Source organism: Salvelinus alpinus, chromosome 14 (assembly GCF_045679555.1).
Source record: "Salvelinus alpinus chromosome 14, SLU_Salpinus.1, whole genome shotgun sequence".
Taxonomy (NCBI): domain Eukaryota; kingdom Metazoa; phylum Chordata; class Actinopteri; order Salmoniformes; family Salmonidae; genus Salvelinus; species Salvelinus alpinus.
This window is the reverse complement of record NC_092099.1, coordinates 31915345-32059523: the sequence shown is the minus strand read 5'-3', so window position 1 is coordinate 32059523 and position 144179 is coordinate 31915345. Positions and strand designations below refer to the sequence as shown.

The 144179-nt window shown below is 41.9% G+C and overlaps 4 protein-coding genes, 1 long non-coding RNA gene and 1 other non-coding gene across 12 annotated transcripts; 4 read left to right on the top strand and 2 right to left on the bottom strand.

Moving 5' to 3' along the window:
- The first annotated feature begins 8801 nt into the window (after positions 1 to 8801).
- LOC139538796 (acyl-CoA-binding protein-like) lies at positions 8802 to 13204 on the top strand. The gene is made up of 4 exons (XM_071341233.1): positions 8802 to 9200; positions 12162 to 12279; positions 12379 to 12441; positions 12665 to 13204. The coding sequence occupies exons 1-4, from the start codon at positions 9192 to 9194 to the stop codon at positions 12736 to 12738; spliced, it is 264 nt and encodes an 87-aa protein (XP_071197334.1). The 5' UTR covers positions 8802 to 9191; the 3' UTR covers positions 12739 to 13204.
- Positions 13205 to 47855: 34651 nt separating this feature from the next.
- Positions 47856 to 84622, top strand: LOC139538795 (M-phase phosphoprotein 8-like). Of its 5 annotated transcripts, none has more exons than XR_011667811.1 (15): positions 47856 to 48212; positions 59722 to 59883; positions 60811 to 61806; positions 61956 to 62043; positions 62442 to 62678; positions 64937 to 65059; positions 67272 to 67360; positions 78795 to 78935; positions 79073 to 79159; positions 79360 to 79514; positions 82364 to 82521; positions 82639 to 82763; positions 82893 to 82976; positions 83113 to 83235; positions 83462 to 84622. XR_011667811.1 is itself a non-coding variant. In XM_071341231.1 (14 exons), the coding sequence occupies exons 1-14, from the start codon at positions 48123 to 48125 to the stop codon at positions 83152 to 83154; spliced, it is 2577 nt and encodes an 858-aa protein (XP_071197332.1). In that variant the 5' UTR covers positions 47856 to 48122; the 3' UTR covers positions 83155 to 84622. The 5 variants fall into 5 exon arrangements, 3 of the variants coding, with proteins under 3 accessions (XP_071197332.1, XP_071197330.1, XP_071197331.1); XR_011667810.1 differs by having other exon boundaries at positions 83113 to 83243; XM_071341231.1 differs by having other exon boundaries at positions 83113 to 84622.
- Positions 84623 to 93111: 8489 nt separating this feature from the next.
- LOC139538794 (uncharacterized) lies at positions 93112 to 100760 on the bottom strand. Its single transcript, XR_011667809.1, has 2 exons — positions 100629 to 100760; positions 93112 to 93981 (listed from the first exon to the last, which is right to left on the bottom strand). It is a non-coding gene; the product is annotated as an uncharacterized lncRNA (long non-coding RNA).
- A 526-nt stretch (positions 100761 to 101286) lies between these two features.
- LOC139538793 (M-phase phosphoprotein 8-like) lies at positions 101287 to 108943 on the top strand. 2 transcript variants are annotated; one of them, XM_071341228.1, is made up of 5 exons: positions 101287 to 101695; positions 101934 to 107250; positions 107436 to 107576; positions 107793 to 107879; positions 108657 to 108943. In XM_071341228.1, the coding sequence occupies exons 3-5, from the start codon at positions 107448 to 107450 to the stop codon at positions 108678 to 108680; spliced, it is 240 nt and encodes a 79-aa protein (XP_071197329.1). In that variant the 5' UTR covers positions 101287 to 101695; positions 101934 to 107250; positions 107436 to 107447; the 3' UTR covers positions 108681 to 108943. The 2 variants fall into 2 exon arrangements, with proteins under 2 accessions (XP_071197329.1, XP_071197328.1); XM_071341227.1 differs by having other exon boundaries at positions 101934 to 107576.
- Positions 104204 to 104279, bottom strand: trnaa-ugc (transfer RNA alanine (anticodon UGC)). The gene has a single exon. It is a non-coding gene; the product is annotated as a tRNA-Ala (tRNA).
- A 621-nt stretch (positions 108944 to 109564) lies between the features above and the next one.
- Positions 109565 to 142369, top strand: zmym2 (zinc finger, MYM-type 2). 2 transcript variants are annotated; one of them, XM_071341225.1, is made up of 23 exons: positions 109565 to 109916; positions 121836 to 122643; positions 122790 to 123078; positions 123156 to 123318; positions 123650 to 123862; positions 124303 to 124459; positions 124759 to 124868; positions 125086 to 125211; positions 125446 to 125596; positions 125852 to 126024; positions 126196 to 126361; positions 126443 to 126477; positions 126595 to 126727; positions 126846 to 126967; positions 127246 to 127396; positions 127682 to 127807; positions 128408 to 128508; positions 130501 to 130651; positions 130801 to 130955; positions 139615 to 139729; positions 140078 to 140323; positions 140453 to 140591; positions 140762 to 142369. In XM_071341225.1, the coding sequence occupies exons 2-23, from the start codon at positions 121854 to 121856 to the stop codon at positions 140967 to 140969; spliced, it is 4020 nt and encodes a 1339-aa protein (XP_071197326.1). In that variant the 5' UTR covers positions 109565 to 109916; positions 121836 to 121853; the 3' UTR covers positions 140970 to 142369. The 2 variants fall into 2 exon arrangements, with proteins under 2 accessions (XP_071197326.1, XP_071197327.1); XM_071341226.1 differs by lacking the exon at positions 109565 to 109916 and adding an exon at positions 110617 to 110748.
- The last annotated feature ends 1810 nt before the right edge of the window (positions 142370 to 144179 follow it).

Genomic DNA, 144179 nt, shown 5'->3' with positions numbered 1-144179 from the left:
ATGACGAAGCGTCTCAGCGTCCGGTTAAAATCCTTAGATACTGGTGCGGCGCAGTCGTTTATATTGTCTGATGTGTTGCCCTTATCCGACGATACATACTGTGGTTCCAGTGTGTTAGTTCAGGGTATAGAAATGGGTTTTGTTCCAGTGCCATTGCACTTTGTGAAAGTACACTCTGAGTTAATCAGTGGAATATTCAGAGTGGGGGTACGTCCTATGTTGCCAGTAAAAGGTGTGACCTTTATAATGGGTAACGATATTGCCGGAGGAAAGGTAGTACCCGTTTTGGAGGTAATGGATAAGTGACCACTCTCTCTCCAATGAGCTGGCACAGAGTTATCCACATGTGTTCCCCGCTTGTGCTGTCACTCGTGCTCAGGCACGACAAGAGAGTGACGTGATAGATTTGTCAAACTGTTCTGTTCAAAGAGGATGACCAAGAGGATGGGTTGTGTGCTACCTCTGGGAAGCTGATCACCTCTGACAAACAGCCCAGGAAAGAAGCGAAGAATGTTGAACTTATTGCTGATGCAATACAGTTACCAGTCACTCGTGAGCAGCTGGTTGCTAACCAAAAGGTTGACACCAAGCTTGCTAAATGTTTTTCTAGTGTTGTCTCATTGGAAGAGGTAAAGAAGAAAAACGTGGCTTACTTCATTGATGGTAATCTCCTCATGCGTAAATGGACATCCCATGATGACCATACCAATTTCCTATCCAAGCTCTTCAAACAGGTGTTAAAATCCTTATCAATTACGCACCGTGTGTCAAGCGCCTATCACCCAGAGTCTCAGGGTGCGCTTGAAAGATGGCATCAGACACTGAAGTCTATGCTACGTAAATATTGTTTAGAATCTGAGAAATATTGGGATGAGGGAGTTCCTCTAGTTTTGTTTGCTGCTCGTGAAACTGTGCAGGAGTCCATAGGTTTCAGCCCGGCTGAACTAGTGTTTGGTCACACAGTGAGAGGACCAATGAAAGTTCTTAAAGAACAGTTTTTGTCCCAAGAGTTGTGTACAGGAGATGAGAAGGTGTTGGACTACGTTAGTCGCTTTCGGGAGCGCCTACACCAAGCCTGTGCTCTTGCAAAGGAAGCTCTGTCTTCCTCCCAAAGGAGCATGAAAAGACACTATGATAAGGAGGCTGTTTCTCGTCCACTACAGCCAGGTGACCAAGTACTGGTCTTATTGCCTGTTCCAGGATCTTCACTGTCAGCTCGTTTCTCTGGTCCTTACTTCATTGAGAAGAAATTAAGTGAAACTGATTATGTGCTTCAAACGCCTGATAGAAAACGCCAATCTCGTGTGTGCCACATTAACATGTTAAAAGCCTACCACACCCGACCCGTCACCCAAGTGGATAGTTCAAAAATAGAGGAAGGTACTGCTGTCTCCTCTGCTTCTACTGCTATGATAGTGGACTGTCATATTGATGATGGTGAGGGAGATGGATTAGAGTTGCGCAATACTCAGCAGCAGTGCGTTAGATTGCCCAACTCAGAAATGCTGTTGTCTATCCAGTCAGGTCTGGTTCATTTAACGGACGGACAGGCCGACGATGTTGTGAGGCTACTACACAGTTTTCCATGTCTCTTTAATGACGTTCCTACTCGCACAAACGTGTTGGAACATGACATTAATGTTGGAAATGCTACACCTATCAAGCAACACCCCTATCGTATCAACGCTTCCAAAAGGAAGATAATGAGGGATGAAGTGACATATTTGTTGGAGAATGACCTGGCTACGCCAAGTTCAAGCCCTTGGAGTTCTCCTTGCATTCTGGTTCCTAAACCTGATGGTACGTCCAGGTTATGCACTGATTATCGAAAGGTTAATTCTGTCACAATGCCAGATTCGTTCCCGTTACCCAGACTGGACGATTGTATCGACACTATTGGAGCTGCTAAGTATGTTACTAAGTTGGACCTCTTAAAAGGTTACTGGCAGGTTCCGTTAACTTCACGTGCTTCGGAGATTTCTGCCTTTGTAACCCCAGACAACTTCCTACAGTACTCAGTCATGGCTTTTGGGATGCGAAATGCACCAGCCACTTTCCAACGACTAGTTAACTCCGTATTAGCTGGAGTACCCAACTGTAGTGCTTATCTTGATGATCTAGTGATTTATTCGTCTGAGTGGTCAGATCATGTTGACTCTCTCAGGGTAGTATGTGAACGGTTGGCAGCTGCTTCGCTAACCCTGAACTTGGCAAAGTGTGAGTTTGGAAAAGCTACTGTTACTTATCTTGGCAAAGAGGTCGGCCATGGACAGGTGCGCCCTGTTGATGCCAAGGTGTTGGCTATAACTGCATTTCCCGCACCTACCACCAGACGACAGCTACGCCGCTTTTTAGGGATGGTTGGCTACTACCGTAGTTTCTGTCAAAATTTCTCTGCGGTAGTTGCTCCATTGACCGATTTTCTCAGTCCGGCTAAATCATTTGTGTGGTCTCCGGATTGTAAAATAGCTTTTGAATCTGCGAAAGCCCTCTTGTGTAATACCCCTGTACTTGCTGCTCCGGATTTTGAAAAACCGTTTCAACTTGAGGTAGATGCTAGTGCCAGAGGTGCTGGTGCTGTTCTACTGCAGCAGGACAAGAGTGGAGTGGATCATCCAGTGTTATTTTTCTCGGAAGTTTAATAAATGTCAAACAAACTATGCCACAATAGAACAGGAAGCTCTTGCTTTGTTGTTGGCTCTGCAGCACTTTGAGGTGTACATTGGTTCCAGTGCCCTGCCAGTGATTGTATATACGGACCACAACCCCTTAGTGTTTCTCCACCGCATGTACAACCAGAACCAGCGCCTAATGCGTTGGGCCCTTATTGTACAGAATTATAATTTGGAGATAAAGCATAAAAAAGGTTCTGAGAATGTGTTGGCAGATGCTTTGTCTCGTGTGTGAGAATTATGATGTTAGTATGTTTTGTAAATACTGTGTTCGCAATCCCCCTAGGGTTGCTCTTTTAAGGGTGGGAGTGTTACGGATACAAGTGTTCTGTGTGTATCCTGTGTGTATTTATTTTCTCTCCTTCTCCCCTACTCACAGGTGACAATAATCATTCCCCAATCAGTCATCAATCAGTCGCTAATCAGAAGACACCTGCTCCTTTTCCCTTACCCAATCACGGTCCCTTTCCCTTGGTTTAAAACCCCTGTCAGTTGTTTTCTCCCCAGCTCAATCTCTTTTGTAAATGCCTTCTGTCTGTAGATCGCTTGTGTGTTTTGCATCTGCATGCCACTTTGTCCCCACCTGTGAGTATTGTTTTGGTTATGGTGTTTGAGTGTTTGTTTGATGGTGGGAAAAGGGGGTAACCAGACAAGTCGCCCTTGGGCATACATTACCCGTAGGTAAACTTTGTTATATAAACACTAGTTAGAACTGGGCGGACCACCCCCTGTATTTTTGGTTAGTTAGTTAGCTGTTTGTGAAGTAGGCTAGTCTAGCTTAGGGGTGTTTTTGAATGATTATTCTTTCATTCCTTGGGTCCAGCTCAGCCCCTTTTCCTGCTCCCCCCATTACCGTGTGTTTTAAAATAAACCTTGAGTGTTTGACGGTAGTAATTTAGTTGTCTGGTTATTTTTGTTCTCACTGTTACGTTGTCACTATAATAATTTGCATGAGTTGTGTTACGGGTCCCATTACCATCCCCCCCTAGATTGTCGGGCCAGAGGGATTCGTAACACCTTGCAAACTGTTGTTTAGGGTAGTTATCATTGTTTAATTTTACTGCGGAGCCCTTAGCCCCACTCAACATGCCTGAGATACCTCTATTGTCCGACCTCCCACACATGCGGTGACCTCATCTAGCATAACTAGTGCCTTCAGAGATGCAACCTCTTATCATCACTCAATGCCTAAGTTTACCTCCACTGTACCAGAACCCTACCATACCCGTCTGTACATTATGCCCTGAATCTATTCTACCACGCCCAGAAATCTGCTCCTTTTATTCTCTGCCCCCAACGCATTAGACGACCAGTTTTGATAGCCCTTAGCTATACCCTCAACCTACTCCTCCTCTGTTCCTCGGGTGATGTAGAGGTTAACCCAGGCCCTGTGTCCCCCCAGGCGCTCTCATTTGTTGACTTCTGTAACCATAAAAGCCTTGGTTTCATGCATGTTAACATCAGAAGCCTCCTCCCTAAGTTTGTTTTACTCACTGCTTTAGCACACTCCGCCAACCCTGATGTCCTTGCCGTGTCTGAATCCTGGCTTAGGAAGGCTACCAAAAATTCGGAGATCTCCATCCCCAACTACAACATTTTTGTCAAGATAGAGCTGCTAAAGAGGGTGGAGTTAGCCTGCAAAGTTCTGTCATACTTTCCAGGTCTATGCCCAAACAGTTCGAGCGTATAATTTTAAAAATGATTCTCTCCAGAAATAAGTCTCTCACTGTTGCCACCTGTTATAGACCCCCCCTCAGCTCCCAGCTGTGCCCTGGACACCATATGTGAATTGATTGCCCCCCATCGATCTTCAGAGTTTGTTCTGTTAGGTGACCTAAACTGGGATATACTTAATACCTCGGCAGTCCTACAATCTAAGCTAGATGCCCTCAATCTCACACAAATGATCATGGAACCAACCAGGTACAACCCTAAATCCGTAAACATGGGCACCCTCATAGATATTTTTCTGACCAACTTGCCCTCCAAATACACCTCTGCTGTTTTCAAACAGGATCTCAGCGATCACTGCCTCATTGCCTGCATCCGTTATGGTTCCGCGGTCAAACGACCACCCCTCATCACTGTCAAACGCTCCCTAAAACACTTCTGCGAGCAGGCCTTTCTAATCGACCTGGCCCGGGTATCCTGGAAGGACACTGACCTCATCCCGTCAGTAGAGGATGCCTTGTTGTTCATTAAAAGTAATTTCCTCACCCTTTCAAAAAATGTAGAACTAAGAACAGATACAGCCCTTGGTTCACTCCAGACCTGACTGCCCACGACCAGCACAAAAACATCCTGTGGCGTACTGCACTAGCATCGAATAGTCCCTGCGATATGCAACTTTTCAGGGAAGTCCGGGACCAATACACACAGTCAGTTAGGAAAGAAAAGGCTAGCTTTTTAAACAAAAATTTGCATCCTGTAGCTCTAACTCCAAAAAGTTATTGGACACAGTAAAGTCCATGGAGAATAAGAGCACCTCCTCCCAGCTGCCCACTGCACTGAGGCTATGAAACACTGTCACCACCGATAAATCCACGATAATCGAAAATTTCAACAAGCATTTCTCTACGGCTGGCCATGCTTTCCTCCTGGCTACCCCAACCAACAGCTCCGCACCCCCTGCAGCTACTTGCCCAAGCCTCCCCAGCTTCTCCTTCACCCAAATCCAGATAGCAGATGTTCTGAAAGAACTGCAGAACCTGGACCCGTACAAATCAACTGGGCTAGACAATCTGGACCCTCTCTTTCTAAAATGATCCGCCGCCATTGTTGCAACCCCTATTACTAGTCTGTTTAACCTCTCTTTCATATCGTCCGAGATTCCTAAAGGATTGGAAAGCTGCCACGGTCATCCGCCTCTTCAAAGGGGGTGACACTCTAGACCCAAACTGTTACAGACCTATATCCATCCTGCCCTGCCTTTCTAAAGTCTTCGAAAACCAAGTTAATAAACAGATCACTGACCATTTCGAATCCCACAGTACCTTCTCCACTGTGCACTCCGGTTTCCGAGCTGGTCATGGGTGCACCTCAGCCACGCTCAAGGTCCTAAACGATATCATAACTGCCATCGATAAAAGACAGTACTGTGCAGCCGTCTTCAACGACCTGGTCAAGGCTTTCGACTCTGTCAATCACTGCATTCTTATCGGCAGACTCAACAGCCTTGGTTTCTCAAATGACTGCCTCGTCTGGTTCACCAACTACTTCTCAGACAGAGTTCAGTGTGTCAAATCGGAGGGCCTGTTGTCTGGACCTCTGGCAGTCTATGGGGGTACCACAGGGTTCAATTCTCGGGCCGACTTTTCTCTGTATATATATATCAATGATGTCGCTCTTGCTGCGGGTGATTCCTTGATCCACCTCTACGCAGACAACACCATTCTGTATACTTCTGGCCCTTTGGACACGGTGTTAACAAACCTCAACGGGCTTCAATGCCATACAACACTCCTTCCGTGGCCTCCAACTTCTCTTAAACGCTAGTAAAACTAAATGCATGCTTATCAACCGATCGCTGCCCGCACCCGCCCGCCCGACTAGCGTCACTACTCTGGACGATTCTGACTTAGAATATGTGGACAACTACCTAGGTGTCTGGCTAGACTGTAAACTCTCCTTCCAGACTCATTAAGCATCTCCAATCCAAAATTAAATCTAGAATCGGCTTCCTATTTCTCAAAACAAAGCCTCCTTCACTCACGCTGCCAAACATACCCTCGTAAAACTGACTATCCTACCGATCCTCGACTTCGGCGATGTCATTTACAAAATAGCCTCCAACACTCTACTCAGCAAACTGGATGCAGTCTATCACAGTGTCATCCGTTTTGTCACCAAAGCCCCATATACTACCCACCACTGCGACCTGTATGCTCTAATCAGCTGGCCCTCGCTACATATTCGTCGCCAGACCCACTGGCTCCAGGTCATCTATAAGTCTTTGCTAGGTAAAGCTCCGCCTTATCTCAGCTCACTGGTCACCATAACAACACCCACCCGTAGCACGCACTCCAGCAGGTATATCTCACTGGTCATCCCCAAAGCCAACACCTCTTTGGCCGCCTTTCCTTTCAGTTCTCTGCTGCCAATGAAAGGAATGAATTGCAAAAATCAAAAGTTGGAGACTTATATCTCCCTCACTAACTTTAAACATCAGCTATCTGAGCAGCTTACCGATCGCTGCAGCTGTACACAGCCCATCTGTAAATAGCCCATCCAACTACCTACCTCATCCCCATTGTTTTTATTTACTTTTTTTGCTCTTTTGCACACCAGTATTTCTACTTGCACATCATCATCTGCACATCGATCACTCCAGTGTTAATTTGTTAAATTGTAATTACTTCACTACTATTGTCCTATTTATTGCCTTCCCTCCTTACTCCATTTACACACACTATATATATATATACTTTCTATTGTGTTATTGACTGTACTTTTGTTTATCCCATGTGTAACTCTTGTGTTGTTTTTTGTTGCACTGCTTTGCTTTAAGTCACAAATGTAAATGGGAACTTGTTCTCAACTGGCCTACCTGGTTAAATAAAGGTGAGAAAAAAAACACACAAAAAACGAGATTTTATTGCAAAAGAGTTACAGGGGGTGTTGAATGCTAGTGTCCTGTCCTCCCAGGCTGTTGGCCTGGTGTAGGATCAGATAGGGTTAAAATAGGAGAATGGGATAGTGCTTTTTTATGAGTGTAGGGGGTTAGTTGGCAGGGTAAATGTTTTCCTTTTACACGTGTATCACCAAGTATAATGGATGTATTTATACTCCAGTCCTGTTGGTGGCACTAATGCAACACATTGGATGCCAACTTCTGTTAAACCCTACCAGAGAAGAACACAGCACCAAAGCTTTCTCATTTTGACAAAGGATGCTGGTCCAGCAGGATAAATTAATGGGTGAATATCACAGCCAATCAAAACACTGCTGGTTAAGTAATACTGTGAAACAATTATTCCACTACTATTGCAAATATATTATGGGCATTTTCTGAAATTGCAATAATTCTTTAAATCCGATGAGAGATATCATAAGGGTACCCTCACATAGCCGATTTGAAATTACATGATCCATTGCGAACGTGCATAAAGACGTTGGAATTCAGAGATGACATCATTTTATCACTATACACTGGTCGTCACTAGTTACCACAGCCACAAAGTCATAAACCCCGCCCATTTCTACAAGTTATCTTCTTAAAATTGTATTTTAAACCTAACCTTAACCACACTGGTAAACGTATGCCTAACTCAAACCTTTCTATTAAAAGACAAACCTGCTGTTTGTTTTCATATTTTTTTACAATCTAGCCAATTTTACCTTTGTGGCTCTGGTAATTAGGGAAAACCCTATCAGCTGAATGTTTTAACTACAGCGCGGACATGGTTCAATGCCCCCCAATAAATCAGCACAATCTACTTTTTCGTTTTTTCTAATTGCTGGCACCTTGAAGCTAAAATTGGCATAATGTGTATACTGTGCTTTTGAACATACAAAAAAAAAGGTAACAAGAGAGCAATGTACAGGAAGACGAATTTAGCAAAACAAGGAATTTGTTGTAAGTATGTGGGCCGCATCTTCATGCACCTCACCTATTGATGTTCACTGATCATGAAAAGCATGCAGTTTCTTGTATTAACTCTGAGCTAAATGTGCGCAATTGTTTTGCATGGAATATTCGGAAATGTGTGGTTCTGACCATGCTCTTCAAGTGGTGATGATATTACAACCAAAAAGTTAATTTATTTAACAATCACTTAAAACAGAAGGCAGTGGTCAGTGGTTTTAGCGGAGCTGGTGTTCTCCTTGCCCACCAGCAGGCAAATCTAACGTTCTTCACCTAATTGTGACGTTTTAATGATAACGACCTATTGGAGAAGACTGTGTTGTCTTTAGTAGAGATACATATTTAATTGTTGCAGACACACATTCCCATGACCCCGTGCCCTACTGTAGTGGGACCACTACTCGTGCCAATGAATTTAGGGATTTGATTGGTTACCTTTACTCACCCCAACTAACCGAAATGATGCGTGAATGTCATTAGTTAAATCTACCAATGGAATTGAGGGGCGGTATCGCCTTGCACAGTAGCGAAACGCTTAGAGGAACAGATCACTGTGTCGTGAGCAGCATTAGCAACAATAGTCGCCGGTTTGCCTTCAAAATAAAAGTCCCCAATTGAAACTGATGCTAACCGATAACGCTAAACAAGGTTGGAATGTTATATATATATATATTCAAAAAAATACAATAATTAGTTAATTTGACACAATCGCACTGTGAATGTATAGACTTCAGAACGTTGGGCACTTTATCCGTTTGCATGTTTCAATGGGTGACTTATTTTAAAGGCGAACCACCGATTCCACTATTGTTGCTCACGCTGTTGCTCACGACACACACATTAGGAACGGTCTACTCTCCTTTCCGTTAGTTCTGGGCTGTGGACGCCAGCAGTGTTCTGTGACTGTACTAAGGGCCTTCAAAAGGAATTGAATCATGTCTGAGGTTTGGATCGAATTTGTATTTTGTTTTACATTATATTGTAGCTAGTTGCCATAACATGCATAGGTAGTTGTATTATTTTGATTTCCTGGTCCAAGTGAAGTTTCACTAACATGTCGACTAGGCTTTGTCAGCTAACGGTCAGTTAGCTTGCTAGCTAGAACACAAGTAAAGAGCGTATCGTTTTTGCCAAACTGGAGTTGGCACTTGACACCACTACTTATAGTAACTTAGTTACTAGTTATCCCCGTCGGTCTTGTGGCAATTTTGAATTGAACTTGATTAATGTTATTGCCTTTAAAAAGGCGCAATGCCCATGCTTCAACCCGATGAAACCACCATTTCATTTGTTTGACAGCTCAATATCTAGCAAGCTAATGTCACTGGCAAACCAGAGCGCCAGAGGATTGCCTGGCACCTTTGGCACTTCTGTCACCCTGCTTGAAGGGTGTGGTGCGGCTTTGACATAGCCCAAGGCACTGATTGTGTGTGGACTTCACACGCGCCTCTGTTGTATATGATTGCTTGCGTAATATCCTGGTGAGAAGAAGCATGTGAAAGTAATTATATCTAACGTTGACTAAAGTTTAGCTTGTTCTTATAGGATGAAGGAAGAAATGTTGCCGTTTTGCGCAACTCTTAATCACATGGTCACTCGAAGGCAAGAAGGCTCGCGCCCGGAACGCAGGGTCATAAACTCCCATTTAATAAACCCATTATTGAACAACTAGCAGAAAAAAAGGCAAGCATCTGTGTTTCTGGTTAGAGGAATGAATATATATATATTAGTCACGTTATATGTTTACATATACCTAAATTAGGTATATGTATAGGTCCAAGAGGCTTCTAAACAGCTTCTACCCCAAGCCATAAGACTGCAGAACATCTAATCAAATAGCTACCCAGGCTATTTGCATTGCGCCCCCGGTTACTCTGGTTATCTATGCATACTCACTAACTTTACCTACATGTACATATTACCTCGACTAACCGGTGCCCTCGCACATTGTACCGGTACCCCCTGTATATAGCCTTGCTATTGTTATTTTACTGCTGCTCTTTAATTATATTCTTTGTAGGTATTTTTTCTTAAAACTGCATTGTTGGTTAAGGGCTTGTAAGTATTTGATTTGAAAAAAAGTATGCAGTTCCATCAAATTGAAGGTAAAAGCACTGTTGGAGTTGATCACATTTATTTGACCGGTTTGTACTTTGTCCCTTCAGCTTATGCCCTCTGCCACTCACCTGGGGGCATATTCATTACGCCGATTCTGTCGCAAAACATTTCTTAAAACGGAAGCAAACGAAACAGGGCGGGACCTAACTGAATTTGTCAAATAGAAACTCTCGTTTTACGCTGCTTGCTTCCGTTTGGTTCTTAAAACGGTAAATGTTTCCGTAATGAATACCCCTTATAAAAGTTCACAGGTGAGTTGTAGCCAGGGAGATGGATAATATTTTAATCAGTGAGTTTGGCAACCTGATCTCTGTCCTCCTATTGAAGCAGAGGCCAAAGCATATTGGATATCTGTTTAGCTGAGTAGATTAGATTACATTGGTTTTGGCTGTCACATTTTTAGTGTGTTGCCTCACACATATTTTAACATTAAAACTCAAGACCGTGGCTGTTTATTAATTTAAGTTCAGATAATGTGCTTGTTTAGCCATTACCTTCGGGTCAGATTATTTTGTAGGTAGCTGCTACATTCTCATACATAAGCACCTTGCCGGGTTGTCTCCTTCCTTCTCTGCATCGACCTAGACTCAAATGAGCATTATATTTGCATTGATACACAATGCTTTTGTATCTGGCAGGACTAGGACTGTAAATGGTGGGCAATGCAAAGCTTTTTCCCTGGAACTGTTTTGTGGTATAACATTTACAATGTCTGAGTGAGCAGGTGCACAAAGCTAATAGATGCACACTTTTTTGGAAACTTTTTTTATTTAACCTTTATCTAACTAGGCAAGTTAGTTAAGAACAAATTCTTATTTACAATGACGGCCAAACCCTAACGACACTGGGCCAATTGAGCGCCGCCCTATGGGTCTCCCAATCATGGCCGGTTGTGATACAGCCTGGAATCAAACCAGGGTGTGTAGTAACGCCTCTAGCACTGAGAAGCAGTGCCTTAGACCGCTGCGCCACTCAGGAACCCCAAAACACTTAATGTGTTGTCTTTTAAAACCTGCCTTTGAGGCTGTACAGATAAGGGTTAGGTCCTTCCCCCAGGTTATTACCTCTACTTGGACTCTGACCAGGGTGATTTGCAATCCAATCTTTCCTCTGGGTGGGTTGCAAAATCAACATCCAGGCCATCTGACACCAAACATTTCAGTGACACTAATAATGGCCAAACTATAAGTGGAGGCAACAGACTGCCTATGTTCCTAGGCTATACAAAAGGAAAAGCAACCAGTGTTTTGTCTCTCTTCCCCCCTGGCACAGTTGGCAGGGTGACACATCCAGTGTGGCATTTTGTAGTGTTGCTCAGCCCACTCAGAGGACCCATTGTACTGCTGGGGGGCCTGTTTTTTTCTTTCTTGGCAGCATAGACCTCCTTTTCAGCAACAATGATTGGTTTCCATACTCAGTAGCTCTGGTTGAGGCCAGTTTCTATGTTCTGCCATTCTGGTCTCCAGTTGCTCACAATGGAATGTCATCATGACTGATGCAGATTTAATACCTGTAGGCTAAGCCAAATAGACCTATATGAGATCAAGGTTCAATGTACGCCAGTGCTAACTCAATTGCTATCCGGTGATTATCTAGCTTAACCTTTTTCTGACATAGATTTGCTGTAAGGTTGCTGGCATTTTGTAATGAGATTGTACAGGAACCTTTCATGTCTAAAGCCATCATATCTCTCCGATTTCACTAGTAAGCAGCCATTTTCAGGTGTAGGCTTTTCTTTCTCTGTTTAGCTGACTTTAAATCACATATTTTGCTTCTATCCCACCCAGGCAGACTTTGATAAGGCTGCAGAGGAGGTGAAGCAGCTTAAGGCCAAGCCAGCAGATGCAGAGATGCTCAGGGTTTATGCTCTGTTCAAACAGGCCAAAGTGGGCGATGTCAACACCGGTAAGCCAGCATCCAGTGCTTTGTGATACCCCTCAAGTGTAGATGACTCATTGTATTGAGTATAGTCTGTTGATTGTGTTTTTTACTTTGTTTCTGAAGCTCGTCCTGGGATGCTTGATTTCACTGGGAAAGCCAAGTGGGACGCCTGGGAGAAGGAGAAAGGTGTGTTTCCTGTAGTCCTGCCCACATTTAAACTGTAGAGGGCACTGTTCACCTTAAGTGATTTGTACTCCACAGGGAATCGGATTTAGACAGCTGTGGATCCCTTCAGCTCAATGCATTTACAGTCATAAGTGTACTGGTTGAGCCAGACAATCTTTGAACAGTAACCTGTTATCAGCATGTTTTATGAATGTGTTTTTTCTCTTCCTTGTGCCTCTTACAGGAAAGAGCCAAGATAATGCCAGGAAGGAGTACATTGCCTTGGTAGAGGAGCTTAAAGGGAAGTACGGAGTCTAAGAACTGACTGGGCCGATCGCTGGCAGTGTAGAACCATGACCTCTGTGGTCAGCCCACACCTCGTCCCTGTGAGATGCCTTAAATTCCAGTAGTATGCCCTCTGCTACAACATCTGGGGCAAATGCATATGTAAAATACTTTGTAATTCTAGAGGTGTGCTTAGTTTAGTGGAGTAGCTTGCGGGGTGATTTTAGTTGGCACTTTTTGGACTATTCAACTGGTACAAAACAAGAAATCAAGCCCACCGCATGTATTTTACGTATGTGTTGGACCCAGGTATGTTTGACTGTATTGCATGTGAACGCTGAATGCCTATTGTGGACCACCTATGGTCAAGCTGAGAATACAAGACTGACAAGCCGCCGCTACGGACCGAGTCAAGCCGTCCTCCACCAGCAATTTCCTAGTGAATGTTCTCAACTGGTTGTACAGCCCAGGAACTCCATAAAGTCTACATTTGTTTTAACATTTGTCGTCATGCTTGGTTATTTCATGAAATGAGATCTTACTAACTTGTCTGACTCCGCACATTTAAATAAATGTGTATATTCAGTAAATCTAAAACTAAAATCAAGAAGAATACTTTATTGTCCATTTACCACCCTGTTTTGTTGCACCATCTCCTTTGGCCAAATGTCTTGAGAAACACTCGTTTCTTGAATAATGCTTCCAACAGCTCCCCAATATCTTTATACTTCTTGTAGGATTGGTTAGCTCTTATCAGTTAACCAATACAGTACCATTAATACCCATAAAACCTAGTGGTCAAACAAGGAAAATTATTCCAATTGTTTTTCCACCATTAAATTTTGCCCAATCGAAAATAACTGCCGAATCGAGGCAAAGGTAAAAATGTCTGGATTAACTAATGTTAGCTAAATGTAGTAATGAATAAATCGTCTACGTTTCTTTAAAATTGACAATTCTGAATGTCTTGTATGTTTTAAATTGACACAATACCTGTTATCTAAGGTGTCAGCTAGACATGACATGCAGGAATTTGTAATCTTGCATGATGTCTACTTTAATGCTAATGAGCATTTTCAAAATCAGTAAAAAGAGCCAAATATAAGTCACCTTGTCCTAGAGATTTACACGGTTATCAAAACGTCACGCTAGGGTAAGCTTACACAACACAGCCCTTATTTTCAGTGTTTCTAAAATTCGCTAGGTTTTATTGGTATTATGACACCTCCACTGTGGGGCTCTATAACAGTGGTTCACAGGAGGCAAGTTGAACTTTGCACTGCTTTCTCACGGTTTGAGACAACGTTTCCACTCAAGAGTGCGTTCATAAAATAATTGGGTAGAAATGGAGTGGGATTGGGAATCTACAATGGCCATATTCTTGCCGCGAATATCTCTGTGCACTCATGGAAGGAACATTCTTCCTTCCTGTCTCCTCCTGGCGATAGCAGAGTATCCCGTGACCGGACTTCTAATAACTGTAAAAAACTAAATAAGTCAATTCTTGCTGAATAACTAGGGGAGGGGACTTCTGGAGTTTATTCCAGAAGGAGACTTACATTGTTTTATGAATAATGTTTGTTAATCATACATTACCAGTATAAAGTTGACACACCTACTCATTCAAGTTTTTTTTTGTGTACTATTTTCTACATTGTAGAATAATAGTGAAGACAAACAATGAACACATATGGAATCATGTAGTAACCCAACAAAAAGTTTTGAAACAAATAAAAAATATATTTTATATTAACATTTCTCCAAAGTAGCCACCCTTCGCCATGACAGCTTTGCACACTCTTGGTATTCTCTCAACTAGCTTTGAGGTAGTCACCTGGAATGCATTTAATTAACAGTTGTGCCTTGCTAAAAGTTTTTTTGATATGTTTTTCCTTCTTAATGCGTTTGAGCAAATCAGTTGTGTTGTGACAAGGTAGGGGTGGTATACAGAAGATAACCCTATTTGTTAAAAGACCAAGTCCATATTATGGCAAGAACAGCTCAAATAAGCAAAGAGAAGTCCATCATTGACTGACCTTAAAGTAATCTGGAAAAGTTCAAGGACTTTGAAAGTTTTTTCAAGTAGTAGCAAAAACCATCAAGCACTATGATGAAACTGGCTCTCATGAACACCGCCACAGGAAGACCCTGAGTTATTTCTGCTGCAGAAGATAAGTTCATTAGAATCACCAGCCTCAGAAATTGCGACCCAAATAAATGCTTCACAGAGTTCAAGTAACAGACACTTCTCAACATCAACTGTTCAGAGGAGACTGCGGGAATCAGGCCTTTGTGGTTGAATTGCTGCAAAGAAACCACTACTAAAGGACACCAATAAGAAGAGACTTGCTTGGGCCAAGAAACACAAGCAATGGATATTAGACCGGTGGAAATCTGTCCTTTGGTCTGATGAGTCCAAATGGGAGATTTTTGGCTCAAACCGCCGTGTCTTTGTGAGACGCAGAGTAGGTGAACGGATGATCTCTGCATGTGTAGTTCCCACCGTGAAGCTTTGAGAAGGAGGTCTGATGGTGTGGGGGTGCTTTGCTGGTGACACCGTCTGTGATTTATTTAGAATTCAAGGCACACAACCAGCATGGCTACCACAGCATTCTGCAGCAATACGCCATCCCATCTGGTTTACACTTAGTCCCACTATAATCTGTTTTTCAACAGGACAATGACCCAACACACCTCCAGGCTGTCTAAGGGCTATTTGACCAAGAAGGAGAGTGATGGAGTGCTGCATCAGATGACCTGGCTTCCACAATCACCTGACCTCCACCCAATTCAGATGGTTTGGGATGAGTTGGACCGCAGAGTGAAGGAAAAGCAGCCAACAAGTGTTCAGCATATGTAGGAACTCCTTCAAGACTGTTGAAAAAGCATTACAGGTGAAGCTGGTTGACAGAATGCCAAGTGTTCAAAGCTGTCATCAAGGCAAAGGGGGTCTACTTTGAAGAATCTAAAATATATTTTGATTTGTTTAATACATGATTCCACGTGTTATTTCATAGCTATGTTATCACTATTATTCCACAATGTAGAAAATAGTAAAGCTATATAAAAACCCTTGAATGAATAGGTGTGTTTACTGGTACTGTACAGCTAAACTTAACTGCCACTGTACTTTCGATATCCTAAGACTCGTTTCGCCGCCGCTTTTGCCTCTCGGTCAAGTGGAGACTGTTGCAGTGAATACAACACCATGACAACTATTCAGATCAAGTTAAATACTTGGGCAATGCAAATTGTCCGGGTAGCCATTTGATTAGATGTTCAGGAGTCTTATGGCTTGGGGGTAGAGGCTGTTTAAAAGCCTCTTGGATCTAGACTTGGCACTGCGGTATTCTGGTGGCTGGAGTCTGACAATTTTTAGGGCCTTCCTCTGACACCGCCTGGTATAGAGGTCCTGGATGGCACGAAGCTTGGCCCCGGTGATGTACTGGGTCGTACGCACTACCCTCTGTAGTCCCTTGCAGTCGGAGAACGAGCAGTTGCCATACCAGGCAGTGATGCAACCTGTCAGGATGCTCTCGATGGTGCAGCTGTAGAACCTTTTGAGGATCTGAGGACCCATCCCAAATATTTTCAGTCTCCTGAGGGGGAATAGGTTTTGTTGTGCCCTCTACACGACTGTCTTTTTTAAATAAATTTTTTAACCCCCTTTTCTCCCCAATTTCGTGGTATCCAATTGTTAGTAATTACTATCTTGTCTCATCGCTACAACTCCCGTACGGGCTCGGGAGAGACGAAGGTCGAAAGCCATGCGTCCTCCGGAACACAACCCAACCAAGCCGCACTGCTTCTTAACACAGCGCGCCTCCAACCCGGAAGCCAGCCGCACCAATGTGTCGGAGGAAACACCGTGCACCTAGCTACCTTGGTTAGCGCGCACTGCGCCCGGCCCGCCACAGGAGTCGCTGGTGCGCGATGAGACAAGGATATCCCTACCGGCCAAACCCCCCTAACCCGGACGACGCTAGGCCAATTGTGCGTCGCACCACGGACCTCCCGGTCTCGGCCGGCCGCGACAGAGCCTGGGCGCGAACCCAGAGTTTCTGGTGGCACAGCTAGCGCTGCGATGCAGTGCCCTAGACCACTGCGCCACCCGGGAGGCCCTACACGACTGTCTTGGTGTGCTTGGACCATGTTAGTTTGTTGGTGATGTGGACGCCAAGGAACTTGAAGCTCTCAACCTGCTCCACCACAGCCCCATCGATGAGAAATGGGGGCTTGCTTTGTCCTCCTTTTCCTGTAGTCCACAATCATCTCCTTCGTCTTGATCACTTAGAGGGAGAGGTTTTTGTCCTTGCACCACACGGTCCTCCCTATAGGCTGTCTCGTGGTTGTCGGTGATCAGACCTACCACTGTTGTGTCATCGGCAAACTTAATGATGGTGTTGGAGTCGTGCCTGGCCGTGCAGTCATGAGTGAACAGGGAGTACAGGAGGGGATTGAGCATGCACCACTGAGGGGCCCCTGTGTTGAGGATCAGCGTTGGGGATTTGTTACCTACCCTTACCACCTGGGGGCGGCCCGTCAGGAAGTCCAGGATCCAGTTGCAGAGGTAGCTGTTTAGTCCCAGGGTCCTTAGCTTAGTGATGAGCTTTGAAGGCACTATGGTGTTGAACGCTGAGCTTTAGTCATTGAATAGCATTCTCACATAGGTGTTCCTTTTGTCCATGTGTGAAAGGGCAGTGTGGAGTGCAATAGAGATTGCATCATCTGTGGATCTGTTCGGGCGGTATGAAAATTGGAGTGGGTCTAGGGTTTCTGGGATAATGGTGTTGATGTGAGCCATGACCAGCCTTTCAAAGCACTTCATGGCCACAGATGTGAGTGCTACGGGTTGGTAGTCATTTAGGCAGGTTACCTTGGTGTTCTTGGGCACAGGGACTATGGTGGTCTGCTTGAAACATGTTGGTATTACAGACTCGGGACAGGGAGAGGTTGAAAATGTCAGTGAAGACACTTGCCAGTTGGTCAGCGCATGCTCGGAGTAAACGTCCTGGTAATCCGTCTGGCCTTGTGAATGTTGACCTGTTTAAAGGTTTTACTCACATCGGCTGCGGAGAGCGTGATCAAACAGCTGATGCTCTCATGCATGTTTCCGTGTTACTTGCCTCGAAGCGAGCATAGAAGTTATTTAGCTCGTCTGGTAGGCTTGTGTCACTGGGCAGCTCTCGGCTGTGCTTCCCTTTGTAGTCTGTAATAGTTTGCAAGCCCTACCACATCCGACGAGCGTCAGAGCTGGTGTAGTACGATTCGATCTTAGTCCTGTATTGAAGCTTTGCCTTTTTGATGGTTCGTCGGAGGGCATAGTGTGATTTCTCATAAGCTTCCGGGTTAGAGTCCCACTCCTTGAAAGTGCCAGCTCTACCCTTTAGCTCAGTGCGAATGTTGCCTGTAATCCATGGCTTCTAGTTGGGGTATGTACATATAGTCACTGTGGGGATGAAGTCATCGATGCACTTATCGATGAAGCCAGTGACTGATGTGGTGTACTCCTCCTCAATGCCTTCGGAAGAATCCCAGAACGTATATTCTTAAAACAACATAACTTATAAATGCCTCATGAGCTTTGTTCAACTGTCGTTCCTCATCACAACACAAAATATAAGCTTGTTTTACTAATGTTTGTAAACAAAGTAAATGTAAACATGTTAGGAATTTTGTTAATAAATAGTTCAAACAAATTCTAGCTTTAGATAAAACTATAACTAATTGAACTCTGCACGCCTGGTGAAAAGAGATTTGTGTTGTGGGTTATAAAGTAAGCAAAAAGGGTCATTAAACTATGGTTGAACTGACCCAACTTAGCCCTGAGATGTTTAGATAAGGCTGTGGGTAACTTTTTAGGTCTTCCATTATCTTGAGTTGTCTGCTAAAGTGACTTATTCTGTAACCTATGACGTCATATCTTGTATATAAACCTGTGTTTATGATCAAATGGCAGCGTGCTCCGAGAATAAACACTATTATCTAATTTTAATAAGACTGTATCCTGTCTATTTTATGTTAATAAGTATCTTACAAATTCTTATAAATAGACAGATTGAATTTAATTAATGAGTATATTAGAGGAATTATTTAATTCCACTAACAAAACACTATATTGTCTCAAAACATGGTTAAAACCATAATCTTGATATGCATGGTCAGTCCTTGCAACCATAGCCCCATCTATGAATTTGAGTGGTTGGATTGATTGATATGTATCAATAATTAATGAGCTTTGAGAATCTTACGAAAAGTACTATAGAATTTTTTATTAAGTCTGGTAAGACTTTTTCCATTTGTTTGTTTATGAGCTTTGTTATTATTCTCACAATTTATTAAACATATGGGTTTGTAATCAGCAGGGGACTCTCCAGATTTTCCTGGTTTTAATATAACTGAGATAACTGTTTGATAGATGGAACTAGGAAGAACTGAATTGAATGACTCGTTGTCATTTGTGTAAATAGTGGCACTACTTTGTCCCAGAATGTTAAATAGGACTCTTTTGTAAAACAACACATTCATTGTGCTTTTCTCCGCACTAATATTTTAACAGTGTCTAATATTTATTTTTGGGTGATCTCTGTTTTTAGTGATTATTTTTTGTCTGCTGATATTTGCTTCTGGGTTGTTAAGTCTAAGATCTTAGACGGGACACAAGCCGACAACATCCGGTGAAATCGTAATATTAAACATTCATGAACATACAAGTGTCTTATATAATTTATAAGCTTAACTTCTTGTTAATCTAACTGTGTTGTCAGATTTCAAAAAGGCTTTACGGCGAAAGCGTACCATGCGATTGTCAGAGGACGGCGCCCCACATCAACCTATTTTTCAACCAGCACAGGCTTCACAAAATCACAAATAGCGATTAAATAAATCACTTACTTTTGAAGATTTTCCTCTGTCTGCAATCCCAAGAGTCCCAGCTACAACATGAATGGTCGTTTTGTTAGTAAACTGACTTTTGGGATGTAAAGAAGGATTTTAGTTGGCGCCATCGATTTCAGTAATCCACTCGTTCAACATACAGACAAAGGAGTCCAAAAAGCTACCACTAAACTTCGTCCAAACAAGTCAAAAAACGTTTCTGTTTAACCTTCAGGTACTCTAAAATGTAAATAAACTATAATATTTCATACGGAAAGTAGTATGTTCAATAGGAAAGGAAAATTCGTAACCGCGCGCCCTCTCGCGCCGAAAGACTGATTTTGTCCAGGTGGTCTCCTAACAATAACTACAAATACTTGTTCGTTTTTCAAAAAAGAAGCACGAAACCTTGAATAAAGTCTGTTGACATCTAGTGGAAGCCATAGGAATTGCAATTTGGGAGATGGATTTACATAGAAACAATAGGTTTCCATAATAAGAGCCTGGGAGCTAAAAAAACCAAATTCTGGTCAGATTTTCACCTGCCATATCAATTCAGTTATAGTCTCAGACATTATTTTAACAGTTTTAGAAACTTCCAAGTGTTTTCTATCCAATGCTACCAATTATATGCATATCCTGGCTTCCTGGCCTGAGTAACAGGCAGTTTACTTTGGGCACGTCAGTCAGGTGGAAATTCAGGAAACTAGACCCTATCCCAGAGAGGTTTTAAGATCCGTCCAACTGTTGTTTAATTCTGTTTTATATAGATTTTCATAAGCTTTTAAAAATGGTAATTAATTGTGTTGTTGTTTCTAGTTAACGCATTTGTATCCATCTTTTAAAATTATAACTATTTTAGCGTGTTATTGTTTCGTGAGGTCTGCGAGATGTTAACCAGTATGCCATTAAATAGTATGATTTATTTGAGTTTAACCTGTAGTTGTTGGCTCTGTTCAAAAGTAAAATATGATATTCCTGCTTACGTTCAGAAATTACATTTTTCTTGTTTACCTTTGTTATGGTCTTTTTCTAAAATAGTAATTTATTTTTTATTTTCTCTAGTAACACTAGTCCAATTAGTCTTTGATTTGTTCCCTCAAATGCCTACGGTCTTATTTCACATGAAAGAATGCACCCAAGGTATTCTACACAGCTGGATCTGGTATTCAAGTTTCTCCTTCTTAATCACCTGATTCAAACTCTGCTGGAGAGCGACATAACCAAGGTTACTGGGTTCAGGACTAAGGGGGTGGCGGTGGGCCTGTGTCACGTGTTGGTTTCCCTGGCCAGTGTGGGAGCCATCTTTGGCCTGGAGTTGCTGGTAATGTCGCAAGTGAGTGAGGGCCTGGACTCGGGAACGGTGGTGGGGCCTGGGGTCGGCTCTGGTGCTGGTAGCGGCTATGCTGTCGGCGGGGGATGTGGTGTTTGTGGCTCTGCTCTGGCAGCACACCTCTCCCTTGGGCTTCACCCTCTGCTTCTGGTGCCAGTTTACCGTAGTGTTTCTGCTCTTCCTCAACGGCAAGTTGGCGCGTCATAGCCATCACATAGCCCTGCAGATGCCTTCAGGAGGCCGCCTGGGGAAATGCTACAGGTGAAGGAGCACAAGTGGATACAGTACTACAGCAGAAGGCATCTTCCAAACACGCAGACATCCCAGGAACAGTGATTTCCTATTGGAATTAGGTTCAGGGTTACGGACTGTAGAACACAGGCGACATCAGGACATCTCTGCTGTCACAGTAGCTGAGATGTAACAGTGTAATTTGGAATGGATCAGCTGTATGTACAGTTCCTCAAGGCCTTGTGCATGTGCATCTTGTTGATAGCACATACTGGGAACTGTAAACACTAACTGCTGCCTGTTCATTTGCAGTCATATAATTTTTCTGTGGAAATAAAACTCTGGATTGTGCAGAATCTCTCTTTTACAACAGAAGCTTTTCTTAGTTGCCAGTGATTGAACAGCCCAGTAACAGATACAGTGGGGCAAAAAAGTATTTAGTCAGCCACCAATTGTGCAAGTTCTCCCACTTAAAAAGACGAGGCCTGTAATTTATCATAGGTACACTTCAACTATGACAGACAAAATGAGAAAAAAAAATCCAGAAAATCATATTGTAGGATTTTTAATGAATTTATTTGCAAATTATGGTGGACAATAAGTATTTGGTCAATAACAAAAGTTTCTCAATACTTTGTTATATACCCTTTGTTGGCAATGACAGAGGTCAAACGTTTTCTGTAAGTCTTCACAAGGTTTTCACACACTGTTGCTGGTATTTTGGCCCATTCCTCCATGCAGATCTCCTCTAGAGCAGTGATGTTTTGGAGCTGTTGCTGGGCAACACGGACTTTCAACTCCCTCCAAAGATTTTCTATGGGGTTGAGATCTGGAGACTGGCTAGACCACTCCAGGACCTTGAAATGCTTCTTACGAAGCCACTCCTTCGTTGCCTGGGCGGTGTGTTTGGGATCATTGTCATGCTGAAAGACTCAGCCACATTTCATCTTCAATGCCCTTGCTGATGGAAGGAGGTTTTCACTCAAAATCTCACGATACATAGCCCCATTCATTCTTTCCTTTACACGGATCAGTAGTCCTGGTCCCTTTGCAGAAAAACAGCCCCAAAGCATGATGTTTCCACCCCCATGCTTCACAGTAGGTATGGTGTTCTTTGGATGCAACTCAGCATTCTTTGTCCTCCAAACACGACAAGTTGAGTTTTTACCAAAAAGTTATATTTTGGTTTCATCTGACCATATGACATTCTCCCAATCTTCTTCTGGATAATCCAAATGCTCTCTAGCAAACTTCAGACGGGCCTGGACATGTACTGGCTTAAGCAGGGGGACACGTCTGGCACTGCAGGATTTGAGTCCCTGGCGGCGTAGTGTGTTACTGATGGTAGGCTTTGTTACTTTGGTCCCAGCTCTCTGCAGGTCATTCACTAGGTCCCCCCGTGTGGTTCTGGGATTTTTGCTCACCGTTCTTGTGATCATTTTGACCCCACGGGGTGAGCTCTTGCGTGGAGCCCCAGATCGAGGGAGATTATCAGTGGTCTTGTATGTCTTCCATTTCCTAATAATTGCTCCCACAGTTGATTTCTTCAAACCAAGCTGCTTACCTATTGCAGATTCAGTCTTCCCAGCCTGGTGCAGGTCTACAATTTTGTTTCTGATGTCCTTTGACAGCTCTTTGGTCTTGGCCATAGTGGAGTTTGGAGTGTGACTGTTTGAGGTTGTGTACAGGTGTCTTTTATACTGATAACAAGTTCAAACAGGTGCCATTAATACAGGTAACGAGTGGAGGACAGAGGAGCCTCTTAAAGAAGAAGTTACAGGTCTGTGAGAGCCAGAAATCTTGCTTGTTTGTAGGTGACCAAATACTTATTTTCCAAATTACAGGTCTCTCTCATCTTTTTAAGTGGGAGAACTTGCACAATTGGTGGCTGACTAAATACTTTTTTGCCCCACTGTAGATGTTTTATAAACTTTTAAGAGTTTATTTTCTCATTTCTATCAAGTCGTACCATCATTGTGCCTGTGTGAAGCAACACACAACTTATTTTATTTATAAAATAATTTTGACAGGGAGTCATGCTGAGACCAACGCTCTCTTTTATACACATATACAGTATAAACAAATATTCACATCAATACATTCATGCAAAACACGATCATAAAAAATATTTAAAATTCTGAAGTAAAATCTATCGCCACCTGACGCGATCATGCAGGTTAATAAAATACCAAAATCAACTGTGAATCAATTATATTAATTGAGGTCGAAACATTCATGGACATTTCGCTAGCTAGTTTATATTGGGAGGTGAACATTGGGTTGATATTTTACCTTACATGCATATGGTCCTCTTTTTAGCTGGTTCTTTGTAGAATTGTGACCCGGTGTCATACAAAATTGTGTCTCCACGCCCGACTATTAATCCACAGATAAGAAGAGAAACCTAGTTAGTTATCATTCATTCATCTCTCCTCGTTTGTCTTTCAAGCATCCACGTGTGTTTGTCTCTTCCTGATATCCAATAAGGAGGGGACTTTTAGCGCGTAGAGCGTAAAATAGAACCAAGTTATGTTTTAGCGCATGGCTACGCAGACGCTTGTTCACGCGCACGAGTGGTGGGATAAAATGGTTGAATAACGTATTTTGCAATGTTTGCGCACGCAACGTGGCCTGTGTGGCGAAGGGATCGCCAGATTTAGCTATCGCTGAGACCGGTTCTGTTATCTCATACGTCTGTAAATTAACAATGACGCAAGGTACGGCGGTTGTTTTTGCAGGAGGGCTTTACAATAAAAAATAGTGTAACTAACATAAAACATGGTTAAATTGATTCTAGGAACTGCTAATTACACATTCACACAAATTTCTTTAAACTTTACAACAGCTCTTGTTTTCACGGTTAAACATCAACATATCTTTTGTAACACTTGGAAAATACATGAAAGAAAGTCATCATTGAGTAAATAAAATTAAGCATGTGCAATGGTCCTTTAGAATCCCTGGTCATATGTACTATTTTACAGGCACACGTTTCTTTCATTTCTGATAATCGTATGTGTGTGTGCATGCATGCATGCCTGCATGTGAGGATGAGGCCTCATCCTTCAAGAGTCAATTGGGTATGTCAGAATGTCACAGATAGACACAAAGCCTCATACATGAAGTAGTGACTGGATGTGTTACACCAGACCAGAATGGTGTGTGGAGGGTCCCCGGGAAAGGAAGGAGACCTGGATATTGGCCCCTATGCTGACTCATGGAGCCATGTTGGCGCCTGGCCTCCCAAGGTACACTATATGACCAAAATGATGTGGACACTTGCTCGTCGAACATCTCATTCCAAATAATGGGTATTAATATAAACTATATAAATATAAATATATATACAGAAATAAGAGTCATAAATATCAAAAAGAAGTAACAAAGACAAATAGAAACAAATTGTAGTATATAAATACAAATAAAAAAGAGAATCAAATTATTACACTATTATCCTATTGCTAACAAAAAACACACAAATAAAACTAAATTGCACAAATTCTATATCACACAAATACACAAATAGATAACACACTTATAAAGAAGAGAACCTGATTATTACACTATTGCACTTCAAACAAGAAACACACAAACTAAAGTGCACAATTAATTGCATTACTAATTGCATTAGTACTGTACAAAGTTAGAGGTGCGCTATTTGATAGATTCCCCCGCACCCCCTACCTCGGACTTCCAGTGGGGAGACCTGAGGTCAACCTACCCCCGCCCCCTTCCAATCTCGTACTTCTGAGTGGGAGACCTTCCCAGGCAGTAGCCTGCCTAGCTCACAAACTAGAACCAGGGTGCCCACTCCGACAAGATTAATTGACCCACAGTCCCACACGGTGACATGATATCATTGACGTGACGTGCAAATGAGCGATAGAAAACCGATCGCGCAAATGTCACCATTCTGAATATTATTATTTTTTTTGTGCGGGTGCCCCATGCCGCCCCGGCAAGATGCTGCCCTGGGCGGCTGCCAATGTTGCCCATGCCTAAATCTGCCACTGCTCTAGATGTTGGAACATTGCTGCGAGCACTTGTTTCTATTCAGCCACAAGAGCATAAATGAGGTCGGGCACCTATTTTGGGCGATTAGGCCTGGTTCGCAGAAGGCATTCCAATTCATCCCAAAGGTGTTCAATGGGGTTGAGGTCAGGGCTCTTTCTTCCACACTGATCACAACAAAGCCTTTCTGTATGGACCTCGGTATGTGCACAGGGGCATTGTCATGCTGAAACAGGAAAGGGCCTTCCCCAAACTGTTGCCACATAGTTGAAAGCACAGAATCGTTTAGAATGTCATTGTATGCTGTAGCGTTACGATTTCCCTTCACTGGAACTAAGGGGCTTAGCCTGAACCATGAAAAACAGCCCCAGACCATTATTCCTAGTCCACCAAACTTTACAGTTGTCACTATGCATTTCGGGAAGGTAGCGTTCTCCTGGCATCCGCCAAACCCAGATTTCTCCGTCGGACTGCCAGATGGTGAATCGAGATTCAACACTCCAGAGAACGCGTCTCCACTTCTCCAGAGTCCAATGGCGGCGAGCTTTACATCACTCTAACTGACACTTGGCAATGCGCATGGTGATCTTAGGCTTGTGTGCGGCTGCTTGTTCATGGAAACCCATTTCATGAAGCTCCAGGCGAACAGTTATTGTGCTGACGGTTTGGAACTCGGTAGTGAGTGTTACACTCGGCGGTCCCGTTCTGTGAGCTTGTGTGGCCTACCACTTCACGGCTGAGTCGTTGTTGCTCCTAGACGTTTACACTTCACAATAGCAGCACTTACAGTTGACCTGTGAAGCTCTAGCAGGGCATACATTTTACGAACTGACTTGTTGGAAAGGTGGCATCCTATGATGGTGCCACGTTAAAAGTTACTGAGCTCGTCAGTAAGGCCATTCTACTGCCAATGTTTGTCTATGGCGATTGCTGGGCTGTGTGCTCGATTTTATACAGCTGTCAGCAACGGGTGTGGTTTAAATAGCTCAATCCACTAATTTGAAGGGGTGTCCACATACATTTGTATATATAGTGTATATACTGCTCCAGTCTCCATCGCTTCCACCTCCTCTGAACCTCATACTGAACCTGGGGAGAGTGTCAAAGTTCAACACCCGGGTTCAGTCAATCCCCTCTCTCTATTCTCTATAACCTAGAACATTAACTGTGTGGGTGTCAACTTACCTCTTCATTCAGAAAACAGTATAGAACTGCTACTACAAACCCTTAGAATAGAACAAAGCACAGCCAAATGTTGATGTATACTCAATGTATACCCAACAATAGATCCACTGGAAGTTTATACATGACATGTACTGTACGTACAGTACAACCACAGAGGTGGGATAAAGGCACTACAGTACCTGGGTGGAGGTCGAAAGCCAGCTCAATTAAGTTCCATATTTCATTTAATTTATGTGGGAGAAATGCAAAGAGGACGTAGTGCAAACCAAAGAGAGATGGAAGTGAAAACAACACTGCTAATCCAAAAGGGCATGTCACGCCCTGACCGTAGATTGCTTTGTATGTTTCTATTTTTTGTTTGGTCAGGGTGTGATGTGGGTGGGTATTCTATGTCTGGGTATTCTATGTTGTAGGTCTAGGTTTTCTGTTTCTGTGTGTTTGGCCTGGTGTGGTTCCCAATCAGAGGCAGCTGTCTATCGTTGTCTATCTGTTTTCCCACTTTTGTTTGTGGGTGGTTGTTTCCTGTTTAGTTTTTTGTTTCACCTTTCAGGACTGTTCGTTTGTCGTTTTTTATGTTTGTCAAGTGTTTTCTTATTTTATAAAAAAAATATGACCACTTACCATGCTGCACCTTGGTCCTCCTCTCCTTCTCCAGACGACAATCGTTACAGGGCATATTATGAGAACTCTGAATTTTTGAATGTACAGTGCATTCGGAAAGTATTCAGACCCCTTGACTTCTTCCACATTTTGTTACATTACAGCCTTAAACTAAAATTATCAGTCTATACACAATAACCCATAATGTCAAAGTGAAAACAGGTTTTTAGAAAGTTTTGCATATTTATAAAAAATAAAAACCAGAAATACCTTATTTACATAAGTATTCAGAACCTTTGCTATGAGACTCGAAATTGAGCTCGGGTGCATCTTGTTTACGTTGATCATCCTTGTGATGTTTCTACAACTTGATTGGAGTCCACCTGTGGTCAATTCAATTGATTGGACATGATTTGAAAAGGCACACACATGTCTATATATAAGGTCCCACAGTTGACAGTGTATGTCAGAGCAAAAACCAAGCCATGAGGTCGAAGGAATTGTCTGTAGAGCTCCGAGACAGAATTGTGTTGAGGCACAGATCTGGGGAAGGGTACAAAACATTTCTGCAGCATTGAAAATTCCCAAGAACACAGTGGTCTCCATCATTCTTAAATGGAAGAAGTTTGGAACCACCAAGACTCTTCCTAGAGCTGGCCGCCCGGCCAGACTGAGCAATCGGGGGAGAAGGACCTTGGTCAGGGAGGTGACCATAAACCTGATGGTCACACTGACAGAGCTCCAGAGTTCCTCTGTGGAGATGGGATAACCTTCTCCCAGAGGGACAATCATCTCTGCAGCACTCCACCAATCAGGCTTTATGGTAGAGTGGCCAGACGGAAGCCACTCCTCAGTAAAAGGCACATGACAGCCCGCCTGGAGTTTGCCAAAAGGCAACTAAAGACTCTCAGACCATGAGAAACAAGATTCTCTGGTCTGATGAAACGGAGATTAAACTCTTTGGCTTGAATGCCAAGCATCACGTCTGGAGGAAACCTAGCACCATGTTTTTCATGATGAAAACCTGCTCCAGAGTGATCAAAATCTCAGAATGTGGCGAGGCTTCACCTTCCAACAGGACAACACCCCTAAGCACACAGCCAAGCCAACCCAGGAGTGGCTTCGGGACAAGTCTCTAAATGTCCTTGAGTGGCCCAGCCAGAGCCGGGACTTGAACCCAATCGATCATCTCTAGAGAGACCTGAAAATAGCTGTGCAGGGACACTCCCCATCCAACCTGACAGAGCTTGAGAGGATCTGCAGAGAAGAATGGAAGAAACTTCCCAAATACAGGTGTGCCAAGCTTGTAGCTTGTAAAAACCTTGTAAAAAACTATTTTTGCTTGTCATTATGGGGTATTGTGTGTAGGTTGATGAGGGGGGGGAAAACTATTTCATACATTTTAGAATAAGGCTGTAACGTAAGAAAATTTAGAAAGAGTCAAGGGGAATACTTTCTGAATGTACTGTATGAGTTGTAACTCTCGGAGTCTGAGAGAGAGCAATTGAAAGAGAGAGCGAGAGAAAGGGAGGGAAGTAGCGAGAGAGATGTGTAAGCGTGGACTGTGTGTCCTGGCCTTATCTGACAGAGAAAGAGAGAGAGAGAGAAAGAGAGGTTGGACTGTGTTGTTACTATCTGTCTCTTAAATCACTGTAATTAAGCACTGGTGTCCTCCCAGCATGTAGAATACTCGGAACAGACTGGGAAGAGGAGTTCTGAGCAGAACCAGAACATTTCACACTGTGATTTACTATTATATTCCACCTGCCCCAAGTCGTAATACAACACTGGGAAATGATCTGTTCCTAAATGACACCAAATAAAAATAGCAGGTTTTACCTGCTTATTCACTCTCTCACCAAGGCTGATGGTATTGCCTATAGGCATACATCACTGTAGAAGTCACAATCTCAGTTTGTCCCAGCTTACTTCCCAAATGTTTTCAACTATCATGGCGCTGGAGAAGATGGCTGATGTTGATGATTGAGTTGGAGGCGAGCTTGGCCACGCAGTCATGGATGAACAGGGAGTACAGGAGGGGGCTGAGCACGCACCCTTGTGGGGCCCCAGTGTTGAGGATCAGTGGAGTGGAGGTAGAAGCTATTTTAGAAGCCTCTTGGACCTAGACTTGGCGCATTATTTACAAAATAAGTAAAAAAGCCGCCTCCAACTCAATCATCAAGTTTGCAGATGACACAACAGTAATAGGCTTGATTACCAATGATGACGACACAGCCTACAGGGAGGAGGTGAGGGCTCTTGGATTGTGGTGCCTGGAAAACAACCTCTCACTCAACGTCAACAAAACAAAGGAGATGATCGTGGACTTCAGGAAACAGCAGAGGGTGTACCCCCCTATCTACATTGACGGGACAGCAGTGGAGAAGGTGGAAAGCTTCAAGTTCCTTGGCGTACACATCACTGACAAACTGAAATGGATCACCCAAACAGACAGTGTTGTGAAGAAGGCGCAACAGAGCCTCTTCAACCTCAGGAGGCTAAAGAAATTTGGCTTGTCACCTAAAACCCTCACAAACTTTTACAGATGCACAATTGAAAGCATCCTGTCGGGCTGTATCACAGCCTGGTATGGCAACTGCAACTGCGTTGGGCAGACTGCACCACCTTCTGGAGAGCCTTGCGGTTGCGGGCAGTGCAGTCTGCCCAACGCATTACTGGGGGCAAAATACCCACCCTCCAGGACACCTACAGCACCCAATGTCACAGGAAGGCCAAACATATCATCAAGGATATCAACCACCGAGCCACGGCCTGTTCACCGCATTATCATCCAGAAGGCGAGGTCAGTACAGGTGCATCAATGCTGGGACTGAGAGACTGAAAAACAGCTTCTATCTCAAGGCCATCAGACTGTTAAACAGCCATCACTAGCACGTTAGAGGCTGCTGCTTATAGGCATAGACTAGAAATCACTGTCTACTTTAAGGATTGGAACACTAGTACTTTAATAATGTTTACATATCTGGCATTACTCATCTCATATGTATATACTGTTCTATACTTTTCTACAGCATCTTAGTCACTTAATGTTTATATATCTTGCATTACTCATCTCATATGTATGTACTGTTTTCTATACTATTCTACTGTATCTTAGTCCGTTCCACTCTGACATCGCTCGTTGTCACGCCCTGACCATAGAGAGCTTTTATTCTCTATGTTGGTTAAGTCGGGGTGGGTCATCTAGGTGAATTATATTTCTATGTTGGCCTAGTATGGTTCCCAATCAGAGGCAGCTGTTTATCGTTGTCTCTGATTGGGGATCATATTTAGGTAGCCATTTTCCCATTGTGCTTTGTGGGATCTTGTCTATGTATAGTTGCCTTTGAGCATTATTATAGCTTCACGTTTCGTTTGTTCGTTTTGTTGTTTTGTTCTTTAAGTTTTTCTTCCGAATAAAAGGATGGAAACATACCACGCTGCATCTTGGTCTACTCCTTATAACGATCGTGACACTCGTCCATATGTATATAGTGTTAATTCATGCCTACTTAGATTTGTGTGTATTGGGTATATGTTGTGTAATTTGTTAGATATTACTTGTTAGATATTACTGCATTGTTGGAGCTAGAAGCACAAGCATTGCGCTACACCACCATTAACATCTGCTAATCACGTGTATGTGATCAATAACATTGTAACGATAGTCTATATCGTCCTCCTCATCGGACGAGGAGAGGCGAGAAGGATCGGACCAATATGCAGAGTGGTTAGTTTCCATGGTAATTTAATAGACACGAAAACAATATGCGATACAAAATAACAAATGAAACTACCGTGACAGTCCCGTGTGGCGAAACACTAACAAGGAACAAACACCCACAAACCACACGTGAAACCCCGGCTGCCTAAGTATGATTCTCAATCAGGGAGAACGATTGACAGCTGCCTCTGATTGAGAATCATACCAGGCCGAACACAAAAAACCCAACATAGAAAACACACATAGACAACCCACCCCAACTCACGCCCTGACCATACTAAATACATACAAAATAAGGGAAAATAAGGTCAGGAACGTGACAAACATTAGATTTGATTTTAGCAATGTCTTCATACCCCTTGATTTATTCCACATTTTGTTGTGTTACACCCTGAATTCCAAATTAATAAAACATCATATCTCACCCATCTACACACAATACCCCATAATAATAAAGTGAAAATGTAATACAGAAATATCTCATTTACATTAGTATTCATTCCCCTGAGTCAATTCTTTGTGGAAGCACCTTTGGCAGAGATTACAGCTGTGAGTCTTTCAGGGTAAGTCTCGAAGAGCTTTCCACACCCGGATTGTGCAACATTTGTCCATTATTCTTTGAAAAATTCTTCAAGCGCTGTCAAATTGGTTGTTGATCATTATTAGACAGCCATCTTTAGGTCTTGCCAAAGATTTTCATGTAGATTTAAGTCATAACTGTAACTCTGCCTCACAGGAACATTTACTGTCTTCTTGGTAAGCAACTCCAGTGTAGGTTTGGTTTTGTGTTTTTGGTTATTGTCCTGCTGAAGATGAATTCATCGACCAATGTCTGGTGGAATGCAGACTGAATCAGGTTTTCCTCTAGGATTTTACATGTGCTTAGCTCCACTCGTTTTTTTTAATCCTGAAAAACTCCCCAGTCCTTAACGATTACAAGCATCCCCATTACATGATGCAGTTACCACTATGCTTGAAAATATGGAGAGTGGTACTCAGTAATGTGTGTTATATGATTTTACCTGGAGGGGACGGCTGCTGTTTAATGGGCTCCTAACCAATTGTGCTAAAATTTTGTGTTTTTTCGCATTGTTTGTAACTTATTTTGTACATAATGTTTCTGCTACTGTCTTTTATGACCAAAAAGAGCTTCCGGGTATCTGAACAGCGATTACTCACATCAAACTAGACAAAGATTTTTTCTTTAAAACTTCTCTGCGCTACGGATACCGGTACCGGGTTTAAATTCGACAACATACGGTGATCGCCACATAAAGTCATATTAAACATTCCTGAAAATACAAGTGTCTAACATGCTTCAAAAGCCTAGAATCTTGCTAATCAAACTGCGTTGTCAGATTTAAAAAATGATTTACTGCGAAAGAATACGATGCGATTATCTGAGCACAGAGCCCCATACCAAAATACTATTTCAACCAGCACAGGCGTAACAAAATCACAGATTGCAATGAAATAAATTGTTTACCTATGAAGATCTTGCTCTGTTTGCAATCCCAAGGCTCATTGTTACACAATGAATATTCTTTTGTTCGGTTAAATCCATTTTTATAGCCTAACACGAAACATTTTGTGAACGCTTATCTCGTTGAATTTCGTGTCATTCAATTTTCGACGAAACATTTGACGTAAATACACAGACTAAACCTGACTTTATCCAGTCATGTTTGGTTTCATTGCAATCAACTGTTTGTTTGTAACACAACCAAACTTGATGGGTCATTTCGCGGGACATATTGACCCAAAGAAACCGATTGGAAGACAACAAGTAACGACCTCATTGTGCACCAATTATATGACCGCTGTTTCGTTGATTGACTGTATTTTTACCCAATGACCACTGATCGTCTTGAAATCTAGCTGGGTAGATAGCCAACGAGCAGAGGTAAACGGCAATATGCAATGGTTCTGTGTTGGAAGACCAACCCATGTAGTAAACTCTGGCGTAAAGACGGTCTTTCGCCACTGAATATTCATACTGGAAGGAGCTAAGCTTTTTACGCACTGCACTATTTCGGTAACGCGCATCTTCAGCTGTTTATATATCGAACATCATGGCGAATAAGTCAGGGAAAGCTAAATCTAAGACTAGATATACGAATGTAGACAAAATTATAGAGGAAATTGATCGTGAAAGTGAAACATATGCTTTTGGAAGACGACTCAGTTAGCGACCATGACTCAAATGGAAGCATATTTTTGGAACGGAGAGGACATTGTTTTGGACTGGTAAGTTCTTCTCATGCTAATGCCGTTGTTTGAAATTAATAATATAAAATATTATTTGTCATTGTTTTTACATTTTATTTGCAATATATAAAAATGTAATGAAATGTGTAAAGCTCCACCCCACCCCCACATGAAATAGCCTATTTGAGGCAGGCCCACAACAATGGCCAAAGTGAAATGGAACAGCCCTTTATGTTCCCTGTACTCTATATATCTGTTTATTATACCTGTTAATACAGGGCTCATATGTGAAACTATTCTAACTGAACATTTTCTTTCACAGTGACACTGACTCCGAATTGGAGCCCCCAGTGCCAACGTGTCCATCCCCCTCTGAAGCTGGTTCATCCAGCTGGACCCCTGCTGTCTCTGGCTCCACACCTCCCGGGCCATCTAGAGGTAAACTGTTCATATTTACTCTTGAGGTGCTGTCCTGTTGCACCCTCTACAACCACTGTGATTATTAGTGTCTGACCCTGCTGGTCATCTATGAACGTTTGAAAATCTGTTCTGTTATAATCTCCACCCGGCACAGCCAGAAGAGGACTGGCCACCCCTCATAGCCTGGTTCCTCTCTAGGTTTCTTCCTAGGTTTTGGCCTTTCTAGGGAGTTTTTCCTAGCCACCGTGCTTCTACACCTGCATTGCTTGCTGTTTGGGGTTTTAGGCTGGGTTTCTTTCTGTACAGCACTTTGAGATATTAGCTGATGTACGAAGGGCTATATAAATTGATTTGATTTGATAGAGGACTGAGGGTCTTCCAAATATTGAAAGTGTGTAAATAGTTACCCATGTTATTTTGTAAATGTATATATTTTTTTTCCTTCATATTTCTTTCTTTTTTTCCTCAATTTTTGGGGGGGTGTGTTAGAATACCATTTTGGTATTTTGTATATAGTTATTTGTTTCAAAATGTATACCTTCACCAATTTGGCCACTTGGGTACATTTGGGCTACTTGTGTGGGACACCTGGGTGACTTCATGATAAATGCCATGTAGCACACTCATTTTGGAAGTTATCATTCTGAAACTTTGCACAAGTACTGTTGCCCTCTTATGTTTTTCACTGAAATTGTCCCCATATTCATATCTGAATGTTTGTTTTATCTTGTTCATTTTAAAGATAATGATACAACAATTAAAAAGAAAAAACGTATGGTTTTTTCATTGTATTATCTAAACCAGATCTCCTACATTCAATTCACATTTACTTTTGGAAAATCTGACCATAATTCTATCCTCTTGATTCCTGCTTACAAGCAAAAACTAAAGCAGGAAGTACCAGTGATTCACTCAATACGGAAGTGGTCAGATGATAGGATGCTAAGCTACAGGACTGTTTTGCTAGGACAGACTGGAATATGTTCCGGGATTCATCCGATGGCATAGAGGAGTATACCACCTCAGTCACCTGCTTAGTCAATAAGTGCATCAATGACATCATCCCCACAGTGATTGTACGTACATATCCCAACCAGAAGCCATGGATTACAGGTAACATCTGCACCGAGCTAAAGGCTACAGCTGCCGCTTTCAAGGAGCGGAAACACTAATCCGGACGCTTATAAGAAATCCCGCTATGCCCTCAGATGAACCATTAAACAGGCAAAGCGGCAATAAAAGACTAAGATTGAATCCTTCTACACCGGCTCTGATCACGTCGGATGTGGTAGGGCATGCAAACTACTACGGACTACAAAGGGAAACCTAGTCGCGAGCTGCCCAGTGACGCGAGCCTACCAGACGGGCTAAATGACTTTTTATGCTCGCTTCGAGGCAAGCAACACTGAAGCATGGATGAGAGCACCAGCTGCTTCAGACGAAAAGGCCGCAGGGCCAGTCGGATTACCAGGACGTGTACTCAGAGCGTGCACGGACCAACTGGCATGTGTCTTCACCTACATTTTCAACCTCTCCCTGACCAGGTCTGTAATACCTACATATTTCAAGCAGACCACCATAGTCATTGTGCCCAAGAATGGGCCACCCCTAGGTAGTAAGGGTAGGCAACAACAGATCTGCCACGCTGATTCTCAACAGGGGTGCATGTTTAGTCCCCTTCTGTACTCCCTGTTCACCCACTACTGCATGGCCAACCACGACTCCAACACCATCATTAAGTTTGCTGACGACACAACGGTGGTAGGCCTGATCACCAACAGCGATGAGACAGCCTATAGGGAGGAGGTCAGAGACCTGACAGTATGGTGCCAGGACAACAACCTCTCCCTCAGTGTGAACAAGACAAAGGAGCTGATCATGGACCACAGGAAAAGAAAGGTGGAACACACCCGCATTTACATTGACGGGGCTGTAGTGGAGCGGGTCGAGAGCTTCAAGTTCCTTGGTGTCCATACCAAACACACCAAGACATTCGTGAAGAGGGCATGACAACACCTATTCCCCCTCAGGAGACTTATAAGATTTAGCATGGCTCCCCGATCCTCAAAAAGTTATACAGCTGCACCATCGAGAGCATCCTGACTGGTTGCATCACTGCCTGGCATGGCAACTGCTCAGCATCCGACCGTAAGGCACTACAGAGGGTAGTGCGTATGGCCCAGTACATCACTGGGGCCAAGCTTCCTGCCATCCAGGACCTCTATACTAGGCGGTGTCAGAGGAAGGCCCTAAAAATAGTCAGACTCCAGCCACCCAAGTCATAGACTGTTCTCTCTGCTACCACACGGCAAGCGGTACCAGAGCTTCAAGTCTAGGTCCAAAAGGCTCCTTAACAGCTCCTACCCTCAAGCCATAAAACTGCTGAACAGTTAATCCAATGGCCACCCAGACTATTTACATTGACCTATTTGCATTTTTTTTACACTGCTGCTACTCGCTGTTTATTATCTATGCATAGTCGCTTTACCCCTACCTACATGTACATATTACCTTAATTACCTCGACTAACCTGTACCCCCGCACATTGACTCGGTACCAGTACCCGAAAGCCTCCCTGGTCTTTGTGGTTGAATCTGTGTTTGAAATTCACTGCTCGGTCAAGGGACCTTACAGGTAATTGTATGTGTGAGGTACAGATATGAGGTAGTCATTAAAAAATCTTGTTGAAACCTATTTTTGCTCACAGAGTGTGTCCATGCAAATTATTATATGACTTGTTAAGCAAATGTTTACGGCTGAACTTACTTAGGTTTCCCATAACAAAGGAGTTGAATATTTATTGACTCAAGACATTTCAGCGTTACATTTTTCAATTTCTTTGTAAACATTTCGAAAAACATAATTCCACTTTGACATTATATGGTATTGTGTGTAGGCCAGTGACAAAAAAATCTCAATTTAATCCATGTTCAATTTAGGCTGTAACACAACAACATTTGGAAAAAGTCAAGGGGCGTGAATACTTTCTGAAGGCACTGTATGTGTTTTACAGGGCTCAAAGACCAGTTTCCACATATAGCAGAGGAGAGATCCGATTGGCTGATCCTGATGCCAGAGTGATCTCACAGCTGCCTCCAAAACTCTCCATCACCGTTCCCTCTTTATTGGAGGTGGTTTACAGATGTTATCTAAGCTGTTTTTCTGGCCCTTCTTTGAACTTCTCATCCTCTGTGTAGATTAGAACAATGGCAAAACATGTTGCCCCCAGAATGACTGACTTGCCTGGTTGTTGAGAGTCAGCCTGGCTTATGTTGCTCTTGAGCAGGTCCTGTGGGTGGGTTATATCCTGCCTGGTTGGCCCTTTCCAGGGGGCATCGTCGTACAGGGCCACAGTGTCCCCTGATCCCCCTCCCCCTGTATCAGTCTCCAGTTTCTATGCTGCAATAGTGTATGTGCCGGGGGGCTAGGGTCAATCTGTTTTATCTGGTGTAATTATCCTGTCTTATCTGGTGTCCTGTGTGAATTTATGTATGCTCCCTCTAATTCTCTCTCTCCCTGCCGGAGGACCTAGATGATAGGATCATGCCTCAAGACTACCTGGCCTGATGACTCCTGGCTGTCCCCAGTCCACCTGATCATGCTTCTGCTCCAGTTTCAACTGTTCTGCCTGCGGCTATGGAACCCTGACCTGTTCACCAGACATGCCACCTTGTCCCGGACTTGCTGTTTTCGACTCACTCTCTCTCTCTACCGCACCTGCTGTCTCGACCTCTGAATACTCTGCTATGAAAAGCCAACTGACATTTACTCCTGAGGTACTGACCTGTTGCACCTTCTACAACCACTGATTATTATTTGACCCTGCTGGTCATCTATGAACATTTGAACATCCTGAAGAACAATCTGTCCTTAAATTGCCATGTACTCTTTTAATCTCCACCAGGCACAGCCAGAAGAGGACTGGCCACCCCTCAGAGTCTGATTCCTCTCTAGGTTTCTTCCTAGGTTCCTATAATGACTCAAGATATGACCCAGATGCAGACACAGGAGCTGGATGGTTCAGTTCTCAGATAATTTATTATAACACGGGGAGCAGGCAAAGGGCAGGCAGAGGTTCGTAACCAGATCAGAGTCCAATAGGTACTGGACGGCAGACAGGCTCAGGGTCAGGCAGAAGTTCATAAACCAGATCAGAATCAGGCAGGTACAGAATGGCAGGCTCAGGGTCAGGGCAGGCAGAAAGGTCAGAACCGGAAAAGCTATCAACAAAAAAACTAGAGAGCATGGAAAAACAGGAATCACGCTGGTGACGACCTGACAATACAAAATCAACTGGCAACAGACAAACAGAAAACGCAGGTATAAATACACAGGGCATAATGGGGAAAATGGGAGACACCTGGTGGGGGGTGGAGACAAGCACAAGATAGGCGAAACAGATCAGGTGGTGATAGTTCCTGCCTTTCTAGGGAGTTTTTCCTAGCCACTGTGCTTCTACATCTGCATTGCTTGCTGTTTGGGGTTTTAGGCTGGGTTTCTGTATAGCACTTTGTGACATCTGCTGATGTAAAAAGGGCTTTATAAATACATTTGATTGATTGATTGATTGATTGATTGATTGAAGTGGCTCTCCTCATCTTGAAGTAAGAAGTAGTCCGGGTCGAATTCTGGAGGAATGGCCCTCGCCTTCAAACATGATTTTAAATGGGATTACAATCTGTGCTGTATTATTTTTGTTTACATTTACAAAGGGTATAGCATACACTAGCGTTCAAAAGTTTGGCGGCCTCTATTAAAAAGAGGAGGATCCCATCAGCGTTCTTTAAGCTAGGCCTACTATATTTATTTCTCTACTTCCCTAATAATAAGCACTTTACTTTGCTTCACAACAGGAGTATAGCCTACTTGGATGGCTTGAAAATGAACCGTGGGAAAAGCCTCCTCCATTCGCTATTTATGTTCCGACAGGTGCATGATAATTTCACACATATAATACTTAGTATACACTACCGTTCAAAAGTTTGGGGTCACTTAGAAATGTCCTTGTTTTTGAAAGAAAAGTATTAAAAAAATGTCCATTAAAATAACATGGAATTGATCAGAAATACAGTGTAGACATTGCTAATGTTGTAAATGTCTATTGTAGCTGGAAACGGCTGATTTTTTATGGAATATCTACATAGGCGTACAGAGAACCATTATCAGCAAACATAACTCCTGTGTTCCAATGGCACGTTGTGTTAGCTAATCCAAGTTTATCATTTTAAAAGGCTAACAGCTGAAAACTGTTGTGCTGATTTAAAGAAGCAATGTTACTGGCCTTCTTTAGACTAGTTGAGTATCTGAGGCATAAGCATTTGTCGGTTAGATTACAGGCTCAAAATGGCCAGAAACAAAGAACTTTCTTCTGAAACTGTCTATTCTTGTTCTGAGAAATGAAGGCTATTCCATGCGAGAAATTGCCAAAACACTGAAGATCTCGTACAACGCTGTGTACTACTCCCTTCACAGAACAGTGCAAACTGGCTCTAACCAGAATATAAAGAGGAGTGGGAGGCCCAGGTGCACAATTGAGCAAGAGAACAAGTACATTGGAGTGTCTGGTGCCAATAAGATAGGATATACTGTTGTTCACTAAATTAAGTTGAGGATTTTGATAACTAAAAGACATTAGTATTTTCATTTTCTTACCTTTACAGCAATAACCATTTGCTTTCCAAACTATGTTTTCCTGTGATTGTATTTTTAAATATTTCGATGTGTCTGGTTTGGCATCTACTTTTCAGACAGTCACAACTCAAAACTAATCTGCCCAAATTGTGCGCTGCCTTTCTTTCCGACTGAAGGCAATACTATTTAAAATAATCCACAACTTATTTTTTTAGCACGTTGTGTTAACTAATCCAAGTTTATCATTTTAAAAGGCTAATTGATCATTAGAAAACCCTTTTGCAATTATGTTAGCACAGCTGAAAACTGTTAATTAAATGAACTGTGCTAATTAAAGAAGCAATAAAACAAGGACATTTCTAAGTAACCCCAAACCTTTGAACGGTAGTGTATATGCCTTCATCAAAATGTACTGCATGTGACATGTCATTCTCTAGGCCTACACTAAAAATATAATTTAAAATATAATTTTGCAATATCAGAGGAATTTATTTACAACGCCAATTATAGTTTATAATTTTCCATTTCATAATCACGTTATACTCTGACATCCATCCAGAGGTGATTTGATGTTGAAGTTGAAATGGTGCTGGAATAGTGGAGGCAGCTCCTGTTTTCTTTGTGACTTGCAGTAACTCTCTGTTGTTCTAAATCAATAGTTGTTAGTTTAGTGTTCCGAAAATGTCGGAAACATTAACTTGCTTGACCATGCTGTAGGTCATGTAACTCTCTGTTACTGTACATGCAATATGGTTTGTTGACTTCACTGGACAGAGGTTGCTATCCAATTTTGTGATAAAACAAAGGTGCAGTTGAATTTATTCTGCCGCTGTGTCTTCTTATTGTCTCAGCCTTTAGACCTACAGTTGAAGTCGGAAGTTTACATACACTTAGGTTGGAGTCATTAAAACTTGTTATTTAACCACTCCACAAATTTCTTGTTAACAAACTATAGTTTTGGCAAGTCGGCTAGGACATCTACTTTGTGCATGACACAAGTAATTTTTCCAACAATTGTTTACAGACAGATTATTTCACTTTTAATTCACTGTAGCACAATTCCAGTGGGTCAGATTCCAGGTACATTCACTAAGTTGACTGTGCCGTTAAACAGCTTGGAAAATTCCAGAAAATGATGTCATGGTTTGAGAAGCTTTTGATAGGCTAATTGACATAATTTGAGTCAATTGGAGGTGTACCTGTGGATGTAGTTCAAGGCCTACCTTCAAACTCAGTGCCTCTTTGCTTGACATCATGAGAAAATCAAAAGAAAACAGCCAAGACCTCAAAAAGAAATAATTGTAGACCTCCACAAGTCTGGTTCATCCTTGGGAGTAATTTACAAACGCCTGAAAGTACCACGTTCATCTGTACAAACAATAGTACGCAAGTATAAACACCATGGGTCCACGCAGCCGTTATACCCCTCAGGAAGGAGACGCGTTCTGTCTCCTAGAGATGAACGTGCTTTGGTGCGAAAAGTGCAAATCAATCCCAGAACAACAGCAAAGGACCTTGTGAAGATGCTGGAGGAAACAGGCACAAAAGTATCTATATCCACAGTAAAACGAGTCCTATATCGAAATAACCTGAAAGGCCGCTCAGCAAGGAAGAAGCCACTGCTCCAAAACCGCCATAAAAAAGCCAGACTACGGTTTGCAACTGCACACGGGACAAAGATCGTACTTTTTGGAGAAATGTCCTCTGGTGTGATGACACAAAATTAGAACTGTTTGGCCATAATGACCATCGTTATGCTTAGAGGAAAAAGGGGAGGCTTGCAAGCCAAAGAACACCATCCCAACCGTGAAGCACTGGATTGGCAGCATCATGTTGTGGGGGTGCTTTGCTGCAGGAGGGACTGGTGCACTTCACAAAATAGATGGCTTCATGAGGAAGGAAAATGATGTGGATATATTGAAGCAACATTTCAAGACATCAGTCAGGAAATTAAAGCTTGGTCACAAATGGGTCTTCCAAATGGACAATGACCCCAAGCATACTTCTAAAGTTGTGGCAAAATGGCTTAAGGACAACAAAGTCAAGGTATTGGATTGGCTATCATCAAAGCCAATCAATCCTATAGAAAATGTGTGGGCAGAACTGAAAAAGTGTGTGCGTGCAAGGAGGCCTACAAACCTGAAGCTTGTGGAAGGCTACCCGAAATGTTTGACCCAAGTTAAACAATTTAAAGGCAATGCTACCAAATACTAATTGAGTGAATGTAATTTTCTGACCCACTGGGAATGTGATGAAAGAAATAAAAGCTGAAATAAATAATTCTCTCTACTATTATTCTGACATTTCACATTCTTAAAATAAAGTGGTGATCCTAACATGACTTAAGACAGGACATTTTTACTCGGATTAAATGTCAGGAATTGTGAAAAACTGAGTTCAAATGTATTTGGCAAAGGTGTATGCAAACTTCCGACTTCAACTGTGTATATCATGGTCACAAGGCTTATGAATAATTTAGGGATAGGCGTCCCGCTAGCGGGACAACTTCCGGGGATACTGGAGGGAGTGCAATTCAAATAAATAATCATAAAAATTATAGATGTTAAACATTTAGGTACATACAAGTGTCTTATATCGGTTGAAAGCTTAAATTCTTGTTAATCTAACTGCACTGTCTGATTTACATTAGCCATTACAGCGAAAGCATGCCATGCGACGGCGCCCCACATCAAAATATTTTTCCACCAGCACAGGTTTCATAAATTCACAAATAGTGATTAAATATTCACTTAATTTTTGAAAATCTTCCTCTGATTTGTCATCCAGAGGGTTCTAGCTATAACATGTAGTGTCGTTTTGTTAGATAAAATCCTTCTTTATATCCCAAAAAGTCAGTTTAGTTCGCGCCATCGATTTGAGTAATCCACTCGTTCAACATGCAGAGATAGGAATCCTAAAATCTACCCCTAAACTTTCTTCCAACAAGTCAAAACACATTTCTATTGACTCCTCAGATACCCTAAAATGTAATCAAACTATAATATTTCATATGGAAAGAAGTATGTTCAATAGGAAACTGATTTTAGCAGTTGCGTTCTGTCTTCATCGCGCACATACACAAAAAACGGTATCCGCGAGCACGGACAATTCAGGTGAGCACTGGTAACTCGGACAAAAATATATTGATAAAAAACTATTTGACCAAACCCTAGCTAGACTTATGCCTGTAAGTCCTGAAATCAGATGGCAGTCTCTTGTCCTGAAGTTTACAAAACTGTAAACTTATAATTGAAAGGAAAGTGGATCATCCCGTTTCTGTAGAATGCGGTTTTATCTTACCTGGAAATGGCTTAGTTCCAAATAATTGCATTTCTAAATTTGATATTTAGTTTTATCAAACTAGAGCTGCAGTTTAATTTATAAAGCACCATTTCTGACCTTAACCATATTAATTTCATCTCATGGAAAAGTTCAAATAAATCCTGAAAGTGAACTCTGAGTTGACATTCCCTGCCTGTCCACTAACACACATACATGTTTAATAGTACCCATAAAACATCCATGGGTGATGTTTTCAAAACACAACAGTGCAGTGTAGGGGTATTAAAAGTGTTTCTTGGTATCACATCTCTGCAGTATTTAAAACTGACTTTGCTGTTTTACAGGTGTGATAAGCAGCACAAGGCTTGCCTGTGAGATAAACAAGTAGGTCAGTGTTATTGAGACTCACAGGGACAATTAAAATCGAATCAAATTTTTCTGATATGGCACTGGGGGTGGACAGAAGGAACATGGTAAGGGTGTTTGGTAAAGCTGTGGTTTAAATGAGATCCCTTCTGGGTCTGTCTCCACTCTTAAACACAGGATCAAGGTTGTTCTATTTAGAGACAATGAACTGACGGGCTTTGGTTTGATTTAGAGGCTGTTGGGTATGTGTGGGGTGCTGAACCCTGGATCTAAAGAGGATCAGAATACTGAAACCTAAAAAATGCATTCTCGAACGTTTGTATAATTTCAGCCAGTAGTTTTGAAAGTGGTGCTCACGAGCCAAAAGTGGTCCCCATTTTTTTGTGTACTACGTCATCCAATTGTGTACTATGTCATCCATTTCATGTGATATGTTACGTATTTTGCAATTTGTGTGATATGTTACAAATCCAATTTGTGCAATAAGTTACAAAGTTGGATCCCGGAGTGCATCCTTAAGTGGTTTAGATTTAGAGAAGAAGAAACATGGGCATACAGACCTCCTTTTCTTAAAACATATCCCTTTCTTTTACAGCCAACCCACTGCCCATATTGTATAATTTTCCATTGTACGATATGTAGATCATTAGCAGATCAGCTTTCTAATCCATCTAAAGATGGAGAGTACTGCTGGTATGAGGAAGTGGCTGCCTTTGACTTCTCCACCTCCCAGTGGTGTGTAGCCTGAGAGTTGGTGTTTGCTCGAAATCACACTGATATAGGGTCACAGGAAGTGTCTGAGCCTAATGGTCAGTGTAAAGAGAAGACATTTGCACTCTCTCTGTCCACCAAATGATAGATTACCTGTTGCTATTCACACTACTCCGAGCCCAAAGCCCACTGGCCATCCAATCACAATATCACTTCATTGCGATCTGTGTGTTGGTTCAGTGTCTTGGTGTTTTGTTGAATCTGTGAGAAGATGTCACAAATTCCCTGAGTGATTTTCCACAATCACTTTATTAAACAGGTTGTTATTTTGCTCCTGCCATGTCAGTACAGCTGAGACCAGTTATGGGTGACTTACAGGTGACCTGCCCCAGCCTGACTGGTCAGATGAATTATACAGGTTGAGGAAGTTGTGTAAACCTGCTACTGATTGCTGGTACCACTGGTACTGGCATAAAATATTCCATCAAAATGGCCTATGGCTTTTAAGTATGACAGAATATTGGTACCATACACACTGAAGAGTGATAAAGAATAGAAAAGGGCAAGTCTAAGTCTGGTAGGTCTAGTCTGTTAGCCAGTATAGTTAAAAGGCAGGTGTTATTATTAGTGGCCCGTGAAGACAGTGTGGATACATAAACACAAGAACAGGAGTGTAAGACCAGTTCCAGGCTGTGTCACACATCTTGCTTATTATTAGGTGCAGGTGCAGGGTACATGTCATGTCAACAAAATATTGGTTATGCCACCTAGTGTGTTCAATCATGAATAGCATTACTGTATAATATCTGATCATGAGAATACATTAGGTCTTAAAACACTGTGATAGCTGCCAGCAGTTATAGGCCTAGGTTATGCTCATGTTTATTGATGATCGATTGATTTAATGAGAATGCTGTATTCTAAAGTAAAAGTATCTTTTGGAATAAAAAATTCTGGATCTTGAACATCTTTGATATGACCGGCTGATCATCACGTCTCCCAGCCCATGTTCCTTTTCCCATTTTTGGAGTAGGTCTATCTGAGGACAGCACACTGGGCAGTGGCATTTGGGGCGAGGCATGTGCGATCTACTACACACTGTCTGCGCCCACTAAGTAGTGCCATGCGAGAGTTGGGTTCAATAGGGTCTGGCTCCAGCAGATGTGTGTACTATCAAAAATCTAAATCAAATTGAATTTTATTGGTCGAGTACACATATTTTGCAGATGTTTTCGCGGGTGTAGCGAAATGCTTATGTTCCTATCTCCAACAGTGCAGTAATACTTAACAAAACAAAACAATACACGCAAATCCCAAAAATGTAAAGAAAGGAATTAGGAAATATAGAAATAATGTACATGTATATGATGGTGTGTACAGACATTATCGACAGTATATAAATAGAAAAGGTGTGTACAGCAGTAGTTATATAGGATGAGCCTTGACTAGAATATAGTATATACAGTGCCTTCAGAAAGTATTCATACCCCTTGATTTGTTCAACATTTTGTTGTGTTACAGCCTGAATTCAAAATGGATTAAATTGATTTTTTCTCACCCATCTACACACAATACTCCATAATGATGAAGTGCATTTAAACAAAAAAATCTGCTAATTTATTGAAAATGAAATAAGTATTCACACCCCTGAGTCAATACATGTTAGAATCCCCTATGGCAGTGAGTTCAACTGTGAGTCTTTCTGGGTAAGTCTATAAAAGTTTTGCACACCTGGATTGTACAATATTTGCACATTATTCTTAAAAATATTATTCCAGCTCTGTCAAGTTGTTTGTTAATCATTGCTAGACAGCCATTTTCAATTCTTGCCATAGATTTTAAAGCCGATTTAAGTCAAAACTGTAAGTGGGCCACTCAGAAATATTCAATGTCTTCTTGGGAAGCAACTCCAGTGTATATTTGACCCAGTGGAGGATATTTTAATTCTGTACAGGCTTCCTTCTTTTCACTCTGTAATGTAGGTTAGTATTGTGGAGTAACTACAATGTTTTTGATCCATCCTCAATTTTCTCCTATCACAGTCATTCAACTCTAACTGTTTTAAGTCACCAATCTCTGAGCAGTTTCCTTCCTTTCTGTCAAATGAGTTAGGAAGGATGCCTGTATCTTTATAGTGACTGGGTGTATTGATACAACTTCCAGCGTAATTAATAACTTCAACATGCTCCAAGGTATATCCAAAGTCTGCTTTTATATTTTTACCCATCGACCAATAGGCGCGCTTCTTTGTGAGGAATTGGAAAACCTCCCTGATCTTTGTGGTTGAATCTGTGCTTGAAATTCACTGCTCGACTGAGGAACCTTACAGATAATTGTATTTGTTGGGTACATAGTTGAGGTAGTCATTAAAAAATCCCATTAAACACTATTATTGCATACAGAGTGAGTCTATGCAACTTATTATGTGACTTGTTAAGCACATTTTTACTCCTGAACTTATTTAGGCTTGTCATAACAAAGGGGTTGAATACTTATTGACTCAAGACATTTCAGCTTTCCATTTTAATTTTGAAAAACATAATTCCAGTGACACAAAATCACAATTTAATCATTTTAAATTCAGTCTGTAACACAACAAAATGTGGAAAAAGTCAAGGGCTGTGAATACTTTCTGAAGTGGGTAAAACAGTATGTAAACATTAAAGTGACCAGTGTTCAATGACTATGTACATTGGGCAGCAGTCTCTAAGGTGCAGGGTTGAGTACCGGGTGGTAGCCGGCTAGTACTTTTTAAAATGTAACTAGGCAAGTCAGTTAATACAAATTCTTATTTACAATGACGGCCTACCCAGGCCAAACCCGGACAACTCTGGGCCAATTGTGCGCCTCCCTATGGAACTCCCAATCAAGGCCGGATGTGATGCAGCCTGGATTCAAACCAGGTACTGCAGTGATGCGTCTTGCACTGAGATACAGTGTCTTAGACCACTAAGCCACTCGGGGAACCCAGTGGCGTAGTGGTGACTGACTAAAGTTCAGGGCATGGTACTAGGCAGAAGCTGGTTAGTGGTGACTATTTTACAGTCTGATGGCCTGGAGATAGAAGCTGTTTTTCAGTCTCTCTGTACCAGCTTTGATGCACCTGTACTGTCTCTCCCTTCTACATGGTAGCGGGGGGAACTGGCCTTGGTCCTTGACGATCTTCTTGGCCTTCCTGTGACACTGGGTGCTGTAGAGGTCCTGGAGGGCAGGTAGTGTGCCTCCGGTGATGCATTGGGCTGACTGCACCACTCTTTGGAGAGCCATGCAGTTGCTGACGGTGCAGTTGCATTTCCAGGCGGTGATACAGCCCGGCAGGATGCTCTCAATGGTTCATCTGTAGAAGTTTGTGAGGGTCTTAGGGGCCAAGCCACACTTCTTCAGCCTCCGGAGGTTGAACCTTCTTCAACATACTGTGTGGATGGACCACTCCAGCCCCCTCTGTTGTCTCCTGAAGTCCACGATCAGCTCCCTAGTTTTGTTGACGTTGAAGGAGAGGTTATTTTCCTGGCACCACTCATCCTGGCACCACTCGTGTGTAAACTTGATGATTGAGTTGGAGACGTGAGTGGCCACACAGTCATTGGTGAACAGGGAGTACAGGAGGGGGCTTAGCACGCAACTTTGTGCGGCCCCCATGTTAAGGATCAGGTTAACAGAGGTGTTGTTGCCTACCTTCACCACCTTGGGTCAGCCCGTCAGGAAGTCTAGGACCCAGTTGCACAGGGGGCCGAGTTGCAACCAGTCAGGATGCTCTCGATGGTGAAGCTGTAGAACCTTTTGAGGATCTGAGGACCCATGCCAAATCTTTTCAGTCTTCTGAGGGGGAATAGGTTTTGCTGTGCCCTCTTCACGACTGTCTTGGTGTGCTTGGACCATGTTAGTTGGTTGGTGATGTGGACACCAAGGAACTTGAAGCTCTCAACCTGCTCCACTGCAGCCCCATCGATGAGAATGGGGGTGTGCTCGGCCCTCTTTTTCCTGTAGACCACAATCAGCTACTTTGTCTTGCTGACTTGGAGGCAAAGGTTGTTGTCCTGGAACCACACTGCCAGGTCTCTGACCACCTCCCTGTAGGCTGTCTTATTGTTGTCGGTGATCAGGCCTACCACCATTGTTTTGTCTGAGAACGAAATGATGGTGTTTGAGTCGTGCCCGGCCACGCAGTCATGTGCAAACAGGGAGTATGGGAAGGGACTAAGCACGCACCCCTGAGGGGCGTCAGCATGGTGAATGTGTTGTTGCGTTTATAGCAATGGTTATCAACTGTACTGCAGGGATAGAATGTAAGTTACAGAACATTTAGGTTGTGGTGGTAGCTGCAGAGAGGTATTTGGGTGTACGAGACTTGACAGCAGAAGAGGTACAGGCTGTGTTGGTTGGTGGTGTACTGTCCTTTCAGGCTGTTGGCCTGAGGTAAGATAGATTTAAATAATAGAGTAGAGTGGTGGGTTTTTTGTGAGTGTAGGGTTAGATGGTAGGTTTATTGTTTTCTTCTTTAATTTTTTCTTTATTATTATAAATGAAAAAAAAATCAAGCAAAGTAAAAAGGAGGTATACTCCAGTGTAGTAGGTGGCGGTAATACAACATGTATTGGATGCCAACTGCCTCATCGGAGAAGTCAACTACACGAAGAAGACGTATCTCAGCCTAGTCTATCAGCTCCACGCTCTTTAATGTTAGTTAACCAGCTAGCCTAACATACAGTTGTTGTGGCTAACAAAGCTAATAAAAATTGCTAGCGTGTACTGTAGATAGTTAGCTATCTCAGGGCTTGGCTTTAATACCGGCGAAGGCATAATAAGATAATTATTGTTGTTTATTCCTGTTACGATAAAATGGCGGAAAAGCCAGAGGCTGGAGACAGCGAAGACGAGGTTGAAGATGTTTACGAAGTGGAGAGGATTATTGACATGCGAACGGAGGAGGTACAGTAACAAAGCAAGCTTGTTGTTAACTTAGCTAACTGAACGTTGCTGCTAGCTAGCAGTCTACACAATTTGACAATGACAACAATAAACACTAGGGACCGTTTTGTATTGAACTAAATAACGTTATATGGCTAGCTAACGCTCAAATGTCCACGCACAGTTGACTGATGTATAAAATAAACAGTTAGCTAACTAGCCAACCGCAAAGGAAATGTCAATGGCTGCACAACTTTGCCCAACCATCCGATGCCCCCCTCGTTGCACGAACATTAAAGCTTGGCCAGACAGACTGGTGTTATTTTTTCATCCACTGGACTTCAGCCAGACCCACTTGCAGAGACTTGCCAAATAGAACAAACCCTCCGTGTTAACGCGTGTACAACCAACTCGTAACTAGCTCTAACTGTCTGTAGTAGGCAGCTGCAGAATACTCTCTTCTGCTGTCAACTTTGTTTTTGTTATGTTGGCCATATATATTGACACTGTCTCTAGACGTGTTCTATCTTCGAGCTAACTAAATACATTAGCAATGACGCTCCTTTTCCCACGGTACATAATACAATGGTACAGACCGTTCCTTTTCACGTCTATGAAAATAATGAACAGGTGATGGTGTTCTACAATAATGAGTCGGCTTTCTTTTGAGTTGTGGGTACAGCCAGGTGTTCTTGAACATTACACTGGTCTCTTCTTGCCTGGTTGCACTGGTTATTCAGTGTTGCAGAACTGCATATTAGTTTGACATGGACCAGTTATCTTACCTGATTGACAGCCACAATAACACAGTGTAATCCTAATACTATAATATTGTAATGTTTTCTTAGAGGTATGCAGTCATTCAATGATCCAAATGCATTGGTGTAGAGACAGTGTCTATCATATTATTTACACCAATTCAATGCTTTTATATGTATTATCAAATTGTATTTGTCATTTGCGCTGAATATAACCGATGTAGACCTTACAGTGAAATGCTTACTTACAAGCCCTTAACCAACAATGCAGTTTTGAGAAAAATATCAACAACAAAAAAACTCTGAAATAAAGTTACAAATAATTAAGAGCAGCAGTAAAATAACAATAGCGAGGCTATATACAGGGGGTACCGGTACAATGTGTGGGGCACCGGTTAGTCGAGGTAATTGAGGTAATATATACATGTGGGTAGAGTTATTAAAGTGACTTATGCATAGATAATAACAGAGAGTAGCAGCAGTGCAAAGGGGGGGGGGGGGCAATGCAAGTAGTCTGGGTAGCCATTTGATGGGCTCCCGAGTGGGGCAGTGGTCTAAGACACTGCATCTCAGTGCAAGAGGTGTCACTGCAGTACCTGCTTTGAATCCAGGCTGCATCACATCCGGCTGTGATTGGGAGTCCCGTAGGGCGGCGCACAATTGGCCCAGCTTTGGCCTGGGTAGGCCGTCATTGTAAATAAGAATTTGTTCTTAACTGACTTTCTAAATTTAAAAACCATTTTAAAAAACGGCTTGGGGTAGAAGCTGTTTATAAGCCTCTTGGACCTAGACATGGCGCTCTGGTACTGCTTGCCGTGTGGTAGCAGAGAGATCAGTCTATGACTAGGGTGACTGGAGTCAATTTTTAGGGCCTTCCTCTGACACAGCCTGGTATAGAGGTCCTGGATGGCAGGAAGCTTGGCCCCAGTGATGTACTGGGCCGCACGCACTATCCACTGCGGGACTCTAACCAAGAAGCTTATAAGAAATCCTGCTATGCCCGCCGATTAACCATCAAACAGGCAAAGCATCAATACGGGGTGAACAAGTGGGAGTGAACAACAGGGGGAGTGAACAAGTGCACACTTTGGCGAAAAGGGGGCGGGAGGACTGGAGTTTGGCTAGGGTTTGTCTTCCCCTCGTCTGAGAACGGTTTGTAAAGTGCCATCTGTCTGATTCTCAGGGGAAACACATTTCAGTCTGGTGAGATAACTGTACTACATACAGTACACCAGGGATCATCAACTAGATTCAGCCGCTGGCTGTTTTTTTATTGATCAGGGGGCCGGAACATAATTACAAATCATTTGTAGACTGCAAATTGACCACAAGAAGCCCAAACAGATATGTTTGACTAAAACATAATAATGAATTACCTTTCTTACATTTGTATACCAGCACATCGTGTCTCTCTTATTATGCGTGGAAATACTTGAACTTATGTACAACAACAAAAAATTACACACACATTATTTATTTTCTCTAAAAACTTGGGGGGCCAAATAAAACCATACGCGGGCCAGTTGGGGAACCCTGCACTACACCACAGAAGAGAGCTGCTGTGTTGCCACACAAGATGGACCAGAAGGCTCCTCTGCAAACAAGCATGTGTGTGTGTGAAATGGAGAAAGAGAGGCTTGTGTTTGTGATTGTTGCTCAATAGCGATTCAGTGAAATACCCAGCCCCAGCAAAGGCAAAGTTTCGGAGGGGAGGGCAATATTGGATGAGAAGGAGGGGTCTGTGTGTGTGTAGGGGGAGGTCTGGTGTCACTCACACAGCCAGTTCCTCTTATGTAACTGCTTTTGAGCTGAGGCATGAGATAGGGAGAAAGGAAAACAAAGCCTCTGAGGAAGATGGAGTGGGGAGAGAGAAACCTGACTCTTTAACATTTATTTTATTTTATTTATAATCACAACCAGCCATGCACTGTGCTACAGTCACAATTGTACCCCACTTGAACCAGAACACATTATTCATATGATCCAAACAAGCAAAGTCTGTCAAATTGTCAGAGAACTCTGCAGCCCCTGTCCCTTATTCGCTCTGACTGGAGCTCTCTGTTGTCCCAGTTCACTGGATAGGAGGGTGGGGACTGAAAATACTGGATGTGTGCCACAGTGCTAGACACAGCCGTTCAACTGAATGTGTGTTTGTCTCAGACGGAGAGGTCTATGAGTAGGCATGGGTCAAATCAAATGTATTTGTCACTTGCTTTGTAGACAACAGGTGTAGACGAACAGTGAAATGCTTACACACGGGTCCATTTCCAACAATGCAGAGTTAATACACAAGGAGTACCGGTACAGAGTCTATGTGCAGGGGTACGAGGTGAGGTAATATGTACATGTAGCAGGAAAATGTGATGCTGGACACTTGACCGGCAGCGTTTGAATTTACCTGACATATGCATAGGTTGCATAACCTGATTAGGGCGTGCACCCACTGTTCTCAGACTGACAAATCACATTTAGTTTATGGTAATTCATCGTAACAGAACATGCAACTTGGATACAGCGGTGTGTGTCATTCTTACCGAATTTCAATGAGCAATTTGAAGATGTTAGAAGACATTGGTGGTGACTCCATAAGGCTAGGGGAAGCTAAGCTTTCCTTAAAGTACATTTAATTAAATTGCCAAAATTATATAGCCTAATTAGCTTACTCCTGTTTATACAGAAATAAATAAAATAATTTAAAATGAGCTACTACACCAGAAAGCATGATTTGGCCACAGAAGATTATTAGCTTTATTTTAAATCGCATTGCCTACAGTCGGAAGGGGCCGCAGTTTGCTGCAAATGCCGTATAGATGATTGTTGAGTTGCGACTGTCAGTGAAAAGTGGAGAGCCAGACATATTGCAATATTTAAATATACAATCTCAGAAAAACTGTTTAGAAAATAAATGGCTATTGCTGTAAAGAGAAGACAATGAAGACTCCAATCTGTCTTTTAATGATCAAAATAATCAACTTAATTGAGCGAAAAGTATTGTATTTTATTAGCACCAGCGGAGAACATCGGCCATATCCCCGGTGAGTGTGCATATTCATTGTCTGGATTATTGTGTTGGTGCCCAATGATAAAGAGGGCATTAATATCCTCCATCAGGTTAGAGGGACGTCATGTTGTATTTGTCTCCCCTTTTCGTAGGCATAATATGTGGATCAGACAATTTAATTTATCATTGAATCACAGCCTACTTCGCCAAACGGGTGATTTAACAAGCGCATTCGCGTAAAAAGCACTGTGGTTGCACCAATGTGTACCTAACCATAAACATCAATGCCTTTCTTAAAATCAATACACAAGTATATATTTTTAAAACTGCATATTGAGTTAATGTTGCCTGCTAACATGAATTTCTTTTAACTAGGGACATTGTTTCACTTCTCTTGCGTTCTGTGCAAGCAGAGTCAGGGTATATGCAGCAGTTTGGGCCGCCTGGCTCGTTGCGAACTGTGTGAAGACCATTTCTCCCTAACAAAGACTAATTAATTTGCCAGAATTGTACAGAATTATGACATAACATTGAAGGTTGTGCAATGTAACAGCAATATTTAGACTTAGGGATAAAATACGGAACGGTTCCGTATTTCACTGAAATAATAAACGTTTTGTTTTCGAAATGATAGTTTCTGGATTTTACCATATTAATGACCTAAGGCTCGTATTTCTGTGTGATATTATAATTAAGTCTATAATTTGATAAAACAGTCTGACTGAGCGGTGGTAGGCAGCAGCAGGCTCGTAAGTATTCATTCAAACGGCACTTTTCTGCATTTGCCAGCAGCTCTTCGCTGTGTTTCAAGCTTTGCACTGTTTATGACTTCAAGCCTTAGGCTGGCAATACTATAGTGCCTATAAGAACATCCAATAGTCAAAGGTATATGAAATACAAATGGTATAGAGAGAAATAGTCCTATAATTCCTATAACTACAACCTAAAACTTCTTACCTGGGAATATTAAAGACTCATGTTAAAAGTAACCACCAGCTTTCATATGTTCTCATGTTCTGAGCAAGGAACTTAAACGTTAGCTTTTTTACATGGCAAATTATGCACTTTTACTTTCTTCTCCAACACTTTGTTTTGCGTTATTTAAACCAAAATGAACATGTTTTATTATTTATTTGAGACTAAATTGATTTTATTGTGTTCATTCAGTATTGTTGTAATTGTCATTATTACAAATATATATTTCAAAAAATCGTCTGATTAATCGGTATCGGCTTTTTTTGGTCCTCCAATAATCGGTATCGACGTCGAAAAATCATAATCGGTCGACCTCTAGTAGGCAGTCATTGTAAATAAGAATTTGTCCTTAACTGACTTGCCTAGTTAAATAAGACGAGTAATGAACAGCAAAACCACTAGCCTGTCAATCTACTATCCCCCATAGTAGAAAAGTTTACCTATTCTATTGGTCAGCTTGTCGTTGTGCGAGAAAGAAATAGCCTATTCCAAACAGACTCTGGGACCGTTGTGGGACGATAGATCCCAAATTCTTACAACCAGTAGGCCTAGACTATATCCCAAAAACTTTAAAAAGCAATGAGGATAGATTAAGAGTAGTAGCAGCAGCATACGTGAAAGTGTGTGTGGCGCAGGGTTTCCATTAGCCGGTAATAGGCTTTTTTAAAATAGAAAAGCCGATAAAATTGTCTCTGGCCAATTGTCCGGGAGAAAAAGAAAAAATCCCATTGCGATAGAGTTTAAGCAATAAAGCCTGAGAAGGTGTGGTATATGGCCAATATACCACGGCTGGTTAGAGTCCTGAATGCTGATTGGCTGACAGCCGTGGTATATCAGACCGTATACCACAGATATGACAAAACATGTTATTTTACTGCTCTAATTAGGTTAGTAACCAGCTTATAATAGCAATAAGGCATTTTGGGGGTTAGTGGTATATGGCCAATATACCATGGCTAAGGGCTGTATCCAGGCACTCCGCTTTGCGTCTTGTATATTAACAGCCCTTAGCTGTTTTATATTGGCCATATACCACACTCCCTCGTGCCTTATTGCTTAATTAGCCTATTCATTAATGGATATACCAGTCGATGTAAAAATGTGTGACTGGTAATGTATATCAGTCTAGGTTAATTTGCATAATCTAGTGGAATTAAATTGCAGTTTGTGTACAGTATATTTGTTAATTATCCTATTAATCACATGTGCACAGCATACAGCCTTTGAGTGGAAAATCTGTCAGACGGTACAAGAGCTTGTGGTGCTTTCAAGACAACTGGGAACTCGTAAAATACGAGGTGAAATCATGATGTCAGTGATCTTCAGTTCGGAAAGTCGAAGCTTTAGAAAGAGTCCAGAGTTCCCGAGTTGGAATTCCGAGTTGGATAAGCGTTCAAAACTATTTTCGGAGCTCGTTTTTTCCCCAGTTCCCAGTTAGTTGTCTTGAAAACACTGAAGTCGGAAGTCGGAGATTTCCGAGTTCTCAGTTGTTTTGAACAGTGCATCAAATGGCAACGGAAGACAGGCTTCATCAGCACGTCACACATCACTTTGCAATGAGCTGGAGGTGGTATGCATTTTGAAAAAGTACTTAATTGTTTGAAACCTGAACATTTTAAAACCTTTTATGGCTAGGTGTTCCGCTAGCGGAACGTTTCGACAACATCCGGTGAAATGGCAGAGTGCGAAAATTCAAAATAAATTATTAGAACTATTTAACATTCATACATTCACAAGTGCAATACACCAAATTAAAGCTTAACTTCTTGTTAATCTAGCCACCGTGTCAGATTTCAAAAAGGGCGAAAGCACACCATGCGATTATGTTAGGACAGCGCCTAGCCACAAAAAAACATACAGACATTTTCCAGCCAAGGAGAGGGCTCACAAAAGTCAGAAATAGCGATTAAATTAATCACTAACCTTTGATGATCTTCATCTGGTGGTACTCCCAGTACTCCATGTTACACAATAGATGTTCGTTTTGTTCAATAAAGTCCCTCTTTATTTCCAAAAACCTCAGTTTAAATTGGCGCGTTATGTTCAGTAATGCATTGTCTCAAATAACATCCGGTGAAATTGCAGAGTGCCAAATCAAATTACAGAAATACTCATCATAAACATTGATGAAAGATACAAGTGTTATACATAGGATTAAAGATAAACTTCTTGTTAATCCAGCCGCTGTGTCAGATTTCAAAAAGGCTTTACGGCGAAAGCAAACCATACTATTATCTGAGGATAGCACCCCATCAAACAAGCACAGACAATCATATTTCATCCCGCCAGGCGCGACACAAAACTCAGAAATAACGATATAATTCATGCCTTACCTTTGAAGATCTTCTTTTGTTGGCACTCCAATATGTCCCATAAACATCATAAATGGTCCTTTTGTTCGATTAATTCCGTCGTTATATATCCAAAATATCAATTTATTTGGCGCGTTTGACCCAGAAAAACACCGGTTCCAACTCGCGCAACATGACTACAAAATATCTCATAAGTTACCTGTAATCTTTGTCCAAACATTTCAAACAACTTTCCTAATACAACTTTAGGTATTTTTTTAATGTAAATAATCGATAAACTTTAAGACGGGATAAACTGCGTTCAATACCGGAGGAAAACAAAGTGGAGCGTGCTTTTCAGGTCACGCGCCTCTAACAAACGGCACACTTCACTCGACCCTCGTTCTGAACAGGGCTACTTCTTCATTACACAAAGGAAAAACATCAAACAATTTCTAAAGACTGTTGACATCCAGTGGAAGCGATAGGAACTGCAAGCAACTGCCTTAGAATTCTAGATTCCCAATGAAAACCCATTGAAAAGAGAGTGATCTCAATTTTATTTTTTCTGGATGGTTTGTCCTCGGGGTTTCGCCTGCCAAATAAGTTCTGTTATACTCACAGACATCATTCAAACAGTTTTAGAAACTGATGAAAACATCAGTGTTTTCTATCCAAATCTACTAATAATATGCATATCCTAGCTTCTGGGCCTGAGTAGCAGGCAGTTTACTTTGGGCACGCTTTTCATCCGGACGTGAAAATACTGCCCCCTAGCCCGAAAAGCATATGTCCCTTTTGTTTATTGTCTATTCCGGTGGTTCCCAAACTTTTTATAGTCCCGTACCCCTTCAAACATTCAACCTCCAGCTGCGTACCCCCTCTAGCACCAGGGTCAGCGCACTCTCAAATGTTGTTTTTTGCCGTCATTGTAAGCCTGCCACACACACTATACATTTATTAAACATAAGAATGAGTGAGTTTGTCACAACCCGGCTCATAGGAAGTGACAAAGAGCTCTTATAGGACCAGGGCACAAATAATAATAATCAATAATTTTGCTCTTTATTTAACCATCTTACATATAAAATCTTATTTGTTCATCAAATTGTGAATAACTCACCACAGGTGAGTAGGGTGTGGTTGAAAAGGATAACTCTGCAATGTTGGGTTGTATTTGAGTCTCAACTAAATACAGGAAAATTATTGAATTCTTTCATGCTAGTGAGGGCCGAGAATCCACTCTCACATAGGTATGTGGTTGCAAAGGGCATCAGTGTCTTAATACATATTATGAGGCATGTCTTACCTTGCTTCAAAGTAGCGTATTAGATCTCCTCTTTTTCATTTTTTTTAATGGATATTTTCATCTCACATGAAACCGCTTGCATGTGCAGTGCCTATTTGACAACGGTGTTTTCCCGCTAATTGCATTATGGAATGAATATTCGCTCGTAGCCTACTGCCTTGTGCACCTTGCTACGTTTATAATGTGAAGAAATAATAGTTTTTCAATTTTAAGCTAAACGTTCTGATCTGTTGCATCAGATTCATTGCTTTTTAACATTTTATTATGTATCTAGGCCTACTGGTTGTATGAATTTGGGAGCTGTTGTCCCACAACTGTCCAAGAGTCAGTTTAGGAATAGGCTTCGACAAGCTGACCAATATAATTCGTAGCCTAAACTTTTCTACTATAGTAGATTGAAATGTTCAAGTGATTTTGCTGTTCATTACTTGTCTTGTTGGCTGAGGAAAAGTAAATGCGGACTGTTACTCTAACATGTTCAAAGTGCACTTCAGAATTCGGTAAGAAGAACCACACGTTGTTGCATCCTCGACTTGCATGTTCTGTTAATATGAGTTACCATATTCTAAATGTGATTTCTATCATTCTGAGCACCGTGGGTGGATGCCCTAATCAGTTCACGGATCCAATGCCAATGGGTTTGGTCAATTTCTCAAATATCCGGTAAATTAAAATGTTGCAGGTCAACTGTCGGGTGCCAGATTCTCCTAATGGAAACCCTGGTGTGGTGTCAATATATGTGTGGGTTGAGGCCAGCATAGAACCAGTGCAAATCAAAAGGGGGTCAATGCAAATAGTCAGGGTAGCCATTTGATTAACTGTTCAGTAGTCTTTTGACTTGGTTAAAAGCTGTTCAGGAGCCTTTTGGTCCCAGACTTGGTCCTCTGGTACTGATTGCCATGTGGTAGCAGAGATAAGACTATGGTGGCTGGAGTCTTTGAAAATGCTTAAGGCCTTCCTCTGACACTGCCTGTATATAATTGTTTTATGCTTATTGCACATTTATAAAGCAGACTACACAGCCAGTATAACAGTCTTTGGCCAAAATTCTGCTAGCTGACAAACTGAATCAATGTTCATTGATACTCCTGTTTTAGTAACATCTGCTCTGCGAGCAATTTGAGGAGTTGAGACATAAAAAGGGTATCATTAGAAAGGTTAACTTCTCTATTACAGTAAAATAATGTCTCTGTTTCAGTGTCCATGTGACTGTTTCTGTTGGACCAAACCGCTTGTCAGAGAGGAAGTGAGCTCTCATATTTGTTGTAAAGGGCTTGTTGTGTGTATGTGTGCGCAAACAGAGAGGATGACTGTTTCATTCCTGCCAAAATCTGTCCAAAATAAGCCCAAGTCATTGGGACAATGACTCCCATTGTTAGGGCGGAGACATGAGCATGTTGTCATTATATACAGATCTCTGGTGTAAATGGTAGGTGCACACAGCACAGAAGGAGCGAAGGAGACGAGAGATCAAAAATACAACACGAGAAGAAGCAGACATACAGTTGTAGTCGGAAGTTTACATACACTTAGGTTGGAGTCATTAAAACTCGTTTTTCAACCACTCCACAAATTTCTTGTTAATTAACAAACTATAGTTTTGGCAAGTCGGTTAGGACATCTGCTTTGTGCATGACACAAGTAATTTTCCCAACAATTGTTTACAAACAGATTATTTCACTTATAATTCACTGTATCACAATTCCAGTGGGTCAGAAGTTTACATACACTGAGTTGACTGTGCCTTTAAACAGCTTGGAAAATTCCAGGAAATTATGTCATGGCTTTAAAAGCCACACTTTGCTTGACATCATGGGAAAATCAAAAGAAATCCGCCAAGACCTCAGGAAAAAAATTGTAGACCTCCACAAGTCTGGTTCATCCTTGGGAGCAATTTCCAAACAGCTGAAGGTACCACGTTCATCTGTACAAATAATAGTACGCAAGTATAAACACCATGGGCCCACGCAGCCGTCATACCGCTCAGGAAGGAGACGCGTTCTGTCTCCTAGAGATGAACGTACTTTGGTGCGAAAAGTGCAAATCCTGGAACAACAGCAAAGGACCATGTGAAGATGCTGTAGGAAACAGGTACAAAAGTATCTATATCCACAGTAAAACGAGTCCTATATTGACATAACCTGAAAGGCTGCTCAGCAAGGAAGAAGCCACTGCTCCAAAACCGCCATAAAACAGCCAGACTACGGTTTGCAACTGCACATGGGACAAAGATCATACTTTTTGGAGAAATGTCCTCTGGTCTGATTAAATAAAAATATAACTGTTTGGCCATAATGACCATCATTATGTTTGGAGGAAAAAGGGGGAGGCGTGCAAGCCGAAGAACACCATCCATGTGAAGCACGGGGGTGGCAGCATCATGTTGTGGGGGTGCTTTACTACAGGAGGGACTGGTGCACTTCACAAAATAGATGGCATCATGAGGGAAGAAAATTATGTGGATATATTGAAGCAACATCTCAAGACATCAGTCAGGAAGTTAAAGCTTGGTCGCAAATGGGTCTTCCAAATGGACAATGACCCCAAGCATACTTCCAAAGTTGTGGCATAATGGCTTAAGGACAACAAAGTCAAGGTATTGGAGTGGGCACCACAAAGCTCTGACCTCAATCTTATAGAAAATGTGTGGGCAGAACTGAAAAAGCGTGTGCGAGCAAAGAGGCCTACAAATCTGACTCAGTTACACCAGCTCTGTAAGAAGGAATGGGCCAAAATTCACCCAACTTATTGTGGGAAGCTTGTGGAAGGCTACCCAAAACGTTTGACCCAAGTTAAACCATTTAAAGGCAACGCTACCAAATACTAATTGAGTGCATGTAAACTTCTGACCCACTGGGAATGTGATGAAAGAAATAAAAGCTGAAATAAATCATTCTCTCTACTATTATTCTGACATTTCACATTCTTAAAATAAAGTGGTGATCCTAACTTACCTAAGGGAATTATTACTAGGATTAAATGGCAGGAATTGTGAAAAACGGAGTTTAAATGTATTTGGTTAAGGTGTATGTAAACTTCCGACTTCAACTGTAAATGCTCACACAAAAAATGTGTTTTTTGCGATACAGACGTTTTGCAATTTCACTCAAATACATAAATCCAAATGAATTTGCTATATCGCCAAACGAGCATTCTCGTATTGCTCTCACCCACATGTATTTCTCCTTGTCTTTAGGGGGAGGTCCTGTACCGCGTTCGCTGGAAGAACTACTCATCTGACGATGACACCTGGGAGCCTGCGGCCCACCTGGAGGATTGCAGGGAGGTGCTGCTGGTCTACAAGAGGGCTCTGGCAGAGGCTAAGATCAAGAAAGACCAAGATGCTAAGAAGGGCATGGTAAGTCCTATCCAGGAGGATCATAGCCACCATAAGAAAGGCTTGGTGGGTCTAATTCCTGGGATGTAATGTTTTAGATTTTTCGGACTGACTGTAACACTAACTACACTGACAAAAATGTGTTTACATCCCTGTTAATGCTCACTAACAGGGATGTAAACAAATTGGTGCACAAAATTGGAGAGAAATAATATTTTAATGCATCTGAAAAATGTTTGGGATCTTATTTCAGCTCATGAAACATGGGACCAACACTTTACATGTTTGCCAAGATAATCCATCCACCTGACAGGTGTGGCATATCAAGAAGCTGATTAAACAGCATGCTCATTGCACAGGTGGACCTTGTGCTGGGGACAATAAATGGCCACTCTAAAATGTGCAGTTTTGTCACACAACACAATGCCACAGATGTCTCAAGTTTTGAGAGAGCGTGCAATTGGCATGCTGACTGTAGGAATGTCCACCAGAGCTGTTGCCAGAGAATTTAATGTTAATTTCTCTACCATAAGACGCCTAATGTCGTTTTAGAGAATTTGGCAGTACGTCCAACCGGCCTCACATCCGCAGACCACTTGTATCCACGCCAGCCCAGGACCTGTTGGATCGTCTGAGACCAGCTGTCCGGACAGTTAATGAAACTGAGGAGTATTTCTGTCTCTAATAAAGCTTTTTTGTGGGGAAAACAAATTCTGATTGGCTGGGCCTGGCTCCCCAGTGGGTGGGCCTATGCCCTCCCAGGCACAAACATGGCTACTCCCTTGCCCAGTCATGTGAAAACCATATATTAGGGCCTGATGAATGTATTTTAATTGGCTGTAACTCAGTAAAATTGTTGCATGTTGCGTTTATATTTTTGTTCAGTATACATTTGACTAACTGATATCACTTTCTATGGCTGATGTGAATGTCCCCTCTTCTCTGTAGAAGCTGCCCATGAAGAGTGACGTGTTCGATGCCGACTTTGACAGCGACAGTGATAAAGACAAGCCCACAGACCTGCCTGTCAAGAAAAAGAAAAAGAAGAAGCCCCAGGAAGAAGAGGCACTTCCCCCGAAGGAGAAGAGGAAAAAGAAGAAAGACAAGCGCAATGAGGACTTCAGGCCTCGTCCGGCACCAGAGTCTGATGAAGAGGAGCTTTCCCCTCCCCCGACCCCGGGCCGCAATACCAAGATGTCCGACTCCAAGAAGAGATTTGTTGAATCTGATGATGAGGAAGAAGCCCCCGTGCCCTCCAAGAAGCACAGGAAGGACAAGGCCAAGGATGGAGGGAAGCATAGGAAAAAAGATAACATGGAAGAAGGGAAGAAGAAAAAGACAAAGAAGGATCAAAGGGGTGATCTGGAGTCCACTGAAGATGAGGCCACCGCCCCCCTGGAAGAGGAGCTTAGCGAGGGGCCATCTGAGTCCCAGACGGATGATACCACACCGACTGAAAAGTCTCGCACTGATGACAAGCCCAAGAATAAGAAGGGAAAGTCAGAACTGAAGCTGCAGGGCATCAAGGACTTCCTTCAGGACAGGAAAGGCAAGAAGCCGGAAACTACTTCGCCCACGCTCTCCACAAGCGGCCTTGCAAAACTCAAGAGCCTCGCCTCCTTCAAGAGCCAGAGCCGGGATGAGCCCACACCAACCTCTGACTCCAGCGACACCCCAGCCCACGTCCACAAGAAGACCAAGGGCAAGAGCCAGGAGGCCACCTCTGCACCACTGAAAATCCCCTCATCCTCCTCTGGTGCAGGGGCCAGCACCAGCAAGGCCCGAGAGGAGGAGTCTAAAGAGGAAGTGGGCGGGGATAAGGAAACAGCCACCTCCACTAACCTGTTTGAGAAGTTCCTGCTGAACTGTGAGGCCAAGGACCGCGTTCCCCGCAAACAGATGGTCCACCAGCCCACCCCTGCAGAGAACACTAAACCACCGAAGGTAAACCAAGCAGCTTTGCACTACATGTAGTGAGGTTAGTAAATCAATGCTGGTGGTAAAGCCAGCAGCAAGGCCTTCACTGTTGTGCTGAAAGCCTACCTTAAGCTGCCTCAAGTAAAATCTTAAATATATTTCTGTAAAAATTTCAGCTCATAGGGAAAGTTGAGAAAAGGACCAAGCCGACAAAGGAGTCACCTGCTCGGAAGCCAGAGCCAGACAAGACCAAACATAAAGACGGTAAGAAGAGTTACAAGGTTCCATTGTTAAGCTTACACTATCAGGCAGGGGTGTGAAACGCATTCCATGGAGGGCCTAGTGTCTGCTGGTTTAAGTTTTTTTTTTTTTTAAATTAAGACCTAGACAACCAGGTAAGGAGTTCCTTGCTAATTAGTGACCTTAATTCATCAATCAAGTACAAGGGAGAAGCAAAAACCCGCAGAGACCCGCCCTCCGTGGAATGAGTTTGACACGTGCTATTGGGCTTTCATTGAATTACCGATAAATGTAGTGGACGCAGCCACTACATAGTGACTCAACCAAGACGTTTTAACTGACATGATGCCTGTTGCGTATTCCACCTTTTTATTTGTTTATTTTCACTTAACTTAACATTATTTGTTCCTCTCCTCTAATAGCATTTCGGCCCAGTCAGAGCCCCGCTGCTGTGGAGACTAGTGACAAGGCGGAGGCAGAGGAGGAACCCGCCCAGAAGTCAAAGTTTGGCGGAGAGGAACGGAGGGAGGAGGCTCAACGATTGGAGAGGAGGACCCAAGACGATGACAGAAGGAGGAGGAGGAGGGAAGACAGCGAGCCACGCCTCTTCATAGCCTGCGACGACAATCAAGACGCCTTGGAGAGCGCCGACAAGTCTGGTACGCCACAGAACCATCTCACATGGAAAAGTCAACACACATACACACACTCAGTGTAGACATGCATCCATTACAAAAATACCATATTGCTTACACCTATCCTAGGGCTGTTAAGAATTACCACCATACCGGCGGTCATGAATCATGACTGCAGGCAAATTCCACGTGACTGTTTAGTCACAGTAACTACGCTTCTCCAAAACTGCTCTGATGCTGCTGATGGTCGTTAATAGCCCACCAAGCTTTCTAACTGCCAGTCGCTAATGGCCAGGTATTCAACGCTCTATTGTCCATCTAATCACTATGACATCAATGTAATTGAAAATCTAATCAAACACTTCATGAGAGCCCATGAACTCATGTTGCGGCAACATTTCTATAGGCTATGCAATTGTGTAAACATAATTTTGATGGCAGCCTCTTTTAAAAAGAGGAGGTTCCCATCAGCGTTGTTTAAGCTAGGCCTACTATATTTATTTCTCAACTTTCCTAATATTAAGCACATTACTTTGCTTTACAACAGGAGTATAGCCTACCTGGCTGGCGTGAAAATGAACCGTGGGAAAAGCCTCCTCCATTCGCTATTTATGTTCCGACATATAATAATTAGTTTACACTACCGTTCAAAAGTTTGGGGTCACTTAGAAATGTCCTTGTTTTTGAAAGAAAAGCACTTTTTATTTTGTCCATTAAAATAACATGAAATTGATCAGAAATACAGTGTAGACATTGCTAATGTTGTAAATGTCTATTGTAGCTGGAAACGGCTGATTTTTTTATGGAATATCTACATAGGCGTACAGAGAACCATTATCAGCAAACATAACTCCTGTGTTCCAATGGCACGTTGTGTTAGCTAATCCAAGTGTATAATTTTAAAAGGCTAACAGCTGAAAACTGTTGTGCTGATTTAAAGAAGCAATGTTACTGGCCTTCTTTAGACTAGTTGAGTATCTGAGGCATAAGCATTTGTCGGTTAGATTACAGGCTCAAAATGGCCAGAAACAAAGAACTTTCTTCTGAAACTGTCTATTCTTGTTCTGAGAAATGAAGGCTATTCCATGCGAGAAATTGCCAAAAACCTGAAGATCTCGTACAACGCTGTGTACTACTCCCTTCACAGAACAGTGCAAACTGGCTCTAACCAGAATAGAAAGAGGAGTGGGAGACCCAGGTGCACAATTGAGCAAGAGAACAAGTACATTGGAGTGTCTGGTGCCAATAAGATAGGATATACTGTTGTTCACTAAATTAAGTTGAGGATTTTGATAACTAAAAGACATTAGTATTTTCATTTTCTTACCTTTACAGCAATAACCATTTGCTTTCCAAACTATGTTTTCCTGTGATTGTATTTTTAAATATTTCGATGTGTCTGGTTTGGCATCTACTTTTCAGACAGTCACAACTCAAAACTAATCTGCCCAAATTGTGCGCTGCCTTTCTTTCCGACTGAAGGCAATACTATTTAAAATAATCCACAACTTATTTTTTATTTTTTTAAGAAGCTAATGATCCAAATCATGGTTTAGTAGCCTATTTTCAATTATTTTATTTCTGTGTAGACAGGAGTAGGCTAATTAGGCTATATCATTTTGGCAATTTACTTCAGGAAAAGCTTCCCCTAGCCTTATGGACACGCTGCCTTGCTTGCATATTAAAACGTAACCTCCTTTCGCTATTCGAGTGCAGGCTACTGATGACGTTTTTTTTGCGCACCCCCTCTGAAATCGTTTGGAGAAAATGTCCTATTTTATTTAGCTATGTTCAATTGTATTCTTTGTAGTATAAAATAATGCCACGGAATTCTAAGCACATCTTGTCTGCTAAATGAGCTAGTGTAGCCCACAGCCATATGGCATAGCCAGATCAGGACCTAACATAAGGACAACTCAGAATATGCTATACTGTTCTTCTGAAATAGGCTACATTTTCTTCATATATTTCTTTAGACCTGTCTAAAAGAAAGAATGGATTTGTTGTGATGGTGTAGGCTATATTAGACTTTTTTAAATGTAGATGTTCCAACTGTCTGCATCAGTGGCTTGTAGGCTATGCGTGGAAACCAGGAGATGCGAAACGTGTTTATTTTAATTTAACAGTCAATGAGACCCGCAGTTGTTTGCATGACAATCATCATGACCGCCACAGCACTACACCTATCCAATCCTTTCAGATCTAGGGTTAGGGGCTGTTTCTGGACAGAGACCCTCCAAATGGCCATGTGAAATAATACTGATGTGGTTTGTGACTAACAGACAAAGGACAAGCCTCTCTTAACCTTGGAATGGACCTCAACTTGGACTGGATGACACTGGAGGACTTTCAGAAACATTTGAACGGAGAGGATGAGATTCTCTCTGCTCCACCGCTATCTCCCAGTAAGTGTCTACCATAAAATTATAATACTAGAATGGGCATAAACATTCAAATGGTGGTATAAAAGGTCAGCCATTTTAGTCAGGGAGTTGGTCAACCATGGTTTGCCAGTGCTGTGATAAAAGCTAGCTAACAGACCAGTTTTAGAGGAACGATTATATTAATTTGTCAAATTAACTGCCAATATGCCAACATTCCATTCAAACAATGCAGTCAATCCACAGCCATACGGTGACTGTAATCAGTTGATTATACGACTTAGACAAGTTATAAAAGTACTGATTATTGTATTTACATTTTTTTTATGTAACCTTCATTTAAATATGTAACCTGTAACCTTTATTTAAGTCAGTTAAGGACAAATTCTTATTAACAATGACGGCCTACACCGGCCGAACACGGACGACGCTGAGCCAATTGTGCGCCGCCCTATGGGACTCCCAATCATGGCTGTTTGTGATACAGCCTGGACTCGAACAAGGGTGTCTCTAGTGACGCCTCTAGCCCTGTTATATAATAGTACTGAGAAATGTATGGTCTGTTTACATATACTTTGGATGCTATTTATACAGAAAATGTGTATAAAACCCATATAAACTATTTATAATTATATGACAATATTTTAGGTTGACACTAATTCTATAACACAATTTCTGATATACAGTTGAAGTCGGAAGTTTACATACACTTTAGCCAAATACATTTAAACTAATTTTTTCACAATTCCTGATATTGAATCCTAGTAAAAATTCCCTGTCTTAAGTCAGTTAGGATCACCACTTTATTTTAAGAATGTGAAATGTCAGAATAATAGTAGAGAGGGATTTATTTCAGCTTTTATTTCTTTCATCACATTCCCAGTGGGTCAGAAGTTTACATACACTCAATTAGTATTTGGTAGCATTGCCTTTAAATTGTTTAACTTGGGTCAAACGTTTTGGGTAGCCTTCCACAAGCTTCCCACAATAAGTTGGGTGAATTTTAGACCATTCCTCCTGACAGAGCTGGTGTAACTGAGTCAGGTTTGTAGGCCTCCTTGCATAACGATGGCCATTATAGCCAAACAGTTCTGTGTTTGTTTCATCAGACCAGAGGACATTTCTCCAAAAAGTACGATCTTTGTCCCCATGTGCAGTTAGAAACCGTAGTCTGGCTGTTTTATGGCGATTCTGGAACAGTGGCTTCTTCCTTGCTGAGCGGCCTTTCAGGTTATGTCGATATAGGACTCGTTTTACTGTGGATATAGATACTTTTGTACCTGTTTCCTCCAGCATCTTCACAAGATCCTTTGCTGTTGTTCTGGGATTGATTTGCACTTTTCGCACCAAAGTACGTTCATCTCTAGGAGACAGAACGCGTCTCCTTCCTGAGCGGTATGACTGCTGCGTGGGCCCATGGTGTTTATACTTGCGTACTATTGTGTGTACAGATGAACGTGGTACCTTCAGCCGTTTGGAAATTGCTCCCAAGGATGAACCAGACTTGTGGAGGTCAACAATTTTTTTCCTGAGGTCTTGGCTGATTTCTTTTGATTTTCCCATGATGTCAAGCAAAGAGGCACTGAGTTTGAAGGTAGGCCTTGAAATACATCCACAGGTACACCTCCAATTGATTTAAATGATGTCAATTAGCCTATCAGAAGCTTCTTAAGCCATGACATAACTTTATGGAATTTTCCAAGTTGTTTAAAGGCACAGTCAACTTAGTGAATGTAAACTTCTGACCCACTGGAATTGTGATACAGTGAATTATAAGTGAACAAATCTGTCTGTAAATAATTGTTGGAAAAATTACTTGTCATGCACAAAGTAGATGTCCTAACTGACTTGCCAAAACTATAGTTTGTTAACAAGAAATCTGTGCAGTGGTTGAAAAACGAGTTTTAATGACTCCAACCTAAGTGTATGTAAACTTCTGACTTCCACTGTATCACATGCCTTTCTTTTATTTTCCTGCATAAGTAAAATCTGGATTATGCCTCTACTGCCATTAATTCCAATTAGACTGGTTTGAATTTGCCATTTTTACTCCATTCTGGAACTTTGAGGGTTTATGACACAACCCCTCTAGTAATTTAATAGTTTAATATGTTGCCTACCCTCTCTCTCATGTTTTCCCAGATGTCTCAACATCGGCTGTACGTGAACCGCTCGCTTCCACACACTATGTACATAGATGTAGACAACTACTGATGTGAATCTGTGTGTCCCTCAGGTGAGCTGCGGGATGCAGTGAAAAGCGGGGATTACATGTCTGTGAAACTTGCACTCAATTCCAAAGAGGATTACAATCTAGACCAGGAGGTACGTTCCGTGTTCTAAATAATATTTTTAGCCCAATCCCAGAGTACCTGTCACCGGCATTCTCCTCCCCGCTTCCCTCCTGTCTTTAGGGATCCCCAGCTGTTCCACATATTTATTCAGCACTAACTTTTCACAACTAGTCAAATAAAGATGTTTAACTTTTGTTAAAGTAGCCTATGTGTGTGGTCATACTTGTGAGTTCATTCAAATGAGGACACTCTTCTCACAAGCTTTAGCCTGGTTCTCGGGTTTTCAAACGTATACATACATTAACCAACTTTGGTGACAACAGATCCGCTTTTAAAGTGTACGTTAACTATTGGATATACACTACCTGTCAAAAGTTTTAGAACACCTACTCATTCAAGGGTTTTTATTTTATTTTTACTATTTTCTACATTGTAGAAAAATAGTTAAGACATCAAATCTATGAAATAACACATGGAATCATGTAGTAACCAAAAAAGTGTTAAACAAATCAAAATAGATCTTATATTTGAGATTCTTCAAATAGTCACCCTTTGCCTCGATGACAGCTTTGCACACTCAACCAGCTTCATGAGGTAGTCACCTGAAATGTATTTCAATTAACAGGTGTACCTTCTTAACAGTTAATTTGTGGAATTTCTTTCCTTCTTAATGCATTTGAGCCAATCAGTTGTGTTGTGACAAGGTAGGGGGGTATACAGAAGATAGCCCTATTTGGTAAAAGACCAAGTCCATATTATGGCAAGAACAGCTCAAATAAGCAAAGATAAATGACAGTTCATTACTTTAAGACATGAAGGTCAGTCAATACGGAACATTTCAAGAACTTTTAACGTTTCTTCAAGTGCAGTCGCAAAACCCATCAAGCGCTGTGATGAAACTGGCTCTCATGAGGACCGCCACAGGAATGGAAGACCAAGTTACCTCTGGTGCAGAGGATAAGTTCATTAGTTACCAGCCTCAGAAATTGCAGCCCAAATAAATGCTTCAAGTTCAAGTAACAGACACATTTCAACATCAACTGTTCAGAGGTGACTGCGTGAATCAGGCCTTCATGGTTGAATTGCTGCACAGAAACCACTACTAAAGGACACCAATAAGAAGAGACTTGCTTGGGTCAAGAAACACGGGAAATGGACATTAGACTGGTGGAAATCTGTCCTTTGGTCTGATGACTACAAATTGGAGATATTTTTTAGTTCCAACCGCCGCGTCTTTGTGAGACGTGGTGTGGGTGAACGGACAAACTCAGCATGTGTTTTTCCCACCGTAAAGCATGGAGGAGGTGTGGAGGTGCTTTGCTGTTGACACTGTCTGTGATTTATTTATAATTCAAGGCACATTTAACCAACATTCTGCAGTAATACGCCGTCCAATCTGGTTTGGCCTTAGTCCCACTATCATTTGTTTTTAAACAGGACAATGACCCAATACACCTCCAGGCTGTGTAAGGGCTATTTGACTAAGAAAGAAAGTGATGGAGTGTTGCATCAGATGACCTGGCCTCCACAATCCCCTGACCTCAACCCAATTCAGATGGTTTGGGGGTGAGTCGGACCGCAGGGTGAAGGAAAAGCAGCCAACAAGTGCTCAGCATATGTGGGAACTCCTTCAAGACTGTTGGAAAAGCATTCCAGGTGAAGCTGGTTGTGAGTGCCAAGAGTGTGCAAAGCTGTCATTAAGGCAAAGGGTGGCTATTTGAAGAATCTCAAATATAAAATATATTTTGATTTGTTTAACACTTTTTTTTTGTTGGTTACTACATGATTCCATATGTGTTATTTCATAGTTTTGATGTCGTCGCTATTATTCTATAATGTAGAAAATAGTTAAATAAAGAAAAACCCTTGAATGAGTAGGTGTTCTAAAACTTTTGACCGGTAGTGTACATCAGCACCAAGTGCCATAATGCATTTCTCAATTAAAACCACAATATGTAACTTTTATTACAGAAATGATTGGAAGGTCCGTAGGAATGACTGGAAAGGAAAGTTACAGATTGCTGCTTTTAATTACATTTGTGCATAAGTGTAGAAAAATGTTTCATTTTGCCAGTCTGGTTCAAACATACAACTTGATCAACTTATCCACTCTGATCAACTTATAATGCAGTTTAATAATTAAACATTGCATAAAACGTGAGAGCCAGTAATGGCATGCAGAGGTTGAATACCAGGACATCGATTGCGAGGAGAGAATCCGACTGCAATACCAGCTGACTGCATCCGTTGAGGACCAGTGAGCCAACAAAGGTAAGCAGATTATGCCCTTAAACTACTCAGTTATTAATTTAGCCTAATGGATCTACAGATGTTTTTGTAAAGCTGTTTGAAGCTTGAATAGGAAAATGCAGTTTTAAATTGTTTATTGCATTGGTAAAAAAAAAAAAGGCCATCATACTTCATAAATTGTTGTTCCAACTTGATGCCTGGCAATTAATAAATCCGAGCTTTACATTGATTTGAATGTTTTTTGAGTGTTTTTTGCGTTTCTAGAGTGATCTAAGGCGGTTATGATCTTCTCATTTACAGACAAAGGACATGATGAGCAAAAGGTTAGTTCACAAGAAGCTATAAAATACAACCTTTGCCTCAGGTACAGTAATGCCTTCAGAAAAGTATTCTTGTACCACCGCAGAGCATGTAAAAATGCTGCTGCGTTTCACTCATCATTATCGACAACAACGAATAACCCCAAGCTAAAAGGAAAATGGTCCATTGAGTCAATCATTATAATACTGGTAACACATTTCAGCTTTTGCCATACCGTTGTCTTTGTGTACAATATACATAATATTAATAGATCAAAGCCTTTTCACCATTTTAACAAACTACTGCCATAAGCATGTATTCCGTGGAAAAGCCTTTCTTTACCGTTCAAAATGTACCACTAACATCTACCATTTTAACAAAACATTTATTTACAAATGACAGGTTACTAATACTTGCCCAGTTACAGTATGCTTTTGTTTGGGTTGTTAAATATAGTCTTCTTTACTTGATGTGCAATTATAAGGACACAATAGTATTATTACGGTCCAATCAGTGTTTTTAAGGACACTTTCATATAAATGTAGTACACTACTGCTTTTAAGAGAATGGAAAGAATTATATTTCTCAAACTTACTGCTGCAACTGGTACCTGTTGGGCAAGTACCAGAATTAAGTTGAAGCTGGGTTTGTTTTTCATCTTCATAGGCTTCCAAACGCTTTAGGATCTTATTCCGGTCTTATTTGTGAAAACACACATAAATCACCCACCATTTGCATGCACGTAACAAAATACAGAATATATGGAGGATTAGAAACAAAGTCACTGGCCAAATGTAGGCCTAGTTGCATGGCATTTTTCTTTTCTGTGCCTTCCTGGTCTCCATGCAGCATCTCATCCAACATCACAATATGAATTCCTCGTCAGACATATTTACAATGTGAAAACGGTGTAGTTCGCTGCTTAATACAATAAAGCCATGAACTGTTCCTTGAATGAGTCACATGTGGTTTTTATTATGGAAGAATTCAAAGTCTACACGGTTTGGTGCTGTGTAACCATTGCATTGATTCTCGCTTGACTGTGATTGAAGTTTGAGAGCGTTGTTGAGGTGCTCCTAGGCAATCATTTGAATGACTCACAATGTGTACCGCACGTGTGTTTTCAATGAGCAATACTATGGGGTTTTCACTATTTAGATTTATCTGCGTATGAAACGGGTCAGAGGACCCCAGATGTCTAGTATGATAGTATAGTTAACCAAATTTCTCTTTGCCACAAGTTAAATACTAACTTGCAACAGCTTTGAAGCTACTTGTGCTTTTTCCCCCCAGGTTTTACGTCCCACTTTTCATACATTTTAAACAAAATGCATCATAAGGTCTTATGAATCTTACGTTTACTTGTTCTTTTACAGGCATGCACTGTTGAACAGAAGAGTTTAAGTGGCAAAGAGAAGCATTTAAATGAGGAAAAGAAGAGTTTAAGTGATAATGAAGAGATGCCTTTATGTGCAGCAGATAATCCTCACCGCAGAGGAAATCCTCACCGTGAGAGTACTCTATACAAAGGGAATCATTTACACAAGCAAGAGAATCCTTCAGAAAATGAAGAGAATCCTTCAGAAAATCAAGAGAATCCTTCATGTGATGTGGTGAAGACTTTATGTGACATGGAGAGAGCTTTATGTGACATAAAGAATTGTGCTGAAGAGATCAGTTCAAGTGACAACGAGAACAGTTCAGGTGATGATGTAGAAGGACAAAGACTGGATTCAAACGTCCCAAGTGGGTCAGATCCTCTTCCATCTAAAGCAGAACGCTCCTGCGATAATAATGTATCTGAGCAGTCCCTTCAAAAAACCTCACAAGCTAAAAAACCTTGCCGCAAAAAATGTGTGCCACGGAAAGGTACACGGTCAAACTTACGTTCTAGCACAAAAATGACAGTCAGCACATGTAGTACAACAAATGACGGTAAAAGAAAATGGGACAAAAAGTACTTCTGCCTGTATTGCAATGAACCACACCACAAAATTGCAAGACATTTAGAAAGGATGCACGCAGAAGAAGCAGCTGTCGCTCATGCTATCAGCTTCCCCAAACTCTCCAAAATCAGGTCTCTCTTGCTTGACCAACTCCGTAACAAAGGCAACTATCTACACAACTTGGAAGTTCTTCAAAGTGGAGATGGAGAAATTGTCACAAAGAAAAGACCCTCTTACAATGGTGTTTCTGTGCGTGACTACCTGCCCTGCCAACACTGCTTAGCTTTTTTCAACAAAATAGATTTATGGAAGCATGAGGGCTCATGTAAAGCCAGAAAAGGACAAGATGAAAAGAGGGGAGGAAAAAGAGTGCGGGTCCAGGCTGCGTCCTCTCGACTTCTTCCATTGCCTGTCTATTCTACTGGAGGATGTGAAGAAATAATACACAATATGAATCAAGATGACATTCAATGCCACATCAAAAATGATCCCCTGATATGTAAATATGGCAATGCACTATCTGCAAAGCATGGCCATGCCAAGTCACAGTTTACTTACATTAGTTCAAAAATGAGGGAATTGGCTAGATTTGTACTTACTGTAAATGAGATGGACTGTGGTGTCCAATATCTGCATGAAGTATGTGTACCATCCAAATTCAAATTGGCCGTTCATGCTGCCAGGAAAATGAGTGGTCATGACCCTACCTCTGACAGGTACAAGACCCCATCTCTTGCTTTAAAGATTGGCTATTCCTTGAAAAGAGCTACTGAAATAGCTTTTGGGGAGAGTCGTATGACAGAGGACCGTGAGGCAGAGGAACAAGCCAAAAGGTTCATTGAGCTGCTTGAAAACAATTGGAATAACTGTTTTTCCGGTCTGTCCCTGAGTGATGTCCCTCAGTGTGATGAAGTTGATGTGTCTTCACTTACTGAGGATTTGATTAAACTTCAGAAGTTTCTCAAGGTTGCAGAGGACACAGCAAAGAGAGAATTGCTCGAGAGCCCCACCAACGCTGTCTGGAAAAAGCTCAATGAAACTCTTCTTGCCGAAATAGCTCTCTTCAACAGAAAAAGGACAGGAGAGGTTGCGAAAATGCTGTTGGAAACATATACAAACAGAAAGAAATCTCCAGCTAGTGCAGACATTTTCAATAGCCTCTCAAGGCTGGAGCAGGAGCTTGGTGACGACAAACTAACCAGGGTGGAAATTGAAGGCAAAAATGGTAGAACAATGCCGGTCCTACTAACGGCGAGGATGATCTCATCTCTTGAGATCCTAATTGCAAACAGAGACAAAGTTGGTGTGTCAAAGGACAACCCTTATGTCTTCGCACGGAGCCCAGATGCAGCAAGCTACGTCAGAGGGTCTGACTGTCTGAGGAAATTTGCACGTGCGTGTAATGCAAAGAATCCTGAAAGTCTGATCCATGCGACAGTGAGGAAAGAGGTTGCTATCCATTGCCAAATACTAAACTTGAATGAAAGTGAATTGGATCAGGTGGCAAAGTTATTGGGACATGACACCCAGGTCCACAAAGAGTACTACAGACTCTCTGAAAACGCAGGACATCTAGCAGAAATCAGCAAATTGCTGCTTGCAATGGATCAGGTTCCAGTGGTAATTCCAGGGCCATCTGAGGAAAGGATTGTTTCACCTACATATGGTGAGTATCAGTTGCTTTGGAGAGTATTTGGACAACATGTTCATTTTTTTTTTTCAAGGGTTAAATGTTCAGTCAAAAAATCCCAATTAAAGTTGTTTTGTGCCATTTTCCATTTTTGCTAGATCTACATTTTTGAGAAGCTTGCAACTTATTACCCTAAAGTATTTGCTCTGTTCCTCTAAACAATATATAATAATGGCACATTCATGAATCCTTTTCTTCTGTATGTATTCATTTCATAGGGACATATCCAACAGGGACAGATTCTGCAAGGACATGTCCTTCTGGCACATATCCCACTGGGTCATCATATCCTACAGGGACATATTCAGCGAAGTCATATACTGTAGGGTCACAGCCTTTAAGGTCATATCATGCTGGGACATATCCTTCGAAGTCATATCCTTCAGGATCACATTCTCCGAGGTCATATTCTGCGGGGACAGATTCTGCGAGGGCATATCCTGCCGGGATAAATCCCGCTAGTTCATATCCTACTGTGACACATCCTGCAGAGACCTATCGAGTAGGTTCATATGCTTCAGGGACATACCTAGCAGAGACGCATGATGCAAGGTCATGTACTGAAAAAACACAACTTGCAAATGCATGTCCTGCAAGTCCTTATGACCTCTCATCTCCTACTAGATCATTTTCTTCAGGGATGAATCCTGTGAGGACATATCCTGCGGTGACACAACTTTCGACGTCATATCCTGCTGGAACATATGCTGCGCAGACACTTCCAGCACGTACAGTTATTACACCAACACTTCATGCGCAGACACTTCCAACACAGACACTTCCTGCCCAGACTCTTCCTGTCGGGGCAGTGCCTGCGGGTGCAGTTCTTTTGGGGACAGGTTCTGTGGGGACGGGTAAGTTGGGCACAGTGTGGAAACAGAGGCCGTGGAGTGGTGCGGCTAAGGTTGCGGTGAACCGTCAGATGGGACACTTTATCTCAATGATGGAGGTTCCAGGTAAACGGGACTGTGAAGTTTGCCTGCACAATGAACCAGCTCTAAGAGACAGGACATGGAGGGACATCAAAAACTATGTGCACAACACAGTAAAATCTATAAAACGGAAGAATGGCCTTACAAGATTGGACCCCACAAAACAGACAAAGAAAGGATTGGCAAAGAAAGAAAAAGAAACAATAGAGGCTTTGAGTGCTAAGGACTGGGTTGGTGGAACAATGACAGTACCTGAACACTGTCAAGAGGAGGGTCTAGAGGCAGGTCCTGTGGCAACACCAAGGAAACCAAAGATATGGAGTAATGAGGCTCAGGCTGCGGTCAGGCGGCAGCTAGGAGACTTCACTAAACTGATGAAGATTCCAGGTAAAAAGGAATGTGACGCATGTATTGCAGCTGAACCAGCTCTACAAGGCAGGACATGGAAAGATGTGAAAAACTATGTGCATAACACATTAAAGACTATGTGCAGGAGGCATAGTTCAGGCAAACAAAACATGGACCATGAAAAACCAAGTCCATATACTCAGAATCCAGGGGTGCAACAGAATCCAGGGGTGCATCAGAAATCAGGGGTGCCGTTGGGACTTCCAGAAGAGCCTCCTGTTTATCTGTCCTTGTGATTACCTTGAACTAGAACCTCCCCAGGGTTCAAGGTAAGCAAGGATGGAGAAAGGAGAAAAGGATTGCTTTTGATTTAATCTGACCATCCTGGCTCACTCTGATCTCACTTTATGACATAAAGCAAGAATTAAGTAGAATTTTAACCATACCACTACCTACTTTATTCATTGAAGTATCTGTAGCAACTACATAGTAACATTATGCATGAAAACTTGTTTAGTCGATAAGGGAATTTTCAGAACTTCTTTTGAATTGTAAAATGTCCTTGGCACAGTGTATTATGTGGCGCCAAAACTCAAAGTCCTTTGGTAAAGGTCACACATTTGCAACCATGGCGAGAGGAGGCAAGTAAAGATGGACTCATACCTTTTTAGTTTATTTAACAATTCCAATGGTCCTTTATATAAAGCCTGTCAAACTGAATCTTCTGGGTCAGCAACAGCAACAAGGCTCATGGGCGCACATTTGGAATCGAAACACACCCCATGTTTCCGTAAGACCCATGTTGCATAAAAATACCCAAGATAACTGACTGAAATATATGCTCCACATGCATAGATAACATGTACCAAGTACAGTGAATGTTTTGTTTTCTTCATAGAGGGAAAAAGTAGTGCAAACCTAGACAGTTAAACTGATGACCATACTTTTTTGATCACATTACTGTTATCCGTTACTTTCACCAAATGGATCTGGATCCAGATGTATAAAATATTGTGTATTCTTGCCTGTACCGTTGTATGTGTAGCTAATGTATATGTGTAGGTTAGGTTTTGAGTTAAAGCAACTGACCAGCATACCTGGGAACTTAGCAGGTTATTTTTAGTAGATGTGCGGTATGAATGGGTTTCATGGCTCCAGACTGACCATTTAGTTGCATTTTGCAACCATTTGACATGGCTGTGCAAGAAAAAGAAAAATCGCATCAGTGCGAGCTGCACATTCTACATTGTCACCTCACTCAAACCTTCCTATTTTTTGGGGCAGCTAAAACCATGATTTGGTCAAACCGTAAAGAGCAATATCCTCATGATTCCTGTAACGTAAACGTCTGTCCCTCTGCCTATTTCGCTGGGGACTGCTGATGTGATGAGCAAACGGCTCTCCTCTGGGAGAAAAAGATTGTTTCTCATTTTATAACATTTCAAAATGCAATTGCGATTAAAAACACAGCATTGGAAGCAACTACCGTAGTCCCTGTCTGTAGGTATCATTTTTATTTCTCAGTATTGAGCTCTGGAACAACTATTTTACAAACAAGCGATTTGATATGGCTTTGCGATACAGAGCGGTGCACAAACTGAACATCGGTTATTGCGCTTTTCTATTTTATTTAACTAGGCAAAAGTCAGTTAAGAACAAATTCTTATTTACAATGACGGCCTACGCTCTCGCACACGACGCCATACACGTGGTTTGCGGTTGTGAGCCCGGTTTGATGTACTGTCAAATTCTCTAAAATGACAATGGATTTGGCCTATGGTAGAGAAATATTTTTTTTATCTGTCTACAGCTCTGGTGGACATTCCTGCAGTCAACATACCAATTGCACGCTCCCTCAACTTAATCTGTCACATTGTGTTGTGAAACAAAACTCTACATTTTAGTGGCCTTTTATTGTCCCCAGCACAAGGTGCACCTGTGTAATGATCATGCTATTTAATCAGATTCTTGATGTGCCACACCTGTCAGCTGCATGGATTATCTTGGCAAAGGAGAAATGCTCACTAACAGGGATTTAAACACATTTCTGCACAATATTGGAGAGAAATAAGCTTTTTGTGCGTATTGAAAATTTCAGGGTTCTTTTATTTCAACTCATGAAACATGGGACCAACAACTTCATGTTTATATTTTTGTTAGTTTATATTTTTTCCAACGATTTGAGTTTTATCAGTAATTACAATCTACCTTGTTTTTGTGTATATTTGCATCTAGATGTCATTTATTTTCTTTACTAAGCCAGATTCCCCCAGTTGCATGACCCAGTGAGCCATCTCAGTCCTGGCAAGTTGCTTTGGTCAAAGGGCACTGTTGATGAGGCTTGCCAGATGGTCAGAGTTTGCGCTTGAGGACCATTTGAAAGGTTCTGAAAGGGAAAAATCTGTGCACCAGGCAAGGTCAGTGACAGATCCTAGCAAAGGGCCCAGTTATGACTGCATTCAGATTGTCCACCCTTCTCCCAAAGTGACTGGAAGTGTGCAAATAAAGTCTTTGAAAGAAGTGTGGAGAATCCGGATGCAGCGTGAGTGATGGCTAATTGGTTTGGCAAGGACGGGTAGACTTTTCAATGGCCATCCCTTTATGTGTGGAGACTCTAACATGGTTCCTAAACCGAAGCCTTGTTTACAGTCACTAGTAACTTTACTGTAATGTTCACTAAAGTTAGTTGACTTTTCATCCAATTTGAGGCAGTTTTCGGTTCTCCAATCCACTCAGTTACAATTGATAGGTAACTGAAATGTACTTTGTGGATTGGAAACGGTTCATTCGTTCTGCATGTGGAATTGGTTTCAGAGAATCACACAACCTATTCCTCTTGTACTAAATTTGATGTGGTTTATTAGGCTTTAGCTGTCCATCTACTTGTTTTATTACTTCTTGTCAAACGATAAACCTTTCAACGTTTTATATTAATGTTGCTATTACTCACTACTGTCTTAACCATATTGATTTCACAGCAGTTTTAAGTTCCTCAACACTAATTTAAACAGACTAAGTTGTATAGGGTTTGATAGCTGTTGCTTCTCTTATTTAATCCACTTGACTACTAATATTATTATATTTCATTACTATTGAAAGTACTTCTAATTGGACCAAGGTTCATGGAAGAATCATGTAAATAAATTGCTTAGTTTAGTTATCAGTTCATGTTATAACTGTAACAGCTCTGTTAGGTGTTAACTGAGAAAAATTATCAGGTGTTTCAACCACACCCCACTATTTACTGTTTAAATTGTTTTTTTTCAGCAACATGTATTTGTTATCAAGCTGCCTTTCGTTACCCCCTGGTGCTCATTGTGTGTACTCTAAGATACTATATTTGCTTGGTTAATAAATTGTTACTTGACGTAAACTTATTAAGCTGCAAGACATGTTCTTTTGGTTCTCAGAATATTCGTAGAGCCTACTTGTCCATTAGTCTTCCAAAAGGGATTTAGAACTTTACCATTAACAATTATGGAAAACTGCTTTATGATTTGATGATGTTTTTATGAACTTAAAACCCTTTTGGATGAAAAGACAACACCCTAGGTAAGTTGATATGCTTAAAGTAGAAGTTAGCTTTTTTTTTATTACCAAATCTCATGTTTTTGTTATGTAAATGGGATGTTAAATGGAAATTGACACTTTTGCAATTTTTTCATTTTATTTATTTTTTACTTGTTTTCGAGAGACCTACTCCAACCAACAATTCACTTCCTCATCCTCGTAAAAAATAATACTTTTAAAGTCTGGACCCTTCTATAACGTGCCATTTACGTCAAAGATTGAGATTTGGTTGTAAAAAATAAATAAATAAGCTAAATTCTCTTTTAACTTTCAATAAAGTGAACTCCCTTAATTCTTTAAACAATTACACAGATACTTTTGGATTGCTGCCCCCCTCCCCATAGTATTTGCTACCAGAGGCTTTGGAAAGCTTTGGTCCTCAGTAATGAAGGAGTCGGTGTGTGTTTGTGTGTCTGTTGCCTCCCACAGGACTCCAGCGGTATGTCCCTGAGTATGTTGGCAGCAGCAGGGGGACATGATGACATCCTGAGGCTGCTGATAAAGAAGGGGGTGAAGGGGAACGGACGGCAGAAAAATGGCACCACTGCCCTAATGCACGCTGCAGAGAAGGTAACACAGGACAGACTGGTTTAAACCACCTTATTACAAGTACACATGTATACATTCCCCTTGTTTGTATGTTAAATGTCTGTTCTGCAATGTTTACTTACTAACTTAACCCTCTATCCTTTCATTTATCATTTCAGAACTTCCTGACCACAGTTGCTATCCTCCTGGAGGCAGGGTCCTACGTCAACGCTCAGACACTGGGAGGAGAGACGGCCCTGATGAAGGTACGGGGGAGGAGAAAAAATAAGGGGAAAATGGGGGAGGTGAAGATAAATGCTGTGTTTAATTAGAACGCAACATCACCCCTAAAGCACAGAGATGAACCTTGTCAATGACCCCTTTTTGTGAATAGCCTCATCTCTGCTAAAGTCGTATGTGTTAGACTTATCGCTATAGTTCATTACCAGTAGCCTTTGTTCTGTAGGCATGCAAGAGGGGTAATGCTGATGTGGTGCGCCTCCTACTGGAGTACGGAGCCGACTGCAACATCCTGTCCAAACACAAGAATACGGCCATGCACTTCGCCAAGGTCAGCAACAACCTGCTGGTGTATGAGCTCATCGAGGACCACATCAACATGTGAGTGTTGCTGCCATGTCACACACACTCTCACTCGCTCTTTGTAAACATATATGAATTGGTTTGTATAAGTAAAGGTATGTACAGCTAACTGACAAAATGAAGGAAAGGCCAACATTGTGCCTTAATAGGGCTTTGGTCCACCACAAGCTAGAACAGCTTCAATGCACCTTTGCATAGATTCTACAACTGTCTAAAGCGGGGTTAGCCGGCAATTGATGGCTTTTGCCACCCCCCAATAAAAAACGAAAAGCCAATAAATAAAACTGTTGCTGGCCAAAATGACAGTGAGAAGAAAAATCCCATTGCAAAATAATGCTTTTTATTTATTGATAGAAATACCAGTTGATGTAAGTATATTTAACCATCATGCTTATTGGTCTATAGGTTAGTTTGCATAATTTAGTGGAATTAAATTGGCCTGTGTATTTTCATTAGTCGTCAAGTACCTTAGTTGTATTGAATAAATATCACAGGCACACAGCATACAGAACCTTTTTTTTTACTGGGATTTCTCCTGCAGCTCCTCAGCTGGTTGCTGCTGGAGTAAAACGTGCTTTTATAGGCCCATTCATAGCGCAACAATTGTAAATGCAATTGCGTGTTAAAAACAGTTTTGTTGCACGATTAAAAGGAGCTACTATTTTTAGTTCTCAACTGGTTTTTGATCACGTCCTTCCCATTCACAATTCAAGTACAGGCAACAGGCTTGTCACCCACCACTTTACCATGTGAGCTGGAGGCTGAATGCATTTTGAAAAACATTTTCCATTGTTTGAAACCTGAATGTTTTATTTCATATTATGAGGCATGTCTTACCTTGCTTCAGTCAGTAGCCTATAGGCAAAATCCGACCATGGAAATGTGGAGGCAATTATTTTATAAAGACTTCATAGGCAGCACGCGAGTTTCAAGTTTCGGGAAGGTTACAATTTATCCTACCATTTATACCGTTCTGCGTGTCAGTTGTGATTTTCGTGAAACAGTTTAATTTCAATAATAACATTTTTGTTTCTCAAAATCATTGTCACATGGTTAATCATAACAATCTGAATTCATATAATAAAAATCTTAAATTTAAAAGTAAAATAATGTGAGATCACCAGCCTCTGCCATATGGATACATTGATACACCGTGATCCATTGGCGGCTAAAGAAATTAGCGCATGGAACTCATAGCCTATAGGCAAATGCAGCAGTAGGACTATAACTTCCATTGCTCTTGCACACTGAGGAATAGTGATTATCGAGGGGAAGATTGTTGTAAAGATTTTTCAAGTAGCTTGCTGTGAGGTACTATAGTTTTAAAATGTCATTCACAATGATGTTAAACACTTTCCTACATTTCAGCGCAGCAGGCCAAGTACTTCTAAGCGTGCTCAGGCGCACGCGCTCCCTCAACATTATCAGGACAGAGCAACCAGACACATGCTCAATGCTCACATGAAGTGCTCATTGCTCACATGAAGTACTCGAAACAAAAGACAATGAAAACATTAACAAATCTCGTAAATAATGGTTATGAAATGAACCAAAACTTGTCCCACAAGTGTAGCAGGTTTTGAACTCTGCAAACAACGTTTCCACTCTGAGAATGAGAATGATAAATTAATGTAACCAAATGACGGTACATTTACTACTGGTGACATATGTAATGGGGAATTTATTTTACATTTTAATTAAAGGGCAAACAATTCACAAAATTAAACCAGTGAATGCGCAAGAATTGGCAGGAGACAGTTGAGCCATTCTGGAGAGAGACTCACCCATGTCTTCACCACACACCCCTTCCTCTCAAAATGTTTAATTATATTCAAGACGCATTATCTTCAAACATATTTGTTCAATGACAGCCGAAACTCAATCAGCTAATCCTATTGCCACGCGCGCTGCCCAAATTGCGGGCTTCCCTATGAGCTTGTGATTTGAAACAATCCAAAGCTAATGATCCTCCATTGTTCTGTGGCTAAGTCATGCATTCTGGTGAAGTATTTTCAATGATTTGTATTGACAAATGTATTTCCATTTTCTTCCCTATTGGACCTGCCGCTATGCCATTTCTCTCCTTTTATTTATTTGACCTTTTATTTAACTAGGCAAGTCGGTTAAGAACAAATTCTTACTTTCAATGACGGCCTAGGAGCGGCCTTGTTCAGGGGCAGAAACAACTTCTTTTTTTTCTTTACCTTGTCGGCTTGGGGATTCGATCTTGCAAACTTTCGGTTACTAGTCCAACGCTCTAACCACTAGGCTACCTGCCGCCCTCCTGTTCTATTGGTTTTCATATCAACTGTCTTTCGTTGTCCAGAAGCTAAAGGCATAATCCTAGTCATTAATGGTGGAAAACGCTGTCTCAGTTGCCGCTCCAGAATCTCCTATAAGTGTTCAATTGGGTTGAGATGTGGTGACTGAGATGGCCATGGCATATGGTTTACATCATTTACATTGTTTCCACTCAAACCTTGTGGATGGAGGCATTGCTATCCTATGGGGGCATCGCCATGGTAGCCAAAATAATGACCTGCACAGCATTTTTACACATGACCCTAAGCATTATGGGATGTTAATTGCTTAATTAACTCAGGAACCACACACACACGTGTGTGTGTGTGTGTGTGTGTGTGTGTGTGTGTGTGTGTGTGTGGAAGCACCTGCTTTCAATATACTTTGTGTCCCTCATTTACTCAAGTGTTTCTATAATTTTGTCAGTTACCTGTATGTAACGGAGTTAAGATCCTATACTGTATCCTCACATACTATTAGCAGCACAGTGACGCCGGTTACAAACAAAATAAAAAAAATTTTTCTTTCTCTCACACATTCTCTCCCTCAAACACACACACACTCAGGTTGTCAAATGTGGCAGAGGACACTATCCGGGCGTACTTTGAGACTCGGCTGGCCCTGCTGGAGCCAGTGTTCCCTTTGGCGTGTCACAGACTGTGTGAGGGACCAGACTTCTCCCTGGAGTTTGCCTACAAACTATCGCCGCACACACCTGGAGAGGGTAGGATACACGCACAAACAGTGCAAATCCCCTCCACACACTCTGTCTGGGTAGTGTTTAGGGAAAGCATTTCATCCCAACTAAATCTGTCTCTCCTCCCTCTCTTTCTCCATCCAGGCTCAGGCATCCTGCTCTTCATCTTCCATGCTAACTTCCTAGGTGAGATCACAGCCAGGCTGTGTGGGCCCTGCAGCGTCCACGCAGTGGTACTCAACGACAAGTTCCAGCTGCCTATTTTCCTGGTGAGTGTCACTCTAGATCAGGAATACTCCAGGTCTAGAGATTTGGAGTAAAGGGCTGGTGTTCTGTTCTACCTGGAAGGTGACTGAGTCAGGTCACTCATCTTTTCCTCTTTCAATTACACCCCACAGGATAGTCACTTCATCTACTCATTCAGCCCAGTGCCAGGCATCAACAAACTCTTCATTCGCCTGGCAGAGTCACCTACAGCCAAGGTACACACACACACCCACCCACCAGCAGAGTAACCTATGGCCATGGTGAGAGGGGCTCTAGGCCTAGTTACTGTAAAATACTTTGACAAGTTGTTGATCAATTACATTTGATTGATTGGACTCTTTCTCTCCCCAGGTGAAGCTTCTCATCTGTGCATTCCGTGTTCAGCTACAGTGATACGTAGCACCGGCCCAGTTTCAGAGTTCGCAAGCTGTCTGGACCCAAAGCACAGCATGGAAGATTGCGCATGAATCTTGTGTGTGTGTGTATGTATGCAATCTCACAACATGGAGAACAGTTTGAGCTACTCCAGGCTACCTTCAGATAAAGTTGTTGGACATTCAGCATCCACCCAGAGTTTGAGAGACTGTCTCTCTGGCATAGGATTAAAGGACAAGAACAGCATCTCAACCCTGTTCAATCATGTCTATTTATGTGTGTGCAATTAATAGTCTAACAAAAGTGTGTGTGTGTGTGTGTTTAGGGGGACAATATCCTGATGTTTTGTTTGGGACCTGGGCGCTCTTGATGGCATCGCAGGCAAGGAGTGAATGAAGATACTTTGGACCAAGTTAATGCTTTGCTCAATTATACAATTTTAGACCTTTTTATATTTTTGAATTTAATAATTTTTAATTTTGCCTTTCTGGAGTTGTCTATATTTTATGGTCTGTACATACACGTGTGGGGTGTCATAAATTTGAATGATTATTGTTGATTTAGGCACCTTTACCACTGTTGGAGTGGGTTAAATTCTAGCATGTACAGTGCAAGACGCTTCAGATGTTAATTTACTAATGGTCTAACATGACTCCTTAAGTGTTGAATCCTGTTTCCTGGGATTAGAGGAAACACATTCTGATGAATTCTTTAGTCTAGAACTACATGAGAGCTTTCTAGAATGCATGATTTTAACTACTTGAACAAAATAGACATCCAGATCACTTGTAGTTGAAGTTGTTGCAATGACGATAATGCAGAGCACATCCTGGCTATGCCATGCCATTGTAGACGTATGATAAATATAGGATAAACATCTACTGTAATATGAATAGGAATTGCCGTCCTTGTTTTTATAAGATGTTGGAATTCATTTGAGGATTCCTTCTGCCTTAATAGCCACATCATTGAAATAATTTCCCCTTTTTTGTCAACTGCTGTGCAAACTGTGGCAACAAAGTAAAATGGGGTATAATTCACAAAAGGATAAACATGTCTGTAGTTTCTTCTGAAGATTTGTCAATATTCTTTATGTAATTTAATTACATTACTGGTCTGTCAATATTTTTCTGACATTGTCTTTGTTTGTCTAATGTTGATACATTCAGTTTTACTTCAAACACTGCCATTTTACAAGAATCTCCATATTAACTCTATAACCCATCCTGGTAACAAGTACCCAAGAACCCTGGCTAACACACACATCTGCTAGTTGGTGTAGTGGCAGTGAGTAGATCAGGAACAGGTTCCAACATTTAATTATGCTGAAGACTAGGCTTAGTTCAAGAAAATTGTGAGATTTTATTTCTGTCTATGGTGTCTACCGGCATGATGTTTTCGCTGACATCTCTGACACCACGAGTCTGTCTCTATGATAAATGAAGTGTACACATGTTTTCATATTCATAAATGACTGTAAACAGAATGGGAATATAAAGTATTTTGTTGAAGATGTTGCGAAGTCAGCCAACTACCAACTACAAGCTGTCAGACAAACGGAACAAGAATGTTCTTTATTTCCTGAATGTCAAGTCACCAATGGAAAGTCCCTAACATGAGAACAATAGTTTCTGTTTAACCCAGGCCTATGAAATCTCTTCAAGGCCATAATGTATGGTACTGTAGACATGGAAACAGAAAAGAGTAGTGCCTTAGTAGGGGACATGCTTTTTAGGCACTTTGCTTTTACCAGTATTTCTAGCATTATCCACTAGTGTTGCTGCAGGTAGAAAATCCTATGTTCTTTAATTGACACAAGCTGTCTTCAATAAATGAATTGTGTGTTTGGTGGGGGGATGGCTAAGATGGTAAGTGCTATAGGGAATAGTTGGGACGTCCCTAACCTTTACCCCCTACCCATTTTACAGTTAAACTTCAATGGGGTGGGGATGTCCAAAGGATCCCGGATAGCAAGGTTCATGGCCTGAGGCAGTGGAGTCATAGCTCTGCGAATCTTAAAGAGCAACTTACCATAAAAAATGACTTTTCATTTAGAAAACCACCTATGTGGCATCGATATGAGTCCTAAACATTTATTCTACTGTCAAAATTGACTACAAAGTGTAAATAAGATAGTTTTGGTCTTAGTTAGTCTCGTCCAAAATGGCAGCACAACATAAATTAAGGTTTGGTTTGTTTCAATCCTCCCAGCACACAATTAATCATCCATTCGGAGTGCAGCTGCACCCGACCCAGTTGTAATGCCATGGTAAATTTGGGTTGACTTTGAATATCCCTTTGGGGCTAGTTAGGGATTGTCTGTATATTACATAATGTACATGAGACAATATGTTAAAATTCCAATAGCTCCAAATTTCAATCACTTAACTTCAAACCAACTATAAATTGTACATGTACAAATATTGAAAGCATTTAATGAGACTAAAAGGTGTGGCACATGCAAATATTGTCTAATTAACCAGGTTTCCATCCAACCTTTTAAAACTTTACAAATGTTAACAAAACTAAATATGTTAGACAATATGTGATCTTTTTGTGTCTGTAAAATTAATTATGCAAGAAATGTAGGTGGAAATGCTTTTATGCGCAATTATTTCAAAATGTGTTTTTATGTGCACTGGGTCATCATGTACAGCCTTTTATCTGCAACAAGTCAATTTGATGGAAACATCTCTGGTGGGAAAATGTGCATATGTTTTCATGGGGATTTTAGATTTTCATACAAATATTCTGTCCCAGTTGGATGCAAACCGAGCTATTTACACTAACTAGGTTTTCATCCAACATTTTTATGTGAGTAAAGTACATGTCGAATAATAAATGTCAGGACAGGCCTGATGGAAACAGCAATTTTGTCAGTAACCTTCCCAAATGTGAGGAAACAAAATACGCTAGATGAGGTGGGATATTTTTGTGTCAGTAAAATGAATTATGTGAGAAATGTCAGTGGTAATGCTTTTAATGTGCAAATATTGATATAATAACCATCATATTGAAGTAAACTTGGGGTCACGTGATGACGTGTGGTCTTCCCCCTACGACATGTTTACATTTACGTCATTTAGCAGACGCTCTTATCCAGGAGAAATAAGGGTTAAGTGTCTTGCTCAAGGGCACAGCCAAATTGTTCACCTAGTCGGCTCGGGGTTCAAACCAGCACCCTTTCAGTTATTCTTAACCACTTGGCTACAAAGCTCCCCTGACGGCTCAGGAAAGCATGCAGTTTATGTTACAGATGAAATAAGTTACGATGAACTTTACAGGGTGGTTAAAGTGCAAGGTGATGAGCTTGATGCTCCTTTCCAATAAATATCGAGAGTCTTATTCTGGTGACATAATGATCGATGCTTGGCTGATGTTTGACAAATAAAAATAATCTTGATCTTTGTCAATAATAATCTCATTATGTAGGCTATACCTGCACGGTAGGAGCTACCACTCGAATTCGCTACATTGGTGTCAGAAGTGGGATGGCACCCGTGAGAGCATCAGAGAGGCTGGTACACATGAGGGACTTGATATAGAGAAGTGTGGGGACACGCTCTCCCAAAGGGTGACACTGGCACACTTTCAGAAACGTTTGTACCTAGCCTAGTACATCAAGAGGGTCAAACCACTTGGCGTAACGGTTAAGGTGTTGGCTTGACAGTCGCTGGACCCGGGTTTGAGTCCCGGTCGGGGGAAAGGTGGGGCCTATTCAGTAAGATGACATGTAGAAATGTAATGTATAGAGTTGACACGGTATTCTAATGTAATGTATAGACTTGACAGGATTCAAGGACAGAAAATAGTATGTTCTACACCAGGTATTCCCCAGGGGAACGCGCAATGCCGTCGGGGGTACACCAAATATAAATGTGATTCACATTTTTATTTTTTGTTATTTGTTTTATTTGTTCGTTTAAAAAAAAAATGTATTCACATTTTCAAACAGTCCATTTATATTTTCCAAAGGGGCTATACATTTGGGTGAGGTTTTTTTCTTGCCTGAGTAGCCTCGTTTCACTGCCAAAAATACAATTAAACAATCTAGTGTTCAGAGAAATAACAACACAATGTCAAATATAGGTAGCCTAGTAAAACAATTGACTTCTAATCACATTAACCGTTACTCTCTCGCAGGAATTCCACTAACGGTCCGTATGTAGCCAAATGTAGCTGCTGCTCATTCCATTTGCTTGAAATGGATAAATGGTTAAAAAAATAAAAGTGTAAAAACAACAGATACCATTAATAGGAAGGGGCTAGAAGCGTCTTATATGGTGAGCTACCGAGTGGCTAGGACAGGCAAGCCCCATACTATTGTGGAGGATTTAATTATTCCTGCTGCCGCGGATATGGCTGGTACGATGCTGGGGGAAAGGCCAAAAAAACGAAAAATTTGCGTTACAGCTGGATGAGTCAACAGACATGGTGGGCCTAGCACAGCTCCTGGTATATGTCCGTTACGTTTATGGGGGGTCAATTAAGGAAGACATCCTCTTCTGCAACCCACTGGAAACCAGGAGAACAAGAGAGGATATTTTTAAAGTACTGGACAGCTTTGTGACATCAAATGGACTTTGGTGGTCAAGATGTGTTGGTATTTGTATTGATGGCACAAAAGCCATGACAGGGAGACATAGTGGAGTGGTAACGTGCGTGCAAACAGTTGCTCCCGACGCCACTTGGGTACACTGCAGCATCCACCAAGAGGCTCTTGCTGCCAAGGGAATGCCTGACAGCTTGAAAGATGTTTTGGAAAAATGGTTAACTTTGTTAAAGCAAGGCCCCTGAACTCTCGTGTATTTTCTGCACTATGCAATGATATGGGCAGCGACCATGTAACGCTTTTACAACGTACAGAAGTGCGCTTGTTATCAAGGGGCAAAGTATTTACACTTTTTTTTTTACATTGAGAGACAAGCTTAAAGTTTTCTTTACTGACCATAATTTTCACTTGTCTGACCGATTGCATGATGACGAGTGTCTCACACGACTGGCCTATCTGGGTGATGTTTTTTCTCGCCTGAATGATCTGAATCTAGGATTACAGGGACTCTCCGCAACTATATTCAATGTGCAGGACAAAATTGAGGCTATGATTAAGAAGTTGGAGCTCTTCTCTATCTGCATTAACAAGGACAACACACAGGTCTTTCCATCATTGCATGATTTTTTGTGTGCAAATGAACTCAAGCTTACGGACAATGAATGTCAAATGTGATATAGCGAAGCACCTGAGTGAGTTGGCTGCGCAATTACGCAGGTACTTTCCCTAAACGGATGACACAAACAACTGGATTCCTTATCCCTTTCATGCCCTACCTCCAGTCCACTTACCGATATCTGAACAAGAGATCCTCATCGAAATTGCAACAAGCGGTTCTGTAAAATTTGTATTTAATCAGAAGCCACTGACAGATTTCTGGATTTGGCTGCGCTCAGAGTATCCTGCCTTGGCAAATCGCGCTGTTAAGACACTGATGCCCTTTGCAACCACGTACCTATGTGAAAGTGGATTCTCGGCCCTCACTAGCATGAAAACTAAATACAGGCACAGACTGTGTGTAGAAAATGATCTAAGACTGAGACTCTCTCCAATACAACCCAACATTGCAGAGTTATGTGCATCCTTTCAAGCACACCCTTCTCATTAACCTGTGGTGAGTTATTCACAATTTTCAACCAACAAATAAGCTTTTATATGTAAGATGGTTAAATAAAGAGCAAAATTATTGTTTATTATTACATTATTATTTGTGCCCTGGTCCTATAAGAGCTCTTTGTCACTTCCCACAAGCCGGATTGTGACAAAAACTCACACTCATTCTTATGTTTAATAAATGTATCGAATAGTGTGCGTGTGGCAGGCTTACAATGATGGCAAAAAACAACATTTGAGAGTGCGCTGACCCTGGTGCTAGAGGGGGTACGCAGCTGGAGGTTGAATGTTTCTGGACTATAAAAAGTTTGGGAACCACTGTTCTACACAATATATTTATATCTGAATGTCTTGTACCATTTCAATGTCCTGAACAGGCCTCTGGATGGTCCTTTATCTCCACTTAATCAGTGGAGAGTCCTTTGAGGAAGAACAAAGAGGGTGCGTTCCTCTGTCCAGGCGTTGCTGACGAATGAAAGAACTTACAACGCCTGGATAGGTATTTTATGATGAGCTAACCACATATGTTATAGAAATCTGATGCACGACGACACAGTCGATGACGTAGCACATTGGTTGATGGTTGATGCAAGCAACGTCTGAGCAGGGGAACGCGACATGAGGATGGAGTGGATTGAGTGACAGTTGCCAAACTCAGAGGGCTGTGGTCCAATTCTCTCCTCTTCTTGTAAGCTCAGTTTTCCACCACAAACACCAGAACATAGCAAAAAAGAGTATAAATGAGTTCACCTGCTTTTACACTATGATTTGACTGTTATATGTGTAATGTTTCTTTTGAAAATATATTTAGAAAGGAATAGTTTCACCATATTAAAAAGAGAGTTCAGTTCACTTCACAGGGTTTACCTTAAAATTAGGGACATATGTAAATGAATCACTAATCACATTAAATAAATAATAGTCTTCAGGGCATAGTTTTTCAAGTGTTTTAATTCTGTAATCCTCATTTTTGCAATACAGAATCAGATAAATGTGGCTGTTTTTGAGCAAGTTTTGCATAGGATCATTCTGATCCAGATACCACAAAATCAAGTTCACAGAATCCAGATTTTCAGTTCTTTGAATAGGTCTATACCATTCGATCTACTGGACAGGTTATGGTACTACTTCTACACTGTCATAGGGAAACAGAGATGGGTACATAAATACATAAACTACATTAATAAGGGTACCTATATTAAAAATAATAAAGCCTGAAGATCACTTATGTTATAAGTAAGTACACACATTTATTTGACACATCTAAATATGACAACTGACCACATACCTATACTGCAGTCAATTTAACATATGAACCTTTGGTTTTCAGATGTAAGAACTTTTTTAAACCTGTTCACCTTAATTACATTACATTGCTTTCTTGCATGCCTTTCACCTTTCTAAGTCCACCCTGAATCCACCCTTCCAGTGGGATCAAGATAATCCTGATTTTAGGCATCAAAACTATACTAATCACCTTTGAAAAACGCAAAAACTACATTTAATCCTGACTAAATGTCAGATTGGATGACCAAATCTGAACCCTACCGGGGTTTTTTAGTTTTGAAAAACCCAATTCTAACATTTAATCCTATCCGATTGTTGAAATCCGATCAGATAACTTTTGAAAAACTGGGCCCAGAAATAACTTTGTCAAAGCAACTAAATAACTTTACAATGATGGTGAAAATGTGGGGAGATTTGGGTTCAAATCTTCCTAGAAGTGAGAAAAACATGCCATGTGAAAATTAAGCTTTTGGGCACTTTAGGAAGTTTTAGTTATATTTCAAATCTGATTTATGAAATGTTCCATGTGGTTTATATTAAAATTGGGCTGGTAGTTCCTCCCTGTCGCTGATCCATCTTCCAGCACAGTAGGTGGCGGTAATGCACCGTTAACGCTGGAGGCCAAACGTTGATTAATCCCACCGAAGAAGAACGGCTCATTGGCGCGCATGCGTTCCTCGATGTATGTCAAGGCACAAAGTGGCGCTATATCGTTTCAACCTCTACTCAGGTAAGAATTTCCAAGACCTTTTATACAATTTTACGGTTAATTAGTCAAAGTTTCAACAACTAGCTATGGTGTAAGACAGATATCCACGGGCTTCCCGTGTCTCCTGATATGTTTTAAAGTAAAAAAGGCGACCACTTAGCAGTAAATGTTTAACCCGCCTGAGATTGTATTTATTTGTCATCCTCTTGCCTCTGCCCTCTCTTATTGTTTCGCGCTGTCTCTAATGGCGGACGTGAGGCGGTCCTGCTTGCTGACGGAAGAGGGCACATTTTAGCCGTTGTTGAACATGTTATATTATCCTCTGATATTTGGAATAGTGTTGTAAAAACGACATACTGAGAATGATTGTTTTTAGGTCTGTCAAGTATTTTGACACAAACAGGGCAGTTAGACATGTAATAGTATAGCGCCTCCCTTCGGCGAGTTGACTACGTCACGTGTATTTTCTTTGGTTGCACGGAGTAGTTTCTGGGGTAACTTTCCAATTAAACGTTGACGTTACACAGGTATCTCAAATACAAGACATTTGTTTTGACTGTTGTGAAAACAATGTCCACTGTATTGTTTTCGGAGCACTGAAGTGTTTTTCCTTCTATGTAGTGCTCTTGGTTTTGTGTCAGTTACATGACTCACCATCACATGTGTTACTAATAGTCGGAATAATTTATTATTTTTCTGTAATAACAATGGCACATCTGGTTGTCTCTCCTCCCTCCAGTTCGCCTCTAATCCATTCCTGCCAGCAGGGGTGGGTATAGCTACAGTTTGTAAGGAGGTAGGCTGTCATTGGGACAGCCGTGATTGGGCGCACAATTGTCCCAGCGTCGTCTGGGTTTTGCCAGGGTAGGCGGTCATTGTAAATAAGAATTAGTTCTTAACTGTCTTGCCTACTTAAATGAAATAATGTATTCTATACGTAAATCTGAGATACTCCATTTAGTATGATATGTTATGTATGGTATTAATTTGTGTTAACATTTCGTATGATGCACTACATGACCAAAACTATGTGGGCAACTGCTTGTCAAACTTCTCATTCCAAAATCATGGGCATTAATATGTAGTTGGTCTCTCCCCCTGCTGCTACGATAGCCTCCACTCTTCTGGGAAGGCTTTATAGATGTTGGAACATTGCTGCAGGGGCTTTCTTCCATTTAGCCACGAGCATTGGTGAGGTTGGGCGACTAAGCCTGGCTCGCAGTCGCCGTTCCAATTAATTCCAAAGGTATACGATGGGGTTGAGGTCAGGGCTATGTCCAGGCCAGTCACATTCTTCTACACCGATCTCAACAACCATTTATGTATGGACCTCCCTTTGTGTGTGGGGTCATTGTAATGGTGAAACAGGAAAGGACCTTCCCCAAACTGTTTCCACAAAGTTGGAAGCACAGAATGGTCTCGAATGTCATTGTATGCTGTGGTGTTAAGATTTCCCTTCACTGGAACTAAGGGTCCTAGCCCGAACCAGGAAAAACAGCCACAGACCATTATTCCTCCTCCACCAAACTTGACAGTTGGCACTATGCATTCGGGCTGGTAACTTTCTCCTGGCATCCGCCAAACCCAGATTCGTCCGTAGGACTGCCAGATGGTGAAGCGTGTGTCATCACTCCATAGAATGCTTTTCCTCTGCTCCAGAGTCCAATGGCGGTGAGCTTTATGACTCCAGCCGACGCTTGGCATTGCACATGGTGATCTTAAGCTTGTGTGCGACTGCTCGGCCATGGAAACCCATTTCATGAAGCTCCCGACCAACAGTTCTTGTGCTGACGTTGCTTCCAGAGGCCGTTTGGAACTCTGTAGTGAGTGTTGCAACTGAGGACAGACAATTTTTACGCGCTTCAGCACTCCGTGGCCCCGTTCTCAGCTTGTGTGGCCTACCACTGCTCCTAGCTTTTTCCACTTCACAAAAACAGCACTTACAGTTGATCGGGGCAGCTTTAGCAGGGCAGAAATTTGACCAATTGACTGGTGGCGTCCTATGACGGAGTTTGCATGGTTGTGTGCTCGATTTTATATACCTGTCAGCAACGGGTGTGGCTGAAATGGCCAATCCACTCTTTTTGAAGGGGTGTCCACATACTTGTGTGCAGTGTCTGAAATTTCCTTTTTGGCTCACCTGCCAAGGGGACTGGTAGATGAAAAAATCAAATTTTTACTAGCCAAAATAATAAATTGCCTTTTTGTGTCACACATACATTCATTTCAGACAATAAGGTATTATGTTGAATAAAAACTTAAAGAGGCTAGAGCAAAATTTGAAATCAAATAATTGTAATATATTGAGCAACGATTAATCAAATCAAGTTTATTTGTCGAGCACATTTTAAAAACAACTGTAGTTGACCAAAAGTGCTGTACAGCTTGCAAAAATGCCAAACAGTGGGCACACAATGAATTAAACAAAACATATCAGATATAATGAATAAGAGTACATAGAAGTCAAAACAGGGAAACAATGGTAAGATACAATTGAGAAGTGCAGTGTACATAGAACTGGTGCTCTCCTGATACACAGGGGAAGCAGATCTACAAATCCTTTACTTTGAGTAGAAATACCCTGATAAAATAAATGTAGAATAGAGATTCATCAGATTCTGGTTAATTATGGCTGGGGCTAGATTTAATTTCCCATCCTGAATACAACTGAAGAAGTCTTGAACTCAAAATTCTACTGAAGTATTTGTTATTAAATGTATTTAAGGCTCAAACAAAAGTAAATTTGAGGGTTTTGTAAACCTATCAGATTCTTAATCATTTTAATCAACTTAAACCTCATCAGACTCCTCACTCTCTACTGCAATCACCCTCTTTGCAAGGTCCATGAAGTTTGGCCTCCTGCTCCTGACAGAGTCCTGGTACCACAGCATCACAGCTTTTATTGGCTCATACTCCCTGATCTCTGGAGAGGACAGCTGGACCATAAGGAGGTCAGACAGTGTATCAGATTTTAGGTTGGACCGCCAATTGGTTTTCATCTGTTTCATGGTATTAAAACCTCTTTCACATTCAGCTGTGGTGGCAGGGAAAGACAGGAGTAGGTCAACCAATGCCAGCAAGTCAGGGCAGGAATGCTGATGGCTCCTGTTGACATGGAACCATGTCTCCTGTTGACATGGAACCAGGACATCTTCTGCAGGGACTGGGGCTCTTGGTACCTTCTCTGATGACAAAAAGGCTCATTTTAACATCCTTTCATATTTTTCCTTTACAACACACTCTCCCTCTCTTATTGACGTAATCTTTTCTCTTAATTCTCTTAATAATTTCTTATGGCTGCAATCCCGTCACTGGGATGATATGACAACAGCCAGTGACAGTGCAGGGCGCCAAATTAAAAAAACAGAACTCTCATAATTAAAATTTCTCAGACATTCATGTGTCTTATATCATTTTAAAGGTAATCTTGTTGTTAATCCCACCAAAGTGTCCGATTTCAAATAGGCTTTTCAGCGAAAGCACTACAAACGATTATGTTAGGTCACCACAAAACCACAATAAGCACAGCCATTTTTCCAGCGAAAGATAGCAGTCCCAAAAAGCAGAAATAGAGATAAAATGTATCACTAACCTTTGATAATCTTCATCAGACACTCATAGGACTTCATGTTACACAATACATGCATGTTTTGTTTGATAAAGTTCATATTTATATAAAAAAATCTGAGTTTACATTGGCGCGTTAGATTAACTAGTTGCAAAAACATCAAGTGATTTTGCATAGCCACATTGTTTCAACAGAAATACTCATCATAAATGTAGATGATAATACAAGTTATACACATGGAATTATAGATATACCTCTCCTTAACCTTTCAGTGCTACCCATCCCGGATCCGGGAGCATCCTCATCAAAAAAGCTGACTAGCATAGCCTAGCCTAACGGGACAGGGATATAATATAATTTCATGAAATCACAAGTCCAATACAGCAAATGAAAGATAAACATCTTGTGAATCCAGCCATAATTTCCGATTTTTTTAAGTGTTTTACAGCGAAAACACAATATAGAATTATATTAGCTTACCACAATAGCCAAACTCACAAAGCCATTTATTCACCGCCAACATAGCTTTCGCAAAAACCAGCAATAGAGATAAAATTAATCACTAACCTTTGGACAACTTCATCAGATGACAGTCTTATAACATCATGTTATACAATACATTTATGTTTTGTTCGAAAATGTGCATATTTAGAGCTGCAAATTGTGGTTATACATTGTGAATACGTAGCAACAATTCACCAAAATGTCCGGAGATATTTTGGACAGTCACCTAATCTAACCAAAGAACTCATCATAAACTTTACATAAAAATACTTGTTGTATGGCAAATGAAAGATACACTGGTTCTTAATGCAACCGCTGTGTTAGATTTAAAAAAATAACTTTACTACAACATACAGCATGCATTATTGTGAGACAGCGCTCACCTATTCTCCGCCGTGTTGGAGCCAACATATTACACAAAAATACGAAATAACATCATAAATATTCTCTTTTGCTGATCTTCCATCAGAATGTTGTGCAAAGGAGTCCTATTTCCAAAATAAATCGTTGTTTGGTTTTAGAATGTCCATTTCTTCTGTCGAATTAGCAACTTTGGCTAGCATTGTGGCGCGAACATGCCCATCAACTCTTGGCGCCTGGAACGAAAAATTCCAAAATTCCCAATAAACGTAGAATAAACTGGTCAAACTCGGTTGAAAATCCTACTTTATGATGTTCTTCTCATATGAATCCAATAACATCAGAGCCGGAGCAATTCGTAGTGTATACCGAACGCTTTTCAGAAGACAATGTGAGGTTCCCCGGCGCGCAGCTGAATACTGACGATAGGGCGGACCTGTCACTCCAAAAGCTCTTATTCGGCCTCACAGCAAGCTAGACACACCATTCAACCTTCTACTGCCTGTTGACATCTAGTGGAAGGCGTATGAAGTGCATACAGATCCATAAATAAAAGCCAGTTGAATAGGCAGGCCCTGACAGAGCCTCATTTTCAGAATTTTCAAACAGTTTTAGAAACTTCAGAGTGTTTTCTATCCAATAGTAATAATAATATGCATATTGTATGATCTAGAACAAAGTACGAGGCCGTTTAATTTGGGCAAGATTTTTTCCAAAGTGAAAACAGCGCCCCCCTATTCACAAGAAGTTAATGCAACCGCTGTGTCAGATTTCAAAAAAACTTTACGGAAAAATAAACCATGCAATAATCTGAGACAGAGCTCAGAACAATAGCCAAATTAGCCGCCATGTTGGACCATAATGTCCGTTATTTATGTCCAATTAGCTACTTTGGTTAGCGCGTTTGGTAAACAATTCCAAAGTCACAAAGCGCGTCCACTATAACGTGACGAAATGTCCAAAAGTTCCGTAACAGTCAGTAGAAATATGTCAAACGATGTACTGAATCAATCTTTAGAATGTTGTTAACCTTTCTGAACCACCCATCCCGGATCCGGGATAATTGTCATCAGAAACGCTGACTAGCCTAGCCTAGTGCGAACGGTATATAATAAAATATAATTTCATGAAATCACAAGTGCAATATTGCAAAACACAGTTTAGCCTTTTGTTAATCCATCTGTCGTCTCAGATTTTGAAATTATGCTTTACAGCGCAAGCAATACAAGCGTTTGTAAGTTTATCGATCGCTCAACAAAACAATAAGAACACCTAGCGTCAGGAAACTTGGTCACGAAAATCAGAAAAGCAATCAAATTAATCGTTTACCTTTGATGATCTTCGGATGGTTTCACTCACGAGACTCCCAGTTAGACAGCAAATGTTCCTTTTGTTCCATAAAGATAGTTTTTATATCCAAATACCTCCGTTTGTTTGCTGCGTTATGCCCAGGAATCCACCGGAAAGAGCGTTCGCGACAATGCCGGAACAAATTCCAAATTATATCCATAATGTCCACAGAAACATGTCAAACGTTGTTTATAATCCATCTTCAGGGTGTTTTGCAAATATCTATTCGATAATATATCAACCGGGACAGTTGGCTTTTCACTAGGACCGAGAGAAACAATGGCTGCCTTTTCACTTTTGCGCAAATATCGCTCGGAGAGCCCCCACCTATCCACTTACGCAATGTGGTCGTTCACGCTCATCCTTCAAAATAAAAGCCTGAAACTATGTCTAAAGGCTGTTGACACCTTAGGGAAGACATAGAAAAAGAAGTCTGGTTGATATCCCTTTCAATGGGCAATAGGTATGCATGGGAACAGAGAGGTCTCAAAAACAGGGCCATTTCCTGGTTGGATTTTCCTCAGGTTTTAGCCTGCAATAGCAGTTCTGTTAACTCACAGACAAAAAATTTACAGTTTTGGAAACTTCAGAGTGTTTTCTATCCTAATCTGACACTTATATGCATATTCTAGTTTCGGGGGCTGAGAAATAGGCAGTTTCAAATGGGTACGTTTTTTAGCCAAAAACGAAAATGTCGCCCCCTATACTCAAGAAGTTAACATACATCTTGAATTACGTTCCAACCGGAGAATTAGATTGACTTCAGAAGAGCGGTGGAACGGAGGTCCTCCTCATGTGAACTCGCATGTGAAAGCATGGTCCGCTCGTGGCAGACCTGACTAATTCCTGTCTCCTTCGGCCCCCCCTTCACATTAGAGTCATCAGACAAAGTTCTATTGACTGTTGACATCTAGTGAAAACTCATCAATATCTCGCTGTAATTTCAATGAGAGCTTGGTTGAAAATCTGCCACCTCAGAAACAATTCAAACAGGAAGTGGAACTTCTCAGGTTTTTGCCTGCCATATGAGTTCTGTTATACTCACAGACATAATTCAAACAGTTTTAGAAACTTCAGAGTGTTTTCTATCCAATATGAATAATAAGCTGTGGAATTGTGGAATGGAAGTTATACCCAGTTTGTGTAGTCAAGGGCATGGCCTCATAGGGGAAAAAGAGCGCTTTGGGACAAATGTGGTAGGCTTCTTTTTTTTCTTTGTGTTTTGAGCCACATCATTAGGATCATCAGCTGTTAGTATCCCTGAACATGGGGCTTGATGGCAAGAAATTATGAGTTGCATTCGCAGGCTAGCAACAGGAACGTGCAATAACATCTGCTAAACATGTGTATGTGACAAATAACATTTTATTTGAATAGAATATTCTGTAATTTAGCATATTCCGGTGTTTCAAAACCGTAAGAAACTGATTAGTGAACTTGACCACCACCCATTTTTTTTTCTCATGTCATCAAGCAAGCAAAGAAACAAACAAACCTTGGAATGGAAACAAATGTATTACAGCTCTTTTTTTTATTGCTGTGAGTCGCATTACATGGGTTTTTGTAAGCCTGACACATTAATTAAACTACTTGATTTTTGCCTAGGCTTCAGAATTGTATGATATTTCACATTGCACTTGGAGAATATTAACCCTTTATTGTCCATGGTTTGAGACAAAATGGATCCCATGATGCTGAGACAGTTGCCGTGTTTACTATGTTGTCATAACAAAATGACCATTCAGTTGTGTTCAGCTTTGGTCTTTGGGGGTGTCCATCACACTCATGAACGGCTGTGCAACAGCATTGGCGTTCTATGTCTCTGTGGCAACTACAATCCGTTGTAGTCTATAATCGTGTTTGATATAGTGGACTGGATTATACATGGACCCAAACTGGAGAATGAGCATGGCCAGGTAGTGCTGCATCTCGGCTCCCGTTTGGTGCCTACTGCCTAGTACTGAATGTTAGCCTGATGTCTACCTTCAGATAACAACCAACCCCCATGGTAGTCTCCGGATCACTACGGCAACCAAGGTGTTGGATCACTTGGCAACAGAGATGGTAGAAGTGGACAAAGGGGGAGGAGAGAGACAGAGGATAGATTTGTGACAGTGTTTGTAGGGCGAGGTAGAGGTTTGAATGAGAGGAGAACCTGGACAGAAGGTGTAGAGGGAGACCAAAAGGGGTAGGTGGGACTAGAAAGAGGGACAGGATGAGAGAGAAAATATGCAGAGATTATTATTCTTACAAGACAGTGGCTGCCCTGGACAGTCTGGTATTGCAGGGCTTTTTATGCTCCACATACAACCCTGTCATTGTCCCCTGACCACAGTCATGTTCAATAATGTTCCAACCGGAGAATTCCTTTGTCTTTAGAATTGCAATGGAACGCAAGCTACCTCTCACATGAACGCGCGTGGTCAGCTCATGGCATTCTGGGAGAGACCTTACTCAATCCCCTCTCATTCACCCCCACTTCACAGTAGAAGCCTCAAACAAGGTTCTAAAGACTATTGACATCTAGTGGAAGATATGACCCCATAGACACTGTATATTCGATAGGCAATGAGTTGAAAAACTACAAACTTCAGATTTCCCACTTCCTGGTTGGATTTTTTTCTCTGGTTTTTGCCTGCCATGTGAGTTCTGTTATACTCACAGACATCATTCAAACAGTTTTAGAAACTTCAGAGTGTTTTCTATCAAAATATACAAATTATATGCATATTCTAGCTTTTATGGCTGAGTAGCAGGCAGGTTAATTTGGGCACGCTTTTCATCCAAAATTCCGAATGCTGCCCCCTACCCTAGTGAAGTTAACTGGACTTTACCTGAGCAGAGCTCATTAATGATTCTTAAGAAATCCACCTGTGAGCCTAAAGTGGTTGGCTATATTCTTATTTTTTCACATATACACAGCTTGTACCTGGAATACTTGTACTCAACATGTTTACCATGGACTATGCTTACCCATAGGCTTATGGTAGGTTTATCCTAATAACCTGTGCTGTGTTTGTGTGGGTGCAGGTGGTAGCAGCCTAAATGATGGACGGGGAACACCAGGAAGAGAATCCTTCACATGAGAAAGAAAATGCTCTACACAATGAAGAGAAGACTTCATGTGATGTGGTGAAGACTTTATGTGACATGGAGAGAGCTTTATGTGACATAAAGAAGAGTGCTGAAGAGAGCAGTTCAAGTAATGACGAGATCAGTTCAGATGATGAGGTTGGACAAAGACTGGATTCAAAAGTCCCAAGTGGCTCAGAGCCTCTTCTATCTAATGCAGAACACCCCTGCGATAATAATGAATCTGAGCTGTTGCCCCAAAAAATCTCCCGAGTTAAAAAACCTCAACGCAAGAAATTCGCGCCACGGAAAGGTACAAGGTCAAGCTTACGTTCTAGCACAAAAATGACAGTCAGCACATGTAGTATGACAGATGATGGTAAAAGAAAATGGGACAAAAAGCACTTCTGCCTGTATTGCAATGAACCACACCACAAAATTTCAAGACATTTAGAAAGGATGCACGCAGAAGAAGCAGCTGTCGCTCATGCTATGAGCTTCCCCAAACTCTCCAAAATCAGGTCTCTTTTGCTTGACCAACTCCGTAACAAAGGCAACTATCAAGTTCTTCAAAGTGGAGATGGTGAAATTGTGACTAAGGATAGACCCTCTTACGATGGTGTTTCTGTGCGTGACTGCCTGCCCTGCCAACACTGCTTAGCTTTTTTCAACAAAATAGATTTATGGAAGCATGAGGTCTCATGTAAAGCCAGAAAAGGACAAGAGGAAAAGAGGGGAGGAAAAAGAGTGCGGGTCCAGGCTGCGTCCTCTCGACTTCTTCCATTGCCTGTCTATTCTACTGGAGGATGTGAAGAAATAATACACAATATGAATCAAGATGACATCTTATGCCACATCAAAAATGATCCCCTGATATGTAAATATGGCAATGCACTATCTGCAAAGCATGGCCATGCCAAGTCACAGTTTACATACATTGGATCAAAAATGAGGGAATTGGCTAGATTTGTACTTACTGTAAATGAGATGGACTGTGGTGTCCAATATCTGCATGAAGTATGTGTACCATCCAAATTCAAATTGGCTGTTCATGCTGCCAGGAAAATGAGTGGTTTTGATCCTGCCTCCGACAGGTACAAGACCCAATCTCTTCCTTTAAAGATTGGCTATTCCTTGAAAAGAGCTACTGAAATAGCTTTTGGAGAGAGTCGTATGACAGAGGACCGTGAGGCAGAGGATCAAGCCAAAAGGTTCATTGAGCTTCTTGAAAACGATTGGAATAACTGTTTTTCCGGTCTGTCCCTCAGCGCTGTCCCTCAGTGTGATGAAGTTGATGTGACTTCACTTACTGAGGATTTGATTAAACTTCAGAAGTTTCTCAAGGTTGCAGAGGACACAGCAAAGAGAGAATTGCTCGAGAGCCCCACCAACGCTGTCTGGAAAAAGCTCAATGAAACTCTTCTTGCCGAAATAGCTCTCTTCAACAGAAAAAGGACAGGAGAGGTTGCGAAAATGCTGTTGGAAACATATACAAACAGAAAGAAATCTCCAGCTAGTGCAGACATTTTCAATAGCCTCTCAAGGCTGGAGCAGGAGCTTGGTGACGACAAACTAACCAGGGTGGAAATTGAAGGCAAAAATGGTAGAACAATGCCGGTCCTACTAACGGCGAGGATGATCTCATCTCTTGAGATCCTAATTGCAAACAGAGACAAAGTTGGTGTGTCAAAGGACAACCCTTATGTCTTCGCACGGAGCCCAGATGCAGCAAGCTACGTCAGAGGGTCTGACTGTCTGAGGAAATTTGCTCATGAGTGTGATGCAAAGAATCCTGAAAGTCTGATCCATGCGACAGTGAGGAAAGAGGTTGCTATCCATTGCCAAATACTAAACTTGAATGAAAGTGAATTGGATCAGGTGGCAAAGTTATTGGGACATGACACCCAGGTCCACAAAGAGTACTACAGACTCTCTGAAAACGCAGGACATCTAGCAGAAATCAGCAAATTGCTGCTTGCAATGGATCAGGTTCCAGTGGTAATTCCAGGGCCATCTGAGGAAAGGATTGTTTCACCTACATATGGTGAGTATCAGTTGCTTTGGAGAGTATTTGGACAACATGTTCATTTTTTTTTTTCAAGGGTTAAATGTTCAGTCGAAAAATCCCAATTAAAATGTTGTGCCATTTACATGTTAACTCGAGCTACATTTTTGAGAAGCTTGCAACTCATTACCCTAAAGTATTTTCTCTGTTCCTCTTTACAATATATGATAATGACACATTCATGAATCCTTTTCTTCTGTATGTATTCATTTCATAGGGGCATATTCTGCAGGGACATATTCAGCGGGAAACGATTCTGCGAGGGCGTATCCTACTGGCACATATACCACTGGGTCATCTTATCCTACAGCGACATATTCAGCGAAGTCATATACATTGGGGGCACAGCCTTCAAGGTCATATCATGCTGGGACATATCCTGAGAAGTCATATCCTTCAGGATCACATTCTGCAAGGTCATATCATGCTGGGACAGATTCTGCAAGGGTGTATCCTACTGGGATAAATCCTGCTAGATCATATTCTACTGTGACACATCCTGCAGAGACCTATCCAGCAGCTTCGTATGCTGCAGGGACACATCTTGCAAGTTCATATCCTGCAAGTCCTTATGACCTATCATCTCCTGCAAGATCATATGCTTCGGGGACAAATCCTGCAAAATCATATCCTGAAGAGACATATCCTATGGGGACATATCGTGCAGGGACACATCTTGCGGGGTCACAACTTGCAAGGTCATATTCTGCCGGAACATATACTGCACAGACACTTCCAGCGCGTACAGTTATTACGCCAACACTTAATGCACAGACACTTCCTGTTGGGGCAGTTCCTGCGGTTGCAGTTCCTTTGGGTGCAGTTCCTGTGGGGACAGGTTCTGTGGGGACAGATAAGGTGGGCACAGTGTGGAAACAGAGGATGTGGAGTGATGCAGCTAAGGCTGCGGTGAACCGTCAGATGGGACACTTTATCTCAATGATGGCGGTTCCAGGTAAACGGGACTGTGAAGTTTGCCTGCACAATGAACCAGCTCTAAGAGACAGGACATGGAGGGACATCAAAAACTATGTGCACAACACAGTAAAATCTATAAAACGGAAGAATGGCCTTACAAGATTGGACCCAACAAAACAGACAAAGAAAGGAGCAGCAAGGAAACAAAAAGAGGCAAAGCGTGCTAAAGAGTGGGTTGGTGGAACAATGACAGTACCTGCACAGGGTCAAGAGGACAGACTTGAGGCATGTCCTGTGGCAACACCAAGGAAACAGAATATATGGAGTAATGAGGCTCAGGCTGCGGTCAGGCGGCAGCTAGGAGACTTCACTAAACTGATGAAGATTCCAGGTAAAAAGGAATGTGATGCATGTCTTGCAGCTGAACCAGCTCTACAAGGCAGGACATGGAAAGATGTAAAAAACTATGTGCGTAATACATTAATGACAATGTGCAGGAGGCATATTTCAGGCAAACAAAACATGGACCATGAAAAACCAAGTCCAAGGACACCGAAACCAGGGGTCCAACAAAATTCAGGGGTGCATCAGAAACCAGGGACGCTGTTGGGACTTCCAGAAGATCCTCCTGTTTATCTGTATTTATGATTACCTTGAACTAGTTTTAAAAGCTTTTGATTTAATCTGACATCCTTGCTCATTCTGATCTCACTTTGCAACATAAAGCAAGAATGTAGAACCATTTTAAGGATATAATATCACTATGTACTTTATTCTACAAATGTATCCATAGCAACTAGACTACATAGTGACGTAGTATGCATATAAACTTGTTTAGCTGACTTTTATGTACATTTTCTCAGCTTCTTTTTAACTGCAACATTTATTTTGGCACGATGTGTTCTGACGCCCAAATTCAAAATCCTTTGGCATGAGCTACACCAACGATGTATGTAAACCCTGGATTGCTGATGCTATGTATTGTCCTTTAAGAGGCTTTGAAGACACTGGTTGGCCTTGTTGGCACTCCCCACTAGGAGTAGTCCTCCATAGGAATGACTGGAATTCTACAGTATTTTAATTAAATGTTTCAAGGATTTTGTTGTTGTAGTGAGGACAGTAACATTAGTACTCTAAAATACTTTAAGGAACTTTTGTGTATTTTTGCCTGTACCATTGTATGTGTAGCTAATGTATATGTGTAGGTTAGGTTTTGAGTGAAAACAACTGTTCAGCAAACTGAGGATTTAGTGGGTTAGGCTATTCCTGGTAGAAGTGCGGTGTGAATGGGTTAAAGTACTACATTTGCGCCCAGGTTAGAGAGTATAGTTTGATGTTTGAGCCGCTTGAAATCCACCAATCACGTAAAGAAAAATGTTTCTGTTCTAGAATTATACTGAACGAAAATTATAGGGCGCAAATAGAAGATGCCAGAAATTTTCCATAAGCACAAAAACCTTATTTCTCTCATGTTGGGCACAAATTACTTCACAGCCCTGTTAGTAAGCATTTCTCCTTTACATTACAACTTACAGTAAGGAGTGTATACATTTTAATATTTGTTCGTACTGGTCCCAAGTGGGAATCGAACCCACAACCCTGGCATTGCAAGTGCCATGCTCTACCAACTGAGCCACACAGGACCTCCTTTACCAAGATAACCCATCCACCTTGACAGGTGTGCCTCTCCCAGACTGCAAAGAACTTTGGCGTGACCCTGGACAACAAACACCCTGCCGTTGTCTGCAAATATCAAAGCAGTGACCCGCTCCTGCAGGTTCATGCTCTACAACATTGTACATTACGACCCTATCTAACACAGGAAGTGGCGCAGGTCCTAATCCAGGCACTTGTACTCTCCCGTCTGGACAACTGTAACTCGCTGTTGGCTGGGCTCCCCACTTAACCCATCAAGCCCCTGCAACTTATCCAGAACGCTGCAGCCCGTCTGGTTTTCAACCTTCCCAAGTTTTCTCATGTCACCCCACTCCTCCACACATTCCGCTGGCTTCCAGTCAAAGCTCTCATCCACTACAAGACCATGGTGCTTACCTACGGAACAGCAAGAAAAACTGCCCCTCTCTACCTTCAGGCTATGCTCAAACCCTACACCCCAAGCCGAGCACTGCATTCTGCCACCTTAGGTGCCACCCCAGTTTACAATTGGCTCATTCATCCCCCTCCTCTCCCCTGTAACTATTCCCTAGGTCGTTGCTGTAAATGAGAACGTGTTCTCAGTCAACTTACCTGGTAAAATAACGGAAAAAGAAAAGGTCTCTTGGGGCTCCCAGCTCTGCCCAATCCAAGTTCTTCTCTGTCCTGGCACCCCAAGCTAGGACAGCAGGGTCGTCTCCTCCCCACTTTCTATGCCTGTGATGTGGTTGTCCCACCTAGTGCATTCATCTTATGATGGCTAACTGTATGTCATTCTGGATAAGAGTGTCTGCTAAATTACTAAAATTTAAACAGCATGATCATTACTCAGGTGCACCTTGTACTGGGAAAATTAAACGGCCACTCGATAATGTGCAGTTTTGTCACAACACGATGCTACAGATGTCTCATGTTTTGAGGGAGTGTGGAATTGGCATGCTGACTGCAGGAATGTCCACCAGAGCATTTAATGTTAATTTCTCTACCATAAGCCGCCTCCAACGTTGTTTTAGAGAATTTGCCAGTACATCCAACTGGCCTCAGAACCGCAGACCAAGTGTAACCACGCCAGCCCAGGACCTCCGCATCCAGCTTCTTCAGCTGCGGAATTGTCTGAGACATGAAACTGAGGAGTATTTCTCTCTGTAATAAAGCCCTTTTGTGGGGGAAAACTAATTCTGAGAAAGAAAAAAAAATAATATTCCCTCCCAGGCCCACCCATGGCTGTGCCCCTGCCCAGTCATGTGATATCCATAGATTTATTTGCTTATGAATTGTAACTCAGTAAAACTATTCAAATTTTTGCATGTTGCATTTATATTTTTGTTCAATATAGAATCTTCACATGACTACACAAAGACCAGCTCCATTAAATGTTTTATTTTAATGGATTATACATACATACATACATACATGCAAGTAACTGAAATGTGTTTTGCCAATTGGAAACAGTTCCTTCGTGTAATTGGTTTCAGAGAATCACAGAGCCTATTCCTCTTGTACTTCGGTCTTTAGCTGTCCATGTACACTACCGTTCAAAAGTTTGGAGTCACTTAGAAATGTCTTTGTTTTTGAAAGAAAAGCAAATGTTTTTGTCCATTTAAAATAACATCAAATTGATCAGAAATACCGTGTAGACATTGTTAATGTTGTAAATGACTATTGTAGCTGGAAACGGCAGATTTTTCTTTAAATGGAATATCTACATAGGCGTACAGAGGATCCTCCAACTCTATTCTTGTTAGAGCCAGTTTGCGCTGTTCTGTGAAGGGAGTAGTACACAGCATTGTATGAGCTCTTTGGTTTCTTGGCAATTTCTTGCATGGAATAGCCTTCATTTCTCAGAACAAGAATAGACTGATGAGTTTTAGAAGAAAGTCCTTTGTTTCTGGACATTTTGAGCCTGTAATCGAACCCACAAATGCTGATGCTCCAGATACGCAACTAGTCTAAATAAGGCCAGTTTTATTGCTGCTTTAATCAGAACAAATTTTCACCTGTGCTAACATAATTGCAAAAGGGTTTTCTAATGATCAATTAGCCTTTTTAAAGTGATACACTTTGATTAGCTAACACAACGTGCCATTGGAACATAGAAGTGTTGGTTTCTGATAATGGGCCTATGTAGATATTCCATAAAAAATCAGCCGTTTCCAGCTACAATAGTCATTTACAACATTAACCATGTCTACACTGTATTTCTGATCAATTTGATGTTATTTTAATGGAAAATAAATGGTAGTGTAGGTCTAGTTTTATTAATGTTGCTATTATTCAGTACTGTCAACCATATTGATTTCACAGCAGCAGTTTAAGTTTTTCAATACTAATTTAGGCTGACTAACCTGTATAGGGTTTGATAGCTGTTGCTTCTCTATATTATTTAATCCACTTGACTACTAATATTATATATTTAATCCACTTGCCTCCTAGATAATGTTATTATTGCAAGTCAATCTTTGTTGATTCTAATTGCATTAAGGTTCAAGGAGGAATTATGTAAAAACATTTGTTTGTTTATAATTATCAGTTTGTGTTATAACTGCAACAGATCTGCTACGGTGTTAGGTGTTAACTGAGAAAAATTATCAGGGGTTTCAACCACACCCCACTATTTACTGTCTAAAGATGTTTAAGTAGTTTTTTTTCACCAACATGTATTTGTAATCAAGCTGCCTTTCGTTACCCCCTGGTGCTCATTGTGTGTACTCTAGATACTATATTTGCTTCGTTAATAAATTGTTACTTGATGTAAATGTTCAAATGTTATTCCAGTTCTCAGAATATTCATATAGCCTTCTTGAGGTCCACTATTAGTGTTCCAACAGGGATTTAGAATTGTACCAATAACAGTTCAAGGAAACGGCTTTGAGATTTCATGACGTAATGCTAGGAATCTATCATCACCATTGCTTTATGCTTTTATGAACTTAACCTTTTTGGATGAAAAGACAACACCCTAGGTAAGTATAAAATCAGCTAAACCTTCAAATAAGTGAACTGCCCCTCTAATTCTTTAAGCAATTAGCCCCTCCCCATTTAATATCATATGTAACTTGTTTGCTACAAGTGGCTTTGGAAAGCTGTGGTCCTCAGTAATGAAGGAGTCTGTGTGTGTGTGTGTGTGTGTGTCTGTTGCCTTCCACAGGACACCAGTGGTATGTCCATGAGTATGTTGGCAGCAGCAGGGGGACAGGATGACATTGTGAGGCTGCTGATAAAGAAGGGGGTGAAGGGGAACGGACGGCAGAGGAACGGCACCACTGCCCTAATGCACGCTGCAGAGAAGGTAACACAGGACAGACTGGTTTAAACCACCTTATTACAAGTACACACGTATACATTCCCCTTGTTTGTATGTTAAATGTCTGTTCTGCTATGTTTACTTACTAACTTAACTATAAACAAGGGCATGTAGACAGGACCCCGACACCTAATAATGGTGATGAGTACATATAAGTTAAGGTCAAAGCTTAACCCTCTATCCTTTCATTTATCATTTCAGAACTTCCTGACCACAGTTGCTATCCTCCTGGAAGCAGGGTCCTACGTCAACGCTCAGACACTGGGAGGAGAGACGGCCCTGATGAAGGTACGGGGGAGGAGAAAAAATAAGGGGAAAATGGGGGAGGTAAAGATAAATGCTGTGTTTAATTAGAACGCAAACATTTCTATAATTATTATATATTTTTTAACGTTTTTGCTTTGTCATTATGGGGTATTCTGTGTAGATTGAGGGGGGAATAACGATTTAATCTATTTTAGAATAAGGCTGTAACGTAACAAAATGCAAAATGTGGATAAAGTCCAGGGCTCTTAATACTTTCCCGAATGCACTGTACATGTGTGCGTGCGGTGGCCATAAGTATGAAGGATGGTTGTTGTTTTAGGCACTTTTGCAACACAGGATTCTATATCCTAAACTACTTTAACTACATAAGAGCTTTCAAGAATGCATGATTATAACTACCTGGTTAAAATAGTCATCCAAATCACTTGTAGTTAAAGTAGTAGTTGTGATGACGATAATGCAGAGCACATCCTGGCAACAACATGCCATTGTAGACGTACGATAGTTGGATAAGCAGTTATCAATGATGATCTACTGTAATCCTTGTTTTATAAGAGGTGGGAATTCATTTGATGTGAGCATTACATATGTCTTAACAGCCATATCATTGAGATAATTTCCCCTTTTTTGTCAACTGCTGTACAAACTGGTATTGAAGTAAAACAGGGTGATATATTTGCCTAGTTCAATAAAACAGTGAGGTTTTATTTATGTCTTGTGTCAGCCGGTACTTTGATCATGTTTTTTTCTCTGTGTGTATGTATTGAACGTATTGTACCGTTTCAATGTCCTGAACAGGCTCCTGGGCGGTCCTTTATCTGAACGTCATCAGTAGAGTCCTTTTGAGGACGAACAAAATGGCCGGAGTGGATTGAGTGATGGTTGCAAGACTCATAGGGCTGTGGTCCAATTTCTCCCCCTTTTGCACTTTTGTTTTAACTCCCCCTCATCGATTGAAAATAAATGGACTTGTCTATGAATTATGGTGGAAAATCTCTGGTTTATTCTTACACCAATCCAATTATTTTAAATCCATGAGGAGGAGTGGTCAAATGCACACTTTGTGGAGTAAATAATTGGAATGCAGTATTTTGAAACAGGGCATTTGTTCCTGCTTGTGTGAGAGAGTAATAGCCATGGTAGCTTAGAATGCAAATCCTGCTGATGAACGACACAAGACAGATGACATCACAACTTTGACCAGCAATTCAAGTCTGTCACCCATTTGTTGCAATAGAATGGGACTGCAAAATGGGAATAAGTGCTTGTGAATGGTTTGGAATTAGGTTAGATGTACATCTAGATTTTTTAAATATGTACTGTATATCAAATGTCTATTGATAATGTATTTTTATTAATGGCCTATTAACTATAAAGGCTCATACTTGTATAATAAGCACTGACAGGATGCAGCTGTGTGACCAACTGCGGTCGAACTCAGGTTTCCCAAGGTTGTGTTGGCCTGCTGAGCTAAAAGCCTAGGCGTTAGCAGGGTGTTACGCAAGATGCCAGATCATATCAGTAAGGTTACTCATTCACATGTGATTTACACACAGACACTATGAGCATCAACGTTCCACTCTTCAACAATAAAGTATAGCCTAATACAGTCAGTGCACACAATCATCTGCTTGCAATAGCATAAATTCATCGCTAGGCGGGGGTTCGACCAATAAAAGGATGCGGATAAAATGCCCCACAGCACAAGGGTCATGACTAGAAGGGATCCAACGGTTGTCAAAATAACGCCCAAATTTATTTTTTTGTGGCATTTTAGCTAACCCTAAAATTTTACCTAATTCTCCTAACCTGCTGCTTCAGTTCTATCCTGCTACGAAGTCAAATCTGACGTTAATTTGAGATAAGCAGGACCCGTTCTAGCCATTACCCATTACCGTTTTTTTTTGTTCATAGTACATGGTCCTTTAGAGCTGGGTCAGAGCAAGCGGATCCTGTTCTTTTATAGATCAATGATCCTGAATCATTCAGCACATTAGCAAATATTGCCGTTATAGCATCATCACCATGAAAGTAATGTCCTTGGGTCTTCTTAATTCGGTAAGTTTGCAGATGTAGGCTATCAGAGTATGGACATAGCACCTGGTTTATATGTTTTGTTTTGAGCCCATGCTTGACTCTTTCTCACGTAAACGCACCTGATCCGCCATTTTTAAACGCCCTCTAGTCCTGTGTGCTTTGTATAAAAAGTGCCCCGTGCTCTCTCAACATGTGAGTATGGTTCAACTCCGCAATGTTTCGTTGCAAGACGGTTCCGAAATGGTTAAGATAACATTGGTCTACAGAACACATACTGACCAAAGTGTTAAAAGGGTGATTTGAACCAGATGTTTGCAACATTAGGTTTTTCATATAACATGCTACATGATTCCAAGGGTGGTGTTTGACATTTTCCGTTAAAACATTTATTTTGGCACATGGTAATATTCTATTGAAAGCCATTATGTAATGCAGAAACCACCGGTAGACGTGTGTTGGACATGAACGCAACCGGGACAGGACTGAATGCTGATTGGATCTCTACAGTGTGGTCAATGCCACCTCGATTGCGGTTCAACCGTAAACACACCAGATGGCAAAGTAAAATGCGTAATCATTGCCAAATGCATTATGTGGCTGGTTCATGGTAAAGTACTGCTATTATTATGAGTTTCAGGTATTCGAGACCAATTGAATTGTCAACCGCACCACTCCTGATTGAACATTGTGCGCCTGCGCGATGATGAAACAGGAGAAAGATCTCGTTCAGATCTCGTTGGAAGAATCCTCCCACGCGCGGACAAGAACGTCTTTACGTTGGGGCGCATGCGTGCGTTCCCCGATTTATATCAAGGCACAAAAGTGGCGCTATATCGGTTCAAGCTCGACTCTGGTAAGAATTTCCGAGACGTTTTATTGACATTTTACGGTTAATTAGTCAAAGTTTCAACAACTAGCTGAGGTGTTAGACAGCTGTCCACGGGCTCCCTTAAGTCTCCTGCTATGTTAGAAAGTAAATATGTGACGATTTATCAGTCAGTTTGTACCCCGCCTGAGATTTTCTCCCCCTCTCTGCTGTGGAAGGGTACTAAGCTATATTGCCTCCACTCTTTCATATTGTTTCGCTCGCTCTCTAATGGCGGACGTGAGGCAGTGCTGCTTGCTGACGGAAAGGGGGAGAGGGGGGGCATTTTAGCCCTTGTTGAAAATGTTTAGTTACCCCCACATGTTTGGATTAGTGTTGTAAAAACGACACATTGAGAAGAAATGTTTTTAGGTCTGTCAACTATTTTATTGACACAGAGTAGTTTGTAGATATGTAACAGTATAGCGCCCCCCTTCGGGTGGCAACGTATTTTCTGTGATTGCCCCGGGTAATCTCTCTGGGGTAACTTTCCAATTAAACGTTTACGTTACACAGGTATTACATAAACAATACATTTGTTTTGGTTTTCAGACTGTTTTGTGAAAACAAATAATATCCACTGAATAATGATTCGCCTCAGAGAGCACGTTTTTTTTCTAGCTATGTAGCCTATCACATTGTCGGATTAACATGAATAATACGTTGCTCTCTAGGATTTTTGTCGGTTATGCGACTAAACATCACATGGGTCACTAATAGTCTCGAATAATTTACGAAAATTTTTCTATAAGAATGGCGCAGTCTCGTTGGCTCTCATCCCTCCAGTTCGCCGCAAATCCATTTCGTGGAAGGCCGGGCAAGCAGAGGTGGGAACGGAACTGAACCACGTTCTGTGGTTCTCAAATTAGCTCACTGACCCCATCTACCCCTCTCCTATGTTCGTCAGTGGGTCTTCTCGGGTATGCATTAATGATATTTGTCATAGGTCTATTATCCACCTAAAGTTTTGGACCATTCGCTCTAAGTTTCCTGAATAAAAATGATAGCAGGGCGGGTTGACATTGTTATCCGGTTGCCTTGACAGTGGAGGAGCTGTGGTCCTCGCGATTGAACTGAGGTTCTACCCGGGTTGTGTAGTCACGGGCACGGCCTGATATGGCACGGCCTGATATGGGGAGAGCTTTGGACAACATGTGGTATTTTTCATGTATTGAGCCACATTGTGATCATCAGCTATTAGTAGCCCTAAACATGGGGCTTGATGGCAAGAAATTATATGAAGCATTAGCAGTCTAACAGCAGGAATGGAATAGGACTACAATTGAGCATATTCAGGTGTTTGGTAGCTGCTTCACTCTGCATCAAGCATCATTCATAAACAGTGGCTTGAGCATTACATAATATGACTGAATGGTCATGACTGTAAGAGCAGAAGAGTACCAGGGACCACCTGGGGTATGATGAAAGCAAGGGGCATGTGCTTGTCTTAATTACATCATACCTTAGTCACTCCCCATGATCTAATTGAAATGATGCAGTTTTAGCTGTACTCTGTGTTGCCTGTTTGCAGATGTATGAGAATGTGGCTGTTGTACCGTCTGTTTAACACTAGTGCAGTGTTTCAGTGTTCAGTTCAAATCCTGAATGTCTCGCTCTAACCACACCTGTTATGAGGGTATTCAACTGATACGTCTTGTTGGTGGAACGTTGCATGTCCAAGCCCTTTGCAAGAAGGAGACACGTGAATGTGGAGTACATTCGCACAGTGCTGCACTGCAGTCTGGAGTCTATTTTCTCCTTTCTGTGTCAGTGACTTGGTTCTAGCACAGGTCGTTTTGCGGTTTTATTTTTTACTATTTTGATATGAATAATGCATAATATTACTCTATGTATAGAACCCAGAACAATCTTATTGATACTTTACATTTTTTATTTTATTTAACCTTTATTTGAAGGGATACCTCGAAATTGAGATTTAGGTTGTTTTTCAGACAAACTCATGGATACCAATTATGTGCTTGTGGTTTGGAGATTATAATGTATTTTATTTTGGGGGGTATTTTACCCCCATTTTCTCCCCAATTTCAATCTTGTCTCATCGCTGCAACTCCCGAACGGGCTCGGGAGGCGAAGGTCGAGTCATGCGTCCTCCGAAACATGACCTGCCAAAACACGCTTAACGCCCGCCCGCTTAACCCGAAAGCCAGCCGCACCAATGTGTCGGAGGAAACACCGTTCACTGTCAGCCTGCAGGCGCCTGGCCCGCCGCAAGGAGTCGCTAGAGCACGATGAGCCAAGTAAAGTCCCCCCGGCCAAACCCTCCCCTAACCCGGACGGCGCTGGGCCAATTGTGTGCCGCCCTATTGGCACTCCCGATCACAGCCTGGGAACAGACCGCTGCCTACCGGGGAACAGTGGGTTAACTGCCTTGTTCAGGGTCAGAATTACATTTGTACCTTGTCAGCTCTAACCACTAAGCTACCTGCCGCCCCAGTACAGTAGCCAGCTCCTCTCAAAAGCAGGGAATTGGACCTTAACTACTCCAAAGCTGGGTGGTTGGTCATTTATAGTCTTACAAAGCTATACATGCATACATTACCGGGCAAAAGTTTTATAACACCTACTCATTCAAGTTTTTTTTTTTTAACTATTTTATATTTTTACAAATTATATTTTAGATTCTTCAAATAGCCACACTTTGCCTTGACGACAGATTTTGCCAAGAGTATGCAAAGCTGTCATCAAGGCAAAGGGTGGCTATTTGAATAATCTCAAATATAAAACATATTTGGATTTAACACCTTTTTTGATTATATGATTCCATATGTGTTATTTCATAGTTTTGATGTCTTCACTAATATTACACAATGTAGAAAATGGTCAAATAAAGAAACCCTTGAATGAGTAGGTGTTCTAAAACTTTTGACCGGTAGTGCCGTAATCAATGTTTTATGCATTTGTACATTTGACTGATAATCATAAGAAACAAGGTTCTATCCACTTCCCCATTCTCTGTCTTGTTGTCACATAGAGATGTATTGAGATAGCAACGTTGTATCTGTCACATTATGGCGTCAGTGAGCGCATGGGCAGCGCCATTGAGACAGATACAACGTTGTGATCTCTATATATCTGTGTGCGACAGAGCATGAGGAAGTGGGTAGAATCTCGTTTTATAATGACCAACCACCCAGCTTTGAAGTAGTTGGGTCTATTACCGTAAATCAGCTTCTGGCCAAAATCATTCTACAGACTAGAGCTGGGCGATATGGATGACGAATCCATATCGATCAATTGCCTGAATGGATACGATAATGATAAATAGGACGTTAAGTTTATAACATTAATATGCACCAATTAATTTTTTTATTTATTTTAACCTAGTACTACTAGTTTGATGGGACTAGCCATCAATTTCCCATTCACAATCACCCATATTAGCAAACTTATTTCAAACTTCAAATTTCTCTAGTATGGGCTTAATTACATCAGATGCCTGATGGGGAAGATGTGTTAGAAAATATAATAGAACGAGGAGTGGATACAGGGTTGTAGCTTCACTAGGGTTGCAAAGGGTCGGAAACTTTCTGGTAAATCTCCCATGGGAAGTTGAGCCTGGGAATTTTGCTTAAATTCATCAAAAAAGTTAGCTTATAACAGTGAACCTTTTTTGAGGGATACACATAAGGCAATTCTAGGTCTTGTGGCATATTTTGGTTAAACTATCCCAAAATCAATGGAATTGCAACCCTCTGCATGCACAGTGCATTCTTCCATCACATGTGCAGTGCACTCTACCATCACATGTACAGCTGATTCTCAAGATCTTGCACACTAATGAGATGCTGTAGAGCCCACACTACTACACTGGCTGAGCCAAGGACTACATGCTTTCTGGTAAGTTTTGATTACAATACTGGGTGGGGTGAATATATGACATAATTTTCTTTGTTAACTAATAAATAGTAGCCTACATCAAAGTGTGTTTAAATCATTTCTAACTTGTTAACAATTTCTGCTAGTTAGTTTTTGCTACCATGTGGGTTTTAGCTTGCTTGAGCCTGCTAAATGAGTGTTATTTCACCTGTTTCCATACATGTTTCATTTGAAAACATTTATCTTACAAAGGAGTTGTTTAATTTAACTTCTTATGGCTGCAATCCCGTTAACGGGATGATATGACAACAGCCAGTGAAAGTGCAGGGCGCCAAATTCAAACAGAAATCTCATAATTAAAATTCCTCAAACATACATGTATCTTATACCATTTTAAAGGTCATCTTGTTGTTAATCCCACCAAAGTGTCCGATTTCAAATAGGCTTTTCAGCGAAAGCACTACAAACGATTATGTTAGGTCACCACAAAACCACAATAAGCACAGCCATTTTTTCAGCGAAAGATGGCTTTCACAAAAAGCAGAAATAGAGATAAAATGTATCACTAACCTTTGATTATCTTCATCAGACACTCATAGGACTTCATGTTACACAATACATGCATGTTTTGTTTGATAAAGTTCATATTTATATCAAAAAATCGGAGTTTACATTGGCGCGTTACATTCACTAGTTCCAAAAACATCAAGTGATTTTGCATAGCCACATCGTTTCAACAGAAATACTAATACTCATCATAAATGTAGATGATAATACAAGTTATACACATGGAATTATAGATATACCTCTCCTTAATGCAACCGCTGTGTCAGATTTCAAAAAAACTTTACGGAAAAATAAACCATGCAATAATCTGAGACGGAGCTCAGAACAATAGCCAAATTAGCTGCCATGTTGGACTCAACAGAAACCAGAAAATACATGATAAATGTTTCCTTTGATGAACTTCATCAGAATGCAGTCCTAGAAATCCCAGGTCCACAATAAATGCTTGATTTGTTCGATAATGTCCGTTATTTATGTCCAATTAGCTACTTTCGAATTGTTTACCAAACGCCCTAACCAAAGTCTCAAAGCGCGTCCACTATAACGTGACGAAATGTCCAAAAGTTCCGTTACAGTCAGTAGAAACATGTCAAACGATGTACTGAATCAATCTTTAGAATGTTGTTAACATACATCTTGAATAACGTTCCAACCGGAGAATTACATCAACTTCAATTGACCGATGGAACGGAGCTCACTCTCACGTGAACGCGCCAGTTCAATGCGTGGGCACCTCGTGGAAGTGATTACTCATTCCTGTCTCCTTCGGCCCCCCTTCACATGAGTCATCAGACAAAGTTCTATTGACTGTTGACATCTAGTGGAAGTCGTAGGAAGTGAAAACCCATCCATAACTCTGTATTTTCAATGAGGGCTTGGTTGAAAATCTGGCACCCCCAGAAAATATCCAAACAGGAAGTGGAACTTCTCAGGTTTTTACCTGCCATATGAGTTCTGTTATACTCACAGACATATTTCAAACAGTTTTAGAAACTTCAGAGTGTTTTCTATCCAATACTAATAATACTATGCCTCTATTAGCAACTATGACTGAGGAGCAGGCCGTTTACTCTGGGCACCTCTGTGCATCTTTCATCCAAGCTACTCAATACTGCCCCTGCAGCCATAAGAAGTTAACTGCACAAGGATTTGTATTTGTTTTTTACTCATTTTCCCCCCTAATCTATACAGGAAAAGGCCACGGGTACTATCTGACCTGTGGAGACATTTCACTGCAGCTAATGTAGAAGGAAAAGCTGTGTACATATGCAAATACTGTGCCAAATCATATGTGAAGAATTCAACAAAGGTGCAGAATCATCTGGCCAAGCGCATAAAGTTCCCTCAGCGCTCACAACAAGCAACCTCTGACAAAAGTCCCTCTACTTCTATTTGAGGTGAAAATGAAGAAGAATCGGACACCTCATCGATAGCAACAGCTCATGGTCCTCCTGGGATCAGAAGTTTTATTTTGACTCAATGGAGGAATGTAGTCAGAAATGCTGGTGAATGTCTTGCTCGAGCTGTGTATGCAACTGGTTCACCTCTGATGCTCACAGGCAACATATATTGGAAGAGATTTCTGAATGTTCTTTGCCAGCATACACCCCTCCAACCAGACATGCTTTATGTACTCATTTGCTGGATGCAGAGTTCAAGTGAAGGTCACGCAAATCATAGAAAAAAGGAGACTGTATTGCAATCATCTCTGATGGGTGGTTGAATGTTTGTGGGCAAGGAATAATTAACTACATCATCTCCACCAGTACTCTACACAGAAACAAGGGACAACAGACACAGGTTTTCACATTGCAGATGAGCTGAAGGCAGTCATCAATGACCTTGGACCACAGAAGGTATTTGCACTGGTGACAGACAATACTGAGAACATGAAGGCTGCTTGGTCTAAAGTGGAGGAGTCCTACCCTCACATCACACCCATTGGCTGTGCTGCTCATGCATTGAATCTGCTCCTCAAGGACATCATGGCACTGAAATTATCCATCGCATCTCCCAAAAAACGTTTTTAACATACATCGGTAAAATGATAACTAAAGCTTTAGTTTCTAGACTATCATTTTACAGCTGTATGTTGAAAACGTTTTTGGGGAGATGCGACGGATCATTGGGAGCATTCAATATTCCCTTTCTTTTGTTGTTCAGTGAAATCATCCCATGTGAAAAGTCAACTCATTTAATGAAAGTTAAATTCGTAACAATTGTTTTATTTCTATTGGAAGGATTTAGTAATTGGCAATTACGTTTACTTATGATAAGGTAAAACGTTTATATTGGTCTCAATATGATACGATAAATATATCCAATGCAAAAAAACATCTACCTATATTCCTACCTCTGAATATCAGCTGCGTTGATTAATCAAATTCGGGGGGGTGGAGCAAACTGTACGTGGGAATTAACGGGAATATATTGGAATTAATATTATTACCATTTAAATGTAGATGTTTTTGCATTGGATACATTTACCATATACGGTGACAGAAAAATAAACCTTTTAACTTATCATAAGTAGACAATTTAACCTTTATTTAACTAGGCAAAAAATTATGTATGTCATAAAATATATTCACCCCACCCAGTATTGTAATCAAAACTTACCAGAAAGCATGTAGTCCTTGGCTCAGAGTGTAGTAGTGTGGGCTCAATGGCATCTCATTGTGTGCAAGATCTTGAGAATCAGCTGTACATGTGATGGAAGAATGCACTGTGCATGCAGAGGGTTGCAATTGAATTGGGGATAGTTTAACCAAAATATGCCACAAGACCTAGAATTGCCTTGTGTATCCCACAAAAAAGGTTCACTGTTATAAGCTTACTTTTTGATGAATTTAAGCAAAATTCTCAGGCTCAACTTCCCATGGGAGATTTACCGGAAAGTTTCCGACCCTTTGCAACCCTAGGTGTGACACCTTTTGCCTCAGGCAGTGCGGCACATCTCCTTCGCATAAAGTTGATTGTGTCCTGTCGATTTGTTGTCCTAACCCTCTTCAATGGCTGTACGAAATTGCTGGATATTGGCGAGAACTGGAACACGCTGTTGTACATGTCGATCAAGAGCATCTCAAACATGCTCAATGGGTGACATGTCTGAGTATGCAGGCCAGAACTGGCACATTTTCAGCTTCCAGGAATTGTGTACAGATCCTTGCGACATGGTCGCTGTGCATTATTATGCTAAAACATGAGGTGATGAGGCAGATTAATTGCAGGACAATGGGCCTTAGGATCTCGTCATGGTATCTCTGTGCATTCAAATTACCATCGACGAAATGCAATTGTTTTTGTCTGTTACTTATGGCGGCCCATACCATAAACCCACAGCTACCATAGGGCACTCTGTTCACAATGTTGACATCAGCAAACCGCTCGCTAATACTTCGCCATTAACAAGTGGTCTGCGGTTGTGAGTCCAGTTGGAAGGATATCTGTAATGTTGTGTGACAAAACTGCAAATTTTTGTGACCATTTATTGTTCCCAGTACAAGGTGCGCCTGTGTAATGATCATGCTATTTAATCAGCTTCTTGATATGCCACACCTGTCAGGTGGATGGATTATCTTGGCAAAGGAGAAATGCTCACCAACAGGGAGGTAAACCAATTCGTGTTCAAAATTTAGGTACGCATTTGTGCATATGGAACTAGTCATGCACCGATATGATGTTTTTGGCCGATTCCGATATTTTTCTTGCAAAAACGATACAGATTAAAAAAAAATATTTTTAGCAGCCTTTTAAGCATTCTCGTACAGTTAAGTAGTTCACACACATGGACGCAGCGGTCTAAGGCTCCGAATCTCAGTGCAAGAGGTGTCACTACAGTCCCTGGTTTGAATTCAGGCTGTATCACATCCGGCCTTGATTGGGAGTCCCATAGGGTGGCGCACAATTGGCCCAGCGTCGTCCAGGGTAGGCCGTCATTGTAAATAAGAATTTGTTCTTAACTGACTTGCCTAGTTAAATAAAGGTTACACACCACACTGACCAAAACGTTATTTTGTTGGCATTTACGTATGTCCCCATTTACCAGTAAAACCTAATCAAAACCTATTTCTTTCACTTACTTGCGCCGCTGTTTTGTTGTTCAGTCGCTTCATTCTCAACCAGAATTTCTATGGAACGCCGTTTGCGTCTGCTATGGAACGCCGTTTGGGTCTTTGCATGTCAAATAAGCTTGTTGACTAGTCAGGATCTGAATATGTCTGCACGTCACATAATTTAACTCGTTCATTCATTTTAACATAGTGTAATCAATATGTAATAACTATCACTCATATTTCATATGTCACAACAATTCATCGATACGAATGCTCTATGATGCTGGAGAAGTTGTCTCGCGCACATACAGTGCTGGTCATTAAAAAAAAGCTAGCTAGCTCATGGATGCAAACAATGTTCTTCACCAAAAACATAGCAACACGACATCTGTTTCAGTAGCTATAGTTAGATGACACCTAGCTATATAGTTAGCTAGCTAAAATAACCCTAATTTATAAGACAGTTCTTATTTGGTTATTGGTGGTTGGGCCCATCTGTAAAGCTAGCCACAATAGTGGACTTTGCGGGTAGCCTTCAAAATAAAAGCATGGCATAATTCTATTTGTATTCATTTGCATCACTGTCAATTACATACTTTTTACATTTTGAAGGAAAACTGCAAATTCCACTTGTACCTAGTCCCTATTGTGGCTAACTTCACAACCCGGTCCGGTCGAACCTCACTAGTCAGATGAAGCTAGCTGGCTGCTTATAACGTTAGCTTTGGGCAAGAGAGTTTAGTAGCTGGATAGCTATTTATTTTCCTGAACTGAAGTTCAATTTCAATAGGCGAACAAGAAGTGGCAACATAGCTAATACTTACAAGGATTCCTAAATCATTGATAAGAATAATGAAAATGACTGCAGTTTCTACTGGCCATTGTTTTCAGGCTGATTGTATTGGTGCTAGCTAGGTACCAAGCTAAAGCTAGCTACCGCAGAAGTTGTGGTCAAACAAATTATGCTTTATTACCAACGCGGTATTCTAAACACATCGTTCATGGCCGGTGTTTGCTTGTTTGCAGACTTTTGTACAGCTTTGACAGTGCTACTCTATCTTTTTTGAGACGCAAAGAACCAAACTGCATTCCATGGTATGTATGTATGTTGTGAAGCTAATAGCAGTGACGCTATTACTGTGTAACTCCGGTAGGGCAACATCTGAAAAATAGTGCACTTGGTAGTGTGTACCGGTGCTCGACCAGTCGGCGAAAGCCAACATCACCCACGACAGAACGGTTGATTGTCAAGGGCAATGAATTCCATTATCTTGGCTTTAATGGATTTCACCTTTTTGAGTTGTCTCGCTGATATTTTCTTACTCTTTCAAATGACTGCTCGACTTGTTGACTACTCAATCCACACAGCAGACATTGTGGGCTGTGTTAGGAATGCTGTGTTGCACGTGTTCGTCAATTTTAAGTGGGGTCATTACGTCATGAACCTATGTTATATAGGTATGCACGTCAGCTTTGACATCGGTTTTGCACATCAGCGTTAAACTAGACATCAGCCGATACCAATGTTGGCATTTTTAGCTAATATCATCCAATTCCGTTATGTTCACCTATATATCGTGATTCCCTATATGGAACATTTCTGGAGTTTTATTTCAGCTCATGAAACATGGGACCAACACTTTACATGTTGCATTTATATTGTCTTTGGGGGGGTGTCCATCGCGCTCATGAAAGGCTGCAAAATTGACCGTTTGTCTCTGTGGCAACTGCAATCCGTTGTAGTCTACAATCGTGTTTTGGTATAGTTGACTGGATTAAACATGGACCCAAACTGGAGAATGAGTGTGGCCAGGTTGTGCTGCATCTTGGCTTCCATTTGGTGTCTACTGCCTAGTACTGAATGTTAGCCTGATGTCTACCTTCATAGAACAACCAACCCCCATGGTAGTCTCCTGATCACTACGGCAACCAAGGTGTTGCATCACTTGGCAACAGAGATGGTAGAGGTGGACAAAGGGGGAGGAGACAGATGGTTGAAACTGAGAGGATAGATGTGTGTGGCTGTTTGTCTGAGAAGGTAGAGGTTTGAATGAGAGGAGAACCTGGACAGAAGGAGTAGAGGGAGACCAAAAGGGGTAGGTGGGACTAGAAAGAGGGACAGGATGAGAGAGAGAAAATATGCAGAGATTAGTATTCTTGCAGGACAGTGGCTCCCCTGGACAGTCGGTGGTATTGCAGGCATTTTTATGCTCCAGATTCAGCCCTGCAACTAGATTCACATGTAATCCAATCAATGTCTCCTGAACACACAGGTGCGTTACAAATACACCAAGGCATGCACAACATTTCAAATATGTTTTACAATTCCCAGAGAAGTCTGAGGAGCCACATCAAGGTGACATGATCTTGAAATGTGCACAGGCCTGCATAGAATTTGTATGTCTGGTAAGAAACCACTCTCCTAACTGGGATTTAACTGAACTCATTAATGACTCTTTAGGGAATCAACCTGATAGCTTAGACAGTGGTTGGCTGTATTCCTATTTCTTCACATACACACAGCTATACCTGGGATACCTGCACTTGACATGCTTTGCACTTAACATGCTTATGGTAAGTTTTACCTAATAATCTGTGCTGTGTTTTTGGGTGAAGGTGGTAGCAGCCTAAACGATGGATGGGGAATCGGAGGCCAAACCTCGAGTAGAGGAGGAGAGCACAGCCCCAGATAAGGAACCCATGGACACAGACACCACTCCCTCAGAGCAAACTACACCCCCCACGAGAACCCAGGCTCCTGTCACCAAGGCAATAGAGGAACCCTCCAGGGTTATAGAGAACAATGACGATGATGATGTGGTGCTGGTGGAAGAGGCCCCGTCTCCCTCTGCGACTACCTCTTTCCAGGCTGCCTCCACCCCCACAGACTGCACTGAGCCCCACCCCTCTGAAACAGAAACCACAGCAATGATAAACATGACAACAGCCACAGCCCCCGCCAAGATCCCCAGTCCACCCGCTACCTATTCTGCAGCACCCACAGAGCCCATTGTCATTGACGATGAGGAGGATCACGGGCACAGAGGCTTTTCCTCACTAGCCACAGCCGGAGGCCCTTCAGATAGCGAAGGCATACTGAGCAGCACAGAGCCCGATTCTGAGATAAAGATTGCCAGTGTCACAACGCTGGGGCCCTCTGTAGCCACAGCAGCTACAGCAGCCGAGCCAATGGCGGAAGGGGACATGAACCTGGTGATCACCAGTGTGACGTCACTGCAGGGCGGGGTGGGCATGGTGGAGAATGGCTTGCAGATCAGCAGCACCTTCAGTCTGAATCCTGAGGCCCAGAGCTCAATCAGCACCAACAGGCTCCCGACCACCTTCAACCCTGGCCGGGTTAGCAACACCTCCACCACTAGCCAGCCTGTACAGAACGGAGACTCGGTGACCCACCAGACGCCTGGTAATAAACACTCACTCATGATTTTCACACGAATGTGCTGAATCATTCTGTGCTGGCTTATTTTTCTTCTTTTCACATTGCAGCCATGTTAAGTCATTTCTTCAGGTGTGCTAATGTTTGTTTTTGTTCTTTTCTTCCTGCCACAGATTTGTGGATCTCCCAGTCGGCCTCGTTCCCGCGAAACCAGAAACGGACGGGGGTGGACTCTACATCACCAGCCGTATCCCTGCCCAAACCACCCGGCCCCTCCCCCTCAGGCTCCCAGAACCCCCCTCGCACTGTCAAGGTGACCTGCGCCAATTGTAAGAAGCCTCTGAAGAAAGGCCAGACGGCTTACCAGCGGAAAGGGTCCACACACCTTTTCTGTTCCACCACCTGCCTCTCTTCTTTCTCACACAAACCTACCCCTAAGAAGAGCTGCACCATGTGCAAAAAGTAAGAAGGAAGTGTTGTTTTTTTGTGTCGCTATATCTAATTTGCTACATTATTTCTAATGTTACCCTGTCTTCCAGGGACATCACTACAATGAAGGGCACTATCGTGGCCCAGGTGGACTCCAGTGAGTCGTTCCAGGAGTTCTGCAGTACAGGCTGTCTGGGCGCCTACGAGAATAAACAGAACACACCCAAGTCCTCCCTTAAAACTAAGTGCACTGTCTGCAGCAAGCTCACTGAGGTTAGTCACAACTGTGGGTAGGGGTCGATTAGGGACTGAGCATATATGAGATGCGTTCCAATCACTCTCCCTCCAACATTGCTGCCGACGGAACAGTTTCTCATCCGCTGTGTCTGTCCAAGCCTGGTGACCATGGTTACTGCATGGAAAACAGTTGGCATCAAAATTAAGCGTGGCTCCCATCTCACAATAGAGTATTTATAAACAACCCCAACAACACCAGCTAGAATCTCTCACAGATCTTACCACTTCCAGAGTATTCATTCACTATGATTGATTCATAACAATATGTGGTCAAAATAATTATTTCTATTGGCTTTCCTCATAACAGATCCGCCATGAGGTGAGTTTCAAGACGGTCACGCATAAGATCTGCAGCGATGCCTGTTTCAACCGTTACCGCATGGCCAACGGGCTCATTGTGAACTGCTGTGAGCAGTGTGGTGAATACCTGCCCAGCCGCGCCACTGCCAACCACTTCCTCATCATCGATGGCAAGCAGAAACGCTTCTGCTGCCAAAACTGTATCAGTGACTACAAGCAGGTAACAACCAGTCAGAACTGTATCAGGGACTACAAGCAGGTTACAACCATAATGTATCAGGGACTACAAGCAGGTAACAACCATAATGTATCAGGGACTGCAAGCGGGTAACAACCACTCAGAACTGTATCAGGGACTACAAGCGGGTAACAACCACTCAGATCTGTATCAGGGACTACAAGCGGGTAACAACCACTCAGAACTGTATCAGGGACTACAAGCGGGTAACAACCACTCAGATCTGTATCAGGGACTACAAGCGGGTAAAAAGCCAGGCTCTGTCATCCAGTCTCTCCCTGACACTGGGAGATGGTAGATTTTTGCTATTTGTTTCTATTGGTCCAAATCAGCTGGTAATTGTTAACAATAGTATCCACCTTAGGTGCTATTCATGATTTGATGTTATGGCTACAAATATTTGTGTTCCCTTATTCCTCCAGGCCAACTCTAAGATGACGATGTGTACTGGCTGTAGGGCCATGGTCCGGTCTAGTGAAGTAACTCACTGCATCGGGGCCAGCGGCACAATGGAACCATACTGCTCCACAGCCTGCATGAACAAGACCAAGATCGCCAGCAGCGCTACCACTATCCTCCGTCAGTATTTGTCTATCCCTCATCATCAGAGCATCACTGTTCTCAATTATCACTTCATTACTTGAATTTCAGTTCCTGGATTAAACCTCGTCTCACACATATTATAGCACTGCCACTCTCCAGTGAGCCCACATCTTATGTCCTTTACACCAACTGTTGGTGTGGTTGCTTAAATGTGGTGGTTAGTTGTTTTATTTGTCTCTCTGTACATATGCATGGGTGTATGAGTCCAGTGCAGTACAATACAAAAGGTGTTATGTGGTAATTGGTGTTCTATATTTTTATTTCTGCTGATTCAGAGCCCACGTGTCACTTCTGTAAGAAGACATCGTTACCTCAGTACCAGGCATCACTGCCTGAGGGGAAGGTCGTAAACTTTTGCAGCTCAATGTGTGTCACCAAGTTCCAGGTACGTATGGACTCCTTTCTGTCTTTATTATTGTAAATGTCACCTTAACCAGGGCAAAAGATTTGAATAAGAATTCTAAAAGCCTACTTATAGTTAGGTTTCATGTTAGAAAGAACATGTCTAGTGCAGTGCAATGAAACAATATGAGTCCCTGACTGTCTGGGGCCCTTATCTGGTTGTCTGCAGCTCAATGAAATGTTTTTCTCTCTTTCTTCAGAATGCAACCATTCATACAGTAACCAATGGACAGGCTCCCATGTCTACAACGAACCACAACATCCAGCTCAAATGTAATTACTGTCGAGGAGCATTCAGCCTAAAGCCTGAAATCCTGGAGTGGGAGGTAAATATACTTTGTGGTCATGAACTTGGTTTATTTAACACAATTATATTACGTTTTTAGTTGTAGTCTTTTTTTGTTCTAAAAATTGAGCACCAAAGTTAATTGTACACCTTTCTGTTGGAAGTCTGAGTGTACATGCTCCATTTCTCCCTCTGTGTGCAGGATAAATAAAGTGGTCAAAATATTAAATATGCAAGAGCATTCAACATTTTGCCGGTATCTATTCCCCCCCAGGATAAAGTGTACCAGTTCTGCAGTAAAATATGTTGTGAGGACTACAAGAAGCTGCACTGCATAGTCACATTCTGCGAGTACTGCCAGGAGGAGAAGACGCTCCACGAGACGGTCAAGTTCTCTGGAGTCAAGAGGCCCTTCTGCAGCGAAGGTTCGCCAAGGGTCTCACTCCTTCATCTGTGTACTTGTTAGCTAGTCGGTTTTGATTGTGAGAGAACCCTGATTGAACACTCTCGGGGTGGATAATACTTGTCCTCATCCCATATTTATTCATGGCCTTACCATGTTCTGCCACTAGATGGGGCACTTCACCCAGACCAAACATGAGTTGAGCCACAGTTTGTCTGTCAGGTGAGCACTGACATCATGTAACCACCTAATAGTTGTTGTCCCTGTTTCCCCTCAGGTTGTAAGCTGCTGTTCAAGCAGGACTTTGCCAACCGGCTGGGTCTGAAGTGTGTCACCTGTAACTACTGCACTCAGCTGTGTAAGAGAGGAGTGACCAGGCAGCTGGCCGGTGTTTCCAGGGACTTCTGCAGTGAAACCTGCGCCAAGAAGTTCCATGAGTGGTACTACAAGGTCAGAGCACCTACCTAAATCAGTTTAGTTAAAAAATCCTATTCCTGAGTTAGTCAATGATTACTTATTTTTATGTTATTCTCAAAATTGTGTCTCCAGAGGGTGATTTTGATTTGATCAATCTCTTATATGAAGGGTGTTTTTGTGTGCGTTTCCCTGTGTGTCCTCCAGGCAGTGCGTTGTGACTGCTGTAAGGTGCAGGGGAACCTGACTGAGTCGGTACAGTGGAGAGCAGAGATGAAGCACTTCTGTGACCAGCAGTGTCTCCTCCGTTTCTACTGCCAGCAGAACGACCCCAACCTGGCAACGCAGAAGGGCCCAGAGAACACCAGACTTGGTATTAATTTGTGTGTATTTAGTCTTTTAATACAAGTGCTTCTTTGTGGTTGACTTATGGAACCCTGTTTTCTATTGACAGGATTTGGAATACAAACCGAGGCAACCAACATTGCGGTGAGAAAGAAACGCTTAATGTTAAAACCCTATAATCGTTACAGTACGGCTGACCGCAAGGTAAAGAATATCATTCTCCTTTAACAAGTATCGTCTCTTATCCTTTCTATCTGCTAGATGTTGAGTCAGCCGTACACCGGTGGAGGGATCCTAAAGGATGTGAAGAATAAAGCTGTACTCTGCAAGCCTCTCACTATGACCAAGGCCACCTACTGCAAACCACACATGCAGAGCAAGCTCCTACAGACGGGTACACAGCTCAATATTACTCTCTGAGAAGCTGTGGTTCAAAGTGTTCAGCACATTATCTTCCACAAAGTAGTGTCATTGTCCTTGGTTTGACCTTTGACCAGTGTGTCTGTCTCCAGATGAGGATGACGGGGTGAAGAGGGAGTACATTCCCGTTCCCATCCCTGTACCTGTGTTCATCCCCGTCCCCATGAACCTCTACGCCCAGATTACACCCATGCTCATCACACTACCCGTCCCGGTAAGAAACGCCCTGGGCTCCATGGAACCAATAGAGTCGTCCCAAAAGTGCACATTCAGTAATTTCAAGCAGAGGTGTGTCCGATGATTAGAACTCTATTGCTGTTCACATTCTGAAACTCTGATTGGTATTTTGTAAATATGAGGACAACTATGAATCACATTCTTGTTATGAAAATAATAAGGTGGAGCGGATATTGACTCTCAATCGACTCTTACTAGTATTTAACACATGGACAGTCCCTAACCAACCAGTTGTCCCTGTCCCTCGTATCCCAGGTTCCAGTGCCGGTATTCCTGCCAACCACGATGCAGGGTGCAGATCAGATTGTCCAGACCATCACCGAGCTTAAGGCCAAAGTCCCTACTGACCCCCACGAGGCTGACCTCCTCTCCATGGCTGAGATGATCGCAGAGGACCAGAAGCCAGGTAGAGAGAGCGAGAGAGACACACACACAGAGAGAAAGAAAGCTGGATACCACATCCACAGTTTGCATGTTCCAACAGTGCAAACTCAGTGTTACTCAAGTACTGTGAAGTGTGTCCAATGATTAGGACTCTATTGCTGTTCACATCCTGAAACTCTGTGATTGGTGTATTGTTATGAGGACATGAAACAAGCCATGAAGCTTTATCCATGACTACCAGTGTATATCTTTGTCCACCTGAATGGGAAGCACAGTTGTGAGGTTGATTGTTGTATGACTGTTTCAGATGTGAAGAGGGAGCGAGGAGGAGGAGAGGCCAAGTCCAGCAGCTCCAGTAGCAGCAGCTCTGAATCGGATGGGGAGGATGAGAAGTATGAACCAGACCTGGACCTGGAGAACGACTTTCCTCAAGGTACGATGACTGAACAACATCTGACCACCCTGACACTGAGACACTTTCTGGTGCTGTCCTTCTCTATTGTGGAAAATGATATTATTTGACTGCTCTCTGTACAGTGGGGAGGTGTTACACAATATCACAGGTCACATGGGTGTGTGTTTTTTATATTATGGAACATTACAGTAATTCAGATAAATATTTCTGGACTGCCTGCTCATTTGACTCGTCACTCCTATTGGACAAAGATTTTTCTATTTATTTATAATCCGAAGTGGATTCAGAAGGAACAGTAAAGGACCTAGCTAATAAATTAATAATAATTATAATAGTAGCTTAAAGAACCTAGCCAGCTGAGCCAGTGACCAGCAGCACTGAACTATGTGTTCAGTAGAGAGAAGCTAGTTATAAAACAGCTGTTTGATTTAATTCACACCCACAGTTAAGGGCCAGTAGCTAATTCACTCATTCACATCCCTCCCTCCATCTGTCTGGCTCAGTTTGTCTCAGTTCAGCCTGGTTCACTTTAGCTCTGCTTACCTCTGTCCAACTCAGTCTGGTGGGCTTTGACTTGGCTCATCCCTTACCTGTGTCTGTTTGTCCTGTGGTGCCCAGACCCTGTCCCTGTGCTGGAGGACCTGGATGTGGACATGGGGTTCACCCTGCCCCCTCTCCTGGCTGAGGAGAAGGAAGTGGCACCCAGAGCCAGGAGACAGGTACACTACCCACCCTGACTAGTGTTGTCGCGATACCAACATTTTACAAACAGTAATATACCAGGTCAAGTATCACGATACCACGGTGGGGCAAATATCTGTGGCCTACCATCCTGTTCGCACCATCCCCCAGACACTTGTTCCTGTTTTCTAAACATTCTCTAAAAACCTGAAACTGAAATTCACACTTCTACTCAATACAACACATATTCAGTTTAACTGCACACTGTTCGCTGTATAATGGGATGCTGCATAGAATGGCTGATTTGCTCATATTTGCAAAGGCCTACCTGTGATTTGGCTGGAGGGATGGGAGGAAGGAGGGTACATACTTAATGATCTGCATGTCATTGTGTCAGTTAGGGGAAAACACTGCATGAAACCTTGTTTAATCTTCAGTTTACAGACACACACACACACTCCCTCACACACTCTCGCTGTCTCCCTCATTCTCATAAACACACACCCCACGCTCTCTCCCACAAACACACATACACACACTGCTCCAACTTTTAAAACATTAGGCACCAAACAGAATTTTAAGGAGCACCAGAAAAGGCCTATTTGAAAATAACCTTTTGAAACACATCTCATGAGTAGCAGACTTTTTTAAATTTTCTTCCTGTGCCATTCAAATGTGCCTAAACCAACTGTCAAGTTACCAGGTTGTTAGCTAGCTAGGTAACATGACTGAACAACGTTGTTTGTTATCAAACCAATAAATAGCGACCCGGGATTAGTTTAAAATGGCCTGTGACATGGTTTGTGAAATTATATAATATGTTTGAAAATTCCAATAAAAAGGTATCTCTGATGATATTGATTTAACTGTTTAGGCTACAGACTAGACCTCTGGTGCTCCATTTTCCCTCTGACACTGAGGATGCATGACGGTGAACTTGCAAAGTCTACTCTGACTGGTCTGTGCTCTTGGCTACAACAGGCAATGAAATTATACAATGTATCAACATTGCTCGCTTTGCGTGCTGTTCCAATGTAACCAATGTACAAATCTACAACAGAAGACTCTTCTGGGTCTGCATCCCCATTTCCGCTCGCCATCACTGCTAAATTATATATATTTTTTAATCTGACAGAGGAATAGATGTGCATGAATCCCACCAGATTCATATCCAAATTCCAACCATATCGTCCCCATACACTGATATCACACTCTTTCCCTTTGAGCTCACCCCTCTCTTTATTCATGTTTTTTCTTTTTCGTTTCTATAATTGTAAACGCGACTTTGGGTCCTTGAAAAGCTCTATGTAAGTCCCATGTTTTATTATGAAGAGCGGATGGAGAGAAGCAGGTGAGTGAGGGCTGGTATGGGATACGGTTGGCTGATTTACAGCTGCCACACCTGATATGTGCTTAGTTAAATAAAGGTGAAATAAAAATAAATAAATGAAAGTGAAGTGGATATTATTGGACCGGTGCAATAAAAATGTACTAAACTTATAAACAACTGACTTTATAAACATTTTATAAAAGGCGCCAGTGGGTTCTTTATATCGGTAGGGCTGGATAATGTGGTAGTATCATATGAAACGGTACTACTGTATATTAAAATGTTGGTATCATGACGTTTTGGTACAGTGATATTACCATGGTACCGGTATATCGTGCAACTCTAACCCTGGCCCCTTTCATCTAGCTACTAGCTCCAATTGGAAGCAGAATTGTGTCTGATGATTAGAACTCTATTGCTGTTCACATCCTGAAACTGATTGGTATTTTTCATATGAGGACATTAAATAATAAGCCATGATGAAGATTTAACATCTAAACATCTTGAAAAAAGATATACTAAAAACAATCCGGCATCAATAACACAACAGAAAAATTCAATTATTTAAATATTGAAAGTGTGTGGGCTAATGTTTTATAAAATTATTCGTACAAAGGAAAGAGTAAGGTCTCCCACACGACGAAGGCTTCTACCCGAGACATTACCAGTCTCATTCGTAGGAGCTGTGTGTTTGTTTTAGGGACACAAGAGGCGAGCTGTGGAGGGAGAGCCTTCCTCCCCCTCTCCCCCTACACCAGATGGTCCTGTGGAGGGGCGCTCGCTACCTCTGAGATCTCGCTACGCCATCAACGCCTGGAAAAGTTGGGCGCTGTCCTCAGCTGAACAATCAGGTGACCATAAAGGGAAAGACTATCTCAAGCAGGCTGAGTAAGCTCCGCCCACAGCAAGTATTATCGTACAACAATTGGAACCATTGGCTGTCTGTATGAAAGGTGCTATATAATTAAGTTGCTAAGAGATTATAATTCTTTGTCCTCAGAACCTCCACCGGCCTGGTCGAAGAGTAACCCGCTCTCTCTGAAAGCATCAGAACTCAGCCTGGCCCTGTCACGATTTGTCCATGAGGTACGGCGGCCCAACGGGGAGTGCTACGCCCCCGACAGCGTCCTCTACCTCTGCCTGGGCATCCAGCAGGTCAGTCACCTCTGTTTAGTGTCCCCCTTCTCGTTTGACTTCTGTGGCCTGGTTCCATTTTCAGTTTGTAGCCCTTTGCTTCTACCTATTCAGACAATGTTCACAGATCTGGCAAGCCATGGATAGGTGAAAGCAATATGTTGGAGGTTCTGTCTTAAGGCTGTTCCAGTACTATGTAGATCTATGAACATCAGCTGAATAGGTGCTAATGACCAGAATGGCTCCAGGCCCACATTTGGAAAGTATTCAGACCCCTTGACTTTTTCCACATTCCACACTTATTCTAAAATGGATTAAATAGTTTTTTTTCCCTCATCACTCTACACACACACTACCCCATAATGACAAAACAAAAACAGTTTTTTAGAAATTTTTGCAACAAATAAAATGTTTTTTAAAAAACATCACATTTACATAAGTATTCAGACCCTTTACTCAGTACTTTGTTGAAGAACCTTTGGCAGCGATTACAGCCTCAAGTCTTCTTGGGTATGACGCTACAAGTTTGCCACAACTGTATATGGGGAGTTTCTCCCATTCTTCTCTACAGATCCTCTCAAGCTCTGTCAGGTTAGATGGGGAGCGTCGCTGCACAGCTATTTTCAGGTCTCTCCAGGGATGTTAGATCAGGTTCAGGTCCGGGCCCTGGCCGGGCCACTCAAGGACATTGAGACTTGTCCCGAAGCCACTCCTGCGTTGTCTTGACTGTGTACTTAGGGTCGTTGTCCTGTTGGAAGGTCTTCGCCCCAGTCTGAGGTCCTGAGCACTCTGAGGCAGGTTTTCATCAAGGATCTCTTTGTACTTTTCTCTGTTAATCTTTCTCTTGATCCTGACTAGTCTCCCTGTCCCTGCCGCTGAAAAACATCCCCATAGCATGATGCTGCCACCACCATGCTTCACCGTAGGGATGGTGCCAGGTTTTTTCCAGACGTGACGCTTGGCATTCAGACCAAAAAGTTTAATCTTGGTTTCATTAAACCAGCGACTCTTGCAATTCCTACCAGTATAATGTCAGTTTATAGTTTCCTCTGTTTGCTACGTGAGTCATCTCTCCCCCTCCTGCTGCTGCATGCCGCTAACCACACCAAGCCCTACCCCGTCACTCAAGGAGAGAGCAGTTGCTCGGCCACGGAGTCACAAGCACTTTCTTGTCGTTCACTCTGCATGGTCAGATGGATGCAACAATGTCGGTGACATGCTGCTTTCCACAAGCGTTCTATACACTGTTAGTAGTTTGCAGACAGTAAGATGCACAAAATATCTCCTAGTTTGTCTTTTCTTAGCAAGTTGTTGCTAAAATAATTTGTGGCTGTTGGTAGAGCAGGACCCTTGCAACACCAGGGTTGTGGGTTCGATTCCCACGGGCGACCAGTATGAAAATGTATGCCCTCACTACTGTAAGTTGCTCTGGATAAGAGCGTTTGCTTAATTTACTCAAATGTGTTAACCGCTAATGTTAATCGGCAGTTAGCTGGCTGGCTAGCTTGGTAAATGTACTAAGAGTCAGAGCAAACGCAGCTAGCGAGCTGGTACCAGTGCCGGTGTAGGCCTGGATGAGCATGTTTGTGCAACGGTATCTTCTCAGACAGGAATAGGCGCAGCATGAAGATGTTGGCTGGCTACATGAAGGCTGCAGTCCAAACACAGTATTTTTACCCCCTCAGCCCTTGTGCTAGCCACTTTCCCTCGAAACCAGAATACAGTTTGATTGCCATCTTAAGGGGAGGTCCAATTCACTAACGTTGGCCCTCGATTTAGCTCAAGGGAGAGATTGAACGTCGGTCACTTGCGGGGTTGATATGACCCACAATTCAATGCAAAATGTAATCACATGTCAAACTCTGGTGGCCGCAAACTGTCACATTTAATCAAAAAGGCTGCATTTTCGCTCAGAAAAAAAGTAGCTTGCTTTTGCATGCATACAGTTTGTTTGCATACCCTTAGGTGGAGTCATTTTCAACCACTCCACAAATTTCTTGTTGACAAACTATAGTTTTGGCAAGTCGGTTAGGTCATCTACTTTGCATAACATAGGTAATTTTTCCAAAAATTGTTTACAGACAGATTATTTCACTTATAATTCATTATACCACAATTCCAGTGGGTCAGAAGTTTACATACACTGTGTTGACTGTGCCTTTAAGCATCATGGAAAATTCCTGAAAATGATGTCATGCCTTTAGAAGCTTCTGATAGGCTAATTGACATAATTTGAGTCAATTGGAGGTGTACCTGTGGATGTATTTCAAGGCCTACCTTCAAACTCAGTGCCTCTTTGCTTGACATCATGGGAAAATCTAAAGAAATCAGCCAAGACCTCAGGAAAAAGAATTGTAGACCTCAACAAGTCTGGTTCATCCTTGGGAGCAATTTCCAAAAGCCTGAAGGTACCATGTTCATCTGTACAAACAATAGTACGCAAGTATAAACACCATGGGACCACGCAGCCGTTATACCGCTCAGGAAGGAGACGTGTTCTGTCTCCTAGAGTTGAACGTACTTTGGTGCAAAAAGTGCAAATCAATCCCAGAACAACAGCAAAGGACCTTGTGAAGATGCTGGAGGAAACGGGTACAAAAGTATCTATATACACAGTAAAACGAGTCCTATATTGACATAACCTGAAAGACCGCTCAGCAAGGAAGAAGCCACTGCTGCAAAACCGCCATAAAAATGCCAGACTATGGTTTGCAACTGCACATGGGGACAAAGATCGTACCTTTTGGAGAAATATCCTCTGGTCTAATGAAACAAAAATAGAACTGTTTGGCCATAATGGCCATCATTATGTTTGGAGGAAAAGGGGGGAGGCTTGCAAGCCGAAGAACACCATCCCAACCGTGAAGCACGGGGGTGGCAGCATCATGTTGTGGGGGTGCGTTACTGCAGGAGGGACTGGTGCACTTCACAAATGGCATCATGAGGGCGGAAAATTATGTGGATATATTGAAGCAACATCTCAAGACATTAGTCAGGAAGTTAAAGCTTGGTCGCAAATGGGTCTTCCAAATGGACAATGACCCCAAGCATACTTCCAAAGTTGTTGCAAAATGGCTTAAGGACCACCAAGTCAAGATATTGGAGTGGCCATCACAAAGCCCTGACCTCAATCCCATAGATTTGTGGACAGAACTGAAAAAGCGTGTGCGAGCAAGGAGGCCTACATACCTCACTCAGTTACACCAGCTCTGTCAGAAGGAATGGGCCAAAATTCACCCAATTTATTGTGGGAAGCTTGTGGAAGGCTACCTGAAACGTTTGACCCAAGTTAAACAATTTAAAGGCAATGCTACCAAATACTATTTGAGTGTATGTAAACCTCTGACCCACTGGGAATGTGATGAAAGAAATAAAAGCATTTCACATTTTTAAAATAAAGTGGTGATCCAAATTGACCTAAGAAATTTAATTTTTACTAGGATTAAATGTCAGGAATTGTGAAACTGAGTTTAAATCTATTTGGCTAAGGTGTATGTAAACTTCCGACTTCAACTGTGTGTGTGTATCTATCTCAGTCCCTTTTTCCAGGACCCTGTCTTTCAAAGATAATTCGTAAAAATCCAAATAACTTCACAGATCTTCATTGTAAAGTGTTTAAACACTGTTTCCCATGCTTGTTCAATACATAATTAATCACCATGCACCTGTGGAATGGTCCTTAAGACATTAACAGCTTAGACGGTGGGCAATTAAGGTCACAGTTATTAAATCTTAGGACACTAAAGAGGCCTTTCTACTGACTCTGAAAAACACGAAAAGAAAGATGCCCAGGGTCCCTGCTCATCTGCGTGAATGTGCCTTAGGCATGCTGCAAGGAGGCATGAGTACTGCAGATGTGGTCAGGGCAATAAATTGCAATGTCCGTACTGTGAGACACCTAAGACGGCGCTACAGGGAGACCGGACGGACAGCTGATCGTCCTCGCAGTGGCAGACCACGTGTAACACCTGCACAGGATCGGTACATCCAAACATCACACCTGGAGACATGTACAGGATGGCAACAACAACTGCCCGAGTTACACCAGGAACGCACAATCCCTCCATCAGTGCTCAGACTGTCCGCAATAGGCTGAGAGTGACTGGACTGAGGGCTTGTAGGCATGTTGTAAGGTAGGTCCTCACCAGACATCACTGGCAACAATGTCGCCTATGGGCACAAACCTGCCGTCGCTGGACCAGACAGGACTGTCAAAAAGTGCTCTTCACTGACGAGTCGCAATTTTGTTTCACCAGGGGTGATGGTCGCATTCGCGTTTATCGTCGAAGGAATGAGGGTTACACAAAGGCCTGTACTCTGGAGTGGGATCGAGGTGGAGGGTCCGTCATGGTCTGGGGCGGTGTCACACAGCATCATTGGACTGAGCTTGTTGTCGTTGCAGGCAATCTCAACGCTGTGCGTTACAGGGATGACATCCTCCTCCCTCATGTGGTACCCTTCCTGCAGGCTCATCCTGACATGACCCTCCAGCATGACAATGCCACCAGCCATACTGCTCGTTCTGTGCGTGATTTCCTGCAAGACAGGAATGTCAGTGTTCTGCCATGGCCAGTGAAGAGCCCAGATCTCAATCCCAATTGAGCATGTCTGGAACCTGTTGGATCGGAGGGTGAGGGCTAGGGCCATTCCCCCCAGAAATGTCTGGGAACTGTCAGGTGCCTTGAAGGAGGAGGGGAGTAACATCACACAGCAAGAACTGGCAAATCTGGTGCAGTCCATGAGGAGGAGATGCACTGCAGTTCTTAATGCAGCTGGTGGCCACCAGATACTGACTTTTGATTTTGACCCCCCCTTTCTTCAGGGACACATTATTCCATTTCTGTTAGTCGCATGTCTATGGAACTTGTTCAGTTTGTCTCAGTTTAATATTTGTATGTTCATACAAATATTTACACATAAGTTTGCTGAAAACATCCTCCCTCATGAGGACGTTTCTTTTTTTGCTGAGTTGATATTTATATACATACACAAATCAATATATGTATGTATCAAATTGGCTTAGTCTCATAGTGAGTATCCTATAAAACATAGCTAGATTCATAAACATATATTTTTTGGAATTCTGAAATGTATTGAAATAAAATACCAAACTATAATACTAGCTAGCCAGCTATGAGTAACTGTAGCTAGCTGCCTGACAGGAGTGCTAGCTAGATCCGTTAGCTTACTAGGTACATTAATAGCTTTAGGTTGGTTGTTTTTTTTAAAGCTCAACTTCAACATTTTCACCAAGGACGTTGCATCGCCAATCATCAGTCTCCGTCGCTTGGGCAAAGGACATTTTGAAGGTACACTCGGATGTGACGATGAAAAATGTCATTCAAGGTGCTGAAGGTTTAGGGCCGAGGGCTGTCTGCTTTGAGTTTGAAATGCAGCCGAAGTAAGAAAACAACATGTAATGTAGCATCTAATTAGGGTCACTTGGAAACACTGACCAACATTTTGGTTCCCACCCAGTCAATAATTCCTCCTTGGTTTATTCATTCGTTGTGTTGGTTCTGTTTTTCTGTGCTCCGTTTTATTTACTTTAAAAAACTTATTGTCAATAGGGGGGCGCTATTTTCACTTTGGAAAAAATCGTGCCCAATTTAAACGGCCTCGTACTCTATTCTAGATCATACAATATGCATATTATTATTACTATTGGATAGAAAACACTCAAGTTTCTAAAACTGTTTGAATTATATCTGTGAATAAAACAGAACTCATTTGGCAGCAAACTTCCAGACAGGAAGTGACAATTCTGAAAATGGGGCCTGCCTATTCAACTGGCTTATATTTATCGATATACATGCACTTCATACGCCTTCCACTAGAGGTCAACAGGCAGTGGAAGGTGGAATGGGGTGTCTAGCTTGATCTGAGGTCGAACAAGAGCTTTTGGAGTGGCAGGTCAGGAATTTCCTTTCTCTACCTAGGCGCGCGAAGCACCTCGATATTGTCTTCTGATAAGCGTTCGGTTTACACAGCGAATATCTCCGGCTCTGATTTTATTTGATACATGTGATAATAACATCGTAAAGTATGTTTTTTCAACCGAGTTTTATCAGATTATTCAACGTTTATTGGGACTTTTGGAGTTTTCCGTTCTTTGCGTAGAGAGAAGATGGGAACGTTATCAAGCTTGGCTAGCATTGTGGCGTGAATTCGACAGAAGAAAAGGACATTCTAAAACCAAACAACGATTTATTCTGGACCAAGTACTCCTTGTACAAGATTCTGATGGAAGCTCAGCAAAAGTAAGAACAATTTATGATATTTCGTATTTCTGTGGAAAATGTTGATTCCTATTCTCTGCCGTTTTGGCGAGCGCTGTCTTGCAATAACGCAAGCTGTTTGTTATGGTAAAGTTATTTTTTTAAATCTAACACGGCGGTTGCATTAAGAACCAGTGTATCTTTCATTTGCCATACAACAAGTATTTTTATGTAAAGTTTATGATGAGTTCTTTGGTCAGATTAGGTGAGTGTCCAAAATATCTCTGGGGATTCTGGTGAATCGATGCTACGTATTCACAATGTATAATCAGGATTTGTAGCTCTAAATATGCACATTTTCGAACAAAACATAAGTGTATTGTATAACCTGATGTTATAAGACTGTCATCTGATGAATTTGTTCAAGGTTAGTGATTAATTTTATCTCTGTTTTGTGCAAGCTATTTTTGCGGGGAGTAAATTGTGTTGTGTGTTTGGCTACTGTAGTGAGCTAATAGAAATATATATATTGTGTTTTCGCTGTAAAACACTTAAAAAATCGGAAATATTGGCTGTATTCACAAGATGTTTATCTTTCATTTGCTGTATTGGACTTGTGATTTCATGAAAATTATATGATATCCCTGTCCCGTTAGGCTAGGCTATGCTAGTCAGCTTTTTTGATGAGGAGGATCCCGGATCCGGGATGGGTATCACTGAAAGGTTAACAAATAAGGAACACTCAAAATGTGCACTTATAAATCATAACAATTTTAATCAAAATACAGCTGTAGACAGAAGTCAAACATCACATTATACAAGTAGTCCAAGTTGCTTTTATCATGCTTGTAGTCAACCCCCTGTGATGTCACTGCATACGTCATTACCTGCTACTCCTCAGACCAAGTCCATGCATACACAGCTATACAAACTTGAAAGAGATACAATAGTTCCAATGTTTTCTAAGGCCTCAGCAATAAGTGTCCACTCCCCCAAGTTGATTTTATAGAGGTATGTCTGACTAGCCTCTTATCTATTCTACTCCCTTGCAGGGCTCTTTGTTTATTTGACATGCTTTCTCACAGACCCCATTTCATTATAAGAGGCAGAGACTTAGAAAAGACTGTGGAACAATTCTAAAACCTTACAATGAATGAATATATATATATATATATATGCTGGGTTGTTGCCCTCCTACGGCCTCCTCCACGTCTCCTGATGTACTGGCCTGTCTCCTGGTAGCGCCTCCATGCTCTGGACACTACGCTGACAGACACAGCAAACCTTCTTGCCACAGCTCGCATTGATGTGCCATCCTGGATGAGCTGCACCACCTGAGCCACTTGTGTGGGTTGTAGACTCCGTCTCATGCTACCACTAGAGTGAAAGCACCGCCAGCATTCAAAAGTGACCAAAACATCAGCCAGGAAGCATAGGAACTGAGAAGTGGTCTGGGGTCACCACCTGCAGAACCACTCCTTTATTGGGGGTGTCTTGCTAATTGCCTATAATTTCCACCTTTTGTCTATTCCATTTGCACAACAGCATGTGAAATTTATTGTCAATCAGTGTTGCTTCCTAAGTTGACAGTTTGATTTCACAGAAGTGTGATTGACTTGGAGTTACATTGTGTTGTTTAAGTGTTCCCTTTATTTTTTTGAGCAGTGTATATATAGTTCATCTGTAGTCTAGTACCCTATAAATGTAGAGGAGGAGGGATCCCATAGCCCCTCCCCTTCTATTAATACAACATAAGAATAATAAATTATTATAATACTTCAAACATTTGTTGCATCCCCTATCATGACCCCAATTTGACCCCATCAGTTGTCATGTCAAACAATGTATTCAAGGTGCTGCCCACTATATTCCAACTATAAATTGTCCTTAATTCCAACTGTTCACCTAGGCCTATATTCTTTGCCCATATCATGCTGCGTGGCACAGTGTGGAAATTATAAAAGTGCTGGGTTTTTTTTGTTGTTGGATTGAACAGTAAGTATAAATGGAGAAAGCCATTTTATTTTATTTTTATCACGTATTTATGTGTTGTCACCTTAGGGTCATGAACTACTCATAAAGCATATTTAGAACTTTTATCATTCAAATACATAAAATACAGTCAAATATTGTGATATGAATTTTTGTCAATATCATCCAGCCCTAGAAGATGGTATTGTGAAATGGACTCTCTCAGGAGCAGGAACAGACCTCTATTTCTCACCGCTCTCCTTTCATCTTTCCTCCTCTATTGCCCCTCCCATCATTTAAAAAAAAGTATTGTCCAATGATTATAACGTTTGCTGTTCACATCCTGAAACAAGGTGTTGACTATTTAAAATATGAGGACACCATCTATATTCTTCACAATCTCATAACCAGGCCTAGGTTTGGATTCCCACAAGATTTTACCTTTATTCCAGTTATTCTCTACTGGTGACTTATTACTTGTTTGTCTGTAGCATCTGCAGGCCAAAGGCAGGAAAGATGACCTGTTCAGTGACCTGTGCTATGAGCGGTTTGGAGAGGAGCTCAACAAGGTCCTCAAAGACTGGCAGCCCAGCGTGATGCCTGATGGTAAACAAATAGCTCACACTTTACCACGGCTTAATTTACTTGTCTATCAACTGAATGATCTTCAGCACACACTGATTATGGTAATAGGTTTAGACCTGGAAGTGTATGTTTTGAACTACAACTCCTCAATAGAAGACCTTCCTGCGGTGTCCAATGATTAGAAACATTTTTGCTTTTCACATTCTGAAACAGTGATTGCACAATATTTATGATATGAGCACACTAGACATGATACATTTTAAAACCACATTGAATTGTAGCAGGGTTCATACCTTGTACCTGTGTTTGTGTTAAGTTCAGAGGTATTGTGATCTGTGTTAACAGCTGTGTCTGTCTGTCTGCCCCCAGGCTCTCGGTGGGGCCGTGTGGAGGAGCAGTGCCTGTGGAGCTGTAAGCTGCTGGGGGAGCAGAGTCCTGCAGCATTGCTGCGCTCCCTGGTCTATCTCAACACCAAGTACTTTGGCCTGCGCACCGTGGAGCAGCACCTGCGCCTCTCCTTCAGAAATGTCTATGGCCCCGACCACACAGACCCAACCACACAGGAAACCACTGTCTGCATCTGCATCCCCTCCTTCTCCCCACAGGACCACCACTGTGAGTCTGACCACTAAAACACACACACACACACACACTCTTGTGGGCAAGTCCATCTTTGTATCAGCATTTACTATTTGTGCCAGGCTGCCTGTCATGTTAATATTCTCTTTTTGTCTCTGTGAGCAGTACCAACAGGGTCCAGGAAGAGGAAACGTAAAGAGGACAGTGACGCGGCCTACGAGCCAGACGACGGCTCGGGATGCTCCACACACTGTCCAGTCAAAAAGCACGAGGGCAGATTCTACGAACTCTACCGTTCCAAGTGGTGAGTTACTCTGCTCTTCTATAACCTTGTCTTCCTCAAGTGGTTAATTGCAACTTCCCTTAATACATTGCACTCATTTATTAGTGATTTTGTCAGGGACCACTGCACAACAAATATATTGGACCAAATGTAGCTACATAACTATAATTTGTGGTCATTCCTCTCTCCAGCCCGGGGTCGTTGAGTCAGCGTATGGATGTGTTCTATATGCAGCCAGAGTCATCGGGCAGCAGCAGTGACGGTGACAGCTCGCTGTGGTACTCCTCTACTCCTCTGGACCGCAGTGTCCTGGAGAGCATCCTCACCCCTCTCCTTCTGGTAAAAGACATCTACAGAGAGCGCCATCTAGAAGAAGAAGAGGAGGTAGGCGGAGATTAGTCCGCTCTCCCGCCATCACAGAGAAGAGTCCGCTTATGCTCCATGTTCCATCCGCAACAACATTACAACTGGGTTGCTGCGTTCTCTGTTAGTAATTCCACCATTTCACACCGATCTCAGGCCAGCTGTGAGCATACAGTGGATGTCCGGTTGGAAGGGACTACACATGCCCAGAGCTGATCGGAGGACGGTGTTTCCCTGAAGGGCCAAGGAAGGGGACTCTGACTGCGAGTAGCTAGGGTGATATTGGAGTGTGTCGTGTGAAAAGCAATTCCCCAAGAACTGTTGCACTTCCTTCCTTCCATAGGGGAACTCCGTTCACGTGATGTAGCATTACTTACTAAGCCCAGATTGGGCTGCTATGCTGTGTAAATATTTCTGAAAGTTAAAAGTAGTAGATGGGAAGAGACAGAGACATCCACAAGAAATGCCAACCGAGTTCCCCGCTTTGACCCCCAGAAGCCTTTTAAAGATGAGACATTTTATTTATTGCGGTTGATTGATTGCTTCTATTGTACGTTTGTTATTTTTACGCCGGGATGGGATGTGTGTTCGATTGTGCCCCGTGTGCCATTTTCCTCTTCTCCATTAAGAGCATGAATTAGTTGATCAATTAAATCTGCTGCAGCCTGGAGCTCTCCCGTGTCCCTGTCTTTCCCTTCTCTTTGTCCTGAGGGGGGCTGTAGGGGTACTGTCTGGGGCTTCAGAGTAGTTGCAGGTACAAGTATGAAGGCGATGGTATCCTGCCGAAATACTATTTTGTCAGTTTGAATTCCATTGTGTTTTGTTGTCTCATTTAAGCTATTTGATGTTTATTATTTAGTTGAAAACGTAGCACTTGATAATGGGTGATGTATTACTCCCAGCTAATGAGTGATAATCTGTTAAAACAGCAACAACTAAAACTGTTTGTTGCAACTAGGGTGGTCAGATCTCTTTCAGGATTAGCACATTATAGACCTGCCTGGTTACGTTTCCCAAATTCACTCCATCTCCAGGCATCCAAGTTACAATAGAAAGCTCTGACTTTATCTTTTTTTTCTTTTTTTGTTGTTTTCTTTTATTTTCTATCAATAAATTACACAAGCGAATACCTCGTTTTTACGTTGACTTCTGAATAGGTTTTTGTTTGTTTTAGTTTTCTTTGAATGGCACCTGCCTTGCCTATTGACTTCCATGTAATGTCTGGAGACCACGCTTCGAAGCTGAAAGGTGTTTGGATAGAGCCTGTCAAGGAAAGGAAAAGAGTCCCGGTTGGTTCTGTGAATGACCGGCTGGCTCTGAAGCCTAATGTGAATGTGCCTATCTGTGTGTACTGAAAGTGTGTGTGTGTGTAACTTCACGAGAGGTTGATGCCGTTTGTGGGCTGACATGACAAAATAAATCATTTCATTTCTTAATATTTATCCTCTTACATTGCTTACATTTCTCTTACATGGCGTACAAAGTTCTCTATGGGAGATGGTGTTCACATTTGTGCTGTTTTTTTCTCACCTTTATTTAACATGGTATGCCAGTTGAGAACAAGTTCTCATTTACAACTGCGTCCTGGCCAAGATAAAGCGAAGCAGTGCGACACAAACAACACAGTTACACATGGAATAAACAAGAGTACAGTCAATAACATAATATAAAAATAAGGAAGTCTATATACAGTGTTCAAATGGCGTGATGAGGTAAGGCAATAAATAGGCCATAGTAGCAAGTAATTACAATTTAGAAAAGTTAACACGAGTGATAGATGTGCAAGTAGAAATACTGGTGTGCAAAAGAGCAGAAAAGTAAATTAAAACAATATGGGGATGAGGTAGGTAGATTGGATGGGCTATGTATAGCTGCAGAGATCGGTTAGCTGCTCGGATAGCTGATGTTTAATGTTCGTGAGGGAACTATAAGTCTCCAGCTTCAGCGATTTTTGCAATTTGTGCCAGTCATTGGCAGCAGAGAACTGGAAGGAAGGTGGCCAAAGGAGGTGTTGACTTTGAGGATGACCAGTGAGATATACCTGCTGGAGCGAGTCCTACAGGTAGGTGGTGGTATCGTGACCAGTGAGCTGAGATAAGGCAGAGCGTTACCTAGCAAAGACTTATAGAAGACCTGGAGCCAGTGGGTCTGGCGACAAATATGTAGCGAGGGCCAGCCGATTAGAGGATACAGGTCGCAGTGGTGGGTGGTATATGGGGCTTTGGTGACAACATGGATGGCACTGTGATAGACTGCATCCAATTTGCTGAGTAGAGTGTTGGAGGCTATTTTGTAAATGACATCGCCGAAGTCGAGGATCGGTAGCATAGTCAGTTTTACCAGGGTATGTTTGGCGGCGTGAGTGAAAGAGGCTTTGTTGCGGAATAGAAAGCCGATTCTAGATTTAATTTTGGATTGGAGATCTTTAATATGAGTCTGGAAGGAGAGTTTACAGTCTAGCCAGACACCTAGGTATTTGAAGTTGTCCACATATTCTAAGTCAGAACCGTCCGCACTAGTCGTGCGGGCAGCGATCGGTTGAAGAGCATGCATTTAGTTTTACTAGCATTTAAGAGCAGTTTGAGGCCACGGAAGGAGTGTTGTATGGCATTGAAGCTCGATTGGAGGGTTAACAGTGTCCAAAGAAGGGCCAGATGTATATAGCATGGTGTCATCTGCGTTGAGGTGGATCAGGGAATCACCCGCAGCAAGAGCAACATCGTTGGTATATACAGAGAAAAGAGTCGGCCCGAGAATTGAACCCTGTGGTACACCCAGAGACTGCCAGAGGTCCGGACAACAGGCCCTCCGATTTGACACACTGAACTCTGTCTGGGAAGTAGTTGGTGAACCAGGTGAGGCAGTCATTTGAGAAACCAAGGCTGTTGAGTCTGCCGATAAGAATACGGTGATTGACAGAGTCGAAAACCTTCGCAAGGTCGATGAAGACTGCTGCACAGTACAATCTTTTATCGATGGCGGTTATGATATCGTTTAGTACCTTGAGCGTGGCTGAGGTGCACCCGTGACTAGCTCGGAAACCGGAGTGCACAGCGGAGAAGGTACAGTGGGATTTGAAATGGTCGGTGATCTGTTTGTTAACTTGGCTTTTGAAGACTTTAGAAAGGCAGGGCAGGATGGATATAGGTCTATAACCGTTTGGGTCTAGAGTGTCACCCCCTTTGAAGAGGGGGCTTTCCAATCTTTAGGGATCTCGGACGATACAAAAGAGAGGTTGCAACAATG

Bases quoted from the DNA above. Each gene is read 5' to 3' on its own strand.
- LOC139538793 (XM_071341228.1), top strand. From the start codon at position 107,448: ATGTCCATGAGTATGTTGGCAGCAGCAGGGGGACAGGATGACATTGTG. The intron at 107,577-107,792 runs GTAACACAGGAC...TTATCATTTCAG, and splicing joins TAATGCACGCTGCAGAGAAG to AACTTCCTGACCACAGTTGC. The intron at 107,880-108,656 runs GTACGGGGGAGG...TGTCCTGAACAG, and splicing joins GAGAGACGGCCCTGATGAAG to GCTCCTGGGCGGTCCTTTAT.
- zmym2 (XM_071341225.1), top strand. From the start codon at position 121,854: ATGGATGGGGAATCGGAGGCCAAACCTCGAGTAGAGGAGGAGAGCACA. The intron at 125,597-125,851 runs GTTCGCCAAGGG...GTTTCCCCTCAG, and splicing joins GAGGCCCTTCTGCAGCGAAG to GTTGTAAGCTGCTGTTCAAG. The intron at 126,025-126,195 runs GTCAGAGCACCT...TGTGTCCTCCAG, and splicing joins TCCATGAGTGGTACTACAAG to GCAGTGCGTTGTGACTGCTG.
- LOC139538795 (XM_071341229.1), top strand. From the start codon at position 48,123: ATGGCGGAAAAGCCAGAGGCTGGAGACAGCGAAGACGAGGTTGAAGAT. The intron at 48,213-59,721 runs GTACAGTAACAA...CCTTGTCTTTAG, and splicing joins TTGACATGCGAACGGAGGAG to GGGGAGGTCCTGTACCGCGT. The intron at 65,060-67,271 runs GTAAGTGTCTAC...TGTGTCCCTCAG, and splicing joins TGCTCCACCGCTATCTCCCA to GTGAGCTGCGGGATGCAGTG.
- LOC139538796 (XM_071341233.1), top strand. The intron at 12,280-12,378 runs GTAAGCCAGCAT...TTGTTTCTGAAG, and splicing joins AGTGGGCGATGTCAACACCG to CTCGTCCTGGGATGCTTGAT. The intron at 12,442-12,664 runs GTGTGTTTCCTG...TGCCTCTTACAG, and splicing joins CGCCTGGGAGAAGGAGAAAG to GAAAGAGCCAAGATAATGCC.